The sequence below is a fragment of the Miniopterus schreibersii genome (assembly GCF_964146895.1).
Source record: "Miniopterus schreibersii genome assembly, chromosome: 22".
NCBI lineage: Eukaryota > Metazoa > Chordata > Mammalia > Chiroptera > Miniopteridae > Miniopterus > Miniopterus schreibersii.
Window position 1 is genome coordinate 14,307,298 of NC_138124.1, and position 108,125 is coordinate 14,415,422.

General features: G+C 53.9%; 3 protein-coding genes and 1 long non-coding RNA gene across 6 annotated transcripts; 2 read left to right on the forward strand and 2 right to left on the reverse strand.

The window, feature by feature from the left end:
- The first annotated feature begins 33,884 nt into the window (after positions 1 to 33,884).
- ACAN (aggrecan) lies at positions 33,885 to 73,347 on the forward strand. 2 transcript variants are annotated; one of them, XM_081124622.1, is made up of 18 exons: positions 33,885 to 34,262; positions 48,077 to 48,156; positions 49,689 to 50,072; positions 51,027 to 51,201; positions 51,670 to 51,797; positions 52,170 to 52,463; positions 53,780 to 54,175; positions 54,894 to 55,068; positions 55,514 to 55,641; positions 57,207 to 57,500; positions 58,973 to 59,188; positions 59,994 to 63,665; positions 66,791 to 66,904; positions 69,504 to 69,662; positions 70,069 to 70,151; positions 70,914 to 71,058; positions 71,754 to 71,936; positions 72,593 to 73,347. In XM_081124622.1, the coding sequence occupies exons 2-18, from the start codon at positions 48,084 to 48,086 to the stop codon at positions 72,667 to 72,669; spliced, it is 6,696 nt and encodes a 2,231-aa protein (XP_080980748.1). In that variant the 5' UTR covers positions 33,885 to 34,262; positions 48,077 to 48,083; the 3' UTR covers positions 72,670 to 73,347. The 2 variants fall into 2 exon arrangements, with proteins under 2 accessions (XP_080980748.1, XP_080980749.1); XM_081124623.1 differs by lacking the exon at positions 66,791 to 66,904.
- A 511-nt stretch (positions 73,348 to 73,858) lies between these two features.
- Positions 73,859 to 80,566, reverse strand: HAPLN3 (hyaluronan and proteoglycan link protein 3). Its single transcript, XM_081124449.1, has 5 exons — positions 80,391 to 80,566; positions 78,583 to 78,730; positions 76,946 to 77,314; positions 75,210 to 75,512; positions 73,859 to 74,927 (listed from the first exon to the last, which is right to left on the reverse strand). Exons 2-5 carry the CDS (start codon positions 78,698 to 78,700, stop codon positions 74,641 to 74,643), a joined length of 1,077 nt encoding a protein of 358 aa, XP_080980575.1. The 5' UTR covers positions 78,701 to 78,730; positions 80,391 to 80,566; the 3' UTR covers positions 73,859 to 74,640.
- A 1,912-nt stretch (positions 80,567 to 82,478) lies between these two features.
- On the reverse strand, positions 82,479 to 92,052 carry MFGE8 (milk fat globule EGF and factor V/VIII domain containing). Its single transcript, XM_081124725.1, has 9 exons — positions 91,804 to 92,052; positions 89,526 to 89,651; positions 88,991 to 89,122; positions 87,312 to 87,493; positions 86,604 to 86,759; positions 85,671 to 85,815; positions 84,464 to 84,648; positions 83,338 to 83,493; positions 82,479 to 83,220 (listed from the first exon to the last, which is right to left on the reverse strand). The coding sequence occupies exons 1-9, from the start codon at positions 91,874 to 91,876 to the stop codon at positions 83,083 to 83,085; spliced, it is 1,293 nt and encodes a 430-aa protein (XP_080980851.1). The 5' UTR covers positions 91,877 to 92,052; the 3' UTR covers positions 82,479 to 83,082.
- A 270-nt stretch (positions 92,053 to 92,322) lies between these two features.
- LOC308550665 lies at positions 92,323 to 99,707 on the forward strand. 2 transcript variants are annotated; one of them, XR_013997946.1, is made up of 5 exons: positions 92,323 to 92,625; positions 92,731 to 92,843; positions 96,576 to 96,863; positions 97,109 to 97,264; positions 99,322 to 99,707. It is a non-coding gene; the product is annotated as an uncharacterized lncRNA (long non-coding RNA). The 2 variants fall into 2 exon arrangements; XR_013997947.1 differs by having other exon boundaries at positions 92,482 to 92,625; positions 96,635 to 96,863.
- Positions 99,708 to 108,125: the final 8,418 nt, after the last annotated feature.

A 108,125-nucleotide genomic window follows, 5' to 3' on the forward strand; every position in this document is an offset into this window, starting at 1 on the left:
GCCGGTGGGAGGCGGCTGTAGCTGAATGGGGCCTTTTCATGTCACACTACCCAGGAGGGGAACGCAATCCCTCCCCAGCCATCCAGAACGCGCTCAATCCCGGCAGCACAACGCCCTGTTCACACAGCTCAGGAAACAAAATAAATACATTCTCCCCCAACAACCCCACAATACGGCTTTTTCATGGCAGGGAATCAGGACCAGCCGCCCACCTCCACCTGACAGAAGGGCTGCCCATCCCCGCAGTCTTTGCCCGACTTGTCCTGGGACTCAGAGTCCACCTGGCCCAGCCCGGCCCTGCCTGCCCACTTTCTGGTCATGGACAGTGGCCCTGTGGGTGGGTACTGGGCAGAGCCTGTGGGTGCCAGTGGGTAAAAGGAAGGAGGCAGGCGCAGAACCTGACATTTACTGATTTCCTACTATGTGTCGGGCAGGCAGAGAGCCAGCGAGGACACCCCTTCTTATGGATGCAAGTTATATGCCACAGGGCTGCGGATGGGGGTGCCTGCGCAAGGTGACACTCGAGACTCCAGGTCAACCTTGCAAACCTCCAGGTCAAATGGCATAGTTGGGGGAGCCTCCCAGAGTCCTCTGACCACCCCCCTATCACACCTGGCCCAGAACATCCCATGCCCTCAGACCCTTTGAGAAGCTTGCTTTCGGGGAGGGGTCAGCCAGCCCTGAAAAGACTTCCTCTGCACTGTGCTGGATGATTTGGACGTTGCATTCTCAAGTTGGAAAACCGCCGACCCAGAGTTTTATCCCTGTGCTATCACAGTTCTCACCATCCAGCCCAAGGAAAGCTGGGACCCAGGAGCCCGAAAAGGGGAAGGACCCTGGGGACAGAGGTGGGAGGGGAGCCGGCTGAGCGAGGTGGGGCTACGTTAGATCCACAGCCCACAGAGGGCCAGACTGTGCCTTGGGGAAGGTGTCCAGGTTGACTTCAGTCCAAGAAGGGCTTGGAGAGCCTGATGTTGGCTGTCCCTGGTCAGCATCGGGCTGGAGAGGAGAGGAAGGTCCCCATTCCTGCTCATGTGACAAGAGAGGCGCTTGCATCCCCTTGGGCACTCATACCTCTGCCCTGGCCTGAACCTTTAACCAGAGTCCTGAGGTCCCATCTGGAACCAGCCGCAGTCTCTCCCAACTCATACCCGTCTGGCCACAGGAAGTTGCAGGGCAATCCCAGGGCCCTCCCATCCTGAGCTGTTTCCTGTGCATTTTCCAGAAAGGCCAGATGTTCCTGCAACCTGAGCCTGAGCCTGATCTTCAGACTGGGGAGCCCTTCCCTGGGAGCTGCCTGATGCTGCCTGATGCTGCCTAATGCTGCCTGCAGACGGCTCAGCGCAGCCTGCAGCTTGCAGCCTCTGACTTTGGTTGTAAAATGGGATTCGTGGCCCTGTTCCTGTTGGCCACTGGTCTCTGGCCTCAGTGCAATTCCCAGGCTCCCCAGGGTTGGCAAAGGGGGGGGGAAACCAGACACTTTTAATTGACTTCCCCAATCTGATGACAGAGTATTGGGTATCAATAGACCGCAAGCAAGCTATTTCCAGCCATGATTTCAGACGGGTGCAAAAGCCCGGGCTGCCCCCACGTTCCTGCGTCGCCGCCTCAGCAGATGAGCTCACCCCTGTCTGCTAGCGCAGCAGCATTTGCTGGGACCAGGCAGCCTGAGTCAAGACCTCCCAGGGAACGTGCTAGGAAGTGGGGGGTGTAAGCAACTACGGCAGTGTGCCTGCACCAGAGCCTACCAGAGACCACCAGCCTGGAGTCAGGAGACCTCTTCCAAGCTGGGGGACTCCAGGCAGATGAACTGACCAATCTGTGCCCCAGTTTCCCCACCTGTCAAGAGGAGGTTCAAGTAGATGGTGATGTTGGTTCTAGAATTGTACAGTGAGGCCCGAGTGCCTTTCTCATCTTTTTTTTTCTTTTAACCCTCACCTGAGGATATATTTTTTTTCCATTGCTTTTCAGAGAGACTGGGCAGGGGAGAAACATCGATGTAAGAGAGACACATCAATTGGCTGCCTCCCACATGGGCCCCAACCGGGCCAAGCCTGCAACCGAGTTCCGTGTCCTTGGCCGGAATTGAACCTGAGACTCTTTAGTCCTTGAGCCGATGCTCTAACCACTGAACCAAACCAGCTAGGGCTCACTCATTCTTCTTTTAGCGTCCCGAGCATTGCTAATTTTGTGTGTGGCCATCAGGGTACGAATCACCAACCTAATACCATTCAAGGGTCCCCGGTTGGGTTCCAGTATCCCCACTTGAGTACCCTTCCTGACGTCAGCCAACCCCCCTGAGCACATGATGGGAATAGCTCATCCCCAAAGTGTTCAGGGCCCCTCACAGGCATATATCTGCGTTTTGGGTCCAGTGTGAGCATAAATGGAGGAGGTGACACTATGTCCAGGAGGCCATGGGCCCCCTGCCAGACCCCAGTCCCAGATCCTTCCCTCAGCATTGTCCGGTCTTACCTACATGCCACCCCTTCCCTACCAGCCCGTGAGCTAAAGGCAGGGAGGGGATCCCATCCCCTCGGTGTGTCTACAGGACCTCATTTGAGCTCTACGAACAGTCATGGAACAAATGAATGGATAAGCGAAGGAACAGATGGATGGGTGAGTGGATGAATGGGTGGATGGGTGGATGAATGAAAAGAAAGACGCAAGCCCACGAGAGGCATGCTTGCTCGATACCCTGTGTGTATGTGTGTTGTTGCTAGGTGGGGGAGAGAACAGGATGACTCACAGCCATCTACAAGGGGGCTTGATGGCTCTGCCTGGAAACTGCCCCCCCCCCCCACCAGCCCCACCACCAGTCACGGTCTGCAGACTCAAGAACAGGGAGACGCTTTCCTCCACGAGAAAAACCGTAGAATCATGGAACGTTGGCTCTGAGGGGAAACCACAGGTCACTTAATCCGCAGCCCTCCAATGGGGTAGCGAAGGCCCAGACAGGTTCAGTCCCTGCCTCTACTCTGAGGTCATCATGGAAACTGTTGTTTTTCCATAAAAAAGGAGCCTGGGAGGAAAGGGAGGGGAGAAGGGGCACTGGGCAGAACTGGTACTAAACAGACAGATGTTAATCACAGAGAAAACCTGTGGCTTCCCAGGGGCAGGGGGCTCACAGAGGAAAGGGGGCTCGCCAACCTCGAGGGGTGCCAGCTCGGCTGGGCCGGGCCAGCAGGCATTACATAACCAAGCTGAAGCCTCCAAGAAACACCTAAGCTGGCCCAGTACTCATCCTGGAACGTGGTTTCCAGCTATTTCCTATAGAGGGAGGTTCTGCTGAGCACGGGTTTTTTCCTGCATTTTCCATCCATTTGCTATTAAAGAGAAGCAGGAGACAAAATATAAAATCCTTCCCGGAGGTTGCCAGAAAGAAGAAGGGAGATGTTAATCTTCATCCCGTGGTCCCCAGAGGCGTCTGGTGCCTCTGAGGCCATCAGAGGCTGATCCCAATAAGAGATCTGCTCCAATAGGCTGTTCCCCTTGGGGCTGGCACCTGGAAGGGAGGAGGGTGCTTTGTCCTAGAGCTGTGGCTGCTGCATACACCTGAGCTCACACTGCTCCAGGAGACAAGGTGAGCACAGGGGACCAGAGGGAGCATCAAGGGCTCTGGAGTTCAAAGGCCTACTTAGATGGCTACAGTCGGCTTTGGGGGTTGAAATAAGGCCTTACTAAAATTTCATTAGCACCCCCCAAAGAAATCATCATTAAAAGTCCCATCTCTGTCTTAGTGCCATGTCTGCAGACAGCCTCATACAGGGAAGGACCTGTATTTTTAATGCGTTCCCATGGGGTGAAGTTGTAGGTGTGGGAAGGAGTAGGCAAGGTGCCCCTCAGCCCCTTCAGCTTGACATCCAGCTCAGATCACTTTCCCCGGCTTGGTTGTGTAGGGTGGGCGTGAGCCTACCAACTCTGGACCAAGCGGATCCAGGTTTGAACCCCATTTCCATCATCGACTGGCTGCATGACCTTGGGCAGGTCGCATGACTCCTGCAAGTCTTGGTTCCTTGTCTCTAAAATGAGAATGATAACAATTGAGCCCAGCCAGCGTGGCTCCGTGGTTGAGCATCACCCCACAAACCAAGAGGTCATGGGTTTCATTCCCGGTCAGGGCACATGCCTGGGTTATAAGCTCGATCCCCAGCAGGGGGCATGCAGGAGGCAGCCAATCAATGACTCTCTCATCACTGATGTTTCTATCTCTCTCCCTCTCCCTTCCTCTCTCTCTAAAGTCAATAAAAACATTTTTTAAATAATAATAATAATAATAATGATAATTATTAGCCATGACCCAGGCACTGTTCTAGCTGCTTTGCAAATACCACCTTATTTCATGCTTGTCAAAACCGTCTGAGTGAGTTCTTTGGTTACCTTCTTTTACAAGTGAGGAAACGCAAGCTCAGACAGATAAGAAGGTCGCCTAGTTGAGCCGTAACTCCAACACCTTCCTGCCTCCCAGAGCTCACCCTGTCCCTTGCTATACAGCACCACCCAGGATCGGTGCAGAACACACACATGTGAGGCCCAGAGCCTGACACTTGGCTCTGCCCAAGCCTTGGTCAGTTCCTTCCCCACCCGTGGCCTGGATGGAAGGGGGTAGTTGACCCCAGGGGTTATTATGCTCTTGTTTGTACTTTCAAAAATTCTTTCTGCCCAGACAGCAACCATCGTGGCCTCCACGTTTGCAGGTGGCCCGTATCTCTCATCCTGCACCTCCTTCCAGCTCCCAAAAAAACCAGTCTTTTTGCCAGTTTGTGACATTGAAACAATTAAACATGCATAAGAGACCTAAGCTCAGCCTCTAAGAGGGACCTGGCTACACCAGAAGGGAAAAAAAAACACACACAAAAAACCAACAAATAGACCAGGCTGTTTGTTTGTCTTAATGAAAACACCAGAGAGACTAACATGGCTGGGGATGGGTGGGGGGAGGTTATTTGGGGTCAAGAGAGAAGTGGAGTTGCTCTTCGGAGAGGATCCCAGAGGGACACGTGGACAATCAGAAATAAACCAATCTGTGCTTATTTCCAGAATGTTGGGCTTTAAATAGAGTGCCGGGTGCATTGCTGTGAGTGTCGGACGGACGAGGTGTCCCCTCTGCAGGCTGTTTTTGGGACTCGCCAGTTCCGGCCTTCAATGGGCTGCTTTGTTGTGTGTCTGCCTGCGCAGCCGCAGCGGGGCCACGAGTGGCTCCGATGCTCGCGCTCCTTCTGCAGCTTCCCTTAAACAAACTCCAGAAGCATCGGGCAGCCTGGGAGCAAGAATTGCGAAAGAGGGGATGGGGCCCAGGCTGTGGCACTGGGGACCTCCCAGAGCTCCCCAACAAGGGCCTCCTGGGGACAATTCCAGAGCGGCTCAGGAGGGGCCTGATGATAAAGCTTCGGCCCCTTGGTCCCTCTGTTCCCTGCCCTCGATGGGCTAACCTTCTCCTTGACCCCTAAGACAGTGGGAAGGACAGGGGGCCTACACAGAAAGGGGTGGAGAGTCCAGCCTGGCCAGCTAGGGGACAGGCAAAGGTCTCCTTGTTCAGTCTTTCTGTCCGTTAGTCACCCACACTCTGAGCTCCCCGTGTGTCAGGCCCTGGCCCCATAACCACCACCACAATGACCACATTGACTGGACTGGACGTTCACTGCACACCTGGCCCCACCCTGAGTACCCCACACACACCTTCCCTTCTTTAACCCTTACAACTGCTCCAAGTGTTATTAGCATCATTTCATATCATGCCCATTTTACAGATGAGAAACTGAGACTCCAGTGGGGGGGGTCCTGACCTGCCCCGGGCATCTGCCCTGGCACTAGGCCAGTGTGTGTCTGACTCCAGCTCCAGCATTCACAGGGGGGCACGGGGGGGCTACTTTGAAGCCAGAGCCTCTGCCTAGCGACCGCCCCAACCAGCTCTGTAGACCTGCCCCAGCCCCGTGTGGTCCTTCCCTGGGCCAACTCTGTGGCGAGTTCTGCTCTCCTCTCTCTCCCTGTGCTGGTGAGAGGGGTTAGGAGCGAGGCTGCAGCAAAATGCCCTACTGTTCATGCCTGCCACCCACCCCATGACTCTCTCCCAGGACGTGCGGCCCCTGACTCACCGGGCCCGCCCTGGGTAAACGTCCCAGGCTGGGAGACGGGTTGTCCGCGCGGAGCGTACATTTCCATGAGGCCCAGGTTGGACTCCCAGAACCGCAACAGGGGAGGACTCACACCTTCCCCAGTGCCCCTTGCTCAGGCCAGTGTTGACACTGGAGTGAGTAAGGCAGGGGCCTGGAACAAGTGAGGCTGGGAGACAGAGCAGAAGGGCAGGGTCCCCTCCCTGGGTGTCACCTGGGACAAAGCCTCGAGTTGTCCACGTACTGCTCCCCGCTGCCCACATGGGACCGTAGGTTTCCCACCTAAGCTTGAGTTGTTGGATTGAACCCTCACCGCCCCCCACACCCACACCCCATGGCCTGCTCCCAGTGAACAGCTCTCGCTGGGCTCAGGGGGCAGCAGGTAGAATAGCAGTCTGCCCTGGCACCTTCCTTCCCTCCCTGCCAACCCCCCGGGTCAGACCACAGTGGTGAAGGGAGGCCTCGGCCCCTGGAATCTTCCAGCCCTCCTGCTCCCTTGGCTGGGTGTGTTTGTCTTGGCTGCCTTCACCTGGGCTTCTTAAAGCAGATTTTCTTTCCCCTGTGTCCCCAGCAGCTGGCCTCCTGGGCGGCCCACAGAGCGAGGCCTGTTCTCCAGACGCCGTGGGACCCTGCTCTAGGCAGCAGCCCACCCGGATCTGAGCCCAGGTCCCTCTGGGGCCACAGAGAGCAGCCCTGTGGGGTGGGAGGCTAGAGGGGAGACAGAGACAGAGAGAGGGAGAGAGAGCGAGAGCGCACAAGCCTGGGACTAGCAAGCTGGGAGGAGGCACTGGGAGGCCAATGTGGGGACAGGGGCAGGGAGAAATCACCAGCACCCAGCTGCCACCCAGCACCCTCACGACGAGACTTGTTGAAAACAAAAAGGCATCCAAGGTAGAAAGTCAAGTCCCAAACCCAGGTGGAGAGAAAGAGAAGAACCCGAGCGGGTCTAGCAGGAGCCCCTAGGAAGGGAGGGGGGCTACATTTGACCCCCTCTGTCCCTAATTATCCATAAGCTCCGGGCCCTGGGCCCCATGCCTCATCTGTACTGTGGGTGTAATAATATTTTGCTTGCCCCAAGGTAAGGAACTGGACTTCTTGCGGTCCTTTCCTGTGAAAACCTATGACTTAATAGTTTTGTGTGTTGTTTCTTTAATGCCAATAAAAGGTTATTTGTTTGCAAACAGAGCAGTGACAGGGTGTGCCCGGGGTAGTGGGAAGCAGTTTTCTGCCTGCTGATTTTTCAGATCAATGGGAAGGATGGAAACAGTTCTAAGTCCCAGCCTGTCTTCCTTGGAGGGGCCTGGTTTCTGAATGAGGGGCCTTCCTGGTTCCCTCTCCGCTGTCCCTTCCAAGGACATAGGCCTGGCATTCTGGCCCCTCTCCCTGCTATGCTGAGGCCCCCTGCCCTGCCCATGGCCAGCTGGCCCACGGGGTAGGCCAGGCACCCTGCACAGCCCTCCTCTGCTGTAATTAGGGTAATTAGGGGCATGCGCCTTCACAAGTGCCTGAGCCTGAGCCTCAGCAAGTGTGGTCCCCACTGGAAGGTCCTGGCCACTCTGGCTCCCAGTGTGCCCTTGAAATCCCACCACACAGATCTGTCCCGATGGTTAAAGGCAGCCCTAGTCCTGGAGCCCCATGGCTCTGACCCCATGAGTGTACGTGTGCGTGCACACACGCTCACGCACACAAACACAGCCTCACAGCCTGCGGGGCGGAAAAAGAATCTAGGGTTTGTTTAGGGTTTCCTCTCAGCATGTCACTTTTATCTGTAAGGTCTCCTCCCAATAAGGAAAAACTGAGAAAACGTGGGACACAAATTCTGGGCCTCAGGGTTGAGAGGAACCGTGGGCTGGTGTGAAAGTGAGTCATCCCTCACACTTGCTCATGAACCTTCTACAGGTCCCTACGAAATGCTACCTCGCACTGTCCTTCAAGGCTGGACTCCATGAGGGGAGCCCAACACCACAGCGCGGACAGATACCCCAAAAGGTACAGAAGATGGGAGGGAAACACAATAGAACAAGCTCTGGGTGGGTGCCCTCCACACCTGTACCTCTGGAGGTCGCTCCCATGTGAATGCAGCCTCAGCAACCAGACCGGACAGGGTGGGGGGACCCATGAGGATGCCAGGGACTCCAGGCCCTGCTGAAACAGAAGGCCAGAACCACTCGAAGACCGAGTGAGGCCTGGCCGGCGTGGCTCAGGGGTTGAGCTTCGACCTATGAACCAGGAAATCGTGGTTCGATTCCCTGGTCAGAGCACATGCCCAGGTCTCAAGCTCGAACCCTGGCAGGGACTGTGCAGGAGGTAGCTGATCCATGACTCTCATCATTGATGTTTCTCTCTCTCTCCCTCTTCCTTCCTCTCTCTGAAATCAATAAAGACATATTTAGAAAAAAAAGAATCTCATTCAAACCCAGAATGGAAGGGATGTTTGACAAGGAGATACACAAGCATTACCAGGGGCTAGCACAACCGTTTAGAACCCACAGAGGGAAGGACACACCTTGCACTTGGTCCTAAGTTGTGACCTGGATCTTGCACAGGAACTAGTTGGGTAAACCTCCCACCTTAACACGCACACTCTTGATTAAACTCTACCTCCTGGCAATATAGGGAGAGAAACAAATAAGTCCATCGTTTTTAGTAACAGGGACTATTAAAAAAATACTGTTAGGAAAAAATAGAAATAAATAGATTTATTTTTCTGTTTTAAAAGTAAATAGTGCTGAGGAAGCCACAAGACTATTTAAAAATCCCATATTGAAAGTCCAGGAAAGATGTGAGGTAGGGCTCCAAAGAGGCAGTAGCTGCTAAAAATCCAACCTGCCTGGTTTGGCTGGTGAGAGGACAGGTCATCGTAGTGGGAAAAGGTGTCTTTTCAAAATTGGGAAGCAGGTCTGGTCTGAGCAAGTCAAAATGTGATTCAAGGAACTTCTTAGATGAGCTATTTCTTGTTTTCTTTTTTTAAAAAAATATGTATTTATTGATTTCAGAGGAAGGGAGAGAGAGAGAGAGAGAAACATCAATGATGAGAGTCATTGATTGGCTGCCTCCTGCTCGCCCCCTACTGGGGATCGAGGAGCCTGCACCCCAAGCATGTGCCCTGACAGGGAATCAAATCGTGATCTCCTGGTTCTTAGGTCAACGCTCAACTGCTGAGCCACGCCAGCAGGGCTAGATGATTTATTTCAAGTCAGAGATGAAGTCATGGAGATCTCAGTAGTCTGGGGGAGAAGATCAAGCCAGAGAGGGTAACCGAGACTGAAAGTTACAGTGGAATGTGTTAAACACTCTGACGGGGGGAACACAGGGGGTTCTGGGAGCCCAGAGGAGGGTGGGGGCGGTGCCAGGGAAGGCTTCTAGGGGACCCAGTGCCTGAGTGGGGTCTTGAATCACAAGGAGAGAGGGCATTTGAGGAGGGGAAGCCCCACGTGCAAAGGTGGAGAGGTGAGACCTTAGCAGGTGCTAGGGGGAGTAACTCCCAGCATGGGTCTCGTGATGGGGAGCCCTGTCCTCCCGTCCTTCTGTCTTTCCATTCCCCATTGATGGAGGCCTTACTAAGCGAGGGGAGGTTCAGGCAAGTGTGATGACACCTATCGGAGCACGAGAAACGTACGTTAAACATAGGTTTAAATACCTGTCTTATTTATTCTCAAGAGAATTGAGGGGAAGAAGAGAGTGTTTGGCACAGTGGTTAGAGCACTGGCCCGAGGACTGAAGGGTCTCGGGTTTGATTCTGGCCAAGTGCATGCACCTCAGTTGCAGTCTCGATATCCAGTCCATCAGGGCATGTGCAGGAGGCAACCAATCGATGTGTCTCTCTCACATCAATGTTTCTCTCTCTCTCTCCCCCCCCCCTTGCATCTCTCTGAAAAGCAATGGAAAAATATCCTCGGGTGAGGATTTAAAATAAAAAATAAAAAAAAGACTAGAGATGGTTCAACACTTCACAGTGGTGGACGCAGGGAGGACACCCAACAAGCTGGGAAAGGGATGCTTTGGGAGGAATAAAGGGAAGCAGTACTTTGCCCAAGAAACATCTGGAATTAATCGACCCTAGAGACGGTGGGGAGGCAGACAAAAGTCAGTTCGAGGAGGGTTTTGACAATTTCTAGGGTAGGAGCGTCGCAGTGATTATTAAGGGAGGCCGGGGATGTTTGGGACTTAGGCCCAACCACTTGAGGTTGGAGTGTTGGAACGCCAGAGTGCTTTCCCAGCAAGCCTCGCAGACACAGCAGACCAAGGGTTGGGCCGGACTGACCACTGGTCCAAGCCGCCTGGCACTGCTCCTGCTTTCTGCATCACTGGACTCCAGCCCGGCTGACCCGGGTTCTGATAATGATGGAGATGCAGGACTCAGAGCAGGCGCTGCAGAGCCCGCGGACCCACTCACAAAGGGCCGCGGACGCCCTTGTCCATGGGCTCTGAGCAGTGTCTGAGGTTGCTTTCCTCACACAGGCCTCCTGATCTCAACAGGAAGAGGCTCATGGGTATCACACACAGGTAAGGGCCCAACAAGAGGTTTCTGCGTTCAATGTCGGGGGTAGGGGCACGAAGAGTGTTGAGAAAACTCTGATAACATTAGGAGGAGCAGTAGCTAAGGACAGAGAACAAAGAAATGCAGTGACTGGCTATCTCAAGCTGTGAGGCTCATTTAACCCTAAGTCTTAGCTGCTATGCTCCTTCCTTCCTGGGGTGCAGGTTTCAACCACCACCACCCCTACCTGAACCCTAATTCAGTGACTCCCAAGGAATCAGGGTGCATTTTGTCTGGTCTGACCCCTTGCCGGGCTGGATCGCAGCAGTGTGCTGTAACCAACTCCCATGGGACCTCGAGAGCGGATTACACCAATGTCTTCCCACTTCCCCATGTAGTGGCATCTCATTGGGCATTTGAAATGAACCGTGGTGGGTGTGCTTCTACCAGGAAGACTGGCAGGTGCTACAAACTGGCTTTTCTATTCCTGTAGATCCCGCTGTTGACCGTTTAACTATGCAGCACTGATTGCACCCCAGGAACCCCAACGTGAGGAGCAATGTCAATCCCCATGCTAAGCCCTGGGGCACGTAGCACGTCCCTGCATTCTAATGTCATTTATGGTATGTTTCAGACCTAACCTGTGTTATAATTTTGAACACGCAATAGGCCACATTGGTGGAGAGGAAGCCCCTTCAGTCTGGCTCTTGTGTTCTTTGGACGTGACTTCCATTTATCTTTGAGCGCCGCCTTGTTTTTGGACACAAAATATGCTCCAGGCTCATCTTAGTACTTTTCCTGAATGTTTATGGTGTGTTCTGATTGGGTCAATTGTCTACGGTATGTTCTGATTGGGTTGTTTAGTGTGTGTTCTGATTGGGTTGACTATGGTGTGTTCTGATTGGGTCAATTGTCTACGGTCTGTTCTGATTGGGTTGTTTATGGTGTGTTCTGATTGGGTCAATTGTTTATGGTATGTTCTCATTGAGTTAATAATCTTTGGGAAATAAAAAAGGCAAAAGGCCAAAAGCCATCTGCACTTCCTCAGCTGTGTCCTCAGGGTCTCAGGCCACTTCTGTCCCTCCCCAGGCCAGGAAAACAACCCAGATCACATGTGTGAAGGTCCAGGAGCTCGTGAGAGCCATGAAGGCTCGAGTGAGTGTGGTGATGGTCACCTCACCTCTTCCTTCACAGAGCCTGGTGTCAGGCGGGGTTTGTACAGAGGCTGTGAAATTCCTCCTGAGCTCAGCAGGACGTGGCATTTGGACTCCGGGTGAGCAGAGCATTCCAGACGCCGCCCAGAATGAGGCATGAGGGAGGCCAGTCATGAGCGGGGAACAGGGCAGGACCCTGAGTCAGTCTTTCTGAGTGGGACCCTTGCTGACTCCCCCAGGCTGTGGGGCATTCCTGACCCTGGGAGGAGAGAGAAACACCAGAAAACCCAATTCTGGGACTTGGGGGAAGTTAGCTCTCCCAGCTGGCTCCCTTTGTGTGCAAAATACAAAAACTAATATTTTAACGGGTAACAGTGTTACTATGTATTGGCACTTACACAGTTCACGGTTTGAACTGTATGAAATTTCCATTCTTGTGGGCCAGAAATGGCTGAGTATCGGCAATTTCACATGGCTCAATCCCAAACGGACCAGAAATGTTCATCGTGCTTTTACGTATCATCTCATTTGACACTCACAACTCGACAAGGTAGGCTACTCGTCTGAGGAAACTGAGGCTCTCTGCTCCCCCAGCACCCCCAGGTTGCCTGTCATTGCATTTAACCCCTGAGAACTGTCACTGCCTGCCACCTTATACCAGGCAGGAGCTGTGCTCTCTGAGGGCTGGGGCATCCCCATCCCACGTGGACCAGGGGGTTCTTAGAAGAATGACCAGCTAGCTGGTCACCCACCAGCAGGCCAATCTGCTGATCACACCTAGCAAACCATAAATGCTTTCAGTATAGTCTCCTCTCCAAGCTACAAGAACAATGGCCAGCTCATAGTAAGCAATGCATGAATGAATTCCAAATGACTATTAACTAGTTATTTTTAACTTTAAAACATCAACCATCCCCGCTGAGAATATCCAAGATAGCTTGGAGTAGCTCCTCAAATAGTGGCCGCCTCACTGGCTATGTGAGTGTCCAGCCTCCCCACGGAGCACACTCATTTGCATGGATAAATTCTGATGTGTGGTTTTGCAAGTCAGTGCTCCTTTTGTGTCCCTCACAGGGCCACTCGCACACAGTAGGAGCTCAATAAATAGGTGTTTATTTACTGAAGTACTCCAGGGCCCCTGAATTCACAAACGCAAACCAGAATTGGAGTCTCCTCCCTTGCAGGCCAGGCCTTGGTCCATCTGGACAGACAGATGACCATTCACTGGCCAGCTTCCTCCGGGAATACTGTCCCGGCTCCAAGAAGGGCTGCTGAAAGGGGGCCATTCTCTCATCTCAGAAGGGCCTCAGACACTTCATAGTGAGGATTTTTTTTTTCTCAACTGCCTCACTTGACCTTTGAGCCTAATGGGCAGTGGGCAAAGCCCAGGAAAGGCCTGCAGCAAATGGCCTTCCACCAGCCCACGACTTGCTCTGCTCTTGGACTTACCATTCGGTGCTCTTTGCGGCAACCTGGGATCCTGGAAGGGCACAGGAGATCACATTTCCCTCCTTCCCGCCGGACTGGGTGCTGGTCTCCACAGCACCACCCTTTCCTTTTCCCCTTCCCCGTCTCCCTCTGCCATAGCCTGTGTTACAGCATTTGGTGATCTTAAATTGTAGCAGAAGTGCTGACTGACCCGTGTGAGGGTCCCAGAGAGCCTGGGCAGTCATGGCTCACCTCTGCCCTGTACCATGGCTTGGGGAGAGAAGGTGCTGCTGGTCACTGGCCCAGAAACTTGGGGTCTGCTGAGTCAGCGGGAAAAAGGTGGCTTGACCTCTCTGGGGTCTTCTAAGAGATCAGGTCAACTAGTCTCATCTTTTGCTTTCAGTATCTCACCCCAAAGTACTAGGAGATCTTGTTTTCATAAGAGACCACACAGGCAGGGCACGGCACCATGATCCCACCAAAGGTCTGTGTCATAGTCAGGAGTTTAAGTTCTGCCCAGCCGGCGTGGCTCAGCAGTTGAGTGTCGACCTATGAACCAAGGTTGAGGTTCGATTCCTGGTCAGAGCACATGCCCGAGTTGCGGGCTCAATCCCCAGTAGGAGGCATGCAAGAGGCAGCCAATCGATGACTCTCTCTCAAGGATGTTTCTATCTCTCTCTCCCTCTCCCTTCGTCTTTCTTTGAAATTGATAAAAACATATTTTTTTTAAAAAAAAAAGAATATTAAAAAAAAAAAAAAAAAAGGTTCTGGGGACTGAGAGGCCTGTGTTCAAATTCCCCCTCACCAGGTGAGGTTGGGTGAGTCAGGTACTACTATTCTGAGTGCCAGCTTCCTCATCTGTCAAAAGGCAGATAACAATACTTCCCACCTTACAAGGTAGCCTCCGGGTATGGAAATCTCAGAACCCAGCATATACTGAGTGCTAAGCAAGTGTCAGCTACGGTGATCAAGAGTGAAGATAGCGGGGTACACAGGCAGCAACAAGCTGTCCTATTTGGCTAGAGCTGGGGGGGCAGGTGTGAAACATCATGTAAGATGGGGCTGAGAAGATAGACTGAGGGGGGGGTCATGCTACAGATGTGCCATGTGGGAAGTTTATACTTAATTCAGGGGCCATGGGGAGCCACCAAAGTTGTAAGGCGGGGAAAGATATAAACAGAGCTGGCATCAGGGAACAGGTGAGGAGGGTCCAGCCTGTGATGGTCTTGTCACCAATGCCCTTGGGTTCTGATCATGCCAACCCCACGTCCCCCTGGGCCCCCCACTCCCAGCCTACTCGGCAAACAGGGTCAGCCTCGACATTGGGGATCACGACCTTCTACTGTCCCTGCCTTCTGGATGTGAACGTGAACTCTCGCTCAATTTTGCTGAGTAAAAAATAACAGGCCTGAGCGAGAAATAGCAGGTATGCACTCGTTTCTCACCAGGCCCTGGTTGGATGTAATGCTGATCTAGCAGGACCGCCTAGTTTCCACGGGTTTTTTCTCGCTTCCCTGGGATTTTTTTTTTTTCTCTCTCCTCCGCAGTGTTCTTTGACAATCTTCCGATAAGGAAATCCTTTAGCCAATAACTGCGCGGGTCTGGCAGCCTGTCCCCAGTTTACCTAAGGTTGTGTTGAGACTGTAGGTAGGGAATGCACAGGCCAGCCGGGGAGCCATCTGCCAAATGGAACAGCGGCGAAGCAGCAGGCATTGGAGCCAGGCCATGGGCACCCCGAGGGCAGAGGATGGGTCTGCCTTGTTCTCCGATGACCGCCCAGCACTTGGAACGGTGCCTGGCACACAGCAGGTGCTCAGTAAATGGATGCTAAGTAGAGTGATGAGAAGACAGATGCCTATCACCCTGAGATGTGCAGGTGTAAGGAAGCCCCAGGGGTCAGGAGTCCCTTGCTGCCATTTGTAGGGCTTTGGAGACAGGACCATTCTTGATGGTGCGCAGTGTTCAGTGGGCAAGGACCGCATATTTGAGAAAGGGGCAGGTGGTAGATCCAGGATGAGCCTGGCCAAGGCATGCTCAGGGTGGGGTACATGTCAGCATATAGTATAGGGATCCAGTGCCTGCAGCCACCTCTGCCCCACCCCAGCACCCCAAACCTGCCCACTGCAGAAGTACTTCTACTGCCTCGGTAGGTGGTGGAGGCCCATGACCCACAACTCAAGAAACCCACGGGCTATAGGCCAAGCAATCAGGGCCTGGGCCTGGCCTGGCCTGGCCTTCCGTGGCCAACCAGAGTCCAAGGCAGGGCCCGTGAACTCTGGCAGAGCGCATCCTCCCCACCCTCGCCCAGGCCACGAGTCCGCGGCAGGCCGCAGGTCCGTTCCTGGCTTGGTCAGGACCGGCTCCACGCGTGCGCAGGCCAGAGAAGACCCCGGGAGGTCTGGGCCCGTGGCATGCCTCCGAGGCCCCCAAACAAGGGTGGGCTTTGTGCAGCAGGCAGGCAGAAGCACATTAGCGAGTCCCCGCGCCCCTCCGGGAAGGTCCCTGCCGCTGCCCACAGATTCCTGCGGCGGCTGGGTCCTGGCAGGGTGGCAGCAGGAGGGCGAGCTGTGGCCTCAGCCTCGGCCCCTCGACCTGCTCTCCCTCCCTCTCCTGGAGAAAAGCTCCAGAGGAGAGAGAAGCCCCAGACCTCCTCCGAGGGATGCAAATCATCCATTAAATCCACAGAGTGCAGAGATTGCATGCAGCGCAAGTTTGCTTTTCAGGGGAGAGTGGCAAAGGAAAATGCAGGGTCCCTTGGGCTGCTCTCCCCACGGAAGGGGTCAGATGCACTTCCAACACAGGGCGCTAGGGGGGTCCTCCCTCCTGCCCCAGGGCCCAGCTACCCCATGGCCCTCAGGAGCGAGGGGGTGTGCACACCGAAGACACCTCAGTGTCTTGCACACCTGAGACACGGAGCTTGGTCCTGCTGCATCCGGGAGTCTGCATACTGAGCCCACCACAGGGACAAGCAGGGTTGTTTGTAATAGCCAAAAAGAAAGAAATCAAGACAAATGAAATGTCCATTTAGAGAATGGAAAATAAGTCATGATCTATTCATACAATGGAGTACTGTGGGTCAGTAACAATGAATGAACCACAGCTACTAGGCTCATCGCCACGGATGAATTTCAAAATCATAACGATAAGCGACAGTCACTGGTGACGGCTGAATTCACGTTCTGAAACTATGCCAAGGGAACACAGGGATGACGTATTTATGCCCTCGGGACCGGGGAGAATGTCTTAAATTGGATATAAAAAGACTTGTACACCATAAAGACGGGTACAACTGATAATATTAAACTTAAAACGTTCTGCATGACAAGACACAATACACCAGGGAAAGACAAGCCACAGACCGTGAGAAGGCAATTTACAAGAGATGTAAACTGACAGTGGGCTGGTCCCTAGAATTTATAAAAGAATTATTAAATGTCAACGAAAGTGAAGCTCAACACCACGCTCACCCTCCTGTAGCTGTCACCACTCATCCTGGAAACCCATCTTCAGTCCCATGGGCTGCTGACCACACCCCGGCACACTGCTGCCCCTCCTAGGCCCCCTGTTGCCTGCCCAGTGGTGCACACTGTTAGGGCTGGTTAAGTCCCCATGAGTTAGACACACACAGCCCCATTTTCCCCAAACCACGTATTCACTTCCAGGGGGGAGGGCTGGGCTCAGGCAGATTCAACTCCCAGCTAAACACCCTGACTAATAAAATGCTGATCTCCTTCAACACTCCACTCTGCTGTCACATATTCATCCCCCTTGCAGTGAAGTGTCTGTCGGCTTCCCCACCCCATTCCCGTGCACCTGAACCCCCTCCAACCAAGCGTGGGTACAGTTTGGAATCCTTCCCAGAAGCCTACCCAGTCCCTATCAAGATCAATGGATGCCAAACGTAATTCATGGCTCAATTTTTATTTTTATTTTTCTGAGATAGGTAAAAACTTGCTAGTTTTTTCATCAAGGTAGAAAGTGAAAACAAAGAACCCTGGAAATAAACAAGGTCTGATCGCATCTCGGGCGTGCCATCCTGCTGGGGCACCTAACGCTTGACTCCCCTATAGCATGCCTGACACTCCTGCGCGATGCCCCTAGTAAGGAATTCAGGATCAGAATAAACCCCATGGACAGGGGCAATAGTGTGGAGAAGGCATGGGAGGGGGGGACGGATGCGGGGTGGAGGGGAGCAATGAGGGGGGAAAGGGGACATCTGTAACACTTTCAACAGTAAATATAAATTTTTTAAAAAGGGCCAAAACTGCCCAAGTGAATGAGCCAGGCCATGGAGCCGGTGAGAGTCGGGCCACGTCACAGGGACACAGCAGCTCAGCGGTGATCAGTTGGAGCTCTCAGCCATGGCAACAGTGCCCTCTACAATGTCCCTGGCCTAGTGACAGTGAACTCTGTCCCGAGGACAGAGAGGTAAAGTCTGACAACACCAAGCCGGGGAGCGGGGGGGGGGGTCCCCAGCACCCATCAGGAGACATGGTCAACCGCTGCACTCAGTTGGTATCTGCGGAGCAAATAGGTGATTTTTTCTCATTTACTGAAATATTAACAGCTTCACCTGAATGTGGTCTCTGCCCTATCCACTTTACGCTGTGACTTGGGATGACGTTTCTATATTTTAACAAGAGGGTTTACATTTAGAACCTAACCGCCCTCGGAAAACAGCTTTTTTGCGAATCTAAAAATTCCCAAGCGTGTTGTTTCAATGAGACCAGGAGAGACGTTTCTCTGAACGGTTTTCTTTAAAAAGCGGACGTAAATCAGCCCCACTTGGCTGGCTACAAAAATACTGATGCAACTAACGAATTAAAAGTTATTTGCAGGCGGTAGCATGCTAAATCTGTCCTTAAAAATCTACTCGTGTCACCAAATACGGGTTTCTCTGTAGGACTAAAAAATAAAGTTATTTTTAAACATAATATAAACCCAAATGCCAGCGACCCCCTTGTTCCTGCTCTTTCTTTCCTTCCCCATGTCTACTTCAACCATGTCTGTGAAAAAAACCTCTTCACGTGGTTGCATTAACTTCACATAAAATTCAGGGGGAAAAAGAAAAAACTGCCAAATATAAGCATTTTTGTGACTTTCTTTCCCATCCATCCTTCCTTCCCTCTCCCTCTCTCTCAGTTTTACTGTCATTCATTTGCAGATAAACTTGCTTGTTTGTTTCATGGGTTGTTTACATATATTTTTGTGTCCCACTTTTATTTTCTGGAAAATGCCCCACTCCCCACCTCTCAGTGTCAAGTCTGGTTGCCCCCCCTTTTTTCTCTGCAGTACCCTCAAGGGCAGGGATTGTACCCTTGTCTCTCTGTAACACTGCTGAGGGCACAGCGGCAGGCGCACTTTGCCGGGTACTCTCAATAATAATAATATTTGCTAAAACTCCCAACTACACTCACTCAAATCACCCTACGCCTAGGTCTCGGAGTTACTGGGAGGAAGATACTCTTATACTTCCCACTTGATAAGTAAAAAAATTGAAAAATTCAGAGAGTTTAAATAACCTGCCCCAGGTCACCCAGGGGACAAGCAGCCCATGTAGGATTTAGGTTTGATTCCAAATGGTTTTTTTACCTGTTTACCTGTCCTTGTCTGTATTTTCCGAGATTTCCATAATGAGTATGGGCTGATTCCACAACCAGAAAAAAACACTCTAAAGTTATTGTGGGATTTGTTTGTTTTGGGGTTGTTTTTTTTGTTTTTTGTTTTTAATTTCAGAGAGGAAGGGAGAGAGAGAGACAGAAACATCAATGTTGAGAGTCACTGATTGGCTGCCTCCGGCATGCCCCCCACTGGGGATCGAGCCCACAACCCCGGGCATATGCCGTGCCTAGGAATCGAACCAGCGACCTCCTGGTTCGTGGGTCAATGCTCAATGACTGAGCCATGCCAGCCGGGCCCAGGACTCTGTTTTAACAAGCCCTCCCGCAGGGTGATTCTGGGCAAATCCTTCCCCTGTCCCGACCCAGGCCACTTGCTCTTCAGCATGGGGGGGGGGGGCTGGACAGAGTGGCTGGCTGCCAATGTGCAGGCTGGCCCTAGGATATCGATTCTCTTTGGCATTCTATGGCTTATGCTTTCTGAAAGCAAATCAGTTTGGTTTCTAATGATGAACACTTCATCTTCCTTCACATAAACGCTGCTGGATATGAAGCTGTATGTCCCAGAGAGACTTTATTTCCCAAACCACAGTGCCTATTACATGACCGAAAACAGTGGCAGCTTCAATCTCCCAATGGCAGGTAATTAGAGATAAATGTAGAGGTCGGGGGGGGGGGGGGAGGACACTAAGCCAGATAGTATCAGGACAGCACCCCAAACCTCAGCCAGGCTTTGAATAATCTTCCCAAGCAGGTTTCCAAGCCTCCTTAACTAAGCCCAAGGACCTGATACCCCATAATAATCATGTTTAATTGAGTATTTATTATGTGCCAGTCACTGTTTCCCCAGCTTGCCATACACTTACTTATTTAACCCTTATAAACAACTCAGTCAATTTGCTATTATCTGCATTTCGCATGTGAGAAACATGAGGCACAGAGAGGGTCAATAACTTATACCCGGTCACACAGCAAGTAAATGATAAGAGCCAGGATTCAAACTCAAGCATTCTGCCTCCAGGCTGATACACCACAACACATGCTGGCACACTTTAAAATCAACAGAATCAAGAAATTTTAGCCCTGGCCGGTCTGGCTCAGTGATTAGAGCATCGGGCTGAAGAGTCCTGGGTTTGATTCCAGCCAAGGGCACATACCTCGGTTGCAGGCTCGATCCCCGGCCCCCAGTTCGTTGGGCTCGTGCGGGAGGCAACCAGTAGACGTGTCTCTCTCACGTCAGTGTTTCTCTCTCCCTTCCACTCTCTCTGAAAAGAAATGGAAAAATATCCTCGGGTAAGAATTAAAAATTTTAAAAGAGAAATTCTACGATGGGGTGAGCCTATTGCCACTGTGCTTAGATGATATTTTGAAATGTTAACTAGGTGGGGGGGGTTCCCTTTGAATTTTGTACTTCTTTGGACTTCCATGACCCTTTTCCCTATTCCAAAAGACAGAGCCTGCGGTACCCTTTTGCTTCAGAGAGAGAGAAAACAGAAGAATTATAAAATTCCCTCATGGAGCTTACATTCTGGGGTGGGTAGCAGGGGAAGGAAGAGAGAGACAGTTAACAGAATAAGTGAAATCCATGGCATGTCTAGTGTCACCCAGCACAATGGAGAGAGAGATAGAGAGAGGGGATGGGCTGCAGTTATGCACAGGGGATTCAGGGCATCCTCGCAGAGAAGATAACAGACGAGCAAGGGCCTAGAGCAGATGAAAGAGGGAGGCTGTGTGTGGTTAGTGAAATGGTGATCCGGGAAGAGGAACCGGCACGTGCAAAGGCCCTGAGGTGGGAGCATGGTTGAGAACAGACTCATGTTCCCAGAATCTGGTCCCAGATAAGGCTGCTCTTAAATCAGACTGAAGACAAGTTGATTTTAAATTAGATCAGCTACGGTCCTCAGACTGAGCAGTACTGGCAACTCCTTTCTTGGGGCTCCTGATTTTGACCTTGAATTCACCCAAAGGTCACTACATTGAGCAGTGGACACGCCCAGAGCATAAGCGCTGTCCCAGGTGCCAACAAGTGCCCACAATGGGGAGGATCTGGTTCCCACAGCCATCTGGCTGCTCTGTCCCACACACTCTCCCTTTACCACCAGCCTTCGCAGCCTCGGCCAAAGCCAGCAAAGAAGACGTTAGGGAAGGGAACAGGTCTATGCACGTGAGTCTTGCTTCCCCCAGGCTCACCTGCAACCTCACTTCTCCATTCCTTCCCCTCCCCTCACCCTCCTTCTCATCCAGGATCCCACTGGCACGCCACAGCCTTCAGGAAGCCCCCTCCCAGTCCACAGACCTTATCCCTTCTTTGGATTGACGTAGCCATTGCTCTCGCTCCTAAAAGCAGAAGGTGCGGCCTATTCTATTCCAGTTGGTTGAATATGGTTCCCCATGAAATGAAGGCTCCTTGAGGCCAGAACTGGACTTAGTCTGTCTCCCCACCATACCCAGCACGGGGCTGTAACTCAACAAAGCCTCCTCGATTGACTCAAAGATGCTTCCTTGTAACTGGCTGCTTAAATACCTACCTCCTGAGCCCCACGGCTTCATTTCTCAAAACCCAACACCCAACCTCTACCCACGGAGTAAGGCCTGCAGGGCAGCCTGGGGGCAGCAGCCCCTCTCCCCTGGGGAAACCTACAGATTTGCAGCTCAGAGACCCAGGGCACTGCGGGTCAGAGAATGAGGCTGCAGCTCTACAAAACAGGGGAGGCTATAATAATAATAATATTAAACATGAATGTTTTTTCTCATAACACTAGGCCTTGGTCATCTTCAGCATCCAAGCCCATCTGGGCTTTTCTCTAGCACTGACTGGGCTCGGCTCAGGAGGGACAGCGTGTTTTACAACTGTTTACAGCAAAAGGGGGAAGCTCTGAGGAGCCAAAGAAAGACCTACTGTTGGGAGACCAGAGGGACTGAGGTGTCCATCTGGGGAAGGTCAGCATGTCTGGTCTGCTCTAGGCCAGGGCAACAAGGTCACAGAGAGGAGTCTGATCTTCAGGTAAACAGTATGTTCCATTTGCTGCTCAAGAGACTCTTGTCACCAATACTATTCAAATGAATGCTAACCCTGTCATCAGGAGGTGGCTGGAATGGGGCACCCGGGGTGTGGCAAGAAGGGTCCTTTGGGTTCGACTTTACAATCCCAACGTGCGTCAAATGAAGACTTCTGAAATCCTCCCCCAGTGTGGCTCTTCATACAAGCACAGATACCAGCTGCCAGGATGGACAGAGGAAGATCGTCACTGGGCTCCAGTGACCCAGGACAAAACCACGGAGCACCTTAAAAGAAAACAGCTTCATAATCCCATCATTCTCAGTGAATAGCACAATTCTATTATGCTGTATTTTTACAGAAGCATTAATTTATGTCAATATTTTAAAGACACCATGATTCCAAGAAGCAAGGACACCCCAGTAGCAATGACCGCACCCAGTGCTTAGAGATTTTGGAACCAAGGCAACTTAAAGAAACGGCTGGTTCAAGGCTTGGGGCAGGGTTGGTACAAGATGAGCCCTGGAACATCTTGTTATGGCAGACAGTAAGTGCTCAAAAAGTGATGGACGCATGTCGTAAGGACACAGGACCAGCTTGAAGGGACAGCCTCTGACTAAGCCTAGAACAATTTGTGCACCAAAGTAAATTAAGTACAGCCATGAATTAGAAACCCTTGGGAAAATAGGAATTCATGAGTCCATGATGATAATAAATTGGTACACAAATAAATAGGGGACAGGAAGGACCCTGGGTTAAAATAGGGTACCGAGAGTTGACTATTAAATGTGTTGGGAGGGCTGGAGCTGGGAAATCCTCATTTTGTGGGTTTGTTTGTTTTAATATGTTTTTATTATTGATTTTAGAAGAGAGAGGAAGGGAGAGGGAGAGAAATATCAATGTGAGAGACTAACATTGATCGGCTGCCTCCTGCACGCCCCTTACTGGGGATCAAGCCTGCAACCCCGCAACCCTGGCGTGTTCCCTGACCAGGACTCGAACCAGAGATCTCTCAGTGCATAGGACAATGCCCAACCAACTGAGCCACACTGGCCAGGGCAAATCGTCATTTTGTAGCTATCAGAGTAAAGAGTGGATCAGGCAAAAAGCATTAGTGGATAGTAAATCTAGGGGGGAAATTTGATAAGGGGAAAGATATTTACATGGTCTTTAAGTGTTCCCCCCTAGATTGAGTATCTGCTACAAGGGAGAAAATAATAATTATACAATGAAAAGAAGTTAGATAACACCTAGAACTGGAGGAATCTAAATTAGCATCACCAGCGAGAGACAGATGGTATCACCTGCCTCCAGATGTGATACGCTGAGGAGAACAGGTCATCACCTGTGCGGTAGTCCAGCCAAGAAAACCAACCACAGTGTAATCACCGGGAAACATCGGGCAAACGCAAATGAGACACTTTCTGTTAAGGGGGAGGGGAGGGCAAGTTGTACTCCTTAAAAAATGTCAGTGTCACACAAGACTAAGAGAGTTGTGGAATGTTCCAGATTTAAGAAGGCTAAAGAGACATGACATTTAACCCTTGACCTGAGGCTGGATCCTACATGGGAAGAGAAAAGGCTCTCTTTAAAGACATTATTGGGTCAACGGACAAAACTGAAATATAAATAGATTTTATAAAAGTATTGTATCGATGCTAAATTTATTGATGTTTATAACTGTACTATGGTTATGTACAAGAGCATTCCCTATTCTAAGGAAATACACACTGAGATATTTAGGGGTAAAGGGCCAAGAAATATATAACTTATACTCCAATAGCTCAGAAAAGAAATTACATAGATAGAGGATGGATGGATGGATGGTGGGTGGATGGGTAGATTAAAAATAGATGGATGAATGGTGGGTGGATGGACGGACGGATGGATGGTTGGATGGATGGATGAACAGATGGATGAATAACGGATGGTAGATGGGTGGCTGGATGATAGATAAATGGATGGATGGATGGATGGATGGATGGATGGATGGATGGATGGACGGATGCATGGATGGATGGATGGGTAGATTAAAAATGGATGGGTACATGATGGATGGATGGATGGATGGATGGATGGATGGATGGATGGATGGATAGCAGATTGTGAATGTGAGAGAGGGAATAGGGGTGCAGGACCCAGAGGACCCAGAAGTCCTGGTGGAATTTCAAAACGCCCTTAGAAGTCCTCAGAGCTCTACCACACACACCACTTCTCGTAGTGTGGGAGACTGCATTTTCCAACAGTGGCCACGACAATCCCTCCCATCCAACATGCTCATTAACATGACTTTGACACCCAAAGCTAAGTGGTAAAAGGCAAATAATAGCTTCTTCTTGGGTCTCTTGGAATACTAACCTGAGAGCCCTGAGCCACCACATAACAAGTCCAACTAAGCAGAGGCTGCTAAATCCAAGACACATGGACAGACCACAGCCCAGCTAAATTCCCAGCCCCAGCCAGCATCACCTGCCGGGCACATGCGTGAAGACAGCTTCCATTTATAGAGTCTCCCCAGAGCCTTCAAGTCTTTTCAGATGAGGCCCCAAACAACTTGTCATGGAGATAAACCATCCCGTCTATGTTCTGTTTGAATTTCTGACCCACAGAATCTGTGAGCATGTTTGTTTTTTGCCACTAAGTTTTTGGGGATGGCTTAACATGGAGCAACAGCACTGGAACACACAAGGTGTTAATAGATATTATGCAAAAAGGGTGGGGAGGTTGTTCCTGTAATTAAATGTTTTGGAAAGCACCTCATTACACAAATTCCAAGTAAAACAGAGTTTTATTTTAAGGTGGCCTTTTCATATACAATGTGCACTGTGGATCTCCAAGAGGGAGATAGAGTATTTGGTGTTCCCAAAACCTCCCCCCCCCCCAAGGACTGTCATTCTACAAAGGCCACTGTGATAGCCTGAGTCACATGGAGAAGCCAGTCGAGGCCCAGAACCAGAAAGATTCAGAGACCTGTCCAGATATATCCAGAGTCGGGACCAGAACCCGGGTCCCCCAAGGCCTGGCTGAGGGCAGCTCCCACTGGACCACTCAGCACACTCAGGTGGCAGTGTACAGTGGCTCCCTCCTGCCCAATCGCTTACTCCAGCCCTCCAGCCTCCCCTGAGGCCTGCCCCTCTCACCCTTGCCTCCTTTAGCCTTTCCCTGCTCCCCCTTATGCTTCATCCACAGGCAGCTGGAAACAGGGAGGAGAGGGAGGCCTGGGTAGCACCCCCACCTCCCCCTCACACTCCCTCCACCTCCCCCAATGCACACACCGCACACCCCACACACTGCCCACCTCCACAGCCAACCTCAGCCCCTCACAGCTGGGCATGCCTCCCTGAAAGCTGCTTCTCTGCCCTGAACACTGCCTGTTGTCCCCTCTGTCCGTGGAGCAGCTCAGCTCCTCCTCCTCCTTCCAGCCGGGGCTGGAAGGAGGAACACAGCCCTCCCTTGTCCCTCCTCCTGATATTTCCAGTAAAAGCACCTCGAACACAATCTCGCTGCCACAGCCCTAATTATGTGTGAAATCATTTTTTTTTTAGCTCGAAACCAAAGCAAACAAGCGCGCACAGAGGCGCCCATTCTACCCGGCCCAGGAGGAGCGGCCCAGCTCCTGTTGGGTTACCTCGGGCCTGCACAGAGACCCCGCTGTGTTTCGCAAGCTGCCCGCCTGGCCAAGGTGCCTCCTGGGCCTGCCCAGGGAAGCGGTCCACCCCCTCAGGGGAAAGAGTGGGTTTCAGTCTGTTCTGTCCACTGCACGCAGGCTGGCAGGAGCCTCACACAGGCCCGGCACATGGTGAGGCCACAGGAAAACGCCTCTTTGAAAAAAAGTGGGGTACTTGGGAGTCTCTCCAGAAGACAAGGGAACTGTTATCCGGATCCAGTCAAATACGTTTTCAACTTATCAAAATCTTTATCATTTTATTTTATTTGTTTTGGGGTGTGTTTTTTAAATCCTAACCCCGAGGATATTTTTTCCATTGCTTTTCAGAGAGAGTGGAAGGGAGACAGAGAGAGAGAAACATCCATGTGAGAGTCACATCGATTGGTTGCCTCCCGCATGTGCCCCTGACAGGGACCGGGGATGGAGCCTGCAACCAAGTACGTGCCCTTGGCCAGAATAGAACCTGGAACCCTTCAGTCCATGGGCCAACATCCTAACCACTGAGCCAAACCGGCCAGGGCCATTTTATTTTATTGTATTCTATTTTTGGATTTCAGGTACCCCCAAAGCAGAGATCACACATCTCTGTTCATACCCGGGCCCCATTTCTCTTCTTGCTGTCCTTCCCACACCCACTCCCACCCCTGCTCATTGACAACCGCACTCAAATGTGTCTGACGCTGGGTCTTCTACATATCCGTGTGGCTGAGAGGCTATCGCCAGGGTGAGTGTATGTGATTTTCACTCACGTAAGTGGTCCTGTTAAAGACACAACCCGCTTCTAACATTTTCATTTTGATGCTGTGTTTATAACGTGGATAGGCAACGATTTCTCTGGACACACAAACACACAAAACCGCTGTAAGGGGGAAAAGTGGAAATCTAAACACTACCAAAGCTTAAGACTTCTGCTCTTTGAAACTCATTGTTAAGGAACAGAAAAGGAAAGCCACAGGCTGGGAGGAAATATCTACAATACTTATACTCAAAGGAGGACCTGTTTCTAGAATATATACAGAACTCTTAAGCTTAATGAGAACTTAAACAACACTCGCTACACACACAGCAGGCAAAAGATTCGAACGAGCATCTCAAAAGGAAGATATATGAATGGCCAATACGCACACCAAAAAGTGTTCGACGTTATAGTCATTCGGGAAATGCAAGTTAAAAACACAAGGCGGTACCTTTATACTGCGTTCATTTAAATAAGTAAAATTTAAAAGACTGAAAAGGCAGCCCTTGCCGGCGTGGCTCCGTTGGTTGGGCGTCATCCATGCACCGAAAGGTCACAGGGTCGATTCCCCGTCAGGGCACATGCCTGGGTTGTGACCTTGATCCCCAGTAGGAGGCGTGCAGGAGGCAGCCAATGAATGTTTCACTCTCACATTGATGTTTCTCTGTCTCTCTCCCTGCCCTTTTTCTCTCTCTAAAAATCAATTTTAAAATCTTTAAAAGTAAAATAAAAGACTGACAATGCATATGTAGTAAAACTTGAATGATACAAAGATTAGCACCTCCCTTGTGCTAAAGTAGTTGTACCATTTTGAATTCCCATGAACCATGTCACATTGTCACCAACACTTGATTTTGTCAGTCTTGTAATTTACTACATATGCGTGTGTATTATATGTATATAGGATAAATGCAGATATATAATGCAACTTTAATTGAAACATATAAACATTATAAGTGAAATATATTTCACTTTAATTGAAAAACATTTACATGTAAAGAGATGTTGTGTGTTTTTTCCTGCAGAAAAAGTAGAACAGTTCATGGCAAGGGATGCATGGACGGACAACTCTAGTATTAGCAGATCAGAAAACACAAGGAGTCACTTTATTTCTGGAACTATCTAAATATGAACCAAATGATATTCAGAGTAAAGGGTAGGTAGTCAAGTACTTTTTGAAACCTTCTATCACTATTTTCTACACTTTTAAGGGTTAGGAACCAAACTCAATCCTCCCAATGTTATTTCACAATTCCTACCTCATGTAGCCCACAGTCTGGCGAGAGAGGGAGACAGGTGCTACCTGGGTGCTGCGGTAGAGACCAGGGGAGGCAGAGAAGTTGGGGTGGGCAGGGAAGGCCTCTCTGATGGTTAAGGTGCAATCTGAAGATGAGATGGAGTGCAAACATAAAGAGCAAGTGTCAGGGCGCCCCTGGGGAGAGGAGGCAGTGAGGTGAGAGACTCAGATGTCCCGAGTGCAACCAGAAGCCACTGGAGGGTTATAAGCAAAGCCGTAGCAGGACCCTCTTTTACGGAGGGGGAAACTGAGGCCCAAGGTCACATCACAGGTAAATGGTGCAGCTGGATCTCTAGCTGGTCCCACAGGCCCACACCTAGTGGACTTGCCAGCCCACCCAGCCTTTCTCCCTCACCCCCATTCCACATAGCAGGAATATGCTTCATCAGTAACACCTTGTTGCCTCCAAAACCCTCCACCTGCTCACGGGGCAATGGCGCCCGTCTCGATTTAAAACTCACACCACACCCAGGCCTCCACCATGTAAAACTGGGTGACCCGCGGACGTTTTCACGCCAATGGCTCCTGCAAACGAGCTGCTTCCCCGCCGCCTTTTCCATCCCCCACAACCACCAGAGTTCGACACCCACGCCCATGCCAATAACCGCAGGTAAACGTGTTTCTCTCCGGGACATGGAGTTAAACACACAACCACAGAGATGTGTCTTGGGCCCAGGATGTAAGCCAGGGCCAAGGTACCAGGGATGACAAATCCCCCGAGAATCCAGCTTGAAGCTCCCCTGGGAGACACCCCTCCTCAAAATAGGCAGAGAGAGTCAGGAACACCCATGCCAAACAGCTGATCCACAAACCCCCACTGTTGCCCCTGGCACTCCCCACCTTGGCCCTTTCTATTTTTATCAGGAGAGTGAGAGGGGGTTGCCAGGTGGGGCCACGCTGCTGTTTATGTCTGAAGTTTGAAAAGATGCACAGTGTACTTGGGAGAAGGCGTTTGCAGCTAAAGGAATTTCGGAGGAGAATTTCAAACCCAGCAGGGTGAATAGGTGCCTTGTGCTCTGGTTTTTGACTTTGGAAAAGCCACGTTTCCAACCAAGGCCCACAGCGAGGCCAGGGATGGGGAGAGAGTGCACGGGTGTGAGATTTGGACAGGCAGCAGGACCCAGCTCCCCTGGGCACAGGGAACAACTGATTTTCAGACTGGGGGTGCTTGGGGAGAAAGCCCTTTTGCCCTCTGCTGGCCGGAATAAAGGAGGGAGCAGAGAAGGGCCAGCTTGGGTGGGGGCGTAGGAAGCATCCACGTAAGATTCAAGATGGAGGAGAGAGAAGGTGAGCAGACTCTAGGACTGCCCGGGGAGCATCCTCCTACCCCTCCTCTTACCTAGACCTGCTTGGAAAATGTTGTAGATGGTGACGGTGATAATGATGATGGAGATGATGATGATGGTGATAATGGTGCTTCTAGTGATGCTGATGCTGGTGGTGATGCTGCTGCTGATGGTGATGCTGGTGATGGTGATGCTGCTGATGGTGATGGTGATGGTGATGCTGCTGCTGATAGTGATGCTGGTGATGGTGATGGTGATGCTGCTGATGGTGATGCTGGTGATGCTGGTGATTGTGATGGTGCTGGTATGGTGATGCTGATGATGGTGATGGTGATGCTGGTGATTGTGATGCTGCTGATGGTGATGATGGTGATGCTGCGATGCTGCTGATGCTGATGGTGATGCTGATGATGATGGTGATGCTGATGATGGTGATGCTGGTGATTCTGGTGATGGTGATGATGATGGTGATGCTAGTGATTCTGGTGATGTCACTGCTGCTGCTCATGGTGATGATGGTGATGAAATGGTGATGATGGTGGTGATTATTATGGTGATGGTGATGGTGGTGGTGATGATGATGCTGATGATATGATGGCAATTATGATGATGATGGTGATGATGATGATAATGGTGGTGTTAGTGATAATGATGATGATGATATAAATCAACCCAGTAACACCCCACTCACCATCATCCCCACTGTATTCTCTGTGACAAAAACACCAATGAGTCACAGGTAAAGTGCTCACCTTAATTTTTCCATTTATAAATGGCAGGGTTTTACTGAAAATAGAATCTGCTATGAATTCAGAGGGAAACAAATTGAACTGAATCTTTAAGAAATAAGTTTCCTGAAATGTGACCTTCTGTGTCTTAAGCAACAGAGCCCCTTCCTATTGGTGTATGTCGTCATTCCGCACAGACCTACGAGAATTGTAAGTGTTTCATTAACTTATCCCATGTTCTTTATTATTAGAACATTTCCCTCTGAGTTTGTCACTTGCACGGTGTTGAGCTAATAAAACTAAACTTTTCAAATGTTCCACTAGCGCTCAGAAGACTCCACTCCCCGGCCCAGTTTTGCAATAAGAAGGCTTTTCTTTATTATGTTTCTATGGCCCTTTGCTTCCAGAAAGGCCCACAATGTTCTTTATACACATTACATATAGTAGTTATCATTGCCACACTCATCGAAGGTGAGTATTTTTAGCTTTTACAAACACAAAAAGCAGCACACAGAAGAAAATGTACTACCTGGGAGACAACAAACGGCAGTGGAAGGGGGAAGGGAAGGAAATGAATCATCTCGAGCCAGATAGCTTGCTAGGTGCTGACATCCCATCTCTCATTCTGACTCTCACAACAATTCCATAGGTGGCTCCATTTTACAGGTGAGAAAACCAAGACCCAGACACATTAAGACACTGGTGCAAGGTCCCCGTGCCAGAACTGGGGTTCACATCTCTCGCTATTGAACAAGAGAACATCCTCCTGCTCAACTCTGTTTCGTTGCTTGAGATGGACAAGAAGTCCTTTTGTGGAGGCCAGCATGAAAACAGCCTGATGGCTTTAATTGCCCACAAGTTTCTATATCAACCAAAAGCCTGACATAGCTCTGAAACTCAACGATCTTTGGCTGCACCGGTAGGGATAAAATGGAGAGAGGGAAGAGCTGAAGGGTCTGCAGGCATTCCCCTGTGAGAAGAGACACACAGAAGGGTGACATGAAAACATTCTTAGGCTACATAAATGTTGCCCTGTAGAAACTGGGACAGAAGTGTTATCCCAGTGAGCAGGCTGGACTTCTTGCTTGTACAGGGGTGTTGGATGGGTGCTTCAGAGGAATTCTGCATACACCTTCTAATGGGACTTAGCAAGCTGTCCCACATAAGAGACAGAAATAAGCACTCTGTGGTGACACAATTAGATGGACTAGGAGACTGGCCATCCTGTAAGAGTCAGTTTAGTGCCGTGCGGAAGTCAGCCTCCAAGATGTTCCCCGGCGATCACCATCCCTTGGTGGTCACACCCCTGTTATATTGCCTCCTGCACTAATTCGGGGCTGGCCCTGTACAGTGACTAACAGAATATGGCAAAGGTGACAGTGTGTGACTTCCAACGCTAGGATGTAAAAGCACTACAGCTTCCCCTTGGCCTCCTGTACCACTCACTGTGACTGAAGCGAGCCACCATGCCCTGAGGCAGCTCCATGGGCAGGCCCGTGTGGAAGACTGAGGCCACTGGGCAACAGCCAACTGCAACCTTGCCAACCATGTGAGTGAGCTGCCTCAGACCTGGATCCTCAAGCCTTCAGCTGACTGCAGCTGTAGCTGACATCTGATTGCAACCCCATGAGCCAACCCAAGCTAGAACTGGCTGACTGAGCTTCACTAAGTTTTGGAGTGATGTGTTACCCGGGCATAATGACTGGACTATGGAGCTATGGCATCCTAGGAAGGCTGTCTCTAGTACCCTGCTCTTGCCCAGGATAGCAAATCGAGTCAGGCAGCCTGGAAAAGGCATTAGGCAACTGTAAAATCTTTGAGCAGGGGAAGGATGACCAGCATCACAAATACCACATAAAAAACAGGACTCCTACATTGAAAAGGGGAGCGTCCATGTGCCACCCAAGGGCTCTGAATCTCTGAACTAGCTCTTTCAAGTGTCCAAACAGCCTGGCTGGTGTCGCCCAGTGGTTGAGCATCGACCCATGAACCAAGAGGTCATGGGTTCGATGCCCAGTCAGGGCACATGCCTGGGTTGTGGACTTAATCCCCAGTAGGGGGCGTGCAGGAGGCAGCCGATTGATGATGTTTCTCTCTCTCTCCCCCTCTCCCTTCCTCTCTCTAAAAAAATCAATAAAAATGTATTTAAAATAATAATAAAGTGTCCAAACACTTTCCTATCATCTTGGGTTTTCTGCAGCCTGTAAGGGCAGGCAGGCAGGCGGTGTGGAGTCGGGCCAACCTGCACTCATGCACTACCTGGGAGGCCTCCCAGTCTCGGTTTCTCAGGGTATGCAATGAGAATAAAATCCACTGGCAAGGCCACTGCATCAAGCAGTGTCTGGCACAGAATACAGGTGCCCGCTGTATATTTCTTAGCCTTGTTGCAAAACTAGATGGATGACAATGAACATCCATTCCCTTCGTTACAAAGATTAATTACCTAATACTTGTCCTTGAATGAAACGACCTTCACTAATCCCACATGTCCTACGATATAGGTCAGGTATGATTCCATTTTACAGATAGCATGGTGTGTTCTCATCTAAGGAAAATATACTAGCATGAGAAGCCATGACCCCTCCTGCTGGAATTTTAAGGATTTTCTTTTTTTCTAGAACGGTCATTTCCCCCTGAGCCAGGCATTGGGGGTCAGTAACTGCTAAGATTTCATCCCATTTCTTTGAGAGGAAAGACTGTTTCCCCGCTAAGGGGCTCTAGTCACGGTGGAGTCAGCACTGTCCAAGGTGCTCTTTAAGTTGGAGACCTGACCAGGAGAAACAAAAAGCTCCAGTAGAAAAGGGGTGAGGCCAAGAACCGCCACCCCATGGAACACCCTAGGCCCAGCTCCCCCACCGGCCAGCGGGTGGAGTGGGCACCATGCCCTCCCCAGGCTCCACTGCGCCCTGTGCCGGGAAGGGGTGGGGAGGCCCCAGTCATGCCCCCTAGCAGAAATGGCTGGTAAAATACCCACACAATTCCAGAGTAGTCACCATGGGGAAACTGAGTCCCTTCGTTTCCTCTTAATCAATGAAAAAAATCTTGACCTATTATTATCTCTGTAATGCACCTCACCTGAGGAGGGGGCCCAGCAGTTTCCACCGGGCCAACCTGGAGGCCCCTAAATCTCCGCGCCAGGCACCACCAGCTTCCTCCCTTAAGGACCCTGAAGTCCACTAGGCAGCCTGGGTCCCCCAAAAGTGCTGTGGGGCTGAGCCAGGCCCCAGTCCTGCCCCCTAGCAGAGATGGCTGGTAAAATACCCACACAATTCCAGAGTAGTCACCATGGGGAAACTGAGGCCCTTCGTTTCCTCTTAATCAATGAAAAAAATCTTGACCTATTATTATCTCTGTAATGCACCTCACCTGAGGAGGGGGCCCAGCAGTTTCCACCACACCGACCTGGAGGCCCCTAAATCTCGGCGCCAGGCACCACCAGCCTCCTCCCTTAAGGACCCTGGAGTCCACCAGGCAGCCTGGGTCCCCCAAAAGTGCTGCGGGGCTGAGCCAGCCGCCTGCCCGGCAACACAAACCATGACCTTGGGCTTCGATTCCGAGCCCACCTTGACTGAGCAGGAAACTCCATTGCGCTCTGAGCCTGATTCCACACCTTTTGGGGGGGGGGGGGGCGGGGAAGGGAGAGGTATAATCATTATAATATCTACCGCATTGGGCGCTTTGGGGGAAAATTAAGTGAGATATTCGTGCCTGGGAAGCGCCCAGCTCCCAGGAGGTGCTGGAGAGCTGTTCTTTCTCTCGTTATTCTGCCCGGAGACAACATTCGGAGGGTGGGGGTCCGCGGAGCCCCCGTCGCCCTGGGGACGCCCCGCTGCCCCGGCGCTGTCCTTGGGCTCTCGTGGCGGGTCCCAGCCGGGAGACACCTCCCGCTGCCGCCTGACCTCCCCCGTCTCCCCGCCCTGCCCTGCCCTGCTCTGCCAGGCGGCGCACCCCGTCTCCAAAACTTTCCACCATCTCTTAGGGGACTGGAGGATAGGGGGGGAAATCCCTGCAACCCCGGGCCTCCGCGCCCCGGGCGCGCGGGACACCCCGAGAGCCCCGGGCAGCGGCGGTGCGGGCGCAGCCCTCGCGGGGCCCGTGACCGACCGCATTGCAGACACCGGCCCGCGGCCCTCTCCTGCCGCCTGCGGGCCGGCGGCGCGGCGGGAGCGCTCCTCCCGCTGCCCGGGCAGCCGCGCGCCCGCCCGCCCTCCAGCCCGGCGGCCGGCGGGGAGCCGGGGTCCCGCGCGCGCCAGGCGCCGCCGCGCGCCCCGCCCCCGCCCCGCCCGCGCGGGCCCCCGGGGGTGGGGTTTCCCCGGCGCGCGCCCCCTCCCCGCGTATATGTGTCGCCGCGCGCCCGGCCGGCCCGCCCGCCCACCTACCTACCTACCTCCCGCCGGCGCCGGGCTGGCAGAGCTGAGGGCGCGCGCGCTGCTCAAGGTCTCGTCTCCCTCCGTCTCCGTCGCTCCGTCTCTTCCCCGCGCCTCGCCGGCCGGCTCCTGACGCGGGGCCACGGGACTCCGGGCGCCTTTCACGCTCCCTCCTTCCCTCGGCCCGCCGTGGACGGGGGGACGACCCCGCACGCCAGCCGGCACCCGAGGCGCCCCGCGGGCAGGACGCGGGCAGCGGCCCCGCGCGCAGCGTCTCCCCCGCGGCGCCGGGACACCGGGCCTGGAGGGGCCCCGGCAGCGGCCGCCGCGTCGCCAGGGCTGCGGGACCCCAAGTTCGTTCTCGGCGGTGGGCATCGCACACTCTTCCAGGTAACGGGTCTCTTTCCGTCCGTCGGCGCGAGGCTGACCCCCGGGGGCGCGGGGGGCGCCGCCCAAAACGGGGGCTCGCGGCCGCGTTACCTCAGTTTCCCCTCAGGGGCGGCCGTGGAAGGGGCCGGCGGCGGAGTCCAGCAAAACTTTCCGGCTGCGGCGGACTCGGAGCGAATGGGGCGCAGGGAGGAGCGAGGAAAGCGGGGGGGCACCCCCGGACACCCCGGCGTGGGGAGCGGGGGAGCCGCGGTGAGGGAGCCCCCGGGGGTCTGAGAGGAGCCCTCGCGCGCCCGGCGGCGGCCGCCGAGTGTGGGAAGCGCGGGGTCAAGTCTCGCGGTGTTACCTGTGCGTGGTTTCGCCGCCCGCCCCCTGCGCGCGGTCCCTGGGGAGGGGGCGCGCCGCCTGCGCGCGCAGGGGCCGCGGCAGGTGCCCGGGGTCGCCGCGAGGACCCGCGGGTCCCCTGGCCCGGGCCACCTGGGCCACACACGGGGCACCTGAAAAGCCAGCCGGGGAGGAGTTGGCCAGGGGGACACTGCCCCTGCCCCCAGGAAGGCGCATGTCGCAGGTCAGGGGATGGGAGGGCAGGGCAGGACCCAGGACCCGCGGGTCCCCTGTCCCCGGCCACCTGGGCCACACACGGGGCACCTGAAAAGCCAGCCGGGGAGGAGTTGGCCAGGGGGACACTGCCCCTGCCCCCAGGAAGGCGCATGTCGCAGGTCAGGGGATGGGAGGGCAGGGCAGGACCCAGGACCCGCGGGTCCCCTTGGCCTGGGCCACCTGGGCCACACACGGGGCACCTGAAAAGCCAGCCGGGAAGGAGTTGGCCAGGGGGACACTGCCCCTGCCCCCAGGAAGGCGCATGTCGCAGGGCAGGGGACAGGAGGGCTGGGCAGGACCCCAGGACCCCAGGGTGATGTTCCCATCTCCAGCGTCCTCCGTGGACAAAGCCAGGGATGGGCCAGCAGGAGCCCTTGCTGCCCCTGGCTCCGGGAGGGTGTGGGTGACTGTCCATAGGTCAGCGCACCCCCATTCTAGGCCGGAGCAAACTGGGGCCGTGGGGTTGTGTCCAGTTCGGAGACAGGATCCCACCCAAACTTTTCCGTCATTCTGTCCCTTTGCAGTCCGTGAGCAGGATTCTGGTCGGATCCCTCCAGCGTTTCACCCTTTAGGAGCCCAGGGCCGTCCGTTTCCCCCACCCCACACCCCCAAACTCCCCATTTTGGTGGATGCCTAAATTGCAGTTCTATAGGGGTGGCTGGCAGGAGGAAAAAAAGAGGGAGGTGCAAAGCTGAATTGGTTTAGTGTCGGGGTTTTCTGGGCCTGGATGATGCAACGGGGTGGGTGTCCGGCCGTGTGAGGGACCCTGGGCCTGGGAAACCCACCCGTGTCTTCTCATGATGATGGAAAGTGAACCCAGGGACGTGCCTTGATTTTCCAATAGTCGCCCTGTGATTTAGGGGCAGTTGCAGAAACCTGGGCTCAGCCCTGTGACTCAGCGGCAGCCCTGATTTAAGAGTGCAGAAACCTGGGCTTGAATCCTCGGGTAGCCAAGGAGAAGCAGCAGTCAGGTAGCCTGCGCCCCTGGGCGAGGGGTTTTAGGAGGCGGGGAGACCATCCTATCCACGTAGGAGTGTTGGCCTGTGAGCGGGCCGAGCTGGGAAGACACTGCCCAGGGATGGAAGGGCAACCGGGGAGGAAACACAAAAGGCTTGTTGGGGAGGGAGTTGGTGGGGTGAAATGGGGGAGAATGTTCCTAACCAGAAAGGAAAAACTACGGATCAAAAGATCTCTCAAGTTTAAAACGTTTGGGGTGAAGGAATTATCGGAAGGAAAAAGAAAATCTCTCCGGGAAATGTTGGGATTCCTCCCGTTACACGGAGCTGTGTTTAAATTAGGTGCATTTATGTGCAGTCTCTGGAGGGACACTGATAGCTTCATTCATTCTGGTGAGCGCCACCTAGGTGCCCGGCTCTGCTCGGTGCTGTCCCATAGCACGTCCTCAGTAAACAGTAGCTGTGACATGGCCCAGGTAGTACCTGCCACTGGGCAAGAACTCAATAATTGCTTAATATTATTATTATTAAGTAGGAGATTTACTTACCTAGAATTTTCCATGAAAATTGTACTTAAACAGGGATTCTTTATTATTTGAAAGCCCTCTGGCCAATACACAATCAAGGCAGGGGGTGGGAATGATGGAAATATTATTACTTATTTGGCAGCGGTCTCTGTGTGCTCGAGTGGTGACATCCTGCGCTGTCTGGCGTGAGCCACCCCTGAGCCCATACTTTGCCCCTGCTCACTGTCTCTCACACACGCACCCCATCCCAGGCAGCCCACACCCCAGTCGGAGAGGGAGCTCACCTCCCCAGATGGTGGGCGAGAGCCCCAAGAATGAGCAGCCTGCCGGGCAAGTCAGATGTCGGTTAGAATCCCAGCTGGGCCGCTTCCCTGCTACATGACTTTGGTGATGTTACTTGGCCACCCTGTGACTCCGTTTCCTCTTCTCCAAAAAGGGGAGGAAAACCGAGGATTAAAAGACATAATGCGGGTGCCTTGTCCAGCACTCAGCAGGAATCACAAACCTTAATTCCTCTCGTCCAACCGTTCCTAGGCCCCTTGGGGTCACCATTCGTAAATTCAGGATAGTACCCATTTTGAATATCCTGTTCGTAAAAGACTGTGTGTCCCAACTTTTGGTGTGGATTTTTTTTTAACGATGCCTGCTAGAACCTGGTCCCTTCCGAGGCCCTTCTTGTTGGGCACTAGGAAGATCTCAGCTGAGCCAGGGGAAGCCGGCAGGTCCCTGCTCGGAGTGTCTCTTTTAGTCCATCTCTGCTCCTGCAGGAACTTCTAACACCGGATTTGTCCCATTGCGGGTGGTGAAGACAATTTAGTGGGGTTTTATGACACAGGCAAGTACAATCATCTCCTACTACCACCCAGGATAAATATTGTTTCTGGAAACTCGTTTCTGTTATATATTTTGCAGTCTTATGTGGATGTATGTGTGTTTATAATATATATGTATATGCACAAATACATACAAATTTGATAATTGTATAATGTATTTGTTACTGCGGGTCGTGGTCGAAGAAGTTTAAAAGACGTTGATCCCTCCCTGGCCAGTTTGGCTCAGTGGTTAGAGCAACAGACCCTTGGACTGAAGGGTCCCGGGTTTGATTCCTGCCAAGGGCGTGTACCTCGGTTGCATCGGGGAGCATGAGGGAGGCAACCAGTCGATGTGTCTCTCTCACATCGATGTTTCTCTCTCTCTCTCCCTTCCACTGTCTCTGAAAAGCAATGGAAAAAATATCCTCAGGGAAAGCTAAAAAGAAAAGAAGACATTGATCCCGGTGAAGTTTCTGTCTCAGAAATTCCTGCCTCATGGCTCCAGGTGGCCAGGCACCGTACTAACACCTGGGCTGGGCCCTTCCCTGTGCTGGGAGCGAAGGCTGCAGGTGGGGGTGAAAGGGGAGTTGGAGGGAGAGGACCCAGAAATCAGGGAAGAGGGAAGATGTGGAGGGCAGGCCTGCTTTCGAGTGGAGCAGGGGAGGGGACAGGGTTCACCGGCTGCCCTGGGAAAGGGGGGTGGGGGTGGAACCCATCTTGAAAAAAGGAGTGTCACAGGCTATCCCTGGCCATGCCCTGGGCCCTGATGGACGTTTCACTGCCATCCCCCTTCCTGAAGGAAGCCTGGTTTGATAGGGCGAGACAGTGCTGTTTCTGTGACATCTCCCCCCCGGGGGGTGGCTGCTCTTTGTCCCCCAAGACCCGGCAGGGGGCCTGGGCCCCTGGGTGTGGTTGAAGATGAGTTGAGATTGCAGAGGAGGGGCTGTTGGAGGGGCAGAGCATGGGGGGAGACCGGAAAGAAGGAGGAATGGTGTAGAGGACCGTAAAAAAAACACGCTTCCTTTCTTTAAAAGTTGAATCCAGGGCAAGAACGGAAACGCTGGAGTTTACTTTTAAAAACTCAGAGCCTCCTTATAAGCAGCTGAGAGTCCGTGTGTGTGTGTGTGTGTGTGTGTGTGTGTGTGTGTGTGTGTTGGGAGGGCGGGCCCTGTGGGCTAGCCTGGGCCTGTGAGAGGTGACTTTTCTCCCTCTCAATGGCCTTACAGTGTATCCTAAAGGGGCTTTTTGTTAAGCTCATGAATAGGTGAATTTGGGGTGTGCGATGCTGGGCATCGCGATTTGGATATTTGGTTACCTTTGAGGTTACATGTTTTTCCTTTTAAGACACACACCCAAAAAAGAAGCCACCTCTCCTGCATAGGGTTGCTTTTTGGGGGAGTTGGGGGGGGCGGCCTTTGCCTGTCTCTCAGTAATTGACTTGCCTTGATGGGCGAGAGCAAGGAGAGAAACTCAGAACCGGGCAGGTCTGCAGTGCCTGGCCTGGGAGGCAGCCCCTTCTCAGACCCTGGACTCTGGGCCTGTGAAGTGCAACGTGGCCATTCCCAGACCCTAGATATCCAGGGCCTTCAGGGCCTGTGATGACCCTCATTTATAAGAGAGCACAAAGGGAACCGAGGCCTAGAGGGGAGAAGGTGCATGACTCAGGGCAGCCCAGAGCAGGTTGGCGAGGATCTGAGGACTTCGGGCCCTCGTCCTGAAACATACCATGTCCACCAAAACCATTCATTCATTCATTCATTCATTCATTCATTCATCCACCTTTCAGGAGCACTTGCTACATGCCAGGTGCTGTACTAGGTACAGGTCACACAGCAACGAATGGAACACTTCGCTTTTTCTGCCCCCCAGCTGCTCACAGTCTCATGGGGAAGACGGTCTGTAATCGACTTGACCCTGACCCCTCATTTCTATAAAGCAGTGATTCTCAACCAGGGAGCTATTTTGGGACACCCACCCGCCCCGTCCTGCCAGGGGACATTCAGCCATGTGTAGAGATACTTTTCTCTTGTCACCGTGGGAGAGGGGTAATGCTACTGGCATCTAGTGGGTAGATACCAGGGATGCTGCTAAATATTTATAACGCACAGGACAGCACCTTCCCCTCAACACTAGAGAATTATTTGGCCCAAGATGTCAATAGTGCCCATTGAGAAACCCTGCTGCAGACCTTCATTTAGGCATCGGGCCAGGCCACGCAGTGAGGACGGGACCACACAAAAAGAAAGGAAAAAGCTAAGACGACAGTGGTAAAAGTAGAAAGAACTTGGACTTTGGCAGCTCAGATCTAGGTTGAAATCCCAGCTGTGAGCTCTCAGGCAAGTCACTTATCCTCCCTGAACCTCAGTTTCTGCACCTGTGAAATGGGGCTCGTGGGGTGATTGACAGGGTTCAAGATAAAGCAGATAAAGGGCCTAGCACAATGTAGGCCTACGATAAAAGAACAGCTGTTATTATTATTTTGGGGGCTTTTAAAGGTCCTGAGATGGAAAAGTACAGCATCAGCAGGTGTAGACATGTGATCGCGAGGCCAAAGAAGGTTGCTGTTTGGGACACGGTTGCCATAGTAATACCATCTGTTTGGGTGGGGGTGGGGATGCAGGTCAGCACCTCCCCACACACAGTTCCCAGCAAGGGGTGGGGAGGGGGAAGGGTTTGCTCAATGGAAGGAGCACTGGACGTGGAGCTGAATGAACTGGGCACTGACCGCTGTGCGACATGGGGAAATTGCTTCACCTCTCTAAGCCTTGGGCTCCGTATCTGTAAGGTAGAGATGCTAAGGTCTGTCCTCACAGGTCAAGATCCAGTAGTAAATTACTGTCCGGGGAGGTGCCTTATTAGGGTGCTTGTGAAACCCTAAGCGGGAACCTTTTGTATCTAGTGTGCACTGGACCTAATCCAGGAGGTGATACGCACACTGATGAATGAATGAATGAATGAATGAATGAATGAATGGACCATCACACTATAAATTCCTTTCGATTCTTGACAAGGAGAGTACCAACGATACCCAGATGGGCAGTTCTCCACTTTGCAAACCCTCCATGGCAAGCCTTCCACAAGCAGCCAGGACCTCTGGTTCCCAGTGTGTGCCCAGGCCAGGTTACAGCACCAGGCAACAGCGCCCTCTAGAGGCCCCTGCAGTTACAGCAATTAAATTGTGTCAGTCCCAAGGTGGGATACCATGGGGGGAGGGGTAAGAGGTACAGGTAAGACATAAGAACCAAGGAAGACCAAGCTGCTGAAAACAGAACCAAATCGGGATCAGAAACCCAGAGACTTATCTCAATGGAGGCACATCATCAAATACCTCCATTTTCCTATCTGTAAAATGGGCCCATTGCTCCACCCTATGGAGTTGAAGTCACAATAAATTAAGGCCACTAGCCGAAGGGGTGGATTTGGGAAATTGCGAAGGTTCCCTGAGCCTCCTTAGAATCATGAAGCATTAGAGCAGAAAGGGTCCTAGGGGCATTAAAATCACCCACCTCCTTCATTATGCAGATGAGAAGACAGCCTCAGAGAAGGGTGGGCTCTTGGACTGGGGTGCACAAGGCTTCAATTGGGGCTGCTGAGGCTCCTCCTCCCTGCACACCACATGTCCCATTCAGACCAGCAACAAAAGGACACACCAGCTCACAGACACACTGTGCTATCCCATCAGAACCCAACTGCGGACAGATTTTTCCTGGGGCCATCCATTGTCCACTCACCGGCCACCTTCTGGCTCTGTCTGTCCCTCTAGGGCCCTTGCTGGTTTCAGGGCTGCTTTGGAGAGAAAGCCCTTTCTTTATAAGAGAAATGTCCAAGGCAAGGGGGAGGCCAACGTCCCATCTCCCTCAGAAAACCAGGCATCCTGGCCCCAGCTCCCACCCTGAGCGGAGCATATGTCGGGGCAAGTTCACCAGCAAATCCTGGACCTTGGCCTGACCTTCCCCCAACCAGGTGCTCGCTCCCTGCACCACCCGATTCAGTCACTCTGACCTCATATCCAATGGCTCGGGGGTGGGGCGGAGGGGGACACCTGGATTTTAGGATGACGCAGGGAAATAGTGGGTGTTCAGCTTTTCAAGACTGAAGAAGGGGGCCTGGAGGCCATCATCACAGGTAGCCAGACGGAGATGCCTGAGCCCAGGCCGCTTGATCGGGAGCAGGGTTAGGAATCTACCCCCAATCAGTTCCGTTTCTGAACCCCGAATTTAAAGCCCAAAACTATTCCTCTGCATGCAATTGTTCCTAAGCCCCTCCCTTTAGCCCTGCCTCTAGGGGGTTAGTTGCGGGATTTTCTCAGCAGGCAGGACTCTAGCCACTAATTTGTCCTTTCAGGGAATGAGAAGGTCATGGCCTGCTTCCCTGTCTCCTCTCTCCTGCTTCCTTAATATCATTGTCTTTGACCCTGGATTAAAGTATAGTTGTCCCAAGAGGCAGATGAAGGCAGGCCAGGGTTCCCCGAAGTGGGTGTCACAGCATGTGCCTCACAGAGACTGTCCATAGGCTTCTTTGCATGTCAAAGGGGCCTCACCCCCTTTCCTGTGGGACGTCTCAGTGTGCTGACGGGTGTTTGACTCTCCCATCAGGCTGCTTACATGGAACCTGACCAGGGAACTCTCCTTTCCTGGAGCAGATTGAGGGACTCCCCGAGTGTACAGAGATGCTGAGCTAGGCAATCGGCCAGGTCTGATCCTGCGGCAGGAATGAGGATCTGCACCGGGGCCCACGAGCAGTTCAGAGACAGGGAGACCCCCATTGGCTCTCAAAGAGAAGCATCACCCCAAAGGAGCTGAGTGGATGTTCTCTCTGACATCATCCCCAGGCCTGGGGTCAGGGCACGCAAACTAGGGTTAAAAGTATGAGGTTTGACTCCAAATCACCCATTCTCTTTCTTACTTTTGATGGGCCCTGGACTAAACTGCAATAACCTGACCATCTGCCCCAAAGATTAAGGGACTGGGCCAGTCGCCTCTGTTTCCTCTCAGTTATATCCCAGGCACCCATCCCTCCCCTTTGCCCAGGAATTTGGCTGTGACCCTGAGCTTCCGATGGCCCTTTCTGACAAGCACTGGTTTCCACCAGGATCCTGAACTCCCAGAAACCTTTGCCAAATATCACGTTTAAAACCTGAACTCACTTCCCACCCAGGGAGGCCACCGAGGAGTCCTGCTAGGTCCCCAGCCCCTTCCCACGTTCCTGCAGGAAGGAGCTCTCTGCCTGGCCAGGTGGGCGGTCAGCGCCAAATAGAAGGAACTCGGCTCTTGGCCGGAGATCCCTGCCCCAGGAAAGGTGCTTGCGCCTGATGGAAAATTTGGGCTGCAAGACGCTCATTTCCAAAATCCCAGGTCCGATATTTACACAGCGTCTGAAATTAATTCGAGAAAATCTCCAAGTGCCCGGGCTGGAACGGAAGGCTGAGAACAGGAAGGGGCAGGTCCCAAGTACCAGGGGTTTTTTCCGCAAAGAGAACAGGGCAAAGCTAATGTCCCTGGTAAATGACTCAGGCACCATTCACCATGCCACGTACCTCAACACTTTAGACTGGTTTTACTGGCAATCTGCCATGGAGAGTAGGGAGAGGTGGGATTCGTGGAGAAAGACTGGTGGAGTTGGGCTAAATTTTCCCCTCAAGTGCCCACCCTTGTCCAGGCATATGCTTCGGGGCCAGGGATGGCTGCACCCACTCCACCCTTAGGAAGCACCACCCATGGGCAGCCTTCCTTCCCAGCTCCTGGGCTCAGCCTCGCTCCCAGCCCCTTGGAAATGCAGCCTTCCTCAGGTGCCAGCGTGGCTCTTGAGTCCTGCTTTGTCCCTGGATGCCGTCTCTGGAGTCACCCATCTCTCCCTGCTTTGCCCATCCTGCCCACTCCTGGTCCATGAAGCCACTGTATACGTTTATTCTGCCTATAAGATGCTCATTGTTGCCCCGCCGGGGTGGCTCAGTGGTTGAGCACCAACCCATGAACCAAGAGGTCACCAGTTTGATTCCCGGGTTTCGGCCTCGCTCCCCAGTAGCGGACGTGCAGGAGGCAGGCAATCCATGTTTCTCTCTCATTGAGCATCCCTGTGGGTTAGGGCAGAGATACGATTGGAGTCAGTTTCCCGGCTCCCCCCTTCCCACACCCTCCCACCATGTCTGCTGAGAATACGTGGAAAATGGTATTCTCAGGTGCGGTTGGGGTAGCTTTAGCCAGCTGTGTCCTTGGTGTGGCATCCCTGCGCCTTTCCCTGTGCTGGACCTAAAATCCTATCTCAGGCGCACAGGCCGCCGCTTTCATGCACAGGTGTAGGATGGGTCTTATCCACGAGGGACAAGAGGGGGAATGGGTGACCTTGGTCCTTTCCAATCCCTCCCCTAAGACTGAAGTCATGGACGCAGAGCCACTTGGTTTCTGGCCAATCTTACTGGTCAACCAAATTCTGAGGTCCACCCATTCATCCAATGTATAGATGTCAAATTCCATTTTTTGTTGTTCCTGGCACTGTGTGAGTTAATATGAAAGGTGTTTGTTTGTTTGTTTGTTTAATATATCTTTATTGATTTCAGAGAGAGGAAGGGAGAGAGAGAGAAAAACATCGACGACAGAGTCATTGATCGGCTGCCTCTTGCACGCCCCCCACTGGGAATTGAGCCCGCAACCTGGGCATGTGCCCTGACCAGGAATCCAACCGTGATCTCCTGGATCATAGGTTGAACCTCAACCACTGAGCCACATCGGCCAGGCAAGGCTTGACTTTTAGCCCTAAGGAGGTCACTGTCTGTTAAACAATAGGCCGGAGAGGCAGTCACAGCCGGAGTGTAGAACCAAGGGGTAGGGCCTGCTGAGGACACAGTAGCCCAGCAGGGTCAGGGATGGGGGAGCACTTACGTTCACTTATCCAGCAAATGCTGGTCACAGCTGCACTGATGAGGCAGGATCAGGATGGGCCTCAGAGCATGACATGGAGACGAGCATGGCCCTGCCCTGCCTGGCTCTAAGTCTAGCAAACCGACCTTGGTTTTAGGGTCAGCTTCAACAACCCCTGGGACTCTTACAGCACAGTCACTGGAAAGTGGGGCCTCATGAGACAGAAAAGGAGAGGTACCTGGCCCAGCCATCATGGCTCAGCGGTTGAGCATCGACCTATGATCTAGGAGATTGTGGTTCGATTCCCGGCCAGGGCGCGTGCCCGGGTTGCAGGCTTGATCCCAAGCAGGGGGCGATCATGCAGGAGGCAGCCGATCAATGATTCTCATCATTGATGCTTCTATCTCTCTCCCTCTCCCTTCTTCTCTCTGAAATCAATTAAAAGGAGAGGGAGAGGTATCCATGACCCTTCCCCCAGGCTTTTTCTTTATTTAGTATTAGTCCCTTCCAGTAGTGTGCTGGTAAGCCCACTCTCAAAAAGGGAGGGAAAGAAAATGCCTTCATTTTCAGTGTTAGCTGATTTGATGGTATAAATGCTCCCATCGATTTCGAGCTACCCGCACAGCATCACTGACCATGCCATTGGGAGGAGATGTTTAAAACAGGCCCTGGAGAGCTGGTGCAAACCAGCCGCAGCACACCTCTGGTGCTGGGGACCTGGGAAGGGGAGACCCTGGTAGGCTGCACGTGGACTGTGACCTTCCCAGAGTCACACGCTGTACTGACGGGTTGGCATGAATCAATACAGCCATGCACATCACAAGCAAGTGATGCACATACATCTCTAGATGAGATGCATTGAATGCAAGACAGTTATGAGCCACGTCAGAGGGATATGCACCTCAGAGGGATGTGCACCTCATAGGTGCTCAACAAATGTGAGCCTCCAGGCTTACCCCTTGTCTCTTGGAGGCCTGGAGTTGGAGGAAATGCTTTCTGAGGTGCTTAAATTTCACATTTGTTCATTCATTCATTCATTCATTCATTCAGCAGATATTTCCTGATGGCTTCTCTCTGTGCCTGGCCCTCTGCTGGGGCCAGGGAGACAGTGAGGACCAAGACAGACGTGGCCGCTGCCCCCTAGAGCTCACAAACACGGAATGATGCCGGCCAGACCCCTTGAACCAGCTCAGGTCCTGGCTCCATCTCCAACTTGCTGTGTGGCCTTGAGCAAGTCACTTACCCTCTCTGGGCCTCAGTTTCTTCACCTGTAGAACGAAGGAGTTAGACTTAATGTTCACACAAGTCTATCCAAGCTCGGCCTTCTGTGGCTCTGGGGAGGGAAAAGAGGTCTAGAAGCCCCATGAGAAAGAACTGGAAGAATTGGGAACATCTTCAGGGGGGAACAGCAGATGGGAGAGCAGATTGGACCCCTGAAGATCTGTCATGAGTCTCGTGAAAGAGGAGTAGGCATGTTAAGTGTGGTCCCTAAGGGTGGAAATTATAATGGGGTTGGGTCACTTTGACCCCATCTTGGAAGAACTTGAACACCCTGAGAGCTGCCCGGCCATGGCACGGGCTACCTAGGGAAAGAATCAATACCTTCCACTTGATCCGAGGCTGAAGAGCTCGGCCTCATGGACAGGATCCCTGGCAGGGAGGTCGTGACCGTAAAACCCCATGCTCATCAGTTCTGAAGGAACAAGAAAAGGCCATCTGGGCCCTAGCAGGTTTGGCTCAGTGGTTGGAGCGTCGGCCTGCGGACTAAAGGACCCCGGGTTCGATTCCTGCCAAGGGAATGTCCTACCTCAGTTGCTGGCTCAATCCCCGGCTCCGGTCAGGACAAGTGCAGGAGGCAAGCAATGGATGTGTCTCTCTTTCATTGATGTTTCTCTGTCTCTTCCTTCCACTCTCTCTGAAAAGCAATGAAAAAATATCCTCAGGTGAGGATTTAAAAAAAAAAAAATCATCTGGTCCACTGCGTTACCTGGGAAAAAGCAAATAGAACACAAAAAGGTGACAATTCCGTAAAACACAGGCGAATGCCATAGGAAAGACACTGGGAGGAAAACCATCAAAACACAAAGAGCGGTTGGATTGGGATTGAGGATTATGGCGATTGGTGCGAAAAAGTTTTATTCTTTGCGGAAAGTCATCTAGGCCGGCCCTCCCCTCCCAGGACAAGGAGCCTCCCGACAACCGCTCGCCTCTCTCTAGGTCCCCACGTGTCCTCGGAGAGGCTCACCCAGGCCTGACACCTGGGAGCAGGGAGGAAACCGGCTTCGATGGATGCCTGCTGAGCGCCAGACCCCGGTGCTGGGGACCTAGCCAGACACGGCCCCTGCCCTCAAGGAGGGTGCCTGATGGCCCAGCCTCTCGCTCCGTCTTTAAAACAGCCATGGGGGCGGGTCCAGCGAGTGGCTGAGCCAGAGCCAGGTCCCAGGTCTAGGGGCCTTCCCTTTACTTGGAAAGGAATTCAAGGGGAGCAGCTAGGCCCCCCCATTCAGTCCTCTGATTTGATGGCATAGAGGTCAAGGCTCAGGCCAGGTTGGCAACTATGGGACACAGTCTAGCTACTGAGGAGATGAGGGTTTCCCTGTTTCTAACTCTGGGTCTCTCTCCCTCCCTCTTTCTCTCTCTCTCTCTCTCTCTCACCAGCATTCACATCCTGCCCCCCAAGCCTTTCTTTCACTTCATCCCAGGCACCCCCTTTCCCCTTCCTCTGCCCCAGGTACAGTCCCCTCACCACCAGCTAATTCTGCCCCGCAGAGAAAGGCCTCGCTGTTGACGGGCTGGCAAAGTCCATTCCTCACATAAAAGACTGAGTGAGTTCTGCAGACACTTGGAACCCGGACAGAATGGAATTTCTCCCCTATTTTCTTTACAGCTAAGAAAACACACACAAACACAAGAGCATATTTATTGCGATATTTCTATCCCAAAGTTTGTCTTTAAAAAAAAAAAGAAATAAAATTAGTTTTTCTCCCTACTCCACCCACGCCCCCCCACACACACACACACCCCATCCCAAATCCTCTCCCTTTTTCATTCCTGGTCGAGGAGACCAGGGAGGAAAACAGAGCGGGCCCAAGCCCCACAGAGAACCGCAGCATCCTGGGCACTGTCTGGCCATGACTGATCACCCTGGGCCTGAACAGGGAGGGCCACAACCCAATGGCCCCTCACAGAGCCAGAACCTGGAGCCACGGACTTTTTTTGAGGGCAACATCTAAGGAGGAAAGCCCCCGAGGAGAAGCAAAGGGCTGCCTCTTAGGCCTTTGGGGTTTTCCAGGCTTCCTGCCGGGTGAGGAGACACACCACGCCTCCCACATTCGCCTCTGTGCCCCCAGCAGCATCCTCACGGGCAGCCCTTTCATCTCTAGGGTAACATAGAGGGTGTCTCAAAAGACATGGATGCACACTTTGAATAATTATTCATTCCAGTGGGATACATCTGAAAAGAAAGAAACATCAATTGAGCTGTCCGCTGTTAAAGTATGTGTACATTTTGGGGGACACCCTGTGTATGTGGAATGAATGAAGGATCATGCTGGAAAGATCACTCAAAACAACAGGCCAGAGTCACCCAAGAGGGTCCCCCAGAGTCCTGGGCCCCGACCGCCTCTCCCCCAAGCATTCCTGGCATGGGCACCCCAGTCTGGATGTGGAATCCTGCCCAGCTGATAGTGGCTGAGCCAACAGCGCCACCTGCTGGGCCAGCTGACTCTGATGGCCGAGGTCGGGGAGGGAAGCCCAGGCCCAGCCTCAGCTGAGAGTTACCCCATTCTTGTCTTTGGTTCCAGATCCTCCCTCCCCTCCCAGGCTTCCCCCGTCCTCCCTGTGGACTGTCTGGGATGCAAACGTGTCCTAAACCAAGACCAACGGCTCACGGACTGGAGAGGGGGGCGAGGGAGGTGCCAACGCAGGTCCATGCAAGAGCAGGACCAGGAAACAGCATCGGGGCACGTGCGACGTGTGTCGCCGTGTGTCCTGTGATACGTGACCCTCCTCGACCTCCCTGCATCCGAACCCGCAAATAACCCTCCTGCCTCCCCTCTCTTCCAGGTGAACTATGACCACTTTACTCTGGGTGTGTGTTGCTGTGAGGGTCATGGCCGCTGCAGCCGTCTCCATAGAAATCTCAGGTGAGGACATCGCCGCGCCTGTCTCGTTAGCCCAGCAGGGACTAGGGACTGGGTTCTGGGCTCTGGGCTCTGGGCTCTGGGTACCGCACCCGGTGCTGCTTGTCCTGCCCTTTTCCCTCGGCCTTTCCCCTTTTCTGTCAAATTCGATCTGGGGTGTGAGGCTGGGATTCACCGGTCCCCTTGCCATGCACAAGCAATGATGGGAAAAGAAAGGGCCCGGCTCCACCACCACCACCACCCGGACACCACATCCTGATGCCAAATTCTCAGGAACCCAAGAATTCTACGTGTGAATCCCGCGTTTCGTTTCAGAAGGATTCCTTGTCCCATAGGAAGATGGGACCTATTTTATTTAGCCATCTGCCCGCTTGAGTTGTAACTCTTAAATATTTAGACGTAGGGTATCTGGGTCTCCATGTGGCCTCTTGCTCTGGGACCTACAGAGATCCAGCCCCTGGCTGGAACCTGCTGTGTTTTACCCACACAGACAAACCAGTTCACTAGAGCTGGTTGAAAACTTTAAAAACTGCAGAGCTGGGCACCGCCGTGACTCTCAGCTCTCCCTGAGGGACCACCACCTCTAAAACCACTCTGTGTCATGGAGCATTCAAAGGGAGATTTGTGTGGAAGGGCCTGGTGGTGACTGCCCAGGACATCAAAAGGCTAGGGCTGGACCCCAAACATTCCTGGCTCCCCCATTCCTTGCCCTGTTATGTACCTATCACCCACAAATATCTGAAACATTTTTATGTTCAACCTGTAACCTGTCCTGGAGAAAAGGTCCCCTAAGCATACGATTCACCATGAAAAGTGCTTTTTTTTTTTCCCCCTAAAGCTGTTTCTTTCCTATACCAAGGAGACCTTTACTTTTAACAGGATTTGGTGAACCGCTGCATCTTCCCCATGAACACGCTCTATGATTTTTTTAAAAATATGTTTTTATTGATTTGAAAGAGAGAGGGAGGGAGGGGGGAGAGAGAGAGAGAGAATTAGCTGCCTCCTGCACGCCCCCTACTGGGGATGGAGCCCACAACCCCGGGCATGTGCCCTGACCGAGAATTGAACCTGCGACCTCTCAGTGCATGGGAGGCGCTCAACCAACTGAGCCACATCGGCCAAGCTGTTGGCTTTAAAAGTTTTGTGGATTATTTTTGTTTCTTCCTCATAATAATTTTAATACCCCCAAATAATTTTTCCCCGAGTCTTTGAGTCAACTGTCACTCCAGAAAGATGGGTCCTGTTTATCCGATGGCTTGGCATCCCCTAGGGCACCTTAGTTTGAGAAACAGAGAGGTGGTCTGGACTCTGGAGTTCCCCCTGCGCTTTTCTGGCCCCATAGTTGCTGTCCTGAGGTGCACACACCAGGGTTCTTGAGTTCGGAACGCTGCTCTGGACAGGGTGTTGCAGGGATTCCTGGGAATTCCATAGGGCGCAGGAGTGTCCCCAACGCGGACACACAGGCTCATTGGGTTCCGCCGGGGGGGCTGGGTGGTCCTCTCCAGGCACTACTAACAGGTGTGTCTCCCCCACAGACCCTGACAACTCGCTGAGTGTCAGCATCCCCGAGCCGTCCCCACTGCGGGTCCTCCTGGGGACCTCCATCACCATCCCCTGCTATTTCATCGACCCCATGCACCCTGTGACCACCGCCCCCTCCACCGCCCCCCTCACCCCGAGAATCAAGTGGAGCCGCATTTCCAAGGAGAAGGAGGTGGTTCTGTTGGTGGCCACGGAAGGGCAGGTGCGGGTGAACAGTGCCTACCAGGACAAGGTCTCGCTGCCCAACTACCCGGCCATTCCCAGCGATGCCACCTTAGAAATTCAGAACCTGCGCTCCAATGACTCCGGGATCTACCGCTGTGAGGTGATGCATGGCATCGAGGACAGCGAGGCCACCCTGGAGGTCGTGGTGAAAGGTGAGTTCCCCCCCCCAGGGATCCTGGTTCCCCTGCAGAAAGAACCAAATGCCATCCTACCCGTGTGGACCCAGACAAGCTGGCTCTCAAGTCCCAGCTCTTCCTTCCTCCCCCTTCCGTTGGCACCTCCATCAACTTATTCAACTTCAAATGTAACAGAGAGCTAATGATATTCTTTCTGCATTTGGCGGGGATTGACTATTTCCTGGCCACAGTCACATGGAGATGACGGTTGGTGCTTTGCCATGACCCTGTGATTCCGTGGGCTGTGGGATCATCCCCATTGTACAGACAGGCTCACTGAGGTTGAGCGACTTGCCTGGAGTTTCCCCAGGACATGAACCAGAACAGCCTCCTGGCTCTTCATTCGGGTGTCTTTTCCCTCCTCTGTCTCCCCACTCCACCCCCATTTTCACATCCAGAAGCCAGAGAAACGGATGAAGACACCCCAGTGCCCTTTCTCTCTGTGGCCCAAGGAGCATGGTTGTGTCCTTTGGGCTTCAGTACTTTGGTCAGCACCAGATTTTTCCTGTTGGGAGGCCCTATCAAAGACGATCCACTCCTGGGGGTGCCACAAACAGGGTTCCCACTGGATTCTGCTGGCCTGAAGGTGCCTGGGCTCTAAGTGTCTCTTTCCTCAACGCAAATGTGGGGGTCCTGGAGTGACAAGAAAAAATTATAAGGAGGCAGCTTTTAGTTCAATTTAGAGAACTTTCTGATTATCAGAATTATCATAGGTATTCAAAAGAGATACCTTGTGAGGTAGTGAGTTCCCCGTGACTGGAGGCATCCCAGCAAAGGCAGAAAAGCCACATGCACATGTGGAAAGGGGATTAGCGGGTCAGCTAGCGGCCCAGACTGTGAGGCCCCTTTGACTGCGGCAGTGATTCTGCGAGGACCTCAGTGATGGGGGGCTGTGCCTGACATGCTCTCCGGCCCGCACGTGTCTTGCAGGCATCGTGTTCCATTACAGAGCCATCTCCACGCGCTACACCCTGGACTTTGACAGGGCACAGCGGGCCTGCCTGCAGAACAGTGCCATCATTGCCACGCCCGAGCAGCTGCAAGCCGCCTACGAGGACGGCTTCCACCAGTGCGATGCCGGCTGGCTGGCCGACCAGACTGTCAGGTGAGCCCCCAGGCCACTGGCCGAGCGCAGTGGAGGATGGGCTGGAACTGGACGGATGACCAGTCCCAGATCCTCATATTGTCCTGCGGCAGAAAGAGTGGCTGCTGCTAGCAGCTTTGCCCTATGGGAGCATCTGTCCGTGCAAATTACACACATATCATCGGGTTCTTCCAAAACTGAAAATATTCACTCTCTGGCCTTTTACAGAAAAGGTCTGCACGCCCCTGATAGGACATATTTGGTGTCAGTCAATAAAGGGGCCACCTTTGATCACCAGTAGCTATGAAAATGTGTATTTCCGTAAAGCCAGAGAAAAACCTGTAAAAACAAGCAGTGCACACATGCAGGGCGGGCACCGGCAAAAAGCATCAGTAGGTCACCGCTTCCTCCCACCAGAGGAGAATGGGAGGGCACAGCCCCCCGCCCCCCCGTCCCCTAGGGAAACACCCCGCTTTGGGTTCCTGGCAGGTACCCCATCCACGTTCCTCGGGAAGGCTGCTACGGGGACAAAGACGAGTTCCCGGGCGTGAGGACCTACGGCATCCGCGACACCAATGAGACCTACGACGTGTACTGCTTCGCGGAGGAGATGGAGGGTGAGGCCACCCTGCCCCCTTCCCAGGAGCCCCCTTCCTGTCCCCTTCGGCCTACTGACACTCGGGATCTGGGGCAGGGCGCTAACCCGGGGCACCACGCTCTCGATCCCCTCTATCAGGCCAGGAGAGGGTGGAGCTCCAGGCCTCAGTGGCCCCAAGCTCCTGCAAACGGGTGCCACCGCTTTGTCACTGGTCCCTCACCCAGCACTACCCCTCCCAGCCAGGACCCCCAACTGCTCTGACCTGCCATCGCTGTCCCAAGTTAGAATGCGCTGGAGACCTGGTGGAACCGCGTGGACCTCCCTGGGGGCATGGGCCGGGGGCAGGGCAAGGGGCAGAGGGAGATGCTCACTGCTGCTGTGTCCTTGTCAGGCGAGGTCTTCTATTCGACGTCTCCGGAGAAGTTCACCTTCCAGGAGGCTGCCAACGAGTGCCGGCGGCTGGGCGCCCGGCTGGCCACCACGGGCCAGCTGTACCTGGCCTGGCAGGGCGGCATGGACATGTGCAGCGCCGGCTGGCTGGCCGACCGCAGCGTGCGCTACCCCATCTCCAAGGCCCGGCCCAACTGCGGGGGCAACCTCCTGGGCGTGAGGACCGTCTACCTGCACGCCAACCAGACGGGCTATCCCGACCCCTCTTCCCGTTACGACGCCATCTGCTACACAGGTGCGGCTGGGGCTGGAGGCCGGGAGGGAGGAGGGGGTCACGCCAGCAAAATTGGGGCCCAGAGGAAGAGATCTGGGAATGGGGGGCTGTTTTTTTACCCCGTCAAGGGGCCACTGGGTACCTGAACCCCATGTTTTAGCACCCCCCGTTTCCACAGGTTCCTAGGAGAGCCAAGGTAGAGTAGATGGAGGCTGGAGGGTATCCGGCCCTGGTCTCATCAGCCCAGAATGGGCTAAAAGCATGAGCTTAGAGTCTGTGTTTCCTCAGGTTTGACTTTAAGCTCTGCCATCTGCTACTGTGCAACCATAGGCCAGCCAAGGCCTTGAGCCTCAGTTTTCTCATCCATCTAATGGGGAGGTGGTGGCACCACGTGGAAGATGGTGGGGCCCGACGTGAGACCACGTCCCCACGGGGGGCGCTGTTATCGGCCCTTGCACTGGGATTCACGTCAAAGGAGGGCCAAAGTGTTACTGAAAAGAGTAGGGGGTGGGTCCAGTGTCACCCCAATAAATTCAATAAAAAGGGGAAAAATAAATGGGTCATGTCAAAAGAAAAAAAAGAGAGGAAAATTTTGAAAATTTAGACTAAAAGTTTTTTATATTTTACACCATCTGGGCAATAATTACAATTAAATGCTAATTCTTGGAGGGACAAAAGAAACAATGATACGGCGTTGCATCAATTTTAGGACAACAGTGGTGATTCATATTGAGGTTCGCAGCCCAATCTTCCATGAAAAGGGTTATTTTTGCAAAAATAATTAGGGTTTCCCCTAAAGCCCCCCGTCGTCCTTTCAGTATCCCAGCCACCCTTTTCAAAGTCCTTGCGCCCTCGTGGATTTTCTCTTTGTTAATGATTACCTGGCTCATTTCTGCCAGACCCTCAGATGGTCATGAGTAGTTCTCTCATGTTGCATCAATTTCATGAGCTCCCGCATCTTTGGCGAGATTTTCCAGTTTCCTTTATAACAGACTTACATTGTCCCGTTGGCTGGTGCTCAGAAGATGGGTAAGGGGGCGACTGGCATTGACCAGGAAGAGATGTTGGAGCCGGACTCACTTTATAAGCAGTGAGATGATCGGTCACTATCTTGTGCTATGATAACTTTGCATTCTCTTGCAATCTGAAAACTGTGGGGTCTCCAAAATGAATAGTCACATAGAATGACGACCCCAAAATGGGCCCAGCAAGGTGCCAGGCCAGGCATGCAATGGGTGCTTTCTTTCCATAGCAGTGAAAGAGATGGGGCCGATGCTCTCCTTTCCCCCGTCAGCCCCAGGATGAGCAGCTAACGCTTGTCTTTGTCCCTGACCCAGGTGAAGACTTTGTGGATATCCCAGAAAATTTCTTCGGGATGGGCGGTGAAGAAGACATCACCGTGCAGACAGTGACCTTGCCCGATGTGGAGCTGCCCTTGCCGCGGAACATCACCGAGGGCGAGGCCCGAGGCAACGTGATCCTCACGGTGAAGCCCATCTTTGGCGCCTCCCCGACGGCCCTGGAGCCCGAGGAACCCTTCACGTTGGTCCCCGACCTAGAGGCCACCGCCTTCCCTGGGGCTGAGAACGAGACTGGAGAGGCCACCAGGCCCTGGGCTTTTCCTGGGGAGTCCACGCCTGGCCTGGGCCCCTTCACCAGCGAGGACCTGGTCGTGCAGGTGACCGCAGCCCCAGGAGAAGCTGAGGTGCCCGGGCAGCCACGATTGCCAGGCGGTAAGTGCTCAGTCCTCGGGGATGTAGGGGAAAGAATTTGGCCTGGAGATCTTATACCTTCAACTTAACCTGGGACCTGAGACCAGCCTCTCCCCTCTCAGATTCCCTTCTCCGTATTTGTAAGACAAAGGGGATAGGCCAGGCCAGTGAGATCGATGCTCTTTTGCCACCAAGCATTTCCTACCATTGAAGTCATAGGTGGGAGCTCGTGTATGTATCAGGCAGGTAAAGGTGCCCACGGGGTCTAGGTGAAGGAGAGTGGAAAACGGGGGCTCCTCACCCCATCAGTCACCTCCACAGGATAGAACCACTGAGAAGCACCACAAGGGGTGACCCAGGAGCCTGTCACAGCACTGACCCTCGATGACCGGGGTCTGCAAACTGCAGTGCACAGGCCAAATCCAGCTGGCCCCCTGTTTTTATACAGCTCATAAACTAAGAATGGAATTAACAGTTTTAAATAGTTGGGAGGTGGGGAGTCATAAGAAGATTTTGTGACACATAATGAGAATTATATAAAATTCAAGTTTCAATGTCCACATGGCCTGGAAATAGGATAGGAAGGAGGGGTGAAGGGAGGCTGTTCCTCGAGAAGCCAGAGCTCCCTCCACGCCCACAAATCCTTGAGAACTGGCCCTGTGGGCACTGGCATTGTGGTGCACAGTCCACACCCTGAGTCTGCTCTGTCTCTCCTTCTTTCCCTCCCCTCCCCACACAGGAGTTGTGTTCCACTACCGCCCTGGGTCCACCCGCTACTCGCTGACCTTCGAGGAGGCCCAGCAGGCCTGCCTGCGCACTGGGGCGGTCATCGCCTCACCCGAGCAGCTCCAGGCCGCCTACGAAGCCGGCTACGAGCAGTGTGACGCCGGCTGGCTGCAGGACCAGACCGTCAGGTAAGGGAAATCGACCAGGCTCCCCTCCCTGCCCCAACCCAACCTGGAGAGGTCAGGCCAGGGGAGCCACAGCCTGGCTCTGGACCCAGGACAGGGTGGGCACCTGCTATGCTGCAAGTTAATTCATTAATCTGGGTGCTCCCTTAATCTCTCCCCTAGAACTAAAGCATATTCAGAGAGGGTGACATTAAGTCCTAGGTCATGCCCCGCAGTCCCTTCCAGCTTGACCCAGTGCTTTTCCACGCACCAAGCTCTCTTCTGAAGCCAGGAATTCCCGAGGGGCCCCCAGACCTTGCCCCCAGTATGAGGGGCTTCTTCCTTGTTTGAATCCCCCCAGACAACCGGAGACCCTCCCTGCCTGAGTCCCCAAGTGGCCCACCACCCTCACCTGGCATCCCCCACCTGGGAACAGGCCCTCATATGCCCCTCCCACCCTCCTTTGCAGGTATCCCATTGTGAGCCCAAGGACCCCATGTGTGGGTGACAAGGACAGCAGCCCGGGGGTCAGGACCTATGGTGTGCGCCCACCCTCAGAAACCTATGATGTCTACTGCTACGTGGGCAAGCTCGAAGGTACAGGCACTGTTCTCACATTTTGGACCCCAGGTGGGCAGGGGGCTGTCAAAGAGACACAAAAAGGAGGCAGAAATCCACCACACACACACACACACATACACTTGTCTGTGGATAAATAAATCTACTATTTTAATATCCACCATCTGCCTCTTAAAGAGCCCCAGTGTCCATGAACAAAGCAAAGGCTCTGAGAAGTCCTGCAGTAAAAACAAACAACAAAATCTCTGTAACTCTGCTTAACCAATCACAGGTCTTTTACTTTTGTTTTATCTCATTAGTTTTAATTTCAATTAAAATCACCCAATTACTATTCCACTGAACCCAATTTTCAAAATGCTGGTATCGCCCAGCCAGCATGGCTCAGCGGTTGAGCATCGACCTAGGATCCGGGCAATCACAGTTCGATTCCCAGTCAGGGCACATGCCCGGGTTGTAGGCTCGATCCCCAGCAGGGGGCGTGCAGGAGGCAGCCCATCAATGACTCTCTCATCATTGATGTTTCTCTCTCGCTCCCTCTCTTTGAAATCAATAAAGACATATTTTTTTAAAAAAGAGAAAAGAAAATGCTTGTATTCTGGGAAGACTTCAGCATTGCCACTCACTTGTCCCACACCCTGAGTCAGTTATTTAACCTTTCTAGGCTTAAGTCTCCTCATCTGTAAAACAGGGCTGATTTATGCTTAGATCAGGAGCTTTTTTGAGTATTAAGTGAAACACATATGAAAAGTGCCTGACACGAGTAGGTATTCAGTAAATGTGAACTTCCTTCCCCCTTAAATCAGACAGGGCCCCCAGGAACAGTTCTGGGTGCTGGGACCCAATCCCCAGCAGCAGTTACAGGGCCCGGCTGCCACGCTCCATGAGTTCACGGGGGCGGGGTGGGTGCAGGTACAGAGCGTTCACAGTGCTCGCTAACAAGTACTGTGGTGTAGGGGACCACAGCGGGGTGCGGGGGTGCCCCGGGGGGTTCCTATCTTAGCCAGGGGAATGACATACCTGAGGGTGACTGAGGAATTTAGGAGGCAAGGAGGGACTGTAAGTGACCAAACTTCTCAATGTGGCTGCAACTTTGCTGATTTCAGCACTGAAAGTCCCAACTCCAACCTTGCTAGTTTGGCTCAGTGATTAGAGCATCAGCCCACAGACTGAAGGGTCCCAGGTTCGATTCCAGCCAAGGGCACGTACCTCGGTTGCAGGCTCCATCCCCGGATCCATTCGGGGCTCATGCAGAAGGCAACCAATCGATGTTTCTCTCTCTCTCTCCCCTTTCCACTCTCTCTGAGAAAGCGAAGGAAAAAATATCCTCGGGTGATGATTAAATTAAATTTAAAAAAAAAAATCCCAATTCCTGGGACACCCCAGTGGGTCACCCTACTTCCCAGTGTCCCAGGACATCCAAGGGGAAGTGGTCACAGAGGGGCATATTTGAGCTGGGTGAGGGCTTTAATCTTCCCCTGCCATGGCAGGTGTCCCACCCCTGCTGGGCAGAGGGAGGGTGTGGGCAGAGGGAGCCCTGGCCATGGACGTGAAGACTCACCCCTGCCACCTGCCTCTGCCCCCAGGGGAAGTGTTCTTCGTTACACGCCCGGAGCAGTTCACCTTCCAGGAAGCCCTGGAGTTCTGCAGATCCCACAACGCCACGCTGGCCTCCACCGGCCAGCTCTACGCCGCCTGGAGCCTCGGCCTGGACAAGTGCTATGCCGGCTGGCTGGCCGACGGCAGCCTCCGCTACCCGATCGTCACCCCTCGGCCGGCCTGTGGCGGGGACAAGCCAGGCGTGAGGACCGTCTACCTGTTCCCCAACCAGACCGGCCTCCTGGACCCACTGTCCCGGCACCATGCCTTCTGCTTCCGAGGTTTGTGCCCTCCCGTCTCCTCCAGCCTCCACTTCTGCATGGGGTGGGGGGGTGACTCCTTGGGGCTGACCCCTCCTGGCCCCTGTCCACTCTCCCCACCCATCAGAGCGAGGAAGAGAAAGTCAGTCCCCCTGGGTCAGGGGCAGCTCTGGAGTTAGCATGACCTCTGGAGTTAGCTTTGACCTCAAGGCAAATGCATCTTTCTGAGGTTCCCCAGAGACAAGTATGGAGAAGTGAGTACGAACTTGGGCTCTAAAATCAGGCAGAGGATGAAGGGGGTCCGAATATATGGTGACAGGAGAAGATATGACTTTGGGCGGTGGACACACAGTGCAATATACAGGTTTTGTAACATAGAAACCCACACCGGAAAACTATATGTTCATATTAACCATTGTCACCCCCATAAATCTAATTAAAAAAATAAAATAAAATCAGGCAGGGCTGAGTTTTAATTACGACTCTGCTGCTTTAGTAGCTGTGTGACCCTGGGCAAGTCACTTAACCTCTCAGTTCTTCTGCTTCATCTATAAAATCGTGATATAGCTGCTGTCAGGATGAACTGGGATAGTGCAGAGAAAACTCTTGGCAGAGTGCCTGGGACACAGTAAGTGCTTAATAAATATTAGCCTTCTTGTCACAAATAATGTGTCCACCCTTATCAAACTCACCCCTGCTTGTAAGTATTTTTGAGATGCTTTTATCTGAGTTATCCCATTGTTGCTCAGTAAGCATCAGCAATTCGTGTATTTAATGGACCCAGGCTGCTGAGGACACAGTGCCAGATACTTGGTTGGGTTCAAAGATCTGCCACGTATGAGCCTCTGACTGTGGGCAAGTCGCTTCATTCTGTGCCTTAGTTTCCTCATCTGTAAATGACATAACAGTACCTATCTCCTAAGGCCATTAAGGGATAAAATGCTTTCGTGTACACCAAAACACTTTAAAACCTTGCCTGGCACGTATGATAAATTCTAGAGAAGAGATGCCCCAGACCACCCTGCAATAAAGTGCCGAGGGTGTGTGCATATTGATGGTGCCGTTGATGCAAACGGCTCTCATTAATTGAGGAGGTCAAAAGTGATCTCTCTAGCCCAGCTGGTGTGGTTTAGTGGTTGAGCATCGACCTGTGAACCAGGAGGTCACAGCTCAGTTCCCGGTCAGGGCACAAGCCTGGGTTGCGGGCCCGATCCCCAGTGGGGGGGGGTGCAGGAGGCAGTTGGTCAATGACTCTCTCTCATCATTGATGTCTCTCTCTCTCTCTTCCTCTCCCTTCCTCTCTCTAAAAACATAAGAAAAATCTTTTAAAAAGTGATCTCTCTGGCCTGCAAGGTGCGGGGGAGGGGAGCGAGGCCCAGCAAGGCCCTTGCACAGGCCTGGCTCCCCTCAGACTCCCCTAATTGTCCTCAAGAAGGCCAGCTGGGGCGGGGCACTGGTAAGAAGGAACCCTTACCACCCACATGTCCCTTCAGGTGTCTCAGCTGCACCCTCTCCAGGAGAAGAGATGGGTAGCACACCCACAACACCCTTGGACGTGGAGGACTGGATCACTACCCAAGTGGGACCCGGTGTGGCTGCTGTCCCCTTGGGGGAGGAGACAACTGCGATTCCAGATTTCACCGTTGAGCCAGAAAACCGCACGGGATGGGATCTAGCCTACACCCCAGCGGGCACCTTCCCACTGCCAGGTCTGGGTGGCCTTTTCTGCCTCAGAGGGCTGGGTTTTCAAGGATGGGGAACCCTTTTTCTGCCAAGGGTCCATTTGGATATTTATAGCATCATTCAAGAGCCATACAAAATTATCAACTTAAAAAATTAGCCTGCTGTATTTGGTCAGATATTTAATTAACTCTTCCTTAATGTGATGGTTGGAATTGCTTCTCTTTGATGAGGTCTTGGCAGGGCCAGACCAAGTGATTTCGGGCCGGACGTTCCCCACGTCTGGTTTAGATGAATGATTCTCACACTCGAGGGACCATCAGCATCGTCAGGGAGGCCTATTAAATCACAGCGCACTGCACCCACCCCAGAGTCTGATTCAGGGCGGGTGAGGGGGCCTGAGAATTTGCTTTTCTATGAGGTGATGCTGGTACTCCTGGTCCAGGGACCCTACTTTGAGAACTATGGGTTTAGATTAATGAGAAGACGGTGTGGAAATACTTGAAGAGTAACCCTGATTGTCCTCAGTGATAGCCAGGCCCCCACCCCAGTGGGTTGTGTGGATGGCACCCCCTAATACTTCACAAAGCACAGCCTGAGGGTGCTGGGGAGTTTCTTGGTCTCCTTCCCTCCCTCTCTCCCTCCCTCCCTTCCTTTCTCCTTTCTTTCCAGGGGACTGTGCAAGGTTCCATTAGAAAATGTCTGAACACATCTCTGAGCTCTTGAAAGAAAAATTTTACTGTGAAGGGAATGGAATTCAGTTTCTCTGTATGAGCTTAAAATGGGGCAGAGTTACTAAATCCCCACCCTGTCTTTCTTTCTCCTTTCCTCCAGGGGTCCCTCCTACATGGCCTCCCACTAGTGCAGCAACAGAGGAGAGCACAGAAGGCCCTTCTGCAACACAAGTCCCCTTGGCCTCAGAGGAGCCATCCCCCTCGGAGGGGACATCCCCCTCAGAGACACCATTCCCCTCCGAGGAGCCGCTGTTAACGCCTTTACCCCCAGTGCCCAGTGGGATGGAGCTGCCCGGCTCTGGGGAGGCTTCTGGGATACCTGAAGTCAGTGGTGACTTCACAGGCAGCGGAGAAGCCTCAGGACACCCAGACTCCAGTGGGCAGCCATCGGGGGGAAGTGCCAGCGGACTGCCTTCGGAAGACCTTGACTCCAGTGGTGTCACCTCCTCAGTGGGCTCAGGCCTACCTGTGGGAAGTGGACTCGCCTCAGGTGACGAAGATAGAATTACGTGGTCCAACACTTCTCAAGTTGGTGAGCTGCCCTCTGGTGGTGAGGATCTAGAAGGCTCTGCTTCTGGAGTAGGCGATCTCAGTAGACTTCCTTCTGGAGAAGGTCCCGAAACCTCTGTCTCTGGAGTAGAGGACCTTACTGGACTTCCTTCTGGAAGTGAGAGTCATCTAGAAACATCTGCTTCTGGAATAGAGGACCTCAGTGGACTTCCTTCTGGAGGTCAGACTCATCTAGAGACTTCTACTTCTGGAGTAGAGGACCTCAGTGGACTTCCTTCTGGAGGTCAGACTCATCTAGAGACTTCTACTTCTGGAGTAGAGGACCTCAGTGGACTTCCTTCTGGAGGTCAGACTCATCTAGAGACTTCTACTTCTGGAGTAGAGGACCTCAGTGGACTTCCTTCTGGAGGTCAGACTCATCTAGAGACTTCTACTTCTGGAGTAGAGGACCTCAGTGGACTTCCTTCTGGAGGTCAGACTCATCTAGAGACTTCTACTTCTGGAGTAGAGGACCTCAGTGGACTTCCTTCTGGAGGTCAGACTCATCTAGAGACTTCTACTTCTGGAGTAGAGGACCTCAGTGGACTTCCTTCTGGAGGTCAGACTCATCTAGAGACTTCTACTTCTGGAGTAGAGGACCTCAGTGGACTTCCTTCTGGAGGTCAGACTCATCTAGAGACATCTGCTTCCGGAGCAGAGGACCTCGGTGGACTTCCTTCTGGAGGTCAGACTCATCTAGAGACATCTGCCTCTGGAGCAGAGGACCTCGGTGGACTTCCTTCTGGAGGTGAGAGTCATCTTGAGACCTCTGCTTCTGGAGTAGAGGATCTCGGTGGACTTCCTTCTGGAGGTGAGAGTCATCTTGAGACCTCTGCTTCTGGAGTAGAGGATCTCGGTGGACTTCCTTCTGGAGATGAGAGTCATCTTGAGACCTCTGCTTCTGGAGTAGAGGACCTCGGTGGACTTCCTTCTGGAGGTGAGAGTCATCTTGAGACCTCTGCTTCTGGAGTAGAGGACCTCAGTGGACTTCCTTCTGGAGGTGAGAGTCATCTTGAGACCTCTGCTTCTGGAGTAGGGGACCTTGGTGGACTCCCTTCTGGAAAGGAAGGTCTAGAGACCTCTGCTTCTGGAGCTGAGGACCTCAGTGGATTGCCTTCTGGAAAAGAAGACTTGGTTGGGTCAGCTTCTGGAGCCTTGGACTTTGACAGAATACCTTCCGGAACTCTAGGAAGTGGGCAAGCTCCAGAAGCAAGTGGCCTCCCCTCTGGATTTAGTGGTGAGTATTCCGGAATGGACCTTGGAAGTGGCCCGTCCTCTGGTTTGCCTGACTTCAGTGAGCTTCCATCTGGGTTCCCAACTGTCTCCCTGGTGGATACCACGTTGGTGGAAGTAGTCACAGCCACCACAGCAAGTGAACTGGAAGGGAGGGGGACCATTGGCATTAGTGGTGCTGGAGAGATATCTGGGCTGCCCTTCGGTGAGTTAGACATGAGCGGGGGAGCTAGTGGACTCCCTTCAGGAGTTGGACTTGGTGGCCAGCCATCTGGATCTCCCGAACTCAGCGGGGAAACATCTGGACTCTTTGGTGTCAGTGGACAGCCATCGGGGTTTCCTGACATCAGTGGGGGAACATCTGGGCTTTTTGAGCTCAGTGGGCTGCCCTCAGGGTTCCCTGGGGAAACATCTGGAATGACTGAGCTCAGTGGACAGTCCTCTGGACTACCAAGCGTCAGTGGAGAAGCTTCTGGAGACCTTTTTGGTGGTGGCCCACCATTTGGCATGACTGACCTGAGTGGAGAAACATCTGGGCTCCCTGATCTCAGTGGGCAGCCATCGGGGCTGCCAGGCTTCAGCGGGACCACATCAGGAGTTTCTGACCTGGTTTCCACCACCATGAGTGGCAGTGGAGAATCCTCTGGCATTACATTTGTGGACACCACTTTCGTTGAGGTGACCCCAACAACATTTAAAGAAGAAGGTTTAGGGTCTGTGGAGCTCAGCGGCTTCCCTTCTGGGGAAACGGATCTCTCGGGAGCATCTGGGGTAGGGGATGTCAGTGGACAGCCTTCTGGAACCATCGACTCCAGTGGGTTTACATCCCAGCCTCCAGAGTTCAGTGGCCTACCCAGTGGAGTAACTGAGGTCAGTGGAGAAGTCTCTGGAGCTGAGGTGGGGAGCAGTCTGCCCTCAGGAGCGTATGATGGCAGCGGACTTCCATCGGGGCTCCCCACCGTCTCTCTGGTAGACAGAACTTTGGTGGAATCTGTAACCCAGCCTCCAACAGCACAGGAAGCAGGAGAAGGCCCATCAGGCATCCTGGAACTCAGCGGTGCACCGGACATATCTGGAGACCACTCGGGATCTTTGGAGCTAAGTGGGGTGCCGTCTGGGCCGGTAGAGACCAGTGGGGAGCCATCGAGTACTCCGTACTTTAGTGGGGACTTTTCAGGCACCACCGATATAAGTGGGGATTCTTCTGCAGCCACCAGCACCAGCGGGGAGGCCTCAGAACTTCCAGAAGTTACTCTGATCACTTCTGAATTCGTGGAGGGTGTTACTGAACCCACTGTTTCTCAGGAACTCGGCCAGAGACCCCCTTTGACACACACACCCCAGACTTTCGAGTCCAGCGGAGAAGCTTCTGCATCGGGGGACACCAGTGGAGCTATACCAGGATTCCCCGGAGGTGGGGTAGAGACGTCATCAGTCCCGGAATCCAGCAGCGAAACATCTGCCTATCCTGAGCCTGGGGTGGAGGCGTCTGCTGCTCCCGAGGCCGGCGGAGGAGCTTCGGGGGTCCCCGATCTGAGCGAGACCACCTCCGCCTTCCCCGAAGCTCACCTGGAGGGAGCCTCGGGCCTGGGAGTGAGCGGCAGCACCTCAGCCTTCCAGGAAGGACCCACGGAGGGCTCCACCCCGTCGGGAATGAGTGGAGAGTCGACCAGCACCTATGACCTGGGCACAGAGACATCATCAGGCTGGCCCTCGGCCACTCCCGTGGCCTCTGGAGACAGGACTGAAATCAGTGGAGACCTGTCTGGTCACACCTCGGGGCTGGATGTTGTCATCATGGGCACCAGTGTCCCAGAGTTCGAATGGACCCAGCAGACCCAGCGGCCTGCAGAGGCACATCGAGAAATGGAGTCGTTGAGCCCCTTGCACTCAGAAGAGACCCAAACAGCCGAAGGAGCCATCTTCCCGACAGACGCCTCCATCCCAACTTCTGCACAAGGGACCGAGGAATCGGAGGCGACCACTACAGGTATTGTGGGCTTTTTTTTTTCTCTCTCTTTTAAATGTATTTGCGTAGTTCAGGTGGTAGCATCATAGGAGGTGGTGTAGATTCAAGGTTCTGAGCACAGCTCCCCCATCGATTGGCTGTGCAGCCTCAGGCACGTTTCTTAACCTCTCTGATCCTCATCTGAGAAATGGAAATGGTACCAGGGAAGATTAAACGGCGTATAAAATACGTCTAAAACACGCGCTGAGCATCATACTTTGCACACAGTACAATCTTTGCTTTTTTGCATTTCATTGCCTCCGAGATGCTGTCACCGGCTAACTACTTTTCGTTTATCCAAATCGACAACAGTTTTTCTACCTCTTCAATTGCCTGCGATCGATCGTTGTTCCGTGAGAACCTTGACACCCTTAGCAACATTAGCACTCTTGATGGCCTCTTTTTTTTTTTTACTGTTTTCAGAGAGAGAGAGAAACATCAATGATGAGAGAGAGTCACTGATCTGCTGCCTCCTGCATGCCCCCTACTGGGAATCGAGCCTGAAGCCTGGGCATGTGCCCTGATCGGGAATCAAACGCAACCTCCTGGTTCATACATTGATGCTCAACTGCTGAGCCATGCTGGCCAGGCCTCATGGCCTCTTTATGTTTTAAAATTATGCTAATGGCTGATTTCACCAGCAACAAAAGCATTCTCCCCTTTGTTAGTAGCCCAAAGCCCTCCCTGTCTTCTTCTACCTACCACCACCTTGGCCTGGGACCCCCACTCCATGCTCACTCACAGCAGGGACCAGCCCAACCCCTGTCATGGTTCCAAAAGATGAGAAACGTCCTAACTGCCCTTCACAGAAAGAGGTGGCCATGCAGGGCCAGGGTGGCCAATAAGAAAGCCCTGCTCAGGACCCTCATCCCTCCTCCTACTGCTGCAGATGCTGACTCCCGGCCTCTCTAAACCGCCCCCTGGCACCCACAGGCTGTCTGGTCTTCAGGATCGTGGCCCTCCCTTCCCTCCTCATCTGTGAACCCAGGGCCCTGCACAAAATGCTTCTGAGCCCTGGATCTGGTTCCTTGAGTTTCAGTCCCCACCACCTTCTCAGATTCTCTGCCTTCCAAACACAGAAGGAAAAACAGTGCTGCTCCCTGGACCTCAGGCCACCTGGGGGTGGCAGATGTGAAATAGGCCGCTGGGACACCTGGAAGCCACCTGGCCTGGCCTCCCTCAGGGCCTCTGCCTTCCCTGCCCTCTCGTTCCTGGGCTGGCCAGAGGCCCCAGGGTTGACGTCTCCCCACAGGCCACTCCTGTCCCCTCTTGCCCCCCCCGCTCTGTACAACTGCTTTAGCGCCTACATTTGCTTAATCCCCCCCCCCCTTTTGCCCAGTGCTTCCCGTCTCCCATAATGACGCTAATGGACAAGAGAGGACAGTAACTTTCCTGAGGCAGGAGAGCCACCCCCAGCTTCTGCCCAGCCCACCAACCTGACCTATTGCTGCTACTGCTGCTGCTGGGAATCCAAGTGCATGCTGGGATGGCAGTCAGCTCCTCATGCATTTTGGTCTTGCTCGGGACAGTTCCAAAAACAGTTCCAAGTTTGGAACTGTCAGCGTCTAGTGCGTGACGTGCACTCCCCAAGATGCAGCTGAGAAGTTCATGGGAAGAGAGAGATGCCTGAGGACTTGAGACTATCCCGGCTGCTCATCGCACAGGCCCAGCTCCGGTCTAGACAATGTCTGCCAGGCCCCAGGGAAAACGATCATTTACCTTTTAATCAGAGGACTGACTTTAAGGCCGAGTCTGCTCTGGCGAGAGCTAAGTCCTAAAACATAGTCCCTGCTCATGGAGAGACCACCCCCAGCCACGTCGGTCCTAGAGGTTGTATGAGCACAGATGCATATATGAAGGCTGGGCCACATGTCAAGATGCCCGATGAGCCAGGGGAACCCACCCATTCATTGCAGACTTTTTACTGATCTGGAAAAAGGAGCTTCACAATACCATGTATCATGTTCCCAGGAGGGGAAAAAAAACAACCAGCAGGAGCCTTTGGAGCACACAAAGCAAGGTCTCTGGCTTCTCAGAAAAACCAGATTAGGAAATGCAGTTCTTACCTTGACCCATGGGGGAAAATTTGAGGCAGAGGCCAATGACTTACCCATTCGAGTCCTACAGAGAAGTTGGATCAGAAAGAACACGTTGGACCAGAAGATCAGAAGGGAACAGAATACCTGGGAGAAGAGGCCAACAGGGACCTGCCTGTGTCCCGCCCATGCCGGTATTGGTGGGCAGCCACTTACTAGGTACTTCACCGGCCTCATCTCTCTCCGGCCAGGATGGAGCCCCTCTAGAAGTTTTGACTCACTGGTGTTGAATCAAACTCAACTGGGCCCTTAAACTCAAAGGAGGCTGCATGGGGACACATTGGGCTGGGTTTCTGTCACTGCCTCCAAGAGAACAGATACTCGAGAATCTTATCTGCTAAAGACAAGAACGGTGCTGTCTACAACCCAAAGATGTTCACAAGTCCCATGCGAGCATCCCATACTGCCATCTTCTCATAGTTCTGTGCTCTGCAGACCACTCATTCATCCTAGCAACTGCATGGACCTTTCCCTCTTCCCTGGGTGCACGACTTGGAGGAAAACCAAGAGTTCTGGCCAAACCTCAAGAACCTGACTTCCAATGTCCTTGCTCACTGCCACGCTGAGCAAAGTCAGACCCCCCTGGCTTCCTGAAGTAGTCTCAGGAGAAGGCATCTTGCAGGAACTCCAAGCTTCGGAATTCACGGCTGCAGGTCAGGTGTGATCCAGCAGCACCCTGCCCCTGAGCACATACCACCCTGGGGCCTCGGTTGGTCCTTAGCCGTGGGTCAAGCAGCTCACTCTCCCCAGTAGGTATTTGGCTATTGGGTGAAGCACCAAAGCCCTTCACCCACTGGGAAACGAGCCGGGCTCCCATGCTCAGCGTGCCCATCGAGAACCACACGCGTCCAGGATAACTCTTGCTGGATCTTTGGCTCAGCTCTCAGACGGCGGCGGCAGCAGCAGCAGCAACAGTTCATGGGAAATGCAGCCATGCGGAGGCCGCAGTGGCTTGTGAAGCTGGAGGAGCCGCCGGCGGGCGTCCTAATGGTGGCCCTTGGTTTCTTGCAGACATTGATGACTGCCTCTCAAGCCCTTGTCTGAATGGAGCCACCTGCGTGGACGCCCTGGACTCTTTCACATGCTTATGCCTTCCCAGCTACCGAGGGGACCTGTGTGAGATCGGTACGGCCGTCTCGGCTTCAGCTAATGTTACTAACCGCTGCAGCCCCTCCTCCTCCACCCGCACCCTTCCCTTCTAACCGCAGGATCTAGGCCCTGGCTGGGGCCCCCACGGTCCATCCAGACAGCCAGTGTGGGAGCCACAGGGAGAAGTCCGCCCCCACTCACTCCAGGTCCTCCTCTTGCTGTTTCCTATAAAGACTCACCTCCAGGGCATTGGCTGATCCGAGTGCAGGAGAGATGGGCAGGCCGGGCCAACCTGCCCTGCCTGGGGGGGCCTTTAAAACACAAACCTCCTCCCGGGCTCCCAGACCCCCTGATGCCACCGTCAGGGTCTTTACAGGTACCAGACTAAGAAGACAGGACCAATTCCACAAGTTGGTCTCAGAGGAAGCCATGAGCGGGAGTAACTGGCTCTCACCTGGGTGACAGCCATGGGTCTTCCTCGTGTGGTCTTGGGCACGTTGTCTGCTGCTTCACCGCCTGTGGGAGGGACTTCAGTGGCCCCTCCTGGCTTTGGGAGCCACCGTGCCACACCGGCCACACTGCTTCCTCTTCTCTGGCAAGAGCTATGGTCTGTCTGCCTGAGAGCTGTCTCATCACCAGCATGCTCCGGTCATGCATGAGCAGGGACTGCTGCATGTCACCCTCTACTTGTCACCACTGTGACCGATGCCGTGTCAATGCCGCTCTGGCCCACACTTCCTTCCTCCCTCCCCTGTGCAAGGCAGAGGGCCAGCCAGAGAAAACAGAGCCTCGTTGCAAGGGGCAGGGGCTGAGTTCTGTCTCTTGGGACCTTGCCAACTCCTCTACTTCTGCCCCTGGGCCAGGCTCTGCCCAGGGCAGCTGTGTGCCAGGCCGAGCCCCCACCAGGGGCAAGGTCCCAAGAGACTCAGAATGGGAGAGATGAGAATTACAGTTGCTAATAGCAACAGCCCGCATAGAACTGGAAGTGTGCAGGGACTTAAAACCAAGTTTAACATACTCTCAGGTTGGACATTCCAGAAACTTCCAGAAAGCAGCAGAAACTCCTGGGAACTGTCCCTTTGGTCCTCAACTGTGTGAGAGGCGGTTTCCGATTGCATGTTCCCTGGAGGCATTGCCAAGGTCACAGGCTGGTGGAGGAACTTACAGCATCTGCAGGAAAAGGCCTGAGTCTTCCTCTTCCATGCAGCCTCCCATCTTTCACTTTCACCCCCGAGTCCCCAAGAAATTGGTGCATGGGGTCTGGGGTGGGAGGAGAGAGTTATCAGGATTTTCTCCCCCAGATGCCAACACATTTGTCATCAGGGAGAAAAAAAGGGTCTGGAAGGTCCATACAGACCACAGCTCTCAGGTGCCAAGCTGGGAGAAGGGGTGTCCTGCAGGAGTGGAAGCAGGGTGCTCACAGGCCTCTGCGGCGATGGGGCAGAGAGATGGCACCAGGGTCGCCCAGCTGGGCCCTGGACCCAGGCACCCAGCTAAGCAGGGCTGCATCTCCTGTTCCAGCCCTGAGCCCCCACTCCCCCCAGTCCTCAGCCCTCCTGCTGCTCTGCCCCTGTCTCCCCACCTGCCATGCCTGCACCCCTGCAGCCTAAGCCTCCCTCCCCTCGGAACTGGTCCTCTCTTCCTGGGAAGCCAGAGTCTCCAGGAGGTTCTCATACAGCCCCAGGGCCCTAGGGGCGGCCTTCACCGGGGAGGCCCATGGGAGACAGAAGAGAGGGTCTTGGAATTCCCTCCATCCAGTGCTGTGCTGGCAAACGTTTATCAACGGCTCTCAGAAAGGAAGGGGGAGCCCTCCTTTGTACCACCCGCCAGCTTCTGAAGGTTAAAACTCCCACCCGGACCCATGTAGAGCTGCCATTGTGATGTCGCTGAAGGCAGAGCTGGAAGAACACATGCGTAGTGGCTCCCCCAAACCTGAGAAAGCCAACCTCAGCACGCCCAGGCCTCTGTCCCCTAGGCTGCCCTGAGAGCTCCAAACTCAGAGCCCTCCGTCCAGAATTCAGAACCTGTGATCCATAGAGCTCTGGGAGGAGAGAGGCTCTTCCCTGCACCTCACTGCCACCAAAAGAGAAAATCAATAGCCAGGACCTGCCCCCCCCCCCTTGGCTGCCTTGCCCATTAAGTGGCAGGACAGTGCGCTGAGCTGGAGCCAGCTCTGCTGGGCAGACTTAGCGTTCTGCATCCCCTTTGGACCCAAAGCAGACTTATTTCTGCCCCTCTGTCCCCACCCCAGGTCCCATGCCATGCCCCCAGCTCTGCCTGCTCCTGCCTCTGCTGCCTTCACCCACCTCCCCACAACCCCCTCTCTCCCTGGAGACCCTCAGAGCCTCCGAATTGAGCTTTGCCTTAAAGCTCCCCACCTCCCATATTCCCACCTCTTTTGACTTGGTCCACTGATGTCTGGAGAGAAGCTTTCTGGGGGGGTGAAGGGGGCGACATCAGGGAAAGAAAGGGTCCCTGGCGTTTCTGGGGGTGGGGGAAACGTGCCCAAAAGCTCTAGGAGCCGGGGCCAGGCCTCCCAGGCTTCTAACCGGAGCCTCCGTCCAGCTGGGCCCCGCCTTTGAGGGTGAGACTGGCAGCCTCGGCCCCTCCCTTCAAGTCCTGCCCTGTGTTCCAGACCAGGAGCTGTGCGAGGAGGGCTGGACCAAGTTCCAGGGCCACTGTTACCGTCACTTCCCCGAGCGGGAAAGCTGGGTGGATGCTGAGAGCCAGTGTCGAAAGCAGCAGTCCCACCTGAGCAGTATTGTCACCCCCGAGGAGCAGGAGTTTGTCAACAGTAAGTATGGCTGGGTCTTGGGGGCAGCCTGAGAGGAAAGTGGCCGCGTGGGCAAAGGGCCTCACTTGCCAGCAGCCAGCAGACTTGGACCCAGTGAGGCTGCAGGGGTGGGGACAGGGAGGGAAGGAAGGGCTTTTCCCAGCCCGAGTCCCTGGAGTCTGTCAGCATCAGCCCCAGAATAACCCCGTGGTGGTCACTAGCCTGTGCCAGCTTGCAGAGGTGGTTAAAGGCACTCCGGTTGTGCACGGGCTGAGACCCTTGTCAGGACCCCAGAAGCAAGTGGCATCTCCTCAGAGCCCACCCACATCCCGCCACCCTTCCGTCCCCTCTGCCTCTGTAAGCCCAAGTTTCTCAGATGTCCCCCAGGGCATTCAGTGCCACCCCAAACACCGTGTCCTCTCTCCAGACAATGCTCAAAACTACCAGTGGATCGGCCTGAATGACAGGACCATCGAAGGGGACTTCCGCTGGTCAGACGGACACTCCTTGGTGAGTTCTGCCAGGGGCCCCTGGACAGAGTTGGTGACCCCGAAGAGGGGCATAAAGACCCCCAGGGAGAGAGACACATTCCAACCACACACACACACACCCTGAGTGGCTGCTGCACTGGGCACCCGCAGCAGGGACAGCGTCCAGTTTATCTCTGCCTCTGGACACCAGCCTGGGGCTGGACGAGTTGCATGAATGAGCCGGTGACGGAAGGAGGGGAGTGAGGGCAGTGAATGAATGCCGGCAAACCACCCTGAGAGACATGGAAGCTTTAGAGGGGTTCCTTGCCCACAGAGGACTCGAGTCGACTCAAGGACACAGAGAAACAGACCAAATGAACAATACACGCAGGGAACGCTGTCTGTCTGTGCAGGACCTCAAGGAAGGCTTCCAGGAAGGGGTGGATGTGAAAAGGCCACCTGGGAGGGGATTAGGTGCACTAGAGGACAGGGGACTCTGTTTGTCTGCCCCAGAGCCAGGCTGGAGGGACAAGCCTGGGGAGGCAGGGTAGACTTGGGAACTGTGTCTCTGCCACCCCAGTCCTACCCAAGCGAGGCAGCCTGTGTACCCATCCCCTGCTGGCTTATATGGAACCAGGGGGATGACATCACCCAAGGCTGCTGACCAGACTCCCAGCAGCCTTTGCAATGACGCCAAAAGAGAAAGGAGACTCGGGTGGGACTTGACGGGGCAGGGAGTAGAGGTTAGGCCCAGCGACGGGGCTCCTGCCCCCTCCTCACCCCTTCCCCGCTCCCACCGTAGCAATTTGAGAACTGGCGCCCCAACCAGCCGGACAACTTCTTTGCCTCGGGAGAGGACTGCGTGGTGATGATCTGGCACGAGAAGGGCGAGTGGAATGATGTGCCCTGCAACTACCATCTGCCCTTCACCTGTAAAAAGGGCACAGGTACACCGGGCCCAGGAGGGATCCGGGTGGGAGGAATCCAGACTTGAAGATAAGTTCCCTGCTGTGTGAGTCACCTTCTCTCCTGGCTGCTGATGTCGCCTCATTGTCACCAGCAGATTGGAATTAATTGTTCTGGGGTGGGCTGGGGGGGGGGGCTCTCTCAGAATCAGCCTCCCATGGCCAATGGCAAGAGCAAGTCCTCTCCTAGGGACCATTTAGGCCCCACTTTCCCTGGCACCAGTAAGTAGGTCGCCGATGGTCTGCTTTCTCCCTCCCTTTGTGTTTTCCCCATCACCTGAATACTCTCCGTTCATCCCCTTTCTGCTGCTATAAAACATCGAGGAGCCCAGCTGGGTTCCACATTCTGAGCGCTGCCTGAAAATGTTCCTTGGTCAGCAGCCGGGGCTCGAGGCTGGGTGTCCGGGCTCCACGCCCCTGTCACGGTGCCTCAGGCTCCGGGCTGGGGGGGGGGGGAGCTCTCTCAGAATCAGCCTCCCATGGCCAATGGCAAGAGCAAGTCCTCTCCTAGGGACCATTTAGGCCCCACTTTCCCTGGCACCAGTAAGTAGGTCGCCGATGGTCACAGCCAGAGGAAACCAGGTTGGCTTGTCACAGTCATGGGGCATCGCAAGAAACGCCACCCCCCCCACCCCACCCCGCCCGAGCTCCCTCTCTGAAGGGTGTTTGCCCCTCAGTGGCCTGCGGAGAGCCCCCCGTGGTGGAGCACGCCAGGACGTTCGGCCAGAAGAAGGACCGGTACGAGATCAACTCGCTGGTGCGGTATCAGTGCACCGAGGGCTTCGTCCAGCGCCACGTGCCCACCATCCGGTGCCTGCCCAGCGGGCAGTGGGAGGAGCCTCGGATCACCTGCACGGACCGTGAGCATTGTCCCTCTCGCCCATCGCTGGGTACAGCGTCCCAGCCCACCCACAGGTCCCCCTCCCTGTCCCCTCTCCTGAGGGTCCTGGACCCACACAGTCAGCACCACCTGTGGACAAGGTCACCTGTCACTACCCCCCTCGTCCCCAGGGACAAAGGAGAAAGCAGGCAGCCCGATTTCCTTTTGTTTTTTAATTTTTTTAATTTAATTCTCACCTGAGGATATTTTTTTCAGAGAGTAGAAGGGGGGGGGGAGAAACATGGATGTGAGAGAGACACATCAATTGGTTGCCTCTCACACGCACCCTGACCAGGACCGGGGATAGAGCCTACAACAGAGGTACATGTCCTTGGTCAGAATCGAACCCCCGATTCTTCCGTCTGCGGGCCAACGCTCTAACCACTGAGTAAAATTGGCCAGGGTAGCCCAGTTTCCTTTTCAACAGCCCCAAGCCCCTTAGTCCAGGTTGTTTCAAAAAGAAAGTCAAAACCAGGAGGTGGAATAAAGCCTCAGGCTGCCTTTACTAGCAGTGAATTCTGCAGGGAGGGGAGCCGGGTGGCAGAGAAAGGGCAAGACAGGGAGAGGCTACCTGGCCTGCCTTCTTCCCCGTGGGGGGGGGTGTTCACCAGGCCTGTTCCCTCTCCCCTCACCCAGCCGCCACCTACAAGCGCAGACTACAGAAGCGGAGCTCCCGGCCCCCCCGGAGGAGCCACCCCAGCACAGCCCACTGAGAGGAGCCTCAAGGCCGAGCGCGCCCAGGATGCTGAGCCCAGGAGCCTTGCCAGGCCGACGTCCCCCTCGGATGGTGTCTTCTTCTTGTCGCTTTCTGTCATATAAGGAATTCCATTAAAGAAGGAAAAACATTAAATCCCACATTGTGTACGCACCCACCCATCCCCCCCACCCCCCCCACCCCGAATTGCCAAAAAAAACGCATCTGACTTTCCCCCTAAAATACCAAAGCAAAGCGGACGTGTCGTAACCCGTGGACCGAGTCTAGAGACGTTTCTCCATTCTGTTGTGCCTTTCCGGGGACCAGTACAGGGACAGGGGAGCAGGGAGGGGTTAAGTTAAATAAAGAAGATTATTTTTTGTTGGCTGACTTTATCCAAGAGCAGTGCAATGATTGGTTCTTTGGCCTCCAGGGAGAGCTAGGGAGGAGGGAGGAGGGGGCAGGAGCCCAGGGTGAGGAGAACTGGGAGCCACAGCTGAATGTACGGGATAGGGGCTGCACCTTCCTTCCTCATGGGGAGCAGCCTGGAGGCAGGCTTGCAGGAGGGAGCCAGCGAGGCGTCTTCTGCTGCGTGAGGGTGGGGTTCCCTCCCAGGGCCCCTCTCCCAGCGTCCTCTCACCGGGTCTGCCACCCTAGCAGGTGTCGTCTCAGCAGGGCTGGGTGGGGGGGGTACTTCCTTCCCAACAGGAGTGCCCTCCCCACCCCACTCCCCTCCCTCCCCCACCCCCGGGACCGTGCAGGCACCAGGGTTCCGTGCACCTATTTATATTTTTGAAAATTGAAGATTATGATAATTATAATAATAAAGACATTGGAAGAGTTCAGATATTTCTTTTCCCTTTTTTCTAAAGAAGGCAATCATGGTCTAGGGGCTACTGACGGGGGCCCTTAGAAATAAGTGGTGGCCCTGGGGACATGTTTTGACTGCATAACCCCAAACTGGGGTGAATCCTACGTGTTCAGAGAGGCTGGGACAGGGATACCTGTTGTGCTTTAATTTTACAAGGGTGCAGGTGGGCCAGATGGAGCGTGTGTATGTATGCATGTGTGTGTATGTGTGTGCATGTGTGTGTGTGAGACAGCTGATGGGTCACTTTGCAGAGCTGGTCCTTCGATGTCACACTTTGCTCCCATAGAAGAGCCGGTTGGTAGATAGAACACAGTGCAGAGCAGGACACAGGAGGGCTGGGATGGAGGAGGGGGTCACAGCACCATTTATTGTCAAAAAAAAAAAAAAATACACCAAATTGGGGGAAATGAGAACAAAACAGACTCTCTGGCCCGGCCGCCGTGGCTCAGTGGTTGAGCATCAACCTATGAACCAGGAGGTCTCGGTTCGATTCCCAGTCAGGGCACATGCGGGGTTGCAGGCTCCTCGATCCCCAGCAGGGGGCGAGCAGGAGGCAGCCGATCAATGACTCATCATTGATGTTTCTCCCTCTCTCTGAAATCAATAAAAACATATTTTAAAAAAAACAGACTCTCTGAACTGGGGGGGGGGGGGAGGGAGGGGCACTCCTCCCTTTCCTGGAACCTCACACAAAAGTCTGGGGCTCGTGTCCAGCCCTAGCTCCTCAGAGGGGCAGGAGACTGCAAGGCCCAAAGCCCAGCTCAGAGTCCCTGGATGTCCCCACCCCTCCCCAGGCTGGGGTGGAGGGAGAGCTGCAGCCACCACGCCCAATCCCTGCGCCACCGCCCCCTCTGGGCATCGGAGTCCTCGTGAGCCCACGAAACTCAAGTGTCCCATAGGAGTATAGGATTCCTGGTTGAGGGAGCCTTGGGGTGTCCGCCTGAGCAAAGAGAGGATTTGGGATCTGTCAGATTTACAAAAATAATAATTAAAAAAAAAATTAAGCTGAGAAGTATAAAAACAAAGGAAAATTGCCCCAACCAATAGGGAAAATGCACCACTCCATAAATACAGCCCGAGAGGGGAGGCGCAGGCAGGCACGGGAGCCGGTGGCCGGCTCTAGCGAGGACGGTAGCAGTAGACACCGTACTTTCGGCTCTGGGGATCTGGGAAGCCCAAGCTTCGGATGCCAGGCTCCAGGGGCCCGCAGTTGGCACGGGGGTGAGCCACGGGGTAGCGGGCACTGCCGTCCGCCAGCCAGCCAGCGTCACAGCGGTCCAGGCCCCGGAACTTCCAGGCGGCAAACAGCTGGCCCACCTTGGCGATCCGGGCGCCGTCTTCCCTGCAGGCCTCCGTCGCCTCTGAGAGTGTCAGTTTCTCGGGGTGCTCCAGGTAGTACACCTGCCCTGTGGGAAAATGGGGTGTGAGGTCTGGGCAGTGGGAGGGCACAGCTGGAGAAGACAGCCAGGCCTGCAGTCATGTCAGCCTGTCCAGATGTCACCAACCACACCCCAGAGATCAGTCAACTGTCTGCGCCCAGGGAGCCACCACGCTGTGGGCATCTGCTTAGACACTTTGGGGGGGCACCTCCCCAGTCCTCTGAGAGCTCCACCCCACCCACCATGAGGCTGGGGTCCCCCAACCTTTCCCTAACTGCACCCTCTGTGGCCCCTGGCCACCCCACTCACCCTTGAGGGCAGCCGCGAAACAGAACACGTCGTAGCGGTGCAGGTGGCGGTGACGTGGGCCATAGCTGCGCACACCGGGCGCCAGGCCCAGGCCACCGCAGGGCCCCCGGGCCAGCGTGATGGGGTACTGCACCGAGGCGTCCTGCAGCCAGCCTGCGTTGCACCAGTCCAGGCCCTCCTCCCAGGCCCGGAACAGCTGCTCGAAGGAGGCCACCACCGCGTCCTGGGCCTCGCAGGCCTGCTGGGCCTCCTGGAAGTTGAGTTGGTAGCGCCCCTTGGGGGGCTGGTAGGGAAATACCACACCTGGGGAGGGAGGAAAGAGGGCTTGGAGGGGCGGGCAGGGGCCCAGCTGGCTGGTAAACACACACACACACACACACACACACACACACACACACTCAGTTCCTCTGTCACCTCCTGTCCACCGTCCAAGGCAGAGACTACATGACACCTCCCTTCCAGAGCCAGGCTGGCAAACAGCAGCACTCAGCAAACACCCACTAGTTTGTTGAGGCGGCAATTGACAACCTCCTGCATCTCACGGCACATAAACTAATTCCTAAAACGCAGTGGCACGCTAAAAAATATATATTTTTGCTGATTTGACCCAAAAAAAATACGTATAATTTTGATTGATTTACAAAAATAATAATAATAATAGTAATTGCCTGCCCCTTTTTAAAAAATCAGGTGCCTATACTTGTATATAAGGATTATTGATACCAGAATTAACCAATCAGATGCAACCTTATTATGCGACGTGACCGGTAAGATGCAGCTGTTCTGTGACCTATATAGTTATGGCTCAAGGCAGGGCGTTCACACGGGATGGCTACTGTTGGGTTGGCTGCTGTCATTTTTTTCTTTGAGAATCTAAGGGAAAAGAGATCAGTGCCCCCCACTAAGTAGTCAGGTGTTGCATGTTTTTAAAATTCTTGAACACCGGTTGAAAATCACTGTGTTAAGGTAATAAATGAATCAGCCAACTAATGTCCCCAACATAGGATTCAAATAATGCCTCATTCACAGGCCGTTGCAAGAACCCCAATACTCTGGTCTTAATGTGTTTCCCTTAAAGCCTAACCCCCAAGGGTTAGGAACTGAGACCTTCGAGAGGTGCTTAGGTCATGAAGGTGGAGCCCTCATGATGGGATTTGTGTTCTTATCAAAGACCCCAGAGAGCTCCCCAGTCCCTTCTGCCACCTGAGGACACAGCCGGGAGTCTGCAACCTGGCTCTCACCCAACTGTGCTGGCATCCTGATCTCAGACTTCCAGCCTCCAGAGCTGCGAGAAATAAGGCTGCGGTCCCATCCAAAAGGAGGGCTCAGCAGTGTGCCCCAGTCCCCACCACTCCCTATTCTCTCACACCGGGCTCTCTCATTCCCTCGTGTTGCCTGCCAACCCTGCTCTGACGCTAATGAGCTGTGTGACCAGCTCTGGCTTGCCTCTCTGGGAATGAGCTTCCAGGGTCATGGATTCTGGAACCTGAATTCCTGGGGTTAAACCCCTGCTGTGCCGCTGATGAGCTAGGTAACCTCAGGTAAGTTACCTGACCTCTCTGTGCTCGGTTTTCTCATCTGTAAAATGGGAGTGATGATAATAGTAGCTTCCTCATGGGGTTGTTTTGAGGATAAAATGTTTTTTGCCTAAAGCACAAAGGTCTGGCTGCTCTCTCCAGGCCCCTCCCCTCAGTCCCCAGGTCCCAGCGTCACACAGCCCCCCTCGGGGGTCTCACCCCGCAGCTCCAGCTCCACCAGGCCGCTCTCGTCCTCCAGCCCGTCGATGACCTCACAGCGGTAGCGCCCGTAGTCCTCCAGCCGCAGGTCCCGGATCTCCAGCGACACATCGCGCTCCCCAGCCCGCCGCAGGTGCACGCGGCCTCGGTAGTCCCCGAAGGAGCGGTGCCTCGGCCCTACGGCCACCAGCACGTCCCGCTCCGGGGCCCCGTTCTCTGACAGCTTCCACCACTTGATACGCACGGGCCTCTGGGAGACCAGGGCTGGCTCGTAGTGGTACCGGCAGGGCAGGGTCACATTGGCCCCTCGGTGGGAAAACAGGGTGTCCTCGGGCGTCTCCACCACCAGCTTGACTCCGTTGAAGAGGCCTGGGGAGAGAGGTGGGTGCAGATGGGGACTCGATGCAGCTCATCAGAACCCCGGCAAGGGCCACCCCACCCTCTTCATCCCAGTTCCCACCACGCTCGGGTGGGACACATGGCAAATAAGGCCACAATGCTGCACCCCTCCCCGTATCCACTGTGACTTTGTAAGTGATCCAGCCCAAACTGCCGACCCATGGAATCACGAGCAAAGCAGATGCCTGTCGTCTTAAGCCACTAAGTTCATGATGATTCAGAAATTCCCTTGAATCTCATTAAAGTGTTGCTTGGTCAACAAGACAAATTCCAGCTAAATAACAGCTCCCCAAAATATCCAGGTCCTAATCCCCGAATGTTGCCTTATACAGCAAAGTGAACTTTGCGCGTGTGATTAAATTAAGGATCTTGAGAAAGGGGTGTGTGTTTAGATTGGATTTTCCAGATGGGTCCTAACTACAATTGCAAGTATCTTTGTAAAGGGAGGCAGAGGGGGGTGTGACCACAGAGACAGAAACTGGAGGGAGGCAGCTATAAGCCAAGGAATGCTGGCTGCGGAAAAGGCAAAGAATGGATTTTCCCCTAGGTGCGCTAACTAAAAAGTCACCTGTCCAAAACCATGTCCCTATAAGTGGCAAAATTAAGATTCAACCTTGCCTCTGTCTAATCCCAAAGCTCCTCTGCACTGAGGAGACCGCGGAGGTCACCTTTTTTAGCTGGTTCTTGTCAATTAACAAATTGGCAGGACTCTGGGGACATATAAAGAGCAGAAGTGATTGTCCCTAAGTGCATCCAGCTCCATGACTGAGGGGCTACAAGCACAGTCACTGGACCACCTTTTCTGCTCCCCCTGGTCAGTTTGGCTCGGTGGTTAGAGCATCGGCCCGCAGAGTGAAGGGTCCCAGGTTCGATTCCAGCCAAGGGCACATACCTCAGTTGCAGGCCCGATCCCCGGCGGAGACAACCAATCGATGTGTCTCTCTCACATCAGTGTTCCTCTCTCTCGCTCTCTCTCTCCCTCTATTCTCTCTGAAAAGTAATGGGGAAAAAATATATCCTCGGGTGAGCATTAAAAATAACAATAATTAATAAATAATAAAAAAAAGAAACGAGGCTGGTTCCCTGCAGGGGCCCAGATGGGGAAAAGGCTGCTGTCTCCCTGCCCAGTTTCCACCCCCACCCCCATCCTGGCCTGGAACCTGCATTTCACAGCAGGAGCCAGGGAAGGTCTTGCTCAACCCTTGGGAGCAAAGAGCCGAGCCCAGGAGGTCACCTACCTTCACGGTGGCCGGGGTTCCGGCCGTGGGGACTGTTGGAGTAGTAGAAGCCATTGTAGAAGGGCAGGCCCCGGACGCAGGGCAGTGGGAGCAGCAGGACCAGGAGCAGCAGGACCATGGCGGCAGCCCCAGCGTGTCCTGGGCTAGGCTGTGGCCCAGGCAAATAAGACAGAAGAGAAAAAAAAAGCCAATTAAAGGAGCCCCTTGTGTTTCGACACCCACTCATTCACTCAACAGGTCACTGAAGAGCATCTTCTGCAGGCCAGGCACCCGGATCAGCAAGGAGAATTTTATTTCTCCATTTAATCCACAGGCGAACAGAGGCACAGAGACATCAAGCAGCTGTGCTGAGGCCACACAGCCAGGAGGCGGCAGAGGCAGGACTCTGTTGAGCATTTTGTAGCCAACTCCCACAACGATCTGTCATATTCAAGGACTGCTTTCTGCACTTTCAGAAACAGCACTGCCTGTGACCCTCCCGGTGTGAACGTTTATTATTCCCATTGTACAGACAAGAAAACTGGGGTTCAGAAATTACTGGGTTGCTTGGCCACCTGGATTCAGGCCTGGCTCCAGCCACTTACTAACAGCCTGTCCTTGGACAAGTCACTGAGCCTCAGTTTTCCTCAACTGTAAAATGGGAGTCACAACAATACCGACCAGAAACTATTTTTTGTGAAGCTTAAGGGAGAGAAGGTTCTGGAGAGCCCTAGAATACTGCCTGGTAGCAGGGGAAGCACCCAAAAATATTAGTTATTATTACTACTGTGAGCGGTTTACAAAGGGAAGGCTCACATTATCTTAGGGGCTCTTTCCCCTCTCTGGTTGCCTGGGAGAGAAAGCAGCAACCACTGTCTTCTCTCTGCAGTAGGGGAAACTGAGGCCAAGGTTTTATCTTTGGTACATTGGTAGAGGTTAGAGAAAATTCAGGTCTCCTGGCGGCCCAGCCTTTGCTTTTCCCAGCACGACTTGCCAGGGGACACAAACCAGAATAAGCTGAACCCAGACTTGGAAGGAAAGTGGGGCCCCCACCAGAGTACGAGTTCCCCAAACACCAGCAGAGGGCAGCATTGCCCTGCGCGTCTCCAGCAGCGCGCAGCCGGGAAGACTGGGACTTGGGTGCCCACCCCCACCCCCCTACCCCCGGGTCCCTCCCAGTTTAGACAAGGCTTACAAACGCCCTTGAAACCTGTGGCCCCGCGACAGTGGAAGCCGGAGGGGATTCCCACCAGCCTCCCCCGCGCAGGGCCCGGGAGAGGGGCCAGGGCGCCTCTCCATCACCTCCCCCTGCGGCGGGGGGCAGAGGCACTCCCGAGGGTCAGCGCTGGGCACCGCCGTCCACACTGGGTCACAGGCAGGTGACCGAGCTGAGTGCGTCCAAGGCCCCTGCCGTGTCCTTCCTGGCCCCGAATTCCCGCCTGGGGGACTCATGTCCCACCCAGGACTCTCCCTGACCTTTAGGGTCTCGCTGTTTCCAAAGCAGAAACCCCAGGAAACCGAGGCCTAGTACCGACGGGCACCCATTGCGTTTGCCCTGGGACTGCAGGTCCGCCCGCCCGCGGGGTGTCTCCACTCTCCCCCGACGCTCAGGTTCTCGAGGCCCCCCGACTGCGCGTTGGAGAGGTGCCCCCGGGACAGAGCCGGCGCGCGGTGCTGGCAGCCGCAGGACCCGGGCTGGGCAGCAGGGAAGGAGCTGGGCGGCCCCCAGTGGGGAGGGCGCTGGACCCCAGCGGTGGCCCCCGAGGCCCCGCCGTGCGCCCTGGTGGTGCCTCCTCCGGGCGCGCACGCGGGTCCCGCGTGGCTCTCACCTCCCTGGCGCCTGGATCGCGCCCCCCGCCGCTGTCCACAGCCCAGCTCCGGCCCCCGGGAGGCGTGGGGGCCCCCGCAGGAGACCCGAAGCAGGGAGGGAGGAACCACCGTCCCCCGCGCGGCTCCGCGACGGCCCGTGCGCTCCCGGTGCGCGCTCTCCCGCTCGGAGCAAACAAGCGGATTGGGGGACCCTGAAGTGGCCAGAAAGGAAGCGGCTCCAGACAAACCCCGGCGCTCCCGCCCGACCTGCCCCTTAAAGGAATACACGCCCCTTTCCCTCCCAGGGCCGAGCCCAAAGGGAGGAGGTGCCCACACTCTGCGGGGGACCACCCCACGCTGGGAGGCTGCTGGCCAAGCTGGGAAGGGAGTGTGTCCCAGGGCTGAGGCTGCCGCACCGTGGGGAAGGTGAGTAGGGGATGGAGGAGACTCTGGCTTACCCTAATAGTGCTACCAAGCATGGCAGGGTGCTGGGGCACCCCTCTCCAACCCTCTGCAAGTGGGCTATGGCTACCCCCACCTTCAGGAGGGTGTTTTCTTTCCTGTCCAGACCAACAGGGGTCCTGGGCTGGACAGTTTCCTCAGCAGAAAAGCCTACAGAGGGCCATGGGGGGGGGTCACTGGGCCCAGAGCCGCTTCCTGAACACACCGGGATAGCTTGCATGTGCGTGGGTGCATGCCTGCGTGTGTGATACAGGAGCATCCGGGAGCAAGTTAGGGCAGAGCCGCAGTGACTAGAGGCTGGCATGCACCCAGGGGGAGGCCAGGCTTGATGGGCAAAAGGGAGCCAGTGAAGGTTCCTCTGTAAAGAAGGGATGGCTTACCACCCGGGTGCAGGATGGGTTGGAGGGGAGATCAGTAGAACACAGGTACCAATTAGGATGCTCTTGCAAGCCTCTCTGACAAAGACGACCAAAGTGTCTGAGGCCTCCAATGGGCCAGGCTTTGCATAGGTACATTAGTCCCTAGGAGGCCATGGGGTTGGCCCTGTTATTTCTGAGGCCCAGAGATATAATAGTCCAAGGTTGCCCAACTTGAGACCTGGGGCCCCTAATCACTCCACTATGTTTAAACCAGGACCAGAAAGGAGACCAGATTCCGGGAAGAAGCAGGTCAACAGGCCCAGGTGCTGACCGGCAGGTGTAGGGAGAGGAATGGACAGTAAGGGGCAGGGCTGGCCAGCAGGGGGAATCCCAGAGCTGGCTCTGGCGACTGCAGACAGGAATAAAGAAGTAAATTCGTGGAGGTGATTCATTAGTGGAGGAGCTGCCCGGGGAGAGGAGCCGAGGACAGAAGGGGTCAGGAGTAAGGGGATCTCGGTCCAGGGTCCCCAATCCAAGGCTGCAAAGATGAGCGAGAGGGAGTCCTGGGATCAGCAACCATCCAGAAAGACTAACTCCAAACCCAATCCGTGCAGCTTCAAAGAGTCTGAAAACAGAAATGGGGACTCCCGGGAGTAGAGAGCCCCACAACCCAACTTCATTTGGAGACCTCGGCCTGGCCTGTTACTCTGTCCCTGCCCAGCCAAGAAGCCCTGGCAAGGGCAGTTCCCAGGAAGGAGCCCCCTCCGGATGAATTTCCCTGGTGAGGCTCCAACAAAGCCACACCCTCCCTTTCCGCAGCCACGAGAGGCCAGATGTGCTGCCCAGAGGGTGCTGCCCAGAGGCGCCTGTGGGTATCGCAGCATGGCTCCCAAAGTCAAGGCCTCTGGGCACCGCGGTGGTTTCACTCGCCCCTTTCCCAGCTAGCCAGTCCCTCCTCTGTGGCCAGCCCCTTTCCCGGATCACCAGGCACTGGCCTGCACCACCCCCACTAGCCACTTCCTGATGGCCCCTGCCCAGGGAGCGAATGCGCCAGTGGCCTCCCCGAAACCAGCGTGCTCAGCCAGGAGGCCTTGCGCCCACTTGGCAGAGTCCTGGTCTCCCGTGGGGGACGCCCCCCCGCCCCAGCATCCAGCCACCTCCTTCTTCCAGCTGTTAAGCAATCTGTAGTCGGGCAGGTAGTGAGAAAGCTGAGCATGGAAGGTGGGGACCAGCACGAAACAGAGTCCATTTCAACACGATGATGACAATGAACCACACAGCCAAGGCTCCAGACAGTGACATAAATATATTTCGGAAACTGCCGGTGCCCGCCCACCGCCTCCCGTCTGTCCACAGACCCATCCCACCCCCTTCTTTCTTTCCAGGCTGCAGCACAGGGCTCAAGAGGGATCTCCAGGGAAGTAAGTGGGGGGTGTCAGAGGGCTGGGTGCTGGCATCAGGAATGGCAGCTTCATGCTGAGGGGCAGGAGACTTTCATCTCCAGCCTGGCGCCGCAGGGCCCTCCTCCAGGGCCGCGGGAAATGTGGGGTGTGGGAGGGGGCTATGGAGGACACAGAGGCTGGAATCGGGGATCTGGAGAGGTGCGGGTAACCCGCACCCCCGACTTCGCTCTTCCCTGTCCATCCCAGACCTGCGCACCTCCCTCAGCGCCTAAGAAAATGGGATGGCACGAGGGCTGGGCACAGGGGGGAGGCATGTGGGAGGGGAGGTGTGAGGAAGACAGAGGGAAGGCGACTGACTGACACCCCCCTCCACGGCACTACAATCATGAGGGGGGTGGGCAGAGGAGGCAGCAGGACCACAGAAGGTCAGGAGAACCGGGGAAGGGGCATGCGCCCCACAGCCACCCCGGTCCCCTTAGCTGGACCGACTAACATCCCAGCAGCTCCACACGCAGGGTGATTCGGTTGTGCCAGGCTACAGGCAGGATGCGCACGAAACGAGCCAGGAAGGGTGTCTCAAACATGTTTTTCTTGTGGGAATTATTGTCGAAGTTGCCTGGGAAGATCTGCGGGCAGAGAAGGGGGGTCAGGAGGGTCCCCGAGCCAGCCCCCCTCCCATCAGGGCCCCAGGCCCAACTCGCAGGGCACCCGGGAGTGGTAAGAGGCAGGCAGCCGACACTCACCTTGCTGTCTGTGGACCCCAGGTCCCTATACTCGGTCCAGTTCCCGCCGTCATCACTGTGGGCCACCTTGTAGGCCGCCACATACTGGATGTTGCCGAAGTCTCGGGCCCCCTGCGTGATGATGCCGCTCACTTGTTTCTGGGAGCCCAAGTCAATCTACAGGGGGGGGAAAAAAAAACCAACCCACATTTTCTTTGCTTGGACCCTTTCCAGTAAAGTGGAAAAAGACAGACACACTGGGATATGAATTATAGTTTGGGGAAAGCTACTTCACTTGGCAGATCCTCAGTTTTCTCATCTATAAAATGGGCACAAATGCCACCAACTTTGTCAGGCACGATGAGGCAATTCACGGCAACGGAGTTCAGGTTTCAGAGCCTGGGCCCTGGCCAACCCCTTGGCATAGACTGTTCCTGAGGTCCCCTGCGGGACTGTCCACAGCCTGACCTTGGTCCTGAGGAGTCCCAAGACAGGCAGCTCCTCAAGGAACCCAGCTCCTCGGGCTAATGTGCTCCTTGGGGCCCAGAGACAGACCTTCCACTCCCAGTCCCTGACCAACCTGGGGAGCTGGCCACCTGCCCCTTCATAGGCAGTCCCAGGACCCAGGGTGCAAACTCAACTCACTGCCAACCAGGAGGTGAGCCCCAGGCAAATCCTGACCCCTCATCTCTGACATGAGCAGATGCTCTGGTGCTCTGCAATTTCAGTGAAATCCGGGGGCTGTCCCCTGGTGTGTTCTCAGACACCAGTCAGAGAGCATGTGCTCTGTGCTCAGGCAGAGAAATCCCACGGTGCCTGCCCCAGGAGGCCCTCCTCTACCCTGTCCTGCTGCTGTCCATGAGCTCGGCCTTGTTTCCCTGTGGCAGCCAGCGGGGGTGGCTCTCCTCCTACACACACACACACCCTTTCTCCACCTGGGCTGCGAAGCAGCTACGAGTCACCCCCCCCCCACACACTGGACTTAACAGAATCAGGAGGAAGGTGGGGTATATGATAAAAGAGAAAAAGAAAAAAAAAACAAAGGCTTTTCAGAAATTCCCTCTTGGGGAGCAGAAGCCTGGGCCGCAAAGAGGTCAAAGACCAGGCAGCCCCACTTGATCCTGGGAACCCAAGGAGCCGGGCCCACCTGCAACCACTCCGAGGCAGAGTTTCTCTCTGCCGTCCAGGCGTTGAACTTGCCCTGCTGGTCCAGCCGCGCATAGAAGGGATACCAGCTGAAGGAACTCAGGCCCCAGGTCTTGAAGGTGCTGGAGGCCGTGATCTGCTTGTTGGGGATGGTTCTGTCCTTTAGGCCCAGGGGGTCCGCGCATCCTGTGACAGGGGAAAGGAGGCACAAAGGGTGGGTCTTGGGTAATGAGCCCTACAGCTCCGCCAAGGGCCAGCAGGTGGCACTGTGGCTGCAAAAAAAAGGGGGAACTACTTACTACCTAAGTATATCTCACAGGGCTGGTCAGCCAGACCCTGCACCCTGACCTCCCCCAAGGGTGAGTTTTTCCTGGCTCAAAGGAAACCTGTCCCTTGCTGGTCCCCCATTCCCCTATCTGGAGCTGTCTCTGGGAATGGCAGCAGGAAGCACCAGCTCCAGCCCTATGACCCTAGAAGCCCCGTGTTTCTGTTGAAAGCAGCCAGACAACAGGAAGTTTTAGGGGGTTGGGGCAGGAGGGTAAATTACTGGATGGGTGGGTGTCAGAAGCCCAGGGATCTAGACCAAGTCTGAATACCTGCCAGCTGTGTGCCCTTGATAAATAATTTATCTGGGCCCAGCCGGCGTGGCTCAGCGGTTGAGCATCAACCTAGGATCCAGGAGATCCTGGTTCAATTCCCGGTCAGGGCCTGGGTTGTGGGCTCCATCCCCAGTCAGGGGCCTGCAGGAGGTAGCTGATCCATGACTCTCTCATCATTGACGTTTCTATCTCTCTTTCCCTCTCCCTTCCTCTCTCCGAAATCAGTAAAGATTTTTCTTTTTAAATAATAATAATAATTTATCTGGGCTTCACTTTCCATGTTCATTCATTATTCTGGGCACTGGGAGTTCAGCAGGGAACAACTCAGACAAACTCCCTGCAGAGGGAGGTAACATCTGCAAAACAACTAATCCTACATGGTCTAGAAGCTCCAGGAACCAATCAGAATACGTGGAAATACTTTCAAAATGGAAGTATTTTGCCACCAGAATGCCATGGGTTGGCACAGAGAGGGTACCTGGGCAGGGCTGCTGATGGCCAGGTGATCCCTGTAGCGTGCCTCTGCTGTGTGAGCCCAGGTCCCTGGGCCTCGCTGCAGTCCTACCCAGCTCAGCTTGGCTGAGAACACAGTCCCTCCCCCACACTCACCATTCAGCTCACAGCCAAGGAGCTCGAAGCGCAGGGTGCAGCCCCGTTGGCAGGCTATGGGCACCAGCCTCACATACTGCACCTCTAGAGGGAAGTCAAACATGTTGATCTTCACACCACTGTTGTCCACATTACCCATAAATATCTAAGAGGAAGAGGCAGATTGGAAGGATGGTCAATGTGGGAAAGTTCCCCCTTCCTGGGGTTGCCACACTTTCCCCTTCAGCCCTGTGGGGTGGGGAGGGAGGCTTGGCAGAGCCACCAGGGACTCAGCCCTTCCCCTGGCCACCCCACAGGTTTCCACAACCCACATTCCCCCTTGTCACACCTTCCCTGGTCATCGCGGTGTCTTTCCCATAGATACAAGTACATAAACATATGTCTACACTGTGAACGGTGCTGGCCAACTAATGGCATCTCCAGCAGAGCTGCGTACAATCCGAACGACTGTAGATCAAGGGTGGGGCATGTCTGGCCCACGGGCCAAAATCATTTGGTCTGGCCCTGCCAAGGCAACCTCAGGTGGAACTCAAAATTCAATAAACCTAGGAGCTTTTTTCATAGCTAATTTTTAAGTGGATCATTTTGTATAGCCCCCACTTGGCAGAAAAAGGGTTCCCCAGCCCTGCTGTACATGGTAGTCTCGAAGGCTCAGACTGCATCCCAGCTCTATCACTACAGCCACCCCAACAGGTCCCCAAACCTTTGAGTCTCAGTAGTCTCATCTATAAAAAGGGGCTATTACTTGTAACCACAAAATACAGGAATTGTCTGGGTTTCCCAATTTCTGGGGACCCAAGATGCACCTGAAAACGCCACCTCCCCTCCTGGCCAATGACCCAGGGTACCCTCGCCTCATTGGGGGCCCTCAAACAACGCTAGAGCCCCGGGAGTGCTGACCACAGCCCTTCCTTGGGGCCCATACGGCCTCACCTTGTCTCCCAAGCCCCCTTCCGCCTGGATGAACTGGAACTTTTTCCCGTTGAAGCTGTAAGCGACCTTGAACGTCTTCACATACTGGGCACTGCCTGCGCGGCTGGCGCCCTGCGTCGCCACACCCGTCACCCGCATGTTCCGCAACAGGTTCACCTGGTCCCAGTGTGGGGAGGACAATGCACTTAAAACTCCCGGGTTGCTTCTTTCCCCTCCACTCCCCCCACCCACGAGCCGGATAAGGGTGGACAAGAACCCCAGAGGCGCCCGGCCGGTGTGGCTGAGCAGTTGAGGATCAACCTATGATCCTGGAGATCAAGGTTCGATTCCTGGTCAGGGCACAGGCCTGGGGTGCAGGCTCCTCAATCCCCAGCAGGGGGCGAGCAGGAGGCAGCCGATCAATGACTCTCATCATTGATGTTTCTGTCTCTCTCTCTCCCTCTCCCTTCCTCTCTGAAATCAATAAATACATTTAAAAAAAAAAAAAAAAAGAACCCTAGAGGCCTCACCCCTCCCTCATCCCACCCACCCACTCCAGGCCCCCAAGGCTGCCCTCAATTACAGACACTTCATCCAAGGGAAGCTGCTACCTTGCTACCTGGACCCCCATTATGCACGCTCCCATGGTGACCCCCAAATGCTGACACACTCGTCTCACTTTCTACCCCCCCATCTGGCCACCCGCCCCGGGGCTGCCCCCTTCCGCACCTGGATCCAGGGCTTCTTATCGTAGTTGCTGGCTGTCCAGGCATTGACGATGCCCGACTGGTGCAGGCGGGCCAGCTCCGGGGCCCAGCGCTGCAAAGCCATGAAGCCCAAGTGCACCGACGAGGCGGAGATCTGCCAGTCGGCGATGGCGCCGGTCTCCATGCCCAGCGGCGTGGCACACACTGCAGGGAGGGAGACGACAGTCAGGTGGCCACCCGAGCAGGTGGGACCCAGGGGACAAGCGAATAAGACGGTGTGGCCTCTGCTGATGACCCAAAGCAGAGACCACAAAAGGGCAATGAGACCCAAGAGGAGGTGCCAGGAAAAGGCATGTAGAGAGGAAGAAAGCAGAGGGCAGGGTCACCGGAGGCGGGACCCAGGCCTGTACTCAAGGCGCTGCCGTGATTGGCAGCTGGAGTCTCCTGCCAGGAGACCACAGCACCCAGCCCGGCCCCTGGCTCCCCCAGCATGGCTTTGGGAGAAGGGCCACCTCGGGTGGCAGTGGACATCAATAGGCAAATCTGCGTGTTGTTTTCTAGAATCCCAAATGGCAGGAGCCTTCTGGGTGGGGAGTGAAGGCCATTCTGTTTTCTCTGGACACTCCGCATTTTCCAACTGCCAGTCCTCACCCAGCCACCAGCCACGCTGCCCCTGGCTAAGGCCCCATCACCTTCACCATCACCCCAGCGATGCAGTCAATGAGGGGCGGGGTATGGGCCATTCTCCTGGCTCCCACAGGCCCCTGCAGGGGGAGGGAGGCGCAAAGTGCAGCCATGCGCCCAGGACCAGGGCCTTCAGTGGCTGGGCAGAGATCTGAACCCAGGTCTGGACTGTCTTCACACCCCAAGTGTCCTCCCGCTTAGGGGCTCAAACATGCATTCTTGGGGCCTGTAGGATCATTGCCCACTCCCAGGAAACACAGTGCATAACAAGGAGGGGCTGCAAAGGTCCCTCTGGGGGGCTGTTCTGCTTCTCTGGTCACCTCCTGCCTCTGTCCCAGGAGCCACCAGCCTGGACCAGATCCCAGGCCAGGTTAGGTGGGTAATTTTGACACAGGCGCACCCATGGTTACCTCGGCGCCCAGCACAGTAATTAGTGGGCCCACCTGGCCCCACCCAGGGATGTGTGCCTTGATGAGCCCCCCATCCCCACACACCCCCACATTCCTGAACCCAGGATGTGAAACACAGTGGCCTCCGCCCAGGGCCCAAGGCACGTGCCTGTGAGGTGAAGGGTATCCCTTGACCTGCTCTCGACCCCAGGGCCCCAGCTCCCACCCCGCTGGCCCAGCCCTCCCTTCTCTAGGTCAGCAAACCTCACAGTGTCCCCAGTCTGCCTGAGGACAACCGCCTGCCCCCTGCCCCTGGGACACTCAGTGACAGACCCAAAGGACTGTGGAAATCCAGCCCCCCCCCCCCCCCCAAGCACCATCCCTGGGCCCAGGTGTGGACTTTTCACACCTGGCTTGGTGGGAGGGGCTCCAGCGGGAAGAGGCCAGGAAGGAGAAAAGAAAACCCGCGCCCGCCCCTGGCCTAGCTGAGGCTCTGTCCCAGCCTCTGTCTACTCAGAGGAGGCCCGGACACAGGGAATATTAAGGCCAGGCATGGCCCGGGCTGCCAGGACTGTGGCTCAGGGTCTGTCCCCCCACTGCTGCCGGAGCAGCCCCCCCAGATACTCACTGGTCTCACAGTGGGTGCCCTGGTAGCCTTGAGGGCACTGGCAGATGTACTGTGTGAAGACATCACCACGGTGGGAGTCATCGATCACCTGGCAATTGGCATCATTGTGGCAGGGGTTTGGGAAACAGGGACCTGGGTAGGAGGAGGCAGGTAAGATCACCTGGGCAGGTGATCAGGAAGGAGCTGGAGACAGAGAGACAGCAGCAGTTGGACCTAGCCCAAAAGGACGCTCTGCCCAAACTCAGCCCACTGCCTGCCTACCTCCCCCATCGCCTCCCTCCCTCTCTCCCTCCCCACTCTGTCTGAAGGAGCTTGGGCCAGCCTGGCTCCAAGGAGGGTCATGTGTAGGTGGATCAGCCCAAATAAAGGAAGCACCAGTTTTTCAAGTGGCTCAGGGGTTTCCAGGGAAATGCTGGCTGACAACGGACAGGTGCTGGGGACACTGCCCACTTCAGCACACACTAGCTCACCCCAGCAGCCTGCCCTGCACCCGGCAGCTAGGTGTGGGGAAGCAGGTGCAGCCCAGTGCACGTACCTTTCTCAGTCTCGTTGCAAATGAGGCCCGTAAAGCCTTCGGGGCAGAGGCAATAGAAGGGGAGGTCATCCTGGCTCATCAAGCAGGTCCCACCGTTCAAGCACTCGCTGGAGTCACAGAAGTCACCTGCAGTGGCAGCTCTGATTCAGGAACAGTTCATCCGCACAGTAAATGTCTGGGGGGCCAACTACCACGTACGTATGTGCTAGGCCCCCAAGACAGAGCAATCGGGCATAGTCCAGGCCTCAAGAAGCCACTGGAGCCCAGCCAGCATGACTCAGTGGTTGAGCATCAACCTATGATCCAGGAGCTGGAGGTTCGATTCCTGGTCAGGGCACAGGCCCGAGGTGCAGGCTCCTCGATCCCCAGCAGGGGGCGTGCAGGAGGCAGCGGATCAATGACTCATCATTGATGTTTCTCTCTCTCTCTCTCTCTCCCTTCCTCTCTCTGAAATCAATAAAAGTATATTTTTAAAAAATGGAGAGAGAGAAAGTCAGAAGGGGTGAGGAGTACAGGTGGATTTGAGAAACACTGGGCAAGAACTTCAGCGGTGGGCGGAGGACTGGAGAGAACATTGCAGCTTCTGGGTGGGGACCTGCCCGGGTGACGGATGGGCACTATTGCAGAGTCCCTTGGCTCTGGTGAACCGGGCTGCCCCAGACCCCACACCTGTTTGGAGTAAGACATGAGAAATCTTTCTTCCTCCCCACAATCTCGCCATGCCAGGCCGGAGGACCCTCCTGAATCCCCAAAGTCCCGAGAGCCGGGCCTGGGCTCCAGGGAAGGGAATACCGTTAATGAGCGAAGGAGTCCTCAGAACTCCACTTCAGCACCGGCCTCCGGAGCTTAGGCGGCTCCCAACAGCTATTAGTCACTGGCTTTAAATAGCAGGTTAATCCCCTCCCCTGACCTGGCAGGCGGCAGGCTGGGCCACAGACATAGGCTTGGGAACGGCCGGAGTCATGGGCTCCTGCCCCAACAAGGTCCAACTGCTCTTCCTCTCCCTCCCAAAAGTGTCCCGTCCCACGTGGCGCCAGGGCAAAGTGGTCCAGTGGGAAAAGGGGACCGAGAAAGACGTCCCCCTATGGCAGAGGGCCTTAGACTGGCCCACCTGCAGCACAGCAGCCTGGGGGCTTCCCCTTATCAGGAAAAGTCAGATCTCCCCGCTACTCAACCACCTTTAAGACTCCAGGGTCCTGCCCTTTTGGTAGATTCCCCAGGGACATTTTGCCAGGGCTCAGACAGTGGGAGCTGAAGAGGGATGGAAAAGGGACAGGACCCAGCTGTCTCTCTGGGTTGCTAAGGACAGCCACCAGCTCCCAAGAGCGTGGGCGCCTGGAGTGCCCTAAAGGGCTTCACTCCAAGGCCTGGGGTCAGACTGTCACGGATGGCAGAGCTCCAGTCAATCTTGTTTCTGTGAGATACCCACGCACCCCCCCCCCTTTTCCCAGTCCTGGAGGCGGGCTGCGTGGCCCCACGGGGAAGGGGCTGGGGCATCCCCAGGACGCGCCTGCCGGAGGCCCCAGCTGGTGATGGGAGGCCCGCTGGGCGGGGGAGGAGGGACGAGGCAGATACACCAGCAGGCCAAGGCCGCGGAAGGAGTCGGGGGCGGAAGGCGGCTGCAGGAGGATGGAAGCGCTTTTCCAACGCCTTCCCCGGGGCTCGGAAACCTCTCCTGGGCCCCACCTAAAGCCCTGCGCTCCCACCCACTTCCCAGCCCTCCCTCCTCTCCGATGCCCAGGACACCGAGGAGCGCGCGGGCGGAAACCTCCGGAAACTTCCAAAGATCAGACCGGCGGCCGGGGCACGGGTGGGAGTCGCCGAGGAGAGCTGGCTGGAGACTTTGTATCCGCACGAGACTCCTAGAAACTTCACGGCAGGGAGGCAGGCGCGCGCCCGTCGGTCCCCGTGCCACGGCCTCATTTTACAGATGGGAACAAGAGAGGCCCGGGACAGCGGGATTTCCTTTGTTACGCGCAAGCCACCTCCTTGGGGGGGATGGCTGGGCTGTCACGCCGTGTGCCGAGCCACCGCCCGACGCTCTAGCCTCTCTTTCTAGCGCGCGCGCGCGCGTGGGCCAAAAACTCCCGAGCGCGCGGAGACAGCGGGAGAGGCCGAGCGCAGCAGGGGCGCAGCCGGGGAGGCCGCCCCCTCGGCCCCTTCCCTGGCTCCCTCTCTCTCTCTCTCTTGGCCCAAGTTTGTCAACACTGGAGGTGGAGGGAGGGCGCCGGGGAACTTCCGAGCGGATGGAGGGGGCGAGGGCGGCGCGATCACTCACCGGAGGCTGCGAAGAGGCCGGAGGCGCAGAGCAGCGCGCCGCAGAGCGCGGCCAGCAGGCGGGGGGCCCGCATGCTCGGGGACGTGCTGGGGGGCGCGGCGCGGGACTGGGGACCGCCGTGCAGACCGCGGGGCTCGCGCTCCTGCCGCGGGACTGGAATAAATCGGGCCGCGCGCGCTGCGCCTCCCCCGGGCGCGCGGGCTCCGCCCAGGCCGGCCAGAGGCGGACTCGGGGCGGGGCCCCGCAGCCTGGAGCAAAGAGGGGGGGTGGGGGGGGACCCAGACCTCCGCGCCTCCCACCTCCCGCCCCCCGCCAGGCCTGGCGTCCATCCCAAATGGGGCTGGCGACCTAGCGCCAGTTCTAAGTAAGACTGGCCAGGGGGGGAAAAAAAAGCTCAGATGGAGTTGTTTGGTTTTTAGTTGTTTGTGTTTTTTTAAGTTTATTTTTTTTTTAGACTCCAATAGCTAAACGTTATGCATCATCATAATGAAAATTACAAGGACACTGAATACCAGGTTCACATATCAGATGGGCAAGTGGCAAGTCATGAGCACGCTGCTCTGGGAAACAGGCCCCAGCACGCACTGTCGGAGGGAGTGTCGCTGGGCCCAGGCTCCCCAGGGAGCGACTTGGTTAATACCCGCCCAAGTGGCAAGTGCTGAGCCCAGGAGACCTAGCAGTTCCACTCGTGGGAAAGCATCCTGCAGGAACTCACGTGCACACAGAGCAGAGCCCATGCCAGGAGCATCCTTCCATGTGCAGCGGGAAAGCAAAGGATGCATTCCGAGCATAGCTCAGACGTTGAATCAACCAGGTTCGCAGGTAGGTAGGGGGCGAGCAAGGACGGCACCCCGGTTTCTGGCCTGAGCAACTGAGCGGATGGTGGTAACTTCTTGAAACAAATTGCCTCTACCTCCTTCCCACCAGGTGAGCGCCTGATCTCCAGGACAGGGCTCCGTGCCCAGCACGAGGGAAACACCCCTAAAATATCGGTGGGGCGAATGAAATGACGGCCCCCATCGGGTGGAGGTGACTGCAAAGTGAGTGTGTTCCTATGACTGCAGCTATGCATGCAACCAGTGGGGTGTTGGGGTGTTATTGGGGGGGATGCACTCCCTGTGACTGGAGGGATTTAAGCAAAGGACATGTGTCAGGAGGGCCTTGTATGAGAGGACCACCCAGGACGGGATCTCTGAGGTCAAAGCTATCTCTAAGATGCTGCTTTGCAATTATTGGTCAACACTATCCAACTCCATCAATGTCAAGAGGAGAGAAGAGCCCCGCCAGTGTGGCTCAGAGTTTGAGCGTCAACCCATGAACCAGGAGGGCCCCGGTTCGATTCCCAGTCAGGGCACATGCCCGGGTTGCAGGCTCGATCCCCAGTTGGGGGTGTGCAGGAGGCAGCTGACCGATGACTCCCCCTCATCATTGATGTTCCTATGTTTCTATCTACTCCCTTCCTCTCTCTAAAATCAATACAATATTTAAAAATAAGAACGAGAAAAAGAGAGAGAAGAGGCCCTCGGGGACCAGCCCTCCTCTGCTTTCCAGCATCTGTGAGCGCAAGCATCACATGAGCCTGAGCAGAGCAGCCGGGCGGCCTCACACTCACACACTTCAAACGTACACCCTTCAAACACACACCCTCCTTCCCAAAGCAACTGCTCTGAGCACTTATGATCTGTGAGCAAACAGCCCTGCCCAGGGACCAAACAACCCGCTTCTGTTTACAAGCCAAAGGCCAAGGGCCAGGGGCCAGCACTGGAGATAAATATGCTCTCAGTTTAAAAAACACAGAAGTGTTTTCTCGCCAAAACCAAAAAGGTGGGTCGGATTCTGAGGTTCTTTTATGTGATTTTTCTCACTTCGGTTGGGGCTTCAATTAACCACTGTCCTCCCTGATGTCTCTGGCGGCTCCCTACCCTAATTTCTCCTTCTCAGGCGCCCAAAGCCCGACACTCGGAACCAGCCAACGGTCTCTTGCTGGCAGCGGAGACATCCCCCTACTGGGTGCTGCACAGGGAGATTGAAGCCGGGACCTGGATCCAAGCCCCAGCTTCACATCTTACCTGCCTGATGACCCCTGCCCAGCTGCTAGTCAGACACCTTTGTTTTCATTTTTTCTTTTTTAAAATATATTTTTATTGGTTTTAGAGAAAGGAAGGGAAAGGGAGAGAGAGAGAGAAACATCCATGATGAGAGTCATGGATTGGCTGCCTCTCTCACGCCTCCTACTGGGGATCAAGGAGCCTGCATGTGCCCTGACTGGGATTCAAACCCCGATCTCCTGGATCCTAGGTGGATGCTCAACCACTGAACCACGCCGGCCGGGCAGGCACCTTTATTTTCTTCGTTCAGAGTCTGTCTCCTTTCTTCCTTCTCGAGAAGTTAATGGCATCAAAGGGTGTGGCTTCCCTAGCCCAGAACCCTTCCAGGAGCTGTGGGAAAGAAACATACCAGGACCTGGGCTGGGTACTTGGTCTTCCGGGTAGAAAGGAAGTCAGAGAAATGCCTTAGAAAGATCTATTTTTATAGGGCTCTGCTCAGAGCTTTTCTCTCTGGGCCAGCTGGACATCTGGACAACTCATCTCATGCCCGGGTCCAGAGCAAGGCCACAGCCAGAAGAACATCAAGTCCTTTCTTGGAAACAGAACACAGGGAGGCCTGGAGCAAGAGCCCTAGGCTGGGCAGGGTGGGGAGGTGTCAGGAAAATCCAGGGCAGGAGAACTTGTCACTGGCTAACTCCACCATCACTGCCACCACCACTACCACCACCATCGCTACCACCACCCACACCTTCTCCAGTTCCTCCCCTCTTCCCATCCCCCAGGTGGAAGTGAAATGGGATAGTAAGAAGCCAGGGAAATTCCTTAAAGAGTGGGATGGGGAAACTGAGACAGGCGGCTGAACCAACTGTTGAGCAATGTACAGCCAGATACTAAATCAAAAGGTCTTATCTTCCCCCACCAAGGACACCCAGGAGCAAATGGTTTACATATTCCAGACATCCCAGGGCAGGATCTTAAGTTCTTCCTTGTTTCACTGTCCCCAGCTTTAATAAATGGACTCTCAAAATTGCCTGGACTGCCCAGCTGGCGTGGCTCAGTGGTTGAGCATCAACCTATGATCCTGGAGGTCGAGGTTCGATTCCCGGTCAGGGCACATGCCCAGGTTGCAGGCTCCTCAATCCCCAGCAGGGGGCGAGCAGGAGGCATCTGGTCAATGACTCTCATCATTGATGTTTCTCTCTCTCTCCCTCTCCTTTCCTCTTTCTGAAATCAATAAAAATATATATTTTTAAAAAGAAATATATTTGTTTTTCCCATAGAAGCTTTTTACTCCCCTTTTCTTTCCCTTACTAAGTTAGGTATATAAGCCCCTACTTCTGACCCCTGCTTGGAGTTATTTCCCATTGAGCAACCCTGTGTATAAATGAAGTCTTTTCTCTTGTTAATCTGTCTTTTGTTAAGTTTAATTCACAGCCCCCCTGGGTACAGCACCTAAGAGGGTAGAGGAAACCGTATTTTTCCCCTCCCCAAGGATGGTTTGTGCTACATCTGATTCTCAGCAGGGCCTGGAGCCCCTGATCACCTCACCTAGCATTCCCAACCTTATGATCCTAAGACATTAAACCCTTCTCACGGGGCCCTTGGGGGTGCCTCAGTTCCTAGCCTCGCCCCCCTCCTGTGCTTACTCTGCAAGCATGTACTAACCTCAGCAGACAAACTCCCTGGGACACAGGCCTTCAGCCACAATACACTCCTTCCCCTTGCGCATCCACAGGTCAAAGATATCTGTATTTTTAGGATTTTACCCTTAAGGACAGGGCTCTACGACATCCAGCAAGGTTGCCTCTCGGATACTGAGTTAGGACTTCCTCCCGCCCCACCCCCAGCCCCAAGGGCCTACCAGGAGCAAACAAAGGGTCCCAAGGCCTCCAGACCCTTAAAGGCGGCTCTGGGCCACGCGCACAAAGAGCCAGGCTGAAGCTTTGAAATTACCACTTGTAAAGGCGCAATTGCATTCTTAGCCCAGGGTGGCCCCCCTCCTCCTGGGCCACTGTTTGGGGCTGGGGGTGGGGGGAGGGCACTCTTCCGGTGATCTTTGAGTTTGGGAATGTCAAGTTGAGATGGGCGAGACATCCCCGGGAGCCAGATAGATCAGATAGATGTGAAAATCCCCAGCTCTAAGGTGGCCACCCAGGCCCTGCGAATGGGGGCGCCCTGTCGGGGGCAGGCGCCAGGAGAAGGCAGAACCTCAGTGTTTGGAACTGTGGGCTCTGCGGACGTGCCCTCCCTCCCCTCTGCCCAGCTGCCTCGAATACTTGAAGGTCAAAGGGCAGGAAGGAAACTGCCCACGTTAAAAAACGGCCAAACCTATAGGAACTTGAATGAGTTTATTTGAAGCAAACTGACGACAGTTGCCGGGGAAGCAAGATCTCAGAGGATTGAGAAAATGCTCCAGAGAATGGCAGCTTTGCGCCTTATTTTAAACATTATAATCAAAAGAGAAGACATTAAAGGGGGTTCATAATACCCATTGGAGGTAGATTAGGGAGGCCAGAAAAAGCAATGGGGGGCCATGAGGGGAACCTCTGGGACTGGGTAAAAAAAAAACACACACAAATAGACACCTATTTCTTTTACATTGCTGGGTATAGGATAGTTAACAATTAACATGCTAACGATAAAAATGAGGGGTTTTGCAAGCCTTTGGTCGGACTAAGCTCTCTCAGTTTTTTAATACTCTTTTTTGGGAATTTTTGTTGACAGGGCCCTTGTCACAATGGGGGGGGGGCACAGAGACACCGCCCACTTGCTGTTCTGCGCAGGTGCCTCGCCTGCCTGGAAGGGCCCAGGCCCTGAGCACGAACAGAGTTGACACCTGGATGGGGACCTGGCCCTCCTGGGGAGAAATGCGGGCAGCTCCCTGGCTCCCTCCCCACACTCCCCGCAGCCAGGGAGCTTGGACTGGAAGAAGGCACCAGAACCAGAAGCTGCCGCCTCCATCGACTGAACAGGTTCTCAGAAGAGAGACCCTGGCGGGAGAGCAGGTGACAGGTAGGCCGCAGGTGGAGCCCTCTGCAGGGAAAAGCAAAAATACACATTTAACCGTGGGGTGGGGGGGGCGTTCTAACATTTACCTCTCCCTTAAAGAATTTAAATTTGGGTCTTGCCCCCCAATAAGACTCATCACCAGGTCCTTTTGTCTGTTTGTTTGTGTTTTGTTTCGTTTTTTGACCTGTCTCTAGAGCAGGGCAAACTTCTAGTTGCTGAGCATCGGCTTTTCTTTTTATTTTTTTCAGTTTTATTGATGGATTTCAGAAAGAGAGAGAGAAACGTGGATTTGTTGTTCCACTCGCTTGTGCGTTCATTGGCGGATTCTTGTATGGGCCTTGGCCGGGGATCGAACCCACAATTTTCCCTCGTGTCTGAACCTCACGTAGGTGGGCTTCCTACACGTATGTATGTAGTTAAATTTGTTAATCTGTCTCATGTCATTTTAATTACTGGGCCAGCAGAAAGAACCTCGGAAGGTAGAAGGAAGTCTCTTCCTCCCCACACTCCCAGGGACATGTTTCATTAGCCCACGCTGGCCAGCTGTCCCTGCCCCTACCCCCACGCCAACCCCAGAAAGCTGGTTGGTATGGAACATGGGCACCGAGAGTTCCTTCCCAACGTCACAATTAGACCCAGACATGGGAGCAGAAGTGAATTCTCAGGGAGGCCGGGTCCCAGGGCCTTGGCAGGGGCCCACAGCAGCTGTCCATCCCCAGCAAGGCTGTCAAAAGGCCCGGGGGAAGTTAGGCGTGGGAGCCAGGCCCTTGGAGGGGCCACCACAGGGCCCGCCTGGCTGCCATCAGGCCTTGGCAGGAAGAGAAAACTTTTTTTGCTCTTACAGAGGGTAAAGAGAAAGGCAGTGTGGCCCGGCAGGCCAACTTCTGCTTGTCTTTGGGGGGGGATGGAAAACAAAACCTATTTCTCTCCGGATCCTCGAACCCTCTGCCAGGCCCAGCCATTGGTTGGTCCTTTCCCAGCTCTTTTGGCACTGGGAGGTGTGGTGATCAGAGTTGCCCGGGACCCACTGAGGAGGGGCCCTGTCTGAATTGGCACATCCAGGAGGCCCGGGCCAGCTGATGGCCCCTCCTGGAGTCCGAGCCTCATGGGCTTTGCATTCAGAGAGACCTGCATTCACCATCCAGGCTCCATAACCCCTGGGAGTCTTATTTAAATTAATGACGATAGGGCATGCTGTTAAGTAAAACAGGCAAGGTGTAGAAAGCACGCGCAGTGTGCCACCATTTAGGAGGTGGGCATGGGAGGGGAGGCATAATATTTATACACGCTTGCTCCTGTGTACATAAAAGTGCTTCTGGAATTATAAAAAATGGGAGTTTGGGTGGCCTTCCAAGAAGGGAAATTGGACGGCTGAGGAACAGGGGAGGAGAGAAACTTCAGAGTGTACCTTTTGGAGCTTTAAAATTTTGAATTTTGCCTGGCCAGCGTGGCTCAGTGGTTGAGGATTGACTTGTGTATGATCCAGGAGGTCACGGTTCGATTCCTGGTCAGAGCACAGGCCCAGGGTGCAGGCTTCTCGATCCCCAGCAGGGGGCGAGCAAGAGGCAGCCGATCAATGACTCATCATTGATGTTTCTCTCTCTCCCTCTCCCTTCCTCTCTCTAAAATCAATAAAGACATATTTTTAGAAAAAGAAAAGAAAGATAAGTTATAATCATAAATTTAGGGAATTTCAAGTCCCAGCCTGACTTGGATCATTCACCTCCTGTCTTCTGTGGTGACCTCAGATGCTGCAGGGCCCTTTCCCTTGCCTGAGGGAAGGCATATCTGTCTGTATGACCCAGGTCACTGCTCAGAGAGGTTTCCTCCATGCCTGGGACCTCGTGAGCATGTGGCTCTGACCACCTTCTACCTGGGACACCACTGACCCCTTATCCCGACTTCCTGCTGATTCCCAGCCCCCAGGACAAGCCACCCAAAGCCAGCTCTCTAACGGGCTGAGCAAGCTTCAGTGAGACCTTTCCCGAAGAAAGGTCTTGGAATCCCCGTCTCATAAAAATGCTTTCAAGGCAACAAAAGGGGTTCTGTGGTTGGAAAAGTTTGGGAAATTCTGCTGACCCAGGTCTGACCTTCCCGCCCCCCGCCCATCCAAGGAAACGGGCAGCCTGCTGAGTTGAGACAGCACAGTGGGTGGTTATCTTTTTAACGCGATTTTCAAATACACTTAAGTACAGCGACTAATGAAATCAACCCTTTGGGTGCATGTTTCACAATCAACAATCAGCAACAGTGAAGAAATAAGGTAGTTCTGGGGCAGGACCTGAATGTTCCCCCAGGGTGTGTGCTCAGTCAGTAGTAACAATCGTTGCGATAAGCAAGGCTGAGTGTGTGGGTTCTGGAGCCAGATTTCCTGGGTTCGAATCCCCAGCTCTCACTGCTTTCTAGCTGTGTGACCTCGGACAACCTGCTGACCCTCTCTGTTCCCTCGGTGTTTTCATAGGAAAACTCTTCCCTTCCTCCGGCCTCGATTGTTCAGCTGGTCTAATGATGACACTGACACAAGACTGATTAGCAGGAAGGAAGCATTTAATTCGGCATACATCGAGAGATGAGTGATCCCTCACAAACAATAAATTTGTGAAGAATTGACCAAACAAAGGGTTTAGGTTTGTTTATAGCCTTCTCTGTCTGGTGTTCAGGATGCCTTCTACCCTCCTGGTACCTTCGCGTGAGAGATTTATTTCCTGCTTTCAGGGGGAAAAGGAGAGATTCCTTCTCTCTCAAGCTCCAAGCTGCTTTACCTCACCCTTAGCTCAGAGTGTGCTTCTTGTAAAGGTTATTTCTCAATAAATTTAACTCAGAATAATAAACCAAAGTGGCACATTTGGGGATGGCATAGTTTGTTCCCCTTTACACATTAAGAGCAATGGGGGCCCAGGCGGCGTGGCTCAGCGGTTAAGCATCGACCTGTGTATGATCCAGGAGGTTGTGGTTCGATTCCCGGTCAGGGCACAGGCCCAGGTTGCAGGCTCCTCGATCCCCAGTAGGGGGCGAGCAGGAGGCAGCCCATCAATGACTCATCATAAATGTTTCTCTCTCCCTCTCCCTCCCTCTCTCTGAAATCAATAAATTATTTTTTTTTTTTTAAACCATCATCACCCAGATGATTTCCAGAGGCCCTTTCAAATCTTGCCTTTTGTGTTTCTATAACTCTATTCTTAATCTGAAATTCTGCTTTTCTAATAATCTGGTTCTTTTGCCCACACGAGGGGAGCAAGAGAGAAATCAGGGGCCTGTATCTGCCAAAAAAGACTATGGTTCCCCTCTCAGCCTGCCTCTGCCCATCCCACCTCCTACATCTAGATGTTTACAGCAGCCAAAACCACAGCACTTCCTTAGCTACTGAGCCGTGTGGCCAGCTCATCCCAGCTCACTGACCCCTTGTTTTGTTTATTAGGGGGAAAAAACCACCCCAAAATCCCAACTATCAAAGTCCCAGACAGGCTGAACCTGTAACCTCAGGGAGGGCAAATGCCCTGAGGCTGTGCCAAGGGGAAATCCCAGTGGCTCCAAGGACACTTGGCCTCCTTTGGACACCCTGGCTGCATGGGTCATGAACTGCACAGAGGGCCTCTATTGTGCAAGTTCTGGGCTTTTCGAGCCAGGGTCCAGATGCTGAGCTGGAGGTACCTGTGAAACACCTGGGTGGGTGGGCTGAGCAGGAAGCAGGAAATTTGGGCTGTAGGGAGAGGCATTGCGGTTTGGACAACATACAGGCGAGAGAGAGGTAAGGCCGTGGGCGTGGACGTGGTCATCCGGAGAGGAACCTGTGCGTGACAAGCGATTCTCTGGCTGGCTGCTGGGGAGACGGGGAGATTCCAGCACTTAAAGGCCTAGCAGATAGAGAAGTTCCAAAGAAGAGAAAAAAAAATAAGGGACGTGAGGAGCAGGGCATCTGGAAGTTCCAGAAATGGAGACAGAGAGGGTGGGGGATGACAGAAGACAATCTAAACATTGGAAAAAAAGCAGGACTCTTCCAGGGTTCGATTCCGGCCAAGGGCACGCACCTCGGTTGCAGGCTCCATCCCCGGCCCCGGTCGGGGCTCATGCGGGAGGCGACCAGTTGATGTGTCTCTCTCACATCAACGTTTCTCTCTCTCTCTCCCTCTCTCACTTCCAGTCTCTCTGAAAAGCAGTGGAAAAAATATCCTTGGATGAGGGTTTTTTTTTAAAAGCTGGGGGGGGGGGGGAACCAATTTAAAAACTCTAGGAAAAACAGAATATTAAGGTAAGGAAGTACCCATACATGAGCAAGCTATTAATTAATTTTTTAAAAAAATAGAGGTATAATGTACACATGGAAAACACACTCAGGTCCTAAGACTACCACTCAGTCAGTTTGACACTGATTTTCACCACTATCAAGAGGCACATTTCCATCACCCCCCACCCCGAATTCCCTCATGGCCTTTCCCAGCCAGTCCTCTCCACCCCAAAGCAGGCACTGATCTGAGACAAGCTCATTTTGAGAAACCGATGGCATGTAATAAACAAGCGTCCATTTGACCTTGATCCTTAGAACAAGACACTATCAGAAAAGCGAAAAGAGGCAACCCACGGAATGCAAGAAAGTTCTTGCACACATGGCACGTCTAATATGGGTCTCATACCCAGAATAGAAAGAACTCTTATAACCCAACAGCAGAAACTTAACTAGGCCCTTTATTTTCTCAATGAAACATCCGTTGAGAAAACAGAATGAGTTATGTGTGGAGCATTTAATAATGCTCCTTGACCCCGCAGAGGCTCTGTAGCTGGTCATTTAACCTCAAGCCTTTGTTTTGCTGATTTAGAAGAAGGGGTGAGGTTGGGGATTTAAAGGTAGGGGGAGCCAGGCCGGTGTGGCTCAGCGGTTGAGTGTTGACCTATATATGATCCAGGAGGTCACAGTTGCAGGGGGCATGCAGGAGGTCACCGATCAATGACTCTGTCTCATCATTGATGTTTCTCTCTCTCTCCCCCCCTTCCTCTCTCTGAAATCAATAAAGCTATATTTAAAAATAAAATAAATAAAATGAAGGTGCGGGGGGGGGGCCACTGTTGGTGTGTTGACCATCCTGGAATATAACCTGTCTCTTGACCGTCCTGGGCCATGGTCTGTTGTCCAAAAGGCCCTTTAAGGGGCAGGTGTCCTTTTCTTGGCTTCTGCCGTGAGTCTCCCCGCCAGTGACAACATCAGGGCCACAGCAAAAAACAAGAACCTATTTCCAGTTCCCGGGGAAAATGTCTCCGTGGCTTTGGCAAATAAGTTCTTTTGCCATCTTCCCAATAAGTGATTCATTCCCCCCCCCCCCCGGAAAAAATGAGGTTGCTCCTGTCCCCAAACGGGTCTCCTGGTGCTACTTGCAGAGAAGACAAGCAGCCCATTGTAGGTCCAAGTGGCTGCCTTCTCCCTCTTTCCCTCCACGGTCGCCTAATCCCCGTGGGGCCTGGGGCCCTGCCCTCGGAGCCAGAAAGAGCAGAAGGAACGCAGATTTGTCTTAGGGGCCCCCAGACTGGTTAGAGGCCCAAAATAGAATTTTAATGAGGCTAAGAGACGTCCTTCCATGGCTGCCTTTCCTGGCACGGGAAGCCCTAAAAATGCCCCAAGCATAACACTGGGTGGGTACAGCTGTGCCCCACTCGGTCACTGCTGGCCACTGCCTTGCTGTCTGTCTGCAAAAGCGGCCCCACCTTTGCCCTTTGTGAAGATGTAACCAGGGAAATGGGACACCCCAGTTTGAGGTGTCCCACTCCCCGGCGCCCTCTGGCGACTAACTGGACCCACCGCCTTCTCCCCAGCCCTCGATCACCCCAGCTCTGGTTGTGGGATAGGCCGGACAGAGGAGCCCTTTGCAAGTCCAAACCCTTCCCTGGCCATATCACACCCTCACACACCCAGCGCCACCTCGCCGTATACTCAGGACACTCGATGTGCTTTTATTTATTATTTTTTAAAAGCTATTTTTAATTTTTTATTATTTTTTTTAAAATATACCTTTATTGATAATATATTTTTACTTTTTATTTTTTATTTTTTTAAGTCCTGGCCTGAGGATATTTCCCCCCATTGCTTTTCAGAGAGAGTAAAAAGGAAAGAGAGAGAGAAACATGGATGTGAGAGAGACACTTCGGTTGGTTGCCTCCCACAGGTGCCTTGAACTTGAGGTATGTGCCCTTGGCCGCAATTGAACCCGGGACCCTTCAGTCTGAAGGCCGACGCTCTAACCAGAGCCAAACCGGCCGGGGCAGTAAATGTGCTTTTAATATCCTCTGCTTGAGGAAACGTTTTTGAAAAAATTGCAGTTACCTAAGCAGATAAAGCGTGTCACTTGTCTGCTCGCAGCGTCCCTGGTAGTGTGCTTCTGCACCCAGCTCGCTCAGGATATTTTCAGGAGCTTCCCGGGGCCTCGGGAGAGGGACCCAGAGGCCAGGCTAGGTAGGCCACCCGGGCCCTGGTGTCAAAAACAGACTGTGGCTGCAGCCAGGGCTGTCACTAGTTAGGTTCTCACTGCCCAGCACCTCATTCACCCGGGAAGTTCCAGAAGCCTCCTCTGCAGCCCGGGCTGATTGAAATTCCTGGGGGAGGGGGAGGTGCTGTGGGGAGTCACGTGTACTCTCAGCTCCCAGGCTGGACCTCAGGGCTCCTGGCTGAAGGGTCTCTGGTCCTGTGACCTTGTCGCTGTCGCATGATTCATAGTCTCTAGGTGGTGCCAGCATTGCCAACGTGTCTAAAAATGTTCCTCCGCGTGAGGTCAGTGGGCTCCTCTCGTGATGTGGTCATTACGATCACCACAGGCTCCAGCATTTTGTGGGTTCCTGCAATGTGCAGAGCACTTTCCAAGAATTTTTTAAAAAGTACAAAGCAGCATCTTTGTCTTCCGAAAACATAGAGTCTTGGGGGATGGGGGTGGGGGTGGTGATAACATGAGTGCATAAGAGAAAATAACTAAAATTCTATTCAAGTCCATCAAAACCAGTTGAGCATTTGTGCAAGGACTTGCCTAAGGTATTTTATTTTATTTTTTATTTATTTATTTTTTGCCTAAGGTATTTTAAAGTTGCCTTAAAAGAGCTGTTGTGAGGACAGTGAGTGAGAAGTGGGACAGTGTTAAAACAGAAGGGTCAATGGTACAGGGTAGGGCAAGGTCGTGTCTATCCTACCGAGGACTTTCTACTGCAAATACCAGTTAGTCAGTCAACTCAGACTCACATCAACAAACAAAAAACAAAACAAAACAAAAGCATTTATTGGTTCATTGCAAAGGTAGGAATGAGCTAGCTTCAGGGCCAGCTGGATCCAGGACTGAAATACCAGCAGGACTCTCTCCCCTTCTCACCAACAACCCCCCCCCCCCCCCCCCGATCTCCGGGCTTCTGTCTCCGTGGCTGACACAGAAGGGCTTTCTCAGTAACTCAGGGAAAGGGCCCCAAGTAGGTCTGGACACACACCTCTTTGGCTTTCTACCAAAGAAGAAACCTTTCCTTCTGGTTTCATTCAAAAGAGGGAAAACAGAAACCAGGAAAGGACTTGATGTGCTCGCCCTTCTGGGAAGACTGGGGTGGGGTGCTTTTACTGGTAGCCCATCTAGGGCCAAATAGCTGGAGTGGGGAGAAATAGCCCTCAAAAGAAAGGGGAATGGCGGTGTTGGTAGACAGAGCAAGGTAGGCCCGTATGAGCCATGTGATCGCTTTTCTGGAATGAGGGCCCACGGCTGTTTTTTTGTTGTTTTTTAAAAAAATATGTCCAGCCTGTGTAGCTCAGTGGTTGAGCATCAGCCTATGATCCAGGAGATCGAGGTTCGATTCCAGGTCAGGGCACATTCGAGCTCGATCCCCAGTAGGGGGCGTGCAGGAGGCGGCTGATCAATGATTCTCCCAACATTGTTTCTCTCTCTCTCCCTCTCCCGTCCTCTCTCTGAGATCAATAAAGACATATGTTAGGGCCGAGAGTCCCCAGTCTGAACCAATGATCAGAGGGATCCCTAACCCAGAATCTTAGCTGCAGAAGTCATCTTGGTGACCACCGGGTTCTGCTGGCCCATGTTAAAAAAGAGAATTCTGAGGTGCAGAGGCTTTAGGTGGTTTGCCTGAGATCACACACTGCAGTGGGGTCCCATATGGGTCTTATGTAAGTTGAAGAAGGGGATATGTAAGAAGGAAGGGTTAAAACCTGATCCGAAAGTTAGTGTCAAGACACACATTTAAAAAATAATGATAGTGTGCCGTAAGAAGGAGGGGTGGGGGGAACAAAGTATAGCATGAAGCAAGGCTTATTTTAAAATAAATAAATTAATTAATTAATTAAAAAACCTCACCCTGGCCGGGTAGCTCAGCTACTTTGGTTAAGTCCCAAGGCCACCTCATCAGTGTTTTTAATCTTAGGACCTTTTAAGAATGGGTGAGGCGCCACCTGACCAGGAATGGGCAACTGTCCTGATCTTCCAAGAGGAACGAGCTGATTCTAAGAGTTCCAGGCTGGTGACCTGGGCCGGGCTCCAGTGTGGGCCTAAGAACAGATCATGCCAGACAGGCCTCATTTCCGTTTTTGGAGAATGTCCTTGCCCTGGCAGGTTCCTGGGGAGGGATAAGCTAGACTCAAAGAGTTCTGACTTGTTAAATCTGAAAAGAATCCTTAGGGATTAAAAACAACAACAACAACAACAAACGGAGGTAGCCCTGGCCGATTTTGCTCAGTAGTTAGAGTGTCAGGCCACGGACTGAAGGGTCCCAGGTTCGATTCCGGCCAAGGGCATGTCCCTCGGTTGCAGGCTCGATCCCTGGCCCTGGTCAGGGCTCGTGTAGGAGGCAACTAATAATCTATGTGTCTGTCTCACATCGATGTTCTCTCTCTTTCTCTCTCCCTTCCACTCTCTCTGAAAAACAATGGGAAAAATATCCTCCGTTGAGGATTTAAAAAAAACCCAACAACCAGAGGCAGCAAACTATTGACCCCCAACCTGAATCCACCTCTCAGATATTTTAAATAAATGAGGACATTTCCCATCAACTCTGCCTTTCTGGCTTTCTGACGAGACTGGTCTATATTCCTGCCTGGCAGTGAGTGTCACTGCCCTCAGTAGATAAAGCAGGCCCATGCACAAGCCACTTCACCCCAGACCCCACCATTCCCCATTGCCTCGCCATGAGCCAGCTTCGCTCATTAGTGTAAGCCTGGGAGTGTGTGACCCTGATCTAATCTGTCCTGCATCATTTTATAGAGACTTGGAGGAAAGAAGTAGGGCTGGAGGCACTTCTGATTTCCTCAGGAGGCGGCAATCTAGGGTGGGCTACAAGCTCCTGTCTATGAAATCGACTCTGAAGAAACCACAAAAGTTTGGGTCTGAGAAAGAAACCTCAAAACAGTGAGTGCTCCCAGGAAAACCAAGGCTGTTGTGAACCAGAGTGAGTGAGGGGGTTAGTTTGGAGGGTAGGGGCTGGGTAGCCACCTGGGGATAGAGTGGACTGAGGCAGGAGTGGGAAGATGGGCTGGCAGAGATCATTTAAGTCTTTTGCGTCTTTCCCTCATTGATTGGGACGTTTGTGTGACAGAAGCCAGGAGCCGTAGCTCAGGTTTCAGGTGTTGGAGGGGTAATAGCAGGGCTCTGCTGGGGTGAGAAGCTGGGGAAAACTAGTGTGGGCTGACCAGCTTGCCACAGACATTCACTGTAGGAGACAAAATCTCTTGGAGAAAATGAAGGGAGCCGGGAACCCCGCCCCTCAGATGCTGGGTCTGGGAGGGGGGAGAAGTCAGGGGTCCCAGGAACAGTGCAGGCCTAGCCTGGCTCCCTGACAGGCCCCAAAAGCCACATACTTGACCCCAGGGAAGGATGGCAGGAGGCTGTGTGTTCAGGTGGGGGGGGGCTAGTTTAGATGAAATTTGCAGTTTCTGGGCCTAGGGTCTGTGAGGGGTGGGGGCAGGGATTATGGACCTTTCAGCAGAAACACAGCTCTATGTAACCCAAGCAGAGCAAGGTAACTACTGTCACCCAAAGATCCAGGGGTTCAGGGGAGGGAGAGAGATGTAGTTGAGGTGTCTCAGGAAATATACCACGTGAGGAGGGTTGAGTGTGTGTCCAGGGGAGGTGGGAGGTGAGGAGGGGGCCAGGGGACCAGACTCGTGGGAAGCTATGGGAAGACTGAGCTACAAGAGAATGCATTCCGGCAACCCCTAACCCCCAGAGGGAAAGTTCATTTGCAAATCAGTCCTTTGGAATTTGGAATGCATTTTCCCAGGGGAAGAACACTGTAAATGGAGGCTAGGTTCTGATTTGCCCCACAACTTTACTCAGCTAGATTACTCATAGCTTTTCCCTAGGTCAAGGTTCAGAGAGGCTGGAGCTCTCATAGCTTTTCCCTAGGTCAAGGTTCAGAGAGGCTGGAGCTCTCATAGCTTTTCCCTAGGTCAAGGTTCAGAGAGGCTGGAGCTCTGGGGCATAGCTCGTTTCTGGGGAGCTGGACCTGCCAAAGGCCAAAGTCTTTTTGTCTGGGGTTTGGTGTGGTTTAGAAGGGGAATTAAACTGGGAGAATCATAAGGCTAGTTTTACTCGTATTTAATAACAAAGCTATCAACTGACATACATTTATAATTACATATTAAAGGAATAGTCGGTTTGCAGGAGGTGGAGATGACTAAATTACTATGAAACCAGCAGGCCAGCCGGGGTGGCGTGGCTCCGCGGTGGAGCATCGACTTATGAACCAGGAGGTTGCAGTTCGATTCCCGGTCAAGGCACAGGCCCGGTTGCAGGTTCGATCCCCAATAGGGGGCGTGCAGGAGGCGGCGATCAATGACTCTCATCATTGATGTTTCTGCCTCTCTCTGTCCCTCTCCCTTCCTCTCTCGGAAATCAACAAAGACATATTTAAAAACAACACCAAAAAACCATATACATTCCTTTAAAAAGCAAAAATCAGTAGCCCAGCTAGTTTTAGAATTTCATAGCGGCCCAAGCAGTTCTATTTGGTATAAATGCCTTCGAATCCCTAATGCAGTATAACTGGTGTTCTTACAAAAAGGGGAACTTGGGCACAGACACGCACACAAGGAGAAAATAAATAGCGGAAACTCACATAGCTGCGGCCCTGGGATCAGGGAGGGGGCCTGTCCCCTACATCAGGCCCTTGGAGTCAAGACTCCCGCTGCCATTCCCACTCTGGCCTCAGGGTGGCACTGCTCCCTCTTCAACGATGGCCACAGATGGGGGCCCTACAGCTCAACTGCAAACCCAGGCTGAACTTTCCAACAAGATGTCCTAAAGCCAG

Coding starts and splice junctions, on each gene's coding strand:
- ACAN (XM_081124622.1), top strand. CDS start 48,084: ATGACCACTTTACTCTGGGTGTGTGTTGCTGTGAGGGTCATGGCCGCT. Junction 63,666..66,790: donor ATCGGAGGCGACCACTACAG/GTATTGTGGGCT, acceptor GGTTTCTTGCAG/ACATTGATGACTGCCTCTCA. Junction 71,937..72,592: donor TCGGATCACCTGCACGGACC/GTGAGCATTGTC, acceptor CCCCTCACCCAG/CCGCCACCTACAAGCGCAGA.
- HAPLN3 (XM_081124449.1), bottom strand. CDS start 78,700: ATGGTCCTGCTGCTCCTGGTCCTGCTGCTCCCACTGCCCTGCGTCCGG. Junction 77,315..78,582: donor GAACCCCGGCCACCGTGAAG/GTAGGTGACCTC, acceptor CTCTCTCCCCAG/GCCTCTTCAACGGAGTCAAG. Junction 75,513..76,945: donor GGTGGAGCTGGAGCTGCGGG/GTGAGACCCCCG, acceptor CTCCCTCCCCAG/GTGTGGTATTTCCCTACCAG.
- MFGE8 (XM_081124725.1), bottom strand. CDS start 91,876: ATGCGGGCCCCCCGCCTGCTGGCCGCGCTCTGCGGCGCGCTGCTCTGC. Junction 89,652..91,803: donor CGGCCTCTTCGCAGCCTCCG/GTGAGTGATCGC, acceptor CTGCCACTGCAG/GTGACTTCTGTGACTCCAGC. Junction 83,494..84,463: donor CTGCCTCGGAGTGGTTGCAG/GTGGGCCCGGCT, acceptor CCCCCCCTGTAG/ATTGACTTGGGCTCCCAGAA.